Source organism: Cucumis sativus, chromosome 4, assembly GCF_000004075.3.
Source record: "Cucumis sativus cultivar 9930 chromosome 4, Cucumber_9930_V3, whole genome shotgun sequence".
NCBI lineage: Eukaryota > Viridiplantae > Streptophyta > Magnoliopsida > Cucurbitales > Cucurbitaceae > Cucumis > Cucumis sativus.
Genome location: NC_026658.2, coordinates 21,666,735 through 21,810,913, shown reverse-complemented (window position 1 = coordinate 21,810,913; position 144,179 = coordinate 21,666,735). Strand labels below are relative to the sequence as shown.

Below are 144,179 nucleotides of genomic sequence, written 5' to 3'. Positions count from 1 at the left end.
ATTTGAAATTACTATTAATTTGATGTTTTTTTTTTTAATTAATAGAATCTCATTATTCTCTCCAACCCTCTTTTCTACTCCAAGAAGGAAAGAGAATTAACTATCTAGAAGAAAACTGTTTTTATTTAATCAATTAATCAAGATAAAACAAAAAGATAGGATGCCATAATTATTAGCTCACAATCATTGAGTTAAAGTGGTTCAAGATAAAAACTAAAAATTAAACCCTTCAAAGACAAGAATAAAAATTGAGTATGGGACATAACTGGTAAGTTTTCGTGGAAAAAAACTTTAATATTACTCAAAATGCGACCACTTAGTAATTAGATGTGAATTTTTGAGACTTTTGTCAGTGCTCTAAATTGTGTCGTTTCTTTGTAGGCTATAACATGACCATTTTTTGAACGTTTTGTGTGTTATCATAGTACTAACGAGCACCAATCCCGACCCTTAGACTATTTTTCTATGTCATATAGTATGCAAAAGATAGGATGTCACAATTATGAGCCCACAATCGTTAAGCTAAAGTGGTGCAAGATCTAAAAAATTAAACCTTTCGAAGACAAGTTTTTGGACAAAAAAATGAGTATGGGACATAACTGTTCAGTTTTTGTGGAAAAAAACTTTAGTATTACTCAAAATGAGACCACCTAGTAGTTAAATATAAAATTTTGAGACTTTTTGACATGGTTCAAAATCTGGTCGTTTCTTTATAGGCTAGCATGGCCATTTTTTGAATGTTTTGGGTGCTACAATAGTACACCACTAACGAGCATCAATCCTGACCCTTATGAAGGTCTCTTATGGGTAGTGTCCCAAATTGGAGATTTACTTTGTAGGTTCAGAGACATCAAATAAGTAAGTTTTTCTTTCTCTAACCTACAATTAGAAAACATGCCTAGCTTTTAAGTTTTAATAAGAAAACTAGTTTCTTAATTATTTTTGCCAATGTACTGATATTTTGGGATTTCCAAATTAATTATTTTTGCCAATGTACATATCATCTACGATTTTCTTAAACAATTTGATTGTTATTTGACTGTTATCTAATTGTCATCTGATCACCTTCTACGTTTTTTTTTCTTCAATTTTAATTAGCCTTTGTGAGATAGTCATTTGATTACCTTCTATTATTTTTATTTTCAATTCTAGTTAGCCTTTTCAGATAGTCATTCGATTACCTTCTATTGTTTTTATTTTTAACTTTAGTTAGTCTTCTAAGATAGTCATTTGATTACTTTCTAATTGTCATCTAATTACCTTCTAGTATTTTTAATTTTAGTTAGCTTTTTGAGATAGTCCTTTGGTTACCTTATGACTGTCTTTTTGAGATAGTCTTTTGATTACTTTTTTTTTTTTTGTCATAGTAATTTTCTATATTGTGTTGATTGTCTTATGATTGTCATCTAATTAGTTTATATCTTTTAGCATGCCTAAATGTTATTTACTATTGATTGTTATCTGATTTTATTTATTGTTATGTGATTGTTATCTAATTGTTATGTGATTGATATCTATTATTGGTTAATTAATACTTTATTTTGATTGTTATTTGATTGCCAATAATAGTTGCCTAATTACTCTATAATACTATTATTCAAATTGCTATGTAAGTATGTTAGTTTACGGATACATGAAAGATAAGTATATCATACCACTGAAGTCATAACAATATCAACATAAAAACTATATAAAAAAATTAATATAACAAAACATATTTGAATTTCAATAATCTTAAAATAATAAGATGGTAATTAGATAATAATCTCGTAACAATCAAATGGTAATAGAAATAACAATCTCATAACAATCAGAAGGTAATTAGATGACACACGAGTCTCTCTAAGCTAGTAAATATTTGTTTGTTCAACCAATTTTATCCTACCATCCTAATTAATTTTCGCATGTTTTAGTAACAATTAAGCCAATGAACGAACGAACGGGAAGGAAAAAAATCAAATCTTAAAGGGCTTGTAGAAGGGTTAAATAGGAGCAATGGTATCACATAGAAGAAGTTTGACAAGTATATAATTAGTGCTTGCTTGTGATATCTCTTTGCAATGGAGGAAATTTATACATGCCTTTCAACATACATCTATTTTACTAAAAAAATATTTGATATATCATTTAATAGTCACTCAATAAATTTTACCAATATAGCAATTAGATTGCAAATCAGATAGCAATCACGTGACATTAAAAAAGAAATCAATCTTGAACGTTTTCATCGTTGATTTGAATCCACTTTTCTCTGTGAACAATTTGTGGCTTCCATTACAATCCTCACACATAATGAATCTAAATCCAGCACAGACCTCACAAACGTTGGAATCCGCGATCGACAACCTTTGATCAATATGAAACGAGGGGCGTGTGTTGAGACAGGTCTGGCCCCTCCAAGGGGGATTGAAATGGGAATTCTCCCATTCTGCTGTATGTATTGCTCGACATCTATGTTTTGAGAATTTCATCGTACTCTCCTCGCAATGGGAGTGGGAGTCGAATGAGAGGGATCTACTGAAAATGATCGTTATTAGATACAATAAGCACAACTGTATTGAAAATGTTGGTTATTACAAACCTGAAGTGTCGCCTACTAACGACAAACCGGCCGCGTTATCCAACACGTCTAGATTAAGAAAATAGTCTTCCTCTTGCATCGTGCATGGAAAGTTAGACGTCATTTCTGCAGATATAAAAATCGACAAACGTGAGTATCACAACGTAAGTAATGCATAAAAAAATGACTAAATGTGTGTATATATACGTCAAAAAATATTGTTACTCATCATCGCTCGACTAGCTTTGATGTGATAATTGTTAGTCATCTTCATCATTTATGAAGTTTTTCACGACATGACATACATTTGGTGCTCTTTCCACTATTGTAGGATCAATTTCAGCCCTACACAGAGTGTTATCATCAATGATGTGTTCGTCCACACGGTGTTTGACGATGATTTTCAGTACATTAATTTGATCATTCTCGGTATCTTTCAATTCTGGCACATCTCATACACGTTTATTTTGCATCAGAAAAGGTATAAACATGTAATATATATAAAGAATGTAGGTCTTAGACCACTGTACAATAGAAACAACATATATTACACATAAATATAAAAATGAAAAGAAAGGAGTGGATTGAAATACAAGTTAGGGTAAATGGGGGGATAGCTCTTCTCCTCTCAAAATATAAGCTTTCACGTTACATTTTGATCATAAAAGATGAAGATGTGTTGTGCATCCGATGGCTAGGCTAATCCTTGCCACTAGCTCTTCTCATTTATGTGTGGCAGTCCATTCAGACCTTTTTTGTGTGGCAGTCCGTTCACACATCGCTCTCCCTCAACTTAGTGAAGATGAAGTGCTTTTATAGGCAACTTTATAGGCGGAAAACTTCTATTCTTCAGATCTTGTCAGCATCGTCTTAGGTCCTAGGAAGTCACATCACTCCAACTACCATTCTTGTCTTGTAGTGAGCTTTCCTTGCGAGATGACATGGTTCCTTGCGTGAAGGTGTTAGTCATTAGGTGAGTTCCCATCGCGTGACCTATGCACAAGGTGTCCTTTTCGATTTGCTCCTCTCTTGTCCACTTATCTTGCATTTAAACATGATAATCGCATAAAACAGGCATGATACTTATGTAAGTTATATTTCTAAATACTTATATGTTTACAACATAAGTTACACGTTTTGATAATCTTCTTATTTGACCTCATTATTCTAATAAAAATGGCTATAATAACGCACATTTCTACGCATTATTAATAGCCTCTCCTTGCCTAGCCTTCCTCGTCTAGCTAACCTCTATGTTTACCTCGCCAAGCCTAGGCCACTTAGCTTCCCCGCGTGGAACCTTCTTCCCCTAACATGCTTTTTCGCCCAACTGACCTCTCAAGCATTCTTGCTACAAGCCTTCCTCGTGTGCCATCATCCTTCCTCGCTTAGGCTTCCTCACATGGACAACCTCTTATGGACAGCCTCCTCGCCAAGCCTAAATGCCTAGCAAATCTCTTAAGGTATCTTTCTCACTTAGCCCAAGCCTAGATAATCTCCCAACACTTGCCGCCAAGCCTTAACTCCAACGCATCAACTTGTCTTTGGAGGTTCTTCACGACCACAACCCTCTTCTCGCCTAGGTATCCAAATCGCCTAGACACATTCCTTTAAAGGTTAATTTCACTACTTTGGCCGCTTACTCTTTATCCAATGCCTAACCTTAGAGGTTCTCAAGCCTCTTCTTGCCCCCGAATGACACACTTTTGGAAGTTCTTTAGCCTTCTTTTGTCGCCCATACAAGCTCTAAACATCCAAAAACCAAAACTTTGACACTTAGTCAAATTTCTCAACTTTTCTCTTATTCTCTAACCTAAACTTAAATTCCAAATATTTTTACATTCTTTTCCCATAAATTTCATTTTCTCTTGTCTTTCACTAATCTTTGCAAATTTCAAAGGTTAAAGAAATTGGATTTCACATGCCATATTTATATAAATGCGTGTTCTACAACATCTAATCTATTCCACACAATTTTAACACCGTTAAAGTTATCATGATCATCTAATTAATCTTGTCGTTCCCTCTTCGTCTAAATAATTTGTGCCACTCCGATAAAGTTTTCAACACCATTAGAATATTTACTAGAAGTGATCCATAATAACTACAACTTAAAGTACCTAAGTTAGAAATCAATGTGTCGGAATTAAAACTTTCATATCAATCGTAAAAAACACACAAATAATGGGAAAAGAATTTCATGGGTTGAGTTTTGGATGTCTGTAACTTTCTGATAAAGAAAGTGTTTTGGTTGTGTTTTATAAGAATGAGCATAATCTAAGCTATCTTATGTCTTAAGTTTTGTTCTTGTTGTATATTAACTTGACATTTTATCCAAAATTCTCATTCACTTCTAATCCAATTACAGTCCCTAAAGTCATATAGTTCTTTACTAAATGGGAATGGATTGAACGGATTGCTAGACGGAGGTATTCCAAACGTAAATTATAATCAACATATTGCTACTAATTCCAAACCAAAATAGAAATAATCACCATGATATAAAATAGGCTTAAAGAGATTAGGTTCCCTAAAGACAAAATATTTGTTCCCATTTTAAAAATCTATCCAAATTAAATGATAATAATCAAACCATATCAAATATGACTTCAAATTTCAACCTACCACCGCTCAATATAGAATCTTAGATACACATTAAAATGGGAAAGTTGGTTCTCCACTCTAATACAAAACCAACATGACACCCCAATAACTATTGTGATACAATCATAAAAAATGCTAGATTTTCTAAGTTAAAATTTTTGAAGATTGTCATACTCATGCATCAATTCTTTTTTTTCTTTCAAGAAATATTGATCTAGAGAACCTAACGAGTCAAACAAATAAAAAATAACTCAATTCCAAGATAAAACGAGCAAAAACGGACTAAATAAAGATAAGTGACGAAATGATAATTTTGACCTCACCGACGCCTCAGACCAGAGAGCATTAACATTTGGCAGCGCCGCAGCACCAACCCAAGCGCCACAACACTAACACATAACATTGCATCTCCATGATCAACGTTGTAGTGCTGAAGACAGTTAAGCCAACGCAACAACACCTAACTGTAGTATCGTGACAATCCAAACTTTTGTAGTCTACACGCCCCTTTTGCCCCCATTTGACTATATAACTTATTTTCTCTTGCAATTTTGAGGAACAATTCAATAATTTAATTTTCATTACATTAGTTAGGGCATTTCTTAAATTTCTTTCCAAATTCATCAATAAAATTCTCACTTTCAATCCTTTGAAGATGTATGTTGTGTTCCAATTTTCCCTTAGAGCTAGTGAGGATGAAGAACTAAAATGTACCTTTTATTGGAAATGAGTTTTTAGTTAATCTTTGTTGAAAATTATCACTACAATAAAAATAGTCTATGTCGATAATTATTTTATGTCGCGAATAAAATTTGCGACAGTTATTTATAGTCATAGTATCGTCTGTTTTGGAAAGTTCTTCCATGACGGTTTTCAAAAACTGTCACAATAAGATTTTTCATGACAAAAAATAAATGTTATTAATTTCTATTTTATAACAACAAATAACTGTCATATTTTATTTTATGACAACAAATAAGTGTCATATTTTATTTTATAACAACAAATACCAGTCATTATTTGCATATTAACGACAGTTACAAAAATGTCGCGAATTCGTTTATTATGACATTTTTTATATATCAATCATGACAGTTTTTATAAAAGTAATGTCATCTTTTCGATATTGACGACAGTTAAATAAATGTCATAAATTCGTATATTATGACAATTTTTCCTTTCAAAGATATGTCAATCGTGATGGTTTTTTATAAAAGCAAATGTCATTGTTTCGTTATTGACAACAGTTACAAAATGTCACAAATTCGTATATTATGATATTTATTTTCGTCAAAGATAGGCCGATCGTGACAGTTTTTTTATAAAATTAAATTGTCATTGTTTTAATATTGACAACAATTACAAAATGTCACGAATTCGTATATTGTGACATTTTTTTTTTTTTTGTCGTATATTCCTCAATTACTATAGTTTTTTCTTGTTCTTCTTGTCACTCTACCATTACACTAACCATCTTAATGACAATAATGTTCTAAATACATCACACCCATATGAAAACAAAAGAGTCGCCACTTTGTAATATTCGTACACACATTGACTAATAACCATTTTTTGTTAAAAGGTAGTTTACATACCAAAAGAATAAACATTAAACATCTTTAGGTACCAACAAATCTAACATATATGTTTTTAATTGCATTTTAACTTCAATCTTTAATTCGATTCAATTCTTGCTTTTTTGGTCCATTATTGTTTGAATGACTTGATCAATCATGAGAGCATGAAACTTTCTTTAATTTCTAATGGGTGGTAAGCATAAATTTTGAAGCGAGATTGATACAAAATTATTAAATTGATTTTAGGCATGTCTTTCCTTTAAATATTTTCTTGAATTGTTCTATTTGAATTCAATTAATTAATCATTCTTAAAATATAGGCTTTACTTGGCTTTACATGTCACAACATTGAAACCGCGTATCTTAATGTAAACTTAAAGAATGCTTGAAAACTGCAACGAGGTGTTTGGCCCTTTGACTTGGCATCAGGTGGGTTTGGCATTTGATGTCAAGCCCTTGGTTAAACTATGTACTTAACATGTGGGGTAAATGAAATGTTTTCTTTTTTTTTAGTTCTCAAATTTAAACTATTACTTTCATTTCCATTTTAAAATTATTTGTGTAATTTTTTTTATGACAATTCAAATAAATTAAATGTTAAAATGATTTAAGTTGGTTTAACTAAAAATATTAAAATTTTGTTTTTAATTTTATGAATTAAATAAGATTTTTTTTAGTCAAAATAGTTAACGTGATTTCTTATTATTTTAAGCGAATAATTATAGAATTTCTTGTTTTATATATATCTAAATAAAAAGAATTTTTTTATTACTCAATTAAAAAATAGAAAATGGTACATTTTGATTTAAAGAATAAAAATAAATGAATACATTACAACTTTTCTTTTCATTTTTGTTTTATCAATTTTTGTATATGAAAAATATGAATTTCATTCCCGAGTAAAACTTGAAGAAAATAAAAGGTAAAAGCTTAAAATTTTGAATATATTTGACACATAATTAGATTTCAAAACAAACGATTGTACAATTGACAAAAAAAAAGATTAACTAAGCCTAGGAATTCAAAACCAGCACTCAAACACAAACATTAGAAATTATGATTATCAATTTCTGTACACAATTCCTGTAATTTTCAAGCATCAGAAACCCATCAAATAAGTCCACAGTCATTTAATTTCCAGACATTTAATTTCGAACATGCGCGTCAAACGCCCCCAAAGGTGAAAGTACATTTAATAAATTTAGTATGAATTCTTGATGCAATTCTTGTCCAATTACTAAGGTTAATTAATTTTTTTGAACTAATTAGTGGTGGATTCAACATTTTACTTCTTTTTTTTACTATCTTCTTGCTAGTATTCTTGATTAACTAAAATTGGGTTACAAATTAACTTGATTGGTGTGATTTGAGGGATGATCTTTTACCCTTTTACATTCTTTTTTAAACAACATCCCTTTGGTCTACTTAGCACATTGTCACAAAACTCCACATCTTTGACCCAAAGCAAAAGTATACATTTCGTCAAAATTTGGAAACTTATTATCAATCAACATAGACATAAAAGCAAATATAGATAGAAATATATGTAATTCTTCACACACACAATATGTTATTAATGTCCATTCAATTAAGCAAGTAAAGGTAAATACATTTTGGTTTCAAATTTTTTTTAACAGAGTACAACTATAAGCCATATTAAGATAAATAAAAATGACTATTGCGAAGTAATAATGGAAGAGTAAACATAAATAGTGAGATTAATCAGGTAAGATTCGTCTCATTAAAACTTATGAGTTAGGGCTAATGTTAAGAACAATTTACAACAAAACATACTTTTTAACGTGCTCCTATAAATATGATATTCTTACTAACAAAAATAATTTGCACCAATCAAACTTTGTTACTAGAAACTAATTGTTTTGTAACGTCACCAAAAGTTAGATAATTTTTGGAGTTAATTATTATTTTTTCTTTAATCAGATTTAATTTATAGAAATTTTTAAAAATAGAAGAATCTAAGAACTATTTACGACCATACCAAAATTTTGATCCAAACTCAAAATGAATAACTAAAATATTAACCCATGCTCAAAGTATTTATCTTTTTTGATGTAGAAAGTAAATACTTTTCAGATGTAAATTTCCCTTTAATTTATTGGACGTCATTTAATTTACAAGAAAAATTATTTGGTTACGTGAAAATTGAAATTTAATTAAATAATTAAGGTCGTTATTTAATTAAATTTAATAGTGGAGATTTTTTGTTGAAACTTTGATAATTATATGGATTATATATATATATATATATATATATATATATATATATATATATATATATATATATATATATATATAATTATTATGAAAAAGTAAATGGTATTTATATATATATATGTTAAAATATGATTTATTTATGAAAAAGATAATTGCATTTTTTTAATAAAAAAGAAACAAAGAAAGATGTGGTTTGTTGGAGAAAAGAGAAAATCTTCAAGTATTTGTTAAATAAAATTATGGAAGAAAATTATTTGGAGAAAAGATTTTATTTAAAGAGGAAGGGAAAAATGTAATTATATTGTTGGAAAATATAATTATTAGGAAAAGAATGTTTATTTTGGAAGACGATAATAAGTGATTTGATAGAGAATTAATTGAGAAGGGAGAATTGGTTTTATTTAGTTGGAAACGGAAATAGAATTGAAAATTAATATTATTATTATTATTATTATATGTAAATAAGCTCTTCGATCCTCGTGCACACTATTCATTATCTTCAACCTTCTTCTTCAAGGTTCCCTTGCTAAACCCTAGCCGCCGCCCCTCCTTCATCATACGTTCCCACACCGTCCACCGCTCGTCGCCGCTTTCTCTCAAGACAAAGTCACCGGCAGCCGAGCATCCATTCTGTTGCGTCAACCAACCTGAGCTGATGCGTTTCCATCCGACGAATCCCAGTCGAGACTAACGTCGACGTTCTCTTCGTTCCGTTGACGAAACACCGAGCCACAATAAGTCGTCTCCTCCGTACTAGCTAAGACTTTGTTCGCATTCCGACGAGACGTGTCGACGTTTCTATTCCAGCCGTTTTCTATTCTCAGCTGCATTTTATTCCATGCCGAGCTGCGTCCCTCTTTAAGCCGAGCCGCCAGTGAGCTACGGCTCTCTTTTCAACCCTTTGAGCCACTTTTCTTGAGAGTTTGATGGTGCCCATAAAATATTTGTTTTTGGTTTAAAAAAACATTGACTAAATTTTAGTAGGAGGTTTTTGAGTCCTGAAGTTTGCGAATCAAAGTTGAATTGGTTTCTCAACTTTGGATAAGTTGAATTGAGATTATTCTGGGGCCAATAATCAAATGTTGAATTTATTAATTTGGTTATTGGTTTCACTTGTTCTGTAAATTACGAGCAGTCAATGAATTATTGTTTTAGCTAATCTCGACGCATAAGAGATTCTACTAAGACCTTCAAATATAAAATTAAGAGCTTACATTCCATTATGCCATAGTGTGGCAATGTAGCTAATTAGACGCATAGTGTTCTGCGTCTATGTAGCTAAGACACATAGTGCTACACATAGCACTATGCGTCGATGTAGCTAAGACGCATAGTGTATGGCGATGTAGCTAAGACGCATCATGTGTCGATGTTGACTGATATTGATGAATTATATATTATGACTCCATGATATATTAATCACATGATAAGGATACTCAAACAATTAGGTGTTCGTACTATCGAACCTGTACCTAGAGGTGTACACATGTTTATGGAGTGTGTACCTACGATCACTCGCACAACTAAGGGTGTTCTTCGGGATCACTCATGTGATTAGGGGGTATTTGTATGATCTCACTCGCTTATGTGTGCTTCATTGGACACACAACACTATTATTATGTTTTTAAGCAGAAATAGTGTGGGTCTCGGGTCTCTTACTAGGTATATTTTATATACTCACCCTTTCCTATATTTAATATTTTAAGCAAAGGTAGAGGATTCTGAAAGCTGGCGAGTGGCCGGAAGGGTCCATGACATGCCATATGGAAACTCAGGTCCATGGCAGGAAGGGTCCATGACATGCCATATGGAAACTCAGGTCCGTGGAGGGTCCATGACATGCCATATGGAAACTCAGGTCCGTGGCAGAAAGGGTCCATGACATGCCATATGGAAACTCAGTTTTGCTTTCGCATCAATGAGTCATTTCTTTCAGTATTTTACTTTTGGACACCTTATTTAAAGTTTTGTCTCACTTGTTTATCTTTACTTATTTAAAAAAAAAATTGTTAGTATCGCGGGTCAATGTTTTCAAATTATTTTTATTGGTTTTGTCAATTATAAGACTTTCAAACATTTATTCAATATAATTTTATAAAAATTATAGCTTTTCTATTTCCAAGAAAGTGTCTTTTGATATTTATCATTTGAGTAATGACCTTAACTTAGTTTTAAAAGTTTGGGTCGTTACAGGATGTATCAATGCCTTAGATTTTAGGTTCTATAAATTGACTTACGATGTAAGTTTTTTATTTTTGTCTTTATGGCTACACGGTCCTAATCATGAATTAACAATCGTGTATCATGAACTATGCCAATTAGCTTAGATCCGTGTACGTTGCACGTGGATATCATGCTAGTTTAGAATTTGAATGTTTGTAACAAATATTCATAAGCCGTCCATAGTTGATACATAATACAGAGGTCAAACAATATTTCTAAGCTATGAATTTGAAAATGTGTAACTAAAATCATTGATTTGAATTTAATTTCAGTTTTCTAACTCTTTTGGTTTTGTGCTTATGTCTAGAGATTAATGTATAGTAATAAATCGATTAAATAATTAATAAAATTAGATGGTTTTATTAACTTATTTCTTTTTTTTTTATCACTATATTAATTTTACACCTGCAAGTTGCACATATGTAATATGACACGATATATAACATTGCAAATAACGATTGAAAGATTGATCTATACATTAATATATTCCTCGATAAATCCATAAATTTGACGATTTTATGTTAATATAAAGCATTAATCAATATCTATGATATATATTCCATAAATACACAAATACATATAAAATTATCATTTCTTAACATTCGTATATGAGTATGATAACTAATAACGTAGTTTAAAAGTTATAAACTAAATTATTAAAGTAAAATACTGTTTATAACTTTTTAAGATTAATTTTCAAAATATAAACACAAAAAATATTAACGAACCATATAACAAAATAAAAAGCCCATGAAAACGGCCATATTTGTAAATATTTTAGGTTTGCTCTTTCTGCTTTTGAATCTCAGGTGGCTTCGATTTATTCCTTCTCTTCTTCTGCAATTTTTCTTTTATATTTTTTGAAATCATGATCATTGTTTACAATTGTTATTATTCTTTTTCACTATACTTCTGCTATTATTATCTTTATTTTCAATCAATCATTAATCTTGTATTATTATTTTTTCAATGTATTGTAGGCAGAGATGAAAGTACTACATGATCATTTACCATAGAGCTTTTCAAAACCGTTGTTTATCATGAACTACACAATCGTGTATCATGAACTACATGATCGTGTATCATGAACTACATGATACACGATCATGTATCATGAACTACACAATCGTGTATCATGAACTCCATAATTGTATATCATAAATTACACGATCATGTATCATGATCTACATAATCGTTTACTAAATCTCTTTAAACTATCATTTACCATGAACTACTTGATCATGTATCATGAATTGCACGATCGTGAATCATAAACTACACACGATCCTACACGATCATTTACTAAGGCTTTTTCAAAACCATCATTTATCATGAACTAACAATTGTGTATTATGAACTACCAAATCGTGTATGATTTCCTACACAATGACATATCATGATCGCTTAGAAGAAAAATTACACACGTGCGATGTCACATCATGCCCAAAACATCCGCTTTATGCGTCTTAAGAGAAGGTGTAACCTCCTAGTCTTTTCACGTGATCCTCTATGTGAGATTTCACACAAATTGCCTAGTAAGGAAAACATAATCAGAAGAAGGGAACAAAAGGAGATGATGCAATGAGAAGACCGGTAAAATAAACGATTCATTCATTGAGAACAAAAGTGGAATACAAAACATAGATACATCTTAGTGCACAGACTTTTACTATTTTTAAGTCTTCCCCATAACCCTAAAACTCACCTAACTTCTATATGTTTTCGAGACGATAGTGACTACTACCAAAAAGTGATGATGCGAGTTGAGGATTACACATCAGCTGACGATTAAGAGATGGTAAGACAAAGACTAGATGTTCTTTGCTACCTAGTGGTCGATAAGATCAAAACAATGGAAAGATTAGACAAAAATGTTTAGTGAGTGGAATCCTTTTTGTCAAATACTTTAACTGAGTAAAACAAAGTAATTGTTCAAAATATGCAATTATGAAAATCATGCAATTCACAACCAAAATTTAACTTTTAATATTAGGCGATTAAATAATTCATTCTCTCCAATTCATACATGATAATTTTAGAGGATGCTTATTTTTTCATATTTCACTCTACAGAAATGGTATGCGCATTTAAATAATTTCTTGTACCATTTTCTCTCTAATTCAAGCGTTTACCACACTTTTTTGTTGGATTGTTCTTCCATGGAGCTATCTCAATGCGATAGTAATTTCTCATAAAGTCTATGACACCTAGTGCGTCTTCCAGTGTCAGATAACACATCAAGGGACATCACATACTAGGTCACACAACAAATATGAAGCATCCTATTCTAGATCACACAGCAAGAATAAGACATTCTATCCTAGATCACACAACAGGGATAAAATATTACTATTGTGTAAGGTACTAAGAATTATTTTAATGTATCAGAACTCATACAAATTTTACTACAAGAATGTCACATTTTTTGTTCTTCACAAAGAGATTCATTTCAAGATTAAAGAAAGATATGAATAAATTATATGTACCTCATGGCTCAAGCTTTATGATAGAAAAACTTATAGTATAATAGCTGAAGTTAAAAAGAAAAATTGAAACCTTAAAATCTTACTAGAATCCATAGTTCTTACAAACATATTTAGGATAATCCACTCACCGTCAGATCTTTTCCTTAGGCAACCCTTGACTTCGAAGTCCCTCCGTTCCTCTCCTTTATAAGCCGCACCAGATCCCTTCTCTCCAAGTCGTCCGCCCCTTTGAGCCGACACCCTTCACGAGCTGTTTTCTTACAATAAGTCAGTTTAAGCCAATCCTCCTACTATAGGTTTTTTTTTTTTTTTTTTGTAAGTTTTTGATGGGTTTGGTACTCCCATCCAATACTTATTTATCCCAAATAATTTTAAGTCAAGAAGTTGAGTTATGGATTTAAGTTAGAATGTTATTTTACTTGAAGGTTGACTATCTTGTTGAAAGATTGGAACTATGCAATTTCTCATTCAAGGTTGTGTTGGATTCAACCTTAGTCTTGGGGTAAGTTTGGATGTCTAATTAAACAGAGGAGTGATAGTTGACAAAATTATTAATTTTGTTTATGTGTTTATGTTTATGACTGTAATTGGGAATTTGACTGTCAACCAATAAATTATTATTTTAGCAAATCCTCATAAATCTCCAGGTAAGGGATTTTCCTATTGGATCCCCACATTAAAGTGACATGCATATTCTATATCATGTATTGATGTAGTTAAGAGAGACATGTATGACTGAGACGTTATGACCGTGATACATTGTAATTGAGACATGCTATGATTGAATTATGTTTGACTGAGCTACGACATTTATGTTATGATATATTTAAATTGGCTATGATGTTCTGTTAGATATACTGTTAGTGTCGTACCATATGGGTGTCCCACGAGATCACCACCTATTTATGCCTTTGTAGCCAGTTTTATGTGTGATTCGACAGGATCACTTACAACCCGACTCTCCTTTAGGGTATTTCCTTCGGGGTCACTGAGTGTCCAGATGTGTCCTTTGGGGATCACTAGATAGTGTGCCTTTAGGAGCAGAATAGTTAGACGGTACCTTCTTACAGAACTCTAACAGAAATTTAATAGACACTTAGCGAGACTCATAGTGGGTCCCTTACTGAGTATAAATTTATACTCAACATTTTCTATGTTTAATTGGACATGCTAAGGCAGAGGTAGAGGCAAGCTGGCGAATGACGAGAAGTGATTGTAGCTCGCCATAAGGAACCATTTGTCTTCTTCTGCATTCTATTTATGTTTTCAGTATGTAATTTTCAGAAAATTTATTTCAGAACTTATGTTTCATTTTAGATATTTCCTTTTATTTCAAATATGACTTGAAATAATATATTTATTTATTATTTTCTTCACACATTTTATTTATTATTGATTTTAAATGAACATTTCTTCAAATTTAGTATTTTCATTTATTTTAAATAAAAAGTATTTTTATTTATTTTAGTGGTAATTACTTCAGCTCTGTATAAAGAGTTAGGTTGTTACAATTGGTATCAGAGCCTCAATTTTAGATTTTGTAGACTGACTTATGATGTAAGTCTTTGATTTTTATCTCTATGGTTAATATGGTCATTCGTCACTTGTCAGGTACGTTTTATGATATAAGTTTTTGATTCTGTATATATGACATTGCCTGAATTAAACTAGATAAGTAAGTATGTTATGATTGAATTTGTTGTAAAGAACTTTTGGTGGTGGAATTTAGGAAACATGTCACTATGCAGAAGTGTGTTCGTAGAGGTGGTAGGAGAGGCAGAGAAGTTATACGTAACCAGCCTAAAGGACAACATGCTATACAAGTTGTCGACCCTACTGCATATGTTACGCAAGCAGACCTTGCTGCCATGGAGCAAAGGTACATAGACTTGTTGTTCGAAGCATTGGCACAACAACAGCCTGTCCAGCAGACCCAGATAGCTCTTGTTCAAACACCAGCTACAGATGTTCAGATCCCAGCTGCAAGAGTTCAGGCCCCAATTGTAGCCCAGAACCTACCTGATATGCTTTCAGCAGAAGCCAAACACCTGAAGGATTTCAGAAAGTATAACCCTCGAACTTTTGATGGATCCTTGGCAGACCCCAGCAAGGCACATATGTGGTTGAGTTCGGTGGAGACTATCTTTTGCTACATGAAGTGCTCCAACGACCAGAAAGTTCAGTGCGTCATTTGCTTACTGACAGATAGGGGCAGAGGCTGGTGGAAGTCCACAGAGAGGATGTTGGGTGGAGATATGAGTCAAATCACCTGGGAGCAATTTAAGGAGAATTTTTATGCCAAATTCTTCTCCGCCACAGTGAGAGATGCCAAGTGCCAGGAGTTTCTAAAGCTGGAGCAAGACAATATGATCGTTGAGGAGTACGATTAGGAATTCGACGCGTTATCCTGATTTGCACCTAAGCTAGTAAGAACTGAGGCTGAGAGAGTCGACAAGTTTGTCAGTTAAGTTAGAGATCCAAGATTTCGTTCGAGTCCTTAGACCAGCTACAAAGGCTGATGCACTACGCATGACAATGAATTTGAGTTTGCATGAGAGGTCGGAGTTGGCCAATGCTACAGAGAAGGGATCAACTACAGGACAAAAGAGGAAGGCTGAGCAGCATCCTGCTAACATTACCTTTAGAGATTCAAGTTCAAGTGGCACCTTCCGTCATCACCAACAGGAGGTCATTAAAACAGAAGGGTACCACGGGGGGGTTGCCTACTTGTAGTACCATTGGAAAACATCATTCAGGTCGTTGCATGTCAAATAAGAGGGTTTGTTTTAAATGCAGCCAAGAAGGGCACTTAGCAAACCATTTCCCTCAAGGTGTTGTTGCCACTAATCGGCAGGGGGGCGAGAAGCCTGCACATAAATGACATATATGCTTCCAACATTGGGCATCGTGCACTAGTTTTGCTTATTTAAATTTAGTTTGCTAAGAGTTGTTTGATTTCACATTAGGAGAATTGTTTGTTTTGTGGACAATGGAATTAATTAGATATTTGTTGGATGAATATTTTATTAATCAGAAGATTTGGATTTGTGGTGTTCGTTGGAAATTTGATCTAATTATTTGATACGAGGTTGAAGTAAAGTTATGGAACTTATTTGGTGTAGTGTGTTAGATTAATTAAATATATGTGCATGTGTATGTATGTTTTAGTAAAGATTTTGAAATTTTATGGGGAATGTTGTTATTTACGATATTAGAGCTCATTATCCTGAGTTATTCGATGATTAGAACTTTTGAGGATGAAAGTTTCTTAGACGAGGGAAGATTATAACACCTCAAAAATGAAGAATATTTTTATTTTTATTTATCTTGGATTTATTTGGGTGTTATTTTAGATAATTGAAAGTTTTGTTTGTTGTGTGGAGATCAAGATTAATTAAATATTTATGGAGAGAATATTTGATTAATTATTAAATTTTGAAATTTAATTATATTGTATGGTTTTGATAAAGGTTGAATGATGTTGATAATTAAATTTGGTGAGATTTAAGGATATTGGTTGTATATATATATATATAACTGTTCAATTTCTTTTTATAAATCTTAAATTTAGTTCAATAAGGTTAATTTATTAAATATAGTTCTATAAATGTTCTCATATTTGGGTTTATTACAATACTTTTCTAAAAGGAAAAGAAAAAGCAACTTCAATTTCTTAATCTTGACATAAATAGTTCAACTTGCATGTCATTCAAAGTATATCTATTTACTTCTTTTTTTTATACAATATTTGATTCTATATTTAAAAAATTAACTTTATTGAACTAAATTTAAGATTTATATCAAAAAAATCTTTTCTTTTTTTCTTTTAGTTAAATGTTATGTTTGTTTTTCCATGTTAAAAAAAAAAAAAAGAATAAAAGAAAAATGAAGAGAATAGAGATGGGTTGAAGGCATGGTAGGGAGAGAGTGGAGAAAAGACCCCCACATGCACAACCATACAACACACTTCCCCACACACACAACCCCACATGCAGACACACACACGCATTGAGTGAAAGAGACCCCTACACACATCTAACATAAAACTCAATATTATAATAATAATGATGATAAAAATTATAATTATAATGATATACGACGATGATATTTACCATATATAACAAAAAAAACAAAATAATCAAAATTTTAAATTTTTTTATTGATAGATCCGAAATGAATTTTGCTATATTTTGTAAATATTTCCAACAATTTTCATATTTAATACAACAAAGTTCTTCTATCGTGAAAGTATATATGAATCAAAAACATATTTTAATCTAATAATAAATATAAACCATAAAAATCATCCTTCATGTCCATTTGATTGCAGGTTGATAAAAAAAATTCGTAGCTTTCTTTTCCTTTAATTGTGTATTGCCGTGAAGTACATCTATTAAATGAGCTCTCATTGAGTATGGATTCTCACAAGAAAATGGAAAGGTGTGAGTGGAGAGAGAGAGAGGAAGGAATAACTGAAAGGACATATCAGTATATGGTAATGGTTGTTTGATAACCATTTAATGTTTTCTCAATGTTCGTGGTATCACTACAAATTTAAGTTATTAGATCTTAAATTTTCCTTTCTCATACCTCAAACAGTAGTATAGAATATTTGTTACAGCACATATTGTTTTTCAACCTCCAACAATTTCTCAAAAGGAGAGAGAATAGGCTATCTCACATGTACATTGAAAGAGACGTGAAAGGAAAAGGAATTGAAAAGACGTACGACGGGTAGAGGGGTGAATTAGTGAGAATCGATGATTATAGAGCTTAAATAAAATTCCACAACGTACTAATACTCCTAGTAACCGTTGATCATTAGTGCATATTCAAAATCTATGTATCTCTCCCTATACTCATACGACATCGTCGCCCGTCAAACATTATTTCACGCATCAAAATGCTTTCTGAGGATAAGAGATATATAGAATGATGCCATTCCAACCATCGTTTCATAAATCGAATAATTTCTGGAGATAAGAGATTGAGAGAAGGAGAGGAGAGTTAGGTAGAAAGGATGTAGAAATGTTTAGAGATGAGAGATGAGAAATGAGGAGTATATAGAGTTAATTGAAGTGCCACAATTTAAGGCAACAAAGACAAAAACAAGTTGAGAGAAGAGGGAAATTATGTGGGTGTGGGGTTCCACAAACACTAGTGTGGTTCTTTCATTACCTTTTGAATGACTGAAAACTGACATTATTAATTTTTTCCAACTTTTCCCTTTCTTTTATTTTTTTTATTTTTTGGAAAAAATTCTTTAAAGTTCCTTCATTTCACTGAAAAATCACTACTTTTTGTAGAGAAAAAAACAAAGAGTTTGATTTGAATACAAAATTGTATTTTCTTTTTATATGCATGCATTTATCATCATCTCTTCATTCTCAAAGTTTATAGGATTTTGCAGAGCTATCATTATTAAAGCACAAGTTCATCTACAGTTTCAACTCTACACAAAAGCCCTAAAATAATGACACTTCTCTCTGTTCAAAAAATTTAAAGGCCTTTTCATGCAGACTATTATTGTTCCTGTTTTCTTTCTTTATAGGGTGTGATATAGTTTTTCTATAAAATAGGATGAGTAATTCTAATGTTAAATGTTTTCTTTCATAATCCTTTCGTTTTTTTTATCAACTTTTTTTTAATTGTTTTGAGTTTCTTAAAAAATATTCTATGTTTAACGTATATGAAATGCATGCTTGAAAGTGATTTTTAAACTTGTAAATATATTTTTTCTAATATTAAAATTTATTGAGTTGAACAAAAGTAATTTGGACGGTCTTAAAAGAAATCCAAATATTCCTAAAATCTATCCTAAAAAAAAAAAGTAATTCCTAATAACTTACATAGCCTTTGCAAAATTTGACAAAAATTGAAAGCTCTTTTACAAAAGCAAAAAGTAATAATAAGAGAAAACAAAACAAATTTGTCGATGTTTTATTTAATATCTTTTAGAATTCGTTTATTAACTATTTGATTTTTTTATTTTAAATTTTTGAAAACTAAAACTAGATTTATGCATTAATTTTTATCTAACTAGGCTTTGAGAAAAGAAAAGTTTTTTTTTTTTTTTTGAAGAATATGTATAAGTTTTTCATGTTATATCATTAACTTTTTTTTCTAAAAGAAAATATTAAAATAGTTTGTTCATGTTCTTAGAATTTAACATGAGTATATAAGTGGTTTGATTTAATAAAGGTGAAGAAAAAATGGTGTGGAAACAATCATAACTTTGGAAAACAGAAAACTAAAATTGAAATTGTTATAAAATGAAATGAAACATAGGTATACTAAGTAGATAGAGGAGCACACAAAACTTTTCAGATTCAAATATTATTATATTTTAAAGTAATGTTAACTTATTGAGGCTACTTTCAATCCTCACACACACATGACACAGTGATGAAAAGTGATATATGTGTGTGTGTCTAATGGGTGTGTGTATATATATATATATATATATGTATGTAATTAAACAACCTAACAAATTAAAAGAGAGGAAAGTTTTCAAAATCACCACTTTCTGAGGTTTCTCTATTTTATCCCCTTAAGATAGAAAAGGTGTAAAGTGGTTCTTTCTTCTTTCACCATCTTCTTACTACTCTTGTGTTTTAGTTCAATAATATATGCTACAAAGTATTTTGCCTATATAATTTGCTATTCTATTTTGTTTGTATATATGTGTAGGGTAAGCATTTAGTTTTTACTTCTTCAACAATAAATTTATTGTCATTCATTCTATCTTTTTGATTCATTTCTTTTTGTCAAAGTAGATCAATCCGGGCCAAATTAATATATGTTTGAGAGTAATTTATAAATGGGTATAGCCACCTTTTCATATATAAAATTTAGGTCATTGTGATAATAGGACTCGTATCACTAAATTTTTTAAATTTCAAAAGTAACAAATTTAAAAATCAGCTCTATAATTACCGTTCGATGTCACTAATTTTGTTATATTCACAATATGCGAAAAAATATGTGTCATGTGTTGTTTTTTTCTTTTCTAAATGTTTTTTTGTCATTTGATGCAATTTTTCTTTTAAAATTAGAAACATTTTTTATAATTTTAAAAATTAATATTTGAGTATCAAACAAATTATTTTTCTTCTAATGGTTTCATAAATCATAAAATTGATTTTTGAGTATTTTCGAATAACTTCCAAGTATGCTTTTTAAAATCCAACCAAAATGATGAAGTTTTTTAAAAACTAAAAATAAAAGATTTAAAAAAATTTGAATGTCGTTTCTTAAAAAAACAACGATAACCTCGGTGTAAAAAGAGAATGGAAAAAAAAATAGCATGTTAAAAAAAATAATCAAATTGGTTGTCAATTACAAAAATCGTTGAAAATAACAAATTTGACAAAATATTTATAGCAAAATTTTCAGATATTATCAATAAACATGTATAGTTACTTATATGCTTTTACCAGTGACATGAATAGTCAGTGATAAAAGTCTATTAGTTTCTCCCATTGATATATAATTGAAAATTTAGTCTTTCCAAAGTCATCTTTTAAGTGTTTTTGTAATAGAATTTCTTGAAAAGATTTTTTTAAAAAAATAACTAAATTATTTACATGACAATTTCATGTAAAACTATTAAACTGAAAATAAAAGATGAGATAAATTATTTTATGATAAAGGATCTTTAAAAAGAAGTTTAATAAACCACTATAACAAATATTTCAAAATTAAAAAACTAAAATGAAGAAAATATGATGATACACTATGTTTAAAAGGAGTATTTTGGTTCATTTTCTTTTATGATATTATGATATTGTCCTTTGAAAAAGACATATCAATTTTTCTAAAAGCAATTGAGATTTCAAAACCTAAATTTGTAATCTTAAAAAATCTCAAAACTCATCACTATGTATCACTACCATAATAATTATGGTTATAGAATGGCTCATTTGAATCAAATATCAAAATTATTGTAACTCAAGCCAATATATAACAATTGACATGATTTATAGTTGCAATCAAAACAAAAGTTATTGGAACTTAAAAACTTCTTTGCTTAATTCTTTTATCTTAAATATCATACCAATATTGATATGTGACTACCAATCATCTCATTTCTTTTATTTTTATAAATCTTTTCTTAAAATATATATTCACAAATTTGAATATTTATTGAAAAACATATTTATGTAACTAATTTCCAATAAATTATTTTCACTTTTATTTTAAATAAAAGGTTTTAGATAATATTTATGTAAAACAATATATTTGATAAGTTTTTATTGTTTTACTCATTTAATTTAACATTTGCACATCACATCGCATATATATATATGAAAAAGGTAAAGCATAATGTACCATGTGAACTAAAATCGAATAGACAACCCACTAAATAATTACAAAATGTTAGATTTTAGCTTATCAAACTATAATCAAATCTTTAATTTATGCATACTTCTTAAATTAGTCTATTTAACACTCGTCAATTATCTTATTTTGAATCAATATAATTAAAATAGTAACGTGAAGGTTAACCTATAATAAAATTAGTTAACCACAAAACTAACAATTATTAAGAAAAAAAAAAAAAACAGAAGTGGAAAGATATTCACAGTCAACTAAAACTTTAAAGGTAAACTTATTTTTTAGGTTAATTAATTAATTGTTAAGCACATTTATTGTGTTTATAATCATTAAAACTTGGATATATATTTATGAAAGAAACAAAAATTATCATAATTAGTTGCTGTCAAGAAACACACAATTGAAAGATTTATAAACAGCAGAAGAGAGAATCAGTATATGTTTGGATATAAACAGAAATATAAAAATATTTAAATTTATACACTTAATCTTTTTTTGTTCTTTTTTTTCATTTGATTATTTTGATCCCTACATCTTGATTTGGGATCAAAACATAAACATAAGTTATAAGATTAAAACCAAAGCAAAGAAACAAAGCTTCCCTAATTAATTACACATAATAATATAACAACAGTAGTAATTTAAGTAAGTTCCATTATACAGTTTTATAACAATAATATAATTCTGTAAATCAATAATAATAATGATTATATATTCTCAAATGTTTGGTATAATAAGGCTTCCCATATATCTGTTTTATGTATCCTTTCACTCATCATTATCCTGCTCTACTTCAGAAGCAGGCTCATCTTCCTCATCTCCAAACCCATGGATCCCACCCCCACCGTACGCGGCGTGATCGTTACCGAAGGCCTTAACATGGTCCTTTAAGGAGCGCTTGTGTTTGAAATCCGAACCACAAATGCAATACCAAAGCTTGCCACAATTCTTCTCGTGCGTCCGCCAATCTCCACGCACAGCGAACGCCTTCCCGCACTTTCGACACATGAAGGGCTTCAAACCGTGCTTGCGCTTGTAATGCGTTTGCAGGGTTCTGAAGTCTTTCAATGGCTTGGCTCGTGGGTGGTCTATGTTGTTGCGGCAGCCCGGTGCACAGCAGTAGCAAGGAAGCCGTAGCATGCCTGTTGGCTGTGTGCCTCGGAGGGATTCGGGGCCTTTTCTATACTGTGACCCATGCCCCCACATGTGCATCTGCAAAACCACATAGTAAAACGATCGATTAACTTTTCAAAATCCAGACAGAATCAAGAAAGAAAAATAATTTGGTGCACCCTAAGCTCCATTCATTTTTATATATACGATTATCAGTTAATTGTCCACTCTACCACGTGGTAAACTCTTCCTGTTTCTTTTCAAGTTTCTTTTTTATTTGTCAATAATCATCTTGATATCTACCCCAACTATTAGCTCCTCAACAATATAACCACTACAACAATTTTAACTTTGCTCCATAACAAACTTGTTATTCAATAGTATCAAAAATTTTCATTGTTTTAGAGTTCAGCCTATTATCTCATGTTATATTGAGAGATGGCAGTATAAATTCGTCATTTGTTTTGATAAATCAAATCAGTACGTGCCCGAAAAAAAATTCAACAAAAACAACTAATCAAAACTAACCAACTTGAAACAACTGAATATAATATATATATATATGACATTTACCATTGACTAATTAATTAATTAATTAGTGAAAGGTAAATGGCATTTTGTAAAAACTTTCTCCCTATAACAGTACAGTTGAAATGTAGATATGCTTTATAACCAAAATGAAATTAGTATTAAACTGGAGTTAATCAAATGCATGAGAGAAGAAATCAAGAATATTTAGAGACCGATTTACCCAATCTCATTCAAAATTGCTAATATAATTTGATTGAACAGATTTGTTGATCTAATTTCATGTCATATTAATTTTGTTTTCTGCATTCTTAACCTTTTGTTTTAAGTAAAATTTGTATGTATTTTGAAAAAAATATTCTACATATATTTGGGTTTAGAAAGCTTTGCTAAAACAAAACATAAAATTTGTAAGTTAAAAAAAACCAAACAAATTTCTTATATTATCTCATTACTTAATTCTTAGAAAATTCTCCAAAATCATTATTTTTTTCCCCTCCTCCAATTAATTCCTATATGTAGTATCAAAATGCACATATTTTGAAAATTCTTGTTTTTCAAAAAGAAATTTCCAGTAAAATCTTCAATTTTGTTATAAAAAAAATAAGAAAAAAATCAGAACAGAAAGTACAGAAAAGATAATTTCATGAGATAAAAGAGAGAAGGGAAAAAAACAATTATTCGTTGGATTCAACAGAGATAGCAGTAGGAATTTTTGAAGCACATAGTCCAATGAAGTGATTAAAAAGACAGAAGGAACATCGTCTGTGATGTTCATAATTTCACATAAAGGAAAGTACAGTCTCACGCACCTCAATTTCTATATCATAAATAAAAATAAAAGACCAGAGAGAGATAGAGAGAAATTTAGAGAGAGAAACATTCAAAATTAAACATGACCATGCAAAGGAATACCAATCGAAATTTTGATTAAAAAATATAAAAGGATATCTAAAGTGAAGATTCATATCAGCCAACAAAGTGTTCACCTTGAAAGAATACACCACATTATTATTTCCTTCAAAGATATTTTTTTATATATATTTTCTGACTTTTCTTCTAATTTCATCCTTTTTTTTTTTTAATTAAAATGAAAATTAACAATATATTAATTTTAATAGTGAGATTAATTAGTTAACCTAGATTTGGAATTAGATCTAAATAAAAACACACCAACAACTCAAGAAAAATCAATGATTAGTAATTTTGAATTTTAATTAAGAAATTAATTTAATTAATTACCTGCATATTGTTGTATCTATTGAAGGTTTTGAAGCAAACAGGGCAAGAGAATTGGGTAGGACCAATAAGAATTTGAGAAGGAGTAGGGATCCAGTACTGCCCCTTTATTAGGGTTTTGGTGGACTGCCCTAAATCATGATCTTGAATACTATTGTTACTATTATTGCTATGATCTCCATCACCAACATGATTAATTTCAGTTGAAGAACCACACATCAAAGATGCTATCTCTGCTGCGCTAGGGCTTGGTAGCCCTATGTGCAAAGCCACCGTCACTGACTCCTCCTCCTCGTAGTTGCTGCCTCTCCTATCCCCGCCATCTTCATCGTCTTCTTCTTCTTGCTCCTGTCGCTGCTCGGGCGGAGACATCAGCCCGAGAAGCGGCAGAGCCTCTCGGAGAGGAGGAGATGAAGGCGGAGGAGGTGTCGGGGTTGGGTAGGGGTAAGAGAAGCAATTGTGAGACATGTTGTTGAGGTGTAGGATGGAATTTGAAGGTTGTGATGGGGAGAAGTGGGAGTTGAATTTTAGAACACTTGCTAATGAGTTGGAACATGGGTCTCCCATGGGAATTGAAGAAGAAGGAATTGTAGGAAAAGAGAGAGAGAGAGAGAAAGAGAGAACTAGAATGGTTTTGAAGTTGAGAAGAGAGAGAATGGACCATACATACATAAAAACACACACATACAAGACCAAAAGGGAGTACTAATTGGGTTAACTTTTGTTTTTGTGTTTTTTTTTCTTTCAATTTTTAAGTTAACTTATTTGCAACTCAACTTATTTTCATAGGGCAATGGTCTAATCTTAACATTTAATATTCCTTATAAATGGTCATAATAATTTCAAGAATCATCCCAAACAAGAATATAAAATAACTTAGGTCCCTTCAAAAGAAATTTGAATGAGTTGCTTTATTTTCTCACAAACAATGAAATCATATAAATTTATACTTTTTCTAATGAGTTTTCATACTATTACAAACATATTGAGTTGTTATAATCTTTAATACTCACAATTTAACCTTGATAGTGAAGCACTCTCATTTTTAATTTTTGATAACATATGAGATCAGGAATCCAACCCTCATACCTCCAAGTTATATTACCCATTCATTTCTCAAGCGATTTCTCCATATATTAATATAAGATCCTATTTAATTTGATAACTATATTTAGGTCTTGTATGGTAATTATCATTTAGATTTTATTATTATTATTTTTTTCAATGTTAAGCCTTTAAACATTGCTTCTACTTCAAAATTTCTTTAACTTTTTACCTATCCTTTTACTAATGTTTTGAAAAACCAAGTGAAATTTGAAAATTAAAAAATAAAAATGTAGTTTTTAATAAAAAATTTGTTTTTGTTTCTCTAACTTTGGCTAAGAACTCAACTTTATTATACTTGAGAAGATATAAATCCGTATAAGAAATTGAGATGAAATGTATTTAATTTTTTAATACAAAAAACAAAAAATTGAAATTAAAAGAATTTAATGGCCAAATAAGGTAGCCTAAATACTTATAGAAAACAAGGCATAAGTAACCTAAATATTAGGGGTTACATATAAGTGTTAGCAAATGACTTATATAAACAATCCATTAAGTAAGATATAGTCTTAAAATTAGACTGGAAGTTGAAGTTTGAAAGAGTATATTGTTATTATAGTAGTTCTAATAATAATAATAGTAATATTAAAAACTTTGTTATAATATATAAATACTATTTTATGTTTTAAATTTGGAGCTGTGTGCAGTTGAATCAAATATAAATATGCATGCAATTCCATTTTAGATTGCCTACAACGTGAAGTTAAGAAATTCAGTTATTGGCAGTTTTTTTATCCTAATGATGATTGTGACTGTACATCATTGACTATCTCTATTTTCTGACTAAGTAATGATGAATAACAATCATATATATATAAATATTCAAATTTTAAAACACACCCACAAAAATGGATGTATTTTAAGAAAGTTTTCTTTTTCGAAATATTGTATTTAAATTTCAAAACTACACATAATTATTAAATTACAGATTCTATTTAATTTTGTATTAAAACGGATAGAAATTAGATTTGCACGGGCGAAAAAGAATCAAAATTCTATCATAATTGTACTTAATTAACGAGTAAACCTTAAAACGAATTTTGTTTTGAAATTAGGGTGCTAAGAATACCTACATTTGAAGCTTCTTCGATTTTTTTTCGAACAACCACTAAGGTTGACCTACTATCTTTCGGACTCATAAACAGGTTTTGGGACTCGTTTGATGAAAGAACTGGGAGAGAGAAAAAAATGGATTTGTGAGATTAAAGTTTTTAGGGCTTGAGCGTTTTTTTCTATTTGTTTTTTAAAAAAGCAGTCCGAAAATAATCAAAACTCAAAATTTTCAACAAATAATGAAGACTCATATTTATAGTGAAAAATCATGGAAAAATGCATGTAACAAATTTATTATGGCCAACATCTCACAATCCACTTTCTCTAGTGGACTTTTTGTCTTCATCAAATGACAACACTTAGCTCACTAGAGTTAGTAGGATTATCCAACAAAATATTGGATTTTTCCACTAATTTTGGTCAAAGGGAAAAATAGTTATTTCGTTAAAAGTCAAAGTTTGACTTTTCTAAACCTAAAGTCAACCTTGGACTATTTTCATCATTTTTGAGCTTCCGAGTATGAATCTGTATTCATATTTTTAATATTCAAATCTTATTTAAACAAAAAAATCTATTTTTAAATTGATAACCAACGGGTATATCATATATACTTATCGGTTTCTCTCCCCACACCTAAATTGAACAATTCGACTCATTCAATCATTTTGCTCTAAGTTTATTCCATATGAGCTATTAGGGGAACCTAATCGACCTATAGATCATAGACTCCAACGACCCAAGACTAACTGGCTAAACGCTTTTAGACTAAGCTGATCAACATTCGTTAACTAACGAGTCATTCCACTAAAGTTTCGTGGTTGCACTCCCCTCACTATAGATATATTTGTGTCCATTTAATGTAACCATGATGAGTAAATTAATCCTTCACAAGTTGTTTGTAACATTGGCTGGGTTAAAATATCATTTTACCCCCAATACTACATCTTGCTCCTTAAGTCCCACCGATCCACTATTGAACAATTGGTTTAAGGTTCAACTTATAAACTGAATTTTTCTCGAGCTAATGAAAGGGTGGGGTCCCTTGTTCAAGACTTAGATTTAGTCCTTAAGAAAATAACCTATCTACTAACCCTAAAGCAGGTAAGAGTGAATTCCGTTTTGTACCAAATGTCCTCATCTATTCACCCGATCTTATCATTGAAATGGAAGGCTTATTGAGTTAACGCTGATGAGTCGCCCTCACCTATGCAGATCTAAGGATAATCTTGTGGGAACACGAGTTCATAGTTGGCTCAGAATTAAGAGTAAGTTACATAGATCATCAATAATCGAGATAGTCAGTTTTAAACAGTAAATGACATTATAATGTAAAAGTGACTATTTCATGGTTCAGTCTTATGAAAATATTTTACATAGGATGTCTCCACTTTTATGTCTCTACATGAAGGATTTAAGATTATCTCGTTTGTACTAACTATAGATTGGGTCGCATCCATAGTTTCTCTGAATAAGGCGTCCAACCTTTATTGATATACTATAGACTATTTAGGTTATAGATACTCGAACTTGATCCACGTTTATGTCTCTACATAAAGTTTAAATTTATTCAAAAACTGCATTATTGGAACTTAGATTATTGGATTTAAGATTATAGTATTCAATTTTTAACTGACAACTTTTATTAATGGAATATGACTACAAAGTACGAGTTTTAGGATATAAATTTCAACAAACTTCCACTTGGACTAAAACTCCTAATGGGAAAAAAAATGTCAGTTGAATATAACCATGAGAGAGAAAATACATATGAATATGATAAAACTAGAGCACATGCCTAATAAGTCTCTCACTTGTCCTAGTTTACAAACATCGTAGACCTAAACTCTATAGGTGATCCTCAAACACTTTAGCTGTGAGGGCTTTTGTACAAGGATAAAAAATGTTTTTCTCAAAAGATATTTGGGTCACCACAATGTATAATTTTCCTAATACGATGGTACTTGCGTTCATTATGCTTTTCTCGTTTATGACTTCTAGGTTCTCTTGAATTTTCAAATGCACAACTATTGTCACAGTATAAAGTGATTGGTAGATGCATATTTGGAACAACTTCCAGATCTCTCAAGAATTTCCTTAGTCATACTACTTCCTTTGCCGCTTCACAAGCTAGGTTCTCTTGAATTTGCAAATGCACAACTATTGTCATAGTATAAAGTGATTGGTAGATGCATATTTGGAACAACTTCTAGATCTCTCAAGAATTTCCTTAGTTATACTACTTCTTTTACCGCTTCACAAGTTGTTACGTATTCAGCTTCCATTGTGGAATTGACTATACAAGTTTTCTTTATGCTTCTCCAAACTACTACTCCTCCATTTAGAGTGAATAATGCTCCTGATGTAGATTTTCTAGCAAACTTTATCAGTTTTGGAAATTAGAATCAGTGTATCCAGTAAGGATCATATCCTCTGGATCATATCCTTTGTATCATACACGAACATGTAGTCTTTTGTTCTTGTAAGATATTTTAGAATATTCTTAACGAATATCTAGTGATCACATTTAGGATTGGACTAATACCTACTGATCATCCTTACTAAGTAGCAAATGTCAGGTCTAGTATATAACATTGCATACATCAAACTTTCAACGACAGAAGCATAGGAAATATTTCTCATATCCTCAACTTCTTGAAGTGTCTTAGGACATTGTTCCTTTGAAAAATGAATTTTATATATGTACGACAACATACCCTTTTTGGAATTCTGCATTTTATATCTAGGCAACATTTTGTCTATATATGATGCTTGAGACATGGTTAGTGTTTTGTTCTTACGATTTCGAACAATTTGGATCCCGAGAACATATTGTGTGTCTTCCAAATCCTTCATTTGAAATTGCATAGCTAGCCATTTCTTGATATTAGTAAGATAACCTACGTCATTTTCAATGAGTAGAATATAATCTACATACAAAACTAAAAATGCTACAATGGAATTGACAACCTTTTTGTAAACACAAGACTCGTCTACTTTTTGTTCAAAGCCATAAGATTTGATCGCAATATCAAATCTTATATTGCAAGATCTAGATGCTTGTTTTAATCCATAAATGGATTTTTGAAGCTTACAAACCTTTTGTTCTTGACCTTGTTCTAAATTTCTCTTGTTGAGCCATATAGATATACTCTCTTCAAGATTGTCATTCAAAAAAGTTGTCTTAACATCCATCTGCCAAATTTCATAATCACAAAAAGTGGCGATGGATAAAAGTATTCTAATTGACTTAAGCATGGTAACGGGAGAGAGAGTTTCTTCATAACCTATTTCCTCTCTCTCGGTATAACCCTTTGTTACAAGTCGAGCCTTAAAAGTTTGTACTTTATCTGCTTAGTCTCGTTTTCTCTCTTATAGATCCATTTACAACCAATAGGTTTTACGTTATTTGGTTGATCTACAAGAGTGCAGATAGAATTGAAATACATAAACTCCATTTCGAGGTCCATGGCTTTGTCCCATTGGTCACGATCTACATCATTCATTGCCTGTTTATAGGTTAATGGATCCTCTATGCCATCATCGGGTACAACGACTTGAGTTTTAGTTAAACCCAAGTAGCGATCAGGCTGATGAACAACCCTCCCACTACGTCGAGGCTCTCTCAACTCTTGAGAAGGACGTGATTGACTAGATTTTTTAGTTTTATTAACTACTTTAGTGGATGAACTATGTTTATTTGTAGCACTTTTGAAAACTTCATTTAATAATAGTTTATGCGAGGTTGATGATCCCCGATGTGGTCTTCCTCTAAGAATGTGACATTTGTTGATACAAATACTTAATTTTCTTGAGGATCGTAAAACAAACCACCTCTTGATTCTTTTAGATAACCTACCGACAAGATCAGATTCGTATGCGTAAAAGAAAGAATTATGCAATGTAGGTAAGATCGTGGTAAGTGTGTTCAGAAATTAAAGTGGTTGCAAAGGGTGCTTACCTAGACCGTGTTGACAAAAAAATATTTGTAGATTACCCTTTGCTCTTATTGTAGAATAGTGTATGCATGGGTGTCGAACCCAACAGAGTGTAGGATAGACTCTTTCTTGAATGTAAGCTTGAAATGAATGAGATTAGTAAACAAGGAAGAGAAAAGTATTGAAAATCATTTGAGGGAATTCATTCAGAATGAGAATGTAACCAAGAATGAAAAGGGGTAATTTGATTTGCAATATAATTCACAATAAGAGATGAATTCGAAGAAGAGAAGTGAGGAATAGACTTAGTATTGATCTAATCTTATCATTGAATCAAAGATAGTAAAGGAAGTTGAATCATGCTTAATTAAGAGAGATTTTTTTTATTCAAGATTTTTCACAAGATCAAATTGCTTGATCTTGGAGGAATTTTGAATCAAATTTCAAGAAAAGAGATGAATTTCATGGGAGATTGGTTTAATTCTTGCAATTCTAACTAAACATCTAATTGTTCTTTAAAGAAAATTACAAGATCATTCATAATGTTACAACCAAGGAATTAGAGAGGAATCAATTTGTGCACAAAAAAGAATGCAATTTATTTCCAAGAATTGACTAAAAACAATTGAAATTCATAAGACATCAAACAATTTCAAGAATGGATGAGATACAATCGAGAATCAAGAGATTTTTTTTGTAGATACAAGTAATTCAATTAATCTTGCACTAATTGATATACTTAGGTAAATTGCTTACAAAGATTGAATCAAAAAATCAAAAGTCAAGAATTGAAATTACACGAATAACTAATGAAATTGAATCAAATATCTAATTCTTGATACAAATGAATCATGATTCTAACAAAAATGACATCTGAATCAAGATTAAAGATGAATCAAATTCTAATAATTACAATAAAACATCGAAGAGAGGAAATTCTCAAATATTAGAATCACTGAGCTCAATTCACCTCAAGAATTTAACCTTGCATCTTGAATAATTCTCAAAAATTTGTGAAGATCCAAAAGTGGCAAAGTGAGGCTAAAGAATTTGGAATTTTAGAGAAAATGAGAGTAATTTTGAAGGGAATAGTGAATTGAATTAGTAATTAGGGGTATATATAGAAAATAATGGAAATTGTCTCAAATTGACTCAAAATTCTACTCCTAAGGCCCATTCCTACTTGAAAGTCATGGAAAATGGAGAAAACGGCGTTATAACGTAAAAATGACCAGTTCGTGTCAACAAGAGTTCATAGTTGGCTTAGAATTAAGATTAAGCTACCTAGGTCACAAATAATCGAGATAGTCTGTTTTAAACATTAAACAACGTTATAACGTAAAAGTAACTATTTTATGGTTTAGTATTATGTAACATGTAGGGTGACTAATGACCCAATGGTACATACAATATTTAGGATCATGGGGTGTTCGAGTCTGTTAAGTTTAACTCTAACATTACTTATTTGTATATGTGTCTATCTTAGACTTGTGATGTTTAGTATTATGTTATTTTTGGTTTCACTTCAATAATGTTATGTTGTTTAGTGGTTGAATGTCTTTTATGCTTTCGCTGTGTTAACTACTTTAAGTTAGAGGTAAGTTTAGGGTCGATAGGTTTCGCTGAGGTAAATTGTGATATTTGTTGACTAGTTGCATCATCTCTCATACAAAGAGTTGGTGGCTTGGCAAGGGGTGTGACAGCTTTATTGTGAGGGGTGTGTGAAAAGAAGGTGATCAGAGATGGTGGACCTTCGTGCAAACGTTGAAAAATGGAGATGACCGGCGGTTGAACAGGACAGTGATGGACGGTGGCTCTAGGGTTGTTGGGATTTATGTCCTAAAACTCGTAGATCGTAAATAAAATTCATTGACCCTTATTAATAAAGTGTTGTTATCATAATTTCAATAAATGTTATTGATTATATTATTAGTTTTGTCTTAATAACTCAAATCCAATAAACTAACATCATGAGTTATTTTATGAGTCTTTGAACAGTATGTAGAGATATACAAGGATCAATGTTTGAGATCAACTTATAGAGTCTATAGTATAGGGATAAGGTTGGGTACAACACATCTTTAGTAAAAGAAGTAGATCAAATAAAAAAAACAATAAAAATGAAGGTAAGTATATTTGTGAAATCGTATATACATTTATTATTTATGAATTAAAATATAGTGTTATAGTAATGCCTTTATGTTTAATATGTTTGAGGTAGACAAAGAAAGTGGAAAAATTACCAAATCAACAAATAGTACTTGGAAAAACTAATACAATTAATGTTTGTATAAATAAGTGGTTTATATACATGATATAATATATGATATATATCATGCTAAGATCAATATGAATAAACAAGTCGGAGAAAAAGAACTTTTTGCTTATAAGTAGGCTGTGAGGAGGAGCATGAAGAGAAGAACTCAACCTTCAAAGAGAATGAGATCTCCCTTCACAATGAAATTTGGATTCGTAGAGTCGAATAAGGAAAATATAGAGTTCAGTAGTCAATCATTCGAAGAACCAAGTTTCAAATTGCTTTCATAGGGACTTTAGTATATTGAAGTTGAATAGAATAGCATAATTGGTGAACGTTATGTGTATTTTCTGTTATGCTAAATTAATATTTTCTGTTGCTAGAATTTTGGAAACATTAAGACTTTACAGGTGTATATTTTTTATATGCTACAATATATGATATTATAGGATTCGTTGTTTTAACTGGAATATCTATAATGTGTATCATGTTTGAAAATGATGATGGTATAGGAATATTATTTATGTTAACAGGAACATGGATGAAATTTTTTTTGTTATAAAAATGTTATTTATGTTATAGGAATTCTAGAAATAAAGGTTTATGTTGAGTATATGTAATATATGATAAATTGTTCAAATTCCTTAATATATGTTTTAGAAATAAAGATTGATGATAAATTGTTTACAGAAACATGGATGACAGAAAATTATGATGAGTATATGTAATATATGCCGTTAATAAATTGATTAAATTTGATTAGTACAGTAGATGAAAATTAATGGAAAAATATGAAAATAAATTAATTAAATTTAAAACTAGAATATGAATATTTGAAATAAAAGTTTGAAACATCGTACTAAAAGTCTGTTGAACTCCATTTTAGAAGGAAATCTAATCTTCTTTGGTCAACCAACTGAACGTTTTACATTCAGTGGGAGGATGACAATGGACAAAACATCATTACGTATTTGCTATTGTCGATGATCGCCTAAATGATTTATTAATCATCTATATATATAACTCAATGTGTTCTTCAAATAAATATGTGACACATGACTTTATTAAAAAATGCTTTATGGTCAAAACAGCACATGTATGGACACAAAGTATTTGCAATATATCTCACATTCTGCATCTACAAATCTTTAAAGACAAGTACACAACATATTGAGTGCTGACATGAATGACCTGATATTGCATATTTGTTGATAGGATTGACCTACATAGGTAATTAAATAGAAAATTACATGACGTATATAAATAATATGAGTATGTATATAAAAATATATAATACAAAATAATTTAAATATACCTTCATAGATTGACTATGTTCAATTTGTTCCCTTAAAATACCTTCAATTGTTTTTGTAAAATATGTAACTTGATAGTCTACTTCATTTCTTCGTTAACTGCAATATCATTCCCAAAACCTAAGAAATGAAACATATTGGTAACTTCCTAACTTTATCATTGTAGAATTCAAACTCTCAGATGTGTTAGTAGTCATGACATTATATATACTAAGTGGTGAGTAGGCACGAGACCACCTAGAAAAACCAACTGATTGTAACTCCTCACGTATACCAGGGCACTAGATTCCAACAAACGCATTTAGTGTTCAAAGTCAATAATATTATAAGTCTTGCCACATGCATGAAATACAGTATCGACTATTCTTCTATATTTCAACTTCAAGTTCCTAAGTAAATGAACCAAGCGCATGCAATGTGGAACGTTGGGAAATACTCTTTATTGCTTTGTATATACTTTTATATATGTTAGATACTATGACAATGTCATTCCTACCATCAATTATTCTCTTCAATTGGTTGCAAAACCACGTTTAAGAGAAATCATTTTCAGAATCGACCACACAAAAAGCTAGTGGAAATGTCTGATCATTGACATCAAGACTTGAAGAAGATAAAAGAGTACCTCATACTTATTTTTCATACTTATTCCATCAATAAATATGACTGAACGACAATGCATGACAACAAAAAATAGAAGCAAATAATATCATAAAAAAGTATAGAAATCTACCTTTGCGGCATCTACTTTATATTTAATAACAAATTCTATGAACATGAAAAATATGTATATTAATAAAACAAAAAAAGTTAAGCAAAATATTATTTACATTTATAAGGATGTATATTAAATATGTATCAGGGTTGTTTAGTTCCAATATGTAAGCAAATTTTGGTAACATCTTGTAGAAGTCCTCCGAAGATTTTTTAACTTTATCCAATGCAGCCTCATGAGCATACCATGCTTTTTGGTAACTAATACTTAAACCATGCTCATAACAAATGAAGTGGACTATATCTTTAGGGGCGGACAACTCTGAACCACCTAGACTTATTTTGTCTTTTATTAAGTCCTTAATAACAGAAAAAGTAGCTTACTGTGATATATTAAAGGAACATCTACAGAACATGTATGTTCAGAATCAAACCTAGTAAGCAATGTCCTACCACCATGGAAAGAACAAGAAGCACATAATGACCATAAACAATCTTCAATTATGCATTGCAAAATTAAAACTTCCTTGTTTGATTTAATTGTAACGTATTGAAAGTTGTTTGTAATTGCAATGACTTGTATTAACTGTTTCAATAAAGCTTTCGTTGAAAACATGTATCTTAAGTTCAAAGGTGGAATCTATCTTAGACATATTAATATAACTACCTAACTTGGATCTAAGGATATTGTGCAAGCCTTTAAAAGACATAAGTTCATTGGCTAATCTTTGAGAACCACTATAACTAACGTAGTTGTTGAAATCATTAAAAAAAACATCAGAATTTTCAGCAATTTTGGTCATACTTGACAGAAAATAATAGAACTATATTTGTCCCTATGTACGTGTTATTGTATATATACAGATGTATATACTGATAACATCATTTATGTATTATTAAATATATGAAGCAGTATATATGTAACAAATCACATAAGATATATGTATTATGCAATAGCATATATGTAATAATTAATAAAAAAAATTCTCATCGATTATATAATCTGTGTATGTAGTGGTATATAAATGGAGTGAATATCAAACAAAATCTATTTATGTATTATTGAATATATGTAGTAGTATATATGTAACAAACTACAAAACATAAACGAAATATTTGGTACCATATATGTAAGAAATCAAGAAAAATATTGAACGTATATATAATCTATGGATGTAATGGTTTTGAAGTTGGAAGTGATTACAAATTTTAGTTTTAGTTAAAAAATTTATTTGCATACTAAATGATTGGATCTCATAGAATTTAAATTTAAATTACTAACTTAACCTCGTCACATCCTAATTTTCAATAAACCTATCACACGTAAAAAAGTCAAAACCAGTAAACTGTTAACTTTTGTTTTTTAATCTATCATCCAAATATATAACTTTACGGTTAATTTTCATAAATACAACAAAGTATCAAAATTTTTATAGTCATGTAATCAAATAAAAAATCCTATAAAGTCGATCATTTTTTTTAAATATTTCAGGTTTGTTTTTTCTTTCATCTTCTTTGTTCTTTTTTTTTTTTTTTACAATTTTTCTTTTTCTTTTAATAGTCTTTCTTCTATTCTTCTCCAATTTTTCTTTAATATATTTTTTAAAAATCATGATCTTTGTTTTTAATCAATCATTAATTTTGTATTGTTTTTTTCAAATTATTATTTGGTTCAAAATCGTGAACCAAATGTAAAAGATCTTGGTTCATGATCTTGAACAAAAATTGTTGGATATTGGTACACGATCTTTAGATATAGCTATAACCAAATCTAACAAATATAAATAGATTTTGGAAAAAAAATCATTGAGATATTGATACAAAATCGTTTAGATTTTGGTAGCAAAATCTAAACGATTGTATACCAAATATAAAAGGATCTACATGTATCAAATATAAATATTTTATATTGTGGTATTGGTACACGATCGTTTAGATTTGCCTAAACGACCGAAATCTAAATGATCGTGTAGCCAAATCTAAACGATCATGTACCAAAGAATCTTGAAAAAATCGTTGGGATATTGATACACGATTGTCGATTTGGGTACTCCAATCTAAACAATCATGTAGTCATATCTAAACGATTGTGTACCAAATCTAAATCATCTTGGTACAAGATCGTGTACCAAAGGTATTACGAGTGCCAGTGGCCAATTAATCGCATGTTAACTAAGATATTTTTCGTATTTTCGGTTGAGTCTGTGAGTTTTTTTCATTTTCAAAATTGTTTTATACATTGTAAATATTTTGTCAATTTGTTAGATTTTTTTAAGAAATCCCTAATTTTAATGATAATTTACATAAATGTAACAAAACCCAAAATATTTACCACCCACGTAACAAAAAACAAAAGTCGATGAAGTCGGTAAAATATTTTCATATATTTCATATTTGACCTTGAATATTACATATGATTCGTTACTTATCTTTCTTATTCTTGTGTGCGATTTATTCATCCTATTTGTTCATTTTCTCTTCTATATTTTTTTGTTTCTATTTTTAAACGATTTATTCTTTTGCTTAAATATCTTATTTCATCTTCACCATTTTCGACAAGATTCTATGAAGCTACTTCATCTTCTTCATATTTGAGAATATCAAGATTATTTAAATGATCATTTTGACATGGTCTAAACGATGGTTTACCATGGTCAACATGATCATTTAATTTTGAAGACTTTTTTTCATCGTTTAAAATGAAATACACGATTGTGTTGCCATGATCTAAACGCGATCATTTGATCATTTAAAGTTTTTAACGATAATTTACGTTGGACTGTACGATCGTTTACCATAATCAACACGATCATTTTCCATAGACAACACAATTGTTTAAATTTGAAGAATTTTTCTTCATCATTAAAAAGAACTACATTTAGATTGTAGTACATAGTCGTTTAGAAGAATATTACTAAAGCACGTGTGTGGTCGATTATTTTTTATTTCAAATAAAATAACTAACTAAAAATGCTTCTAAAATTTCTTAGTTTATTAATTGGAAAGAGAGTTCAAACAAAATTCCTTAAATAATAAGGCGAAAGTATTTTGTTTTTAATTAGAGAATAATCATGAAGAATTGGGCGTAATGTGGGCGCGAAGAGAAGTTGTAGTACACGCGCGTTCTCCTCTAATTACATTCGCCACTTCTTACACATCACTCCTCCAAGGTTCAAACCCTCTCCAAACCCTCCGTTTCTCTCGTCATGAACATCTCTTCTCTTGCTTTCGAGCCCACTCTTTTCTCCGCCGCCAATTTATCGCCCTCGTCGGCTTGCCGGAGACCCTTTTCTGGCCGTCATCCTCCACTCATCGTTTGCTCATCTGCTAAAACCGTTGCGGCTGTTAGCTCTTCTGTCAGTGTCCCGGAGTCGGGGAGGAAGGATGGTCTGAAACGAATTGGGGAACTCAGTCAAGTTTCGGGCGTGTTGGGCTGCCAGTGGGGTGATGAAGGTAAAGGTAAACTCGTTGACATCTTGGCCCAGCACTTCGAAATCGTCGCTCGCTGTCAGGTATTCTTCAAGATTTCGTTCCTTTACTTTTTCTTTCTTTGGATGATTGTTAAATGTTTAGGTTTTTGTTGTATTTTTTTTTTTTTTGCTTGCTATTGAATTTCTTTTTGTTGTTTGACTTGCTTATGTGCCTCCCTGTGTTTCTTGTTTTCTTCTGTTTTCTTTACATTCTTTTTGTCCCATTTGTTAAACGTTCGTTTTCATTTTGAGGCATATTAAAATCGGGATGTAATCTTGTGTTGTTACATTTGTAATGATGGAAGCCAAAGTCCGACTGAGATTTACCTCTGTATTTTCACATCGCCTTTTAGAAATCATTATGACCCATTTTGATCCTATATTTTGCGTTTTTATGTGATATCCTGATGTGAATGCCTTTGGTGTCTGGAACTATCTGAAAATTCAAACTGATTTGCAGGGTGGGGCTAACGCTGGGCACACGATATATAATGCAGAAGGGAAGAAGTTTGCACTTCATCTCATTCCCTCTGGAATCCTTAATGAGGATACTTTATGTGTTATTGGAAATGGAGTTGTGGTGCACGTGCCTGGTTTCTTTGAGGAAATTGACCGTCTAGAAGCAAGTGGAGTGTCGTGCAAGGGAAGGATCTTGGTGTCTGACCGAGCTCATCTGTTATTTGATTTCCATCAGGAGGTGGATGGGCTAAGAGAAGCTGAGTTAGCTAAATCTTTCATTGGAACAACCAGGAGAGGGATTGGACCTTGTTACTCCAGTAAAGTGATTAGAAATGGTATTAGAGTGGGTGATTTGAGGCACTTGGACACTCTTCCTCAGAAGCTGGACCTTTTACTCTCAGATGCTGCTGCGAGATTTAAGGATTTTAACTATACCCCAGAAGTTCTGAAGGAAGAAGTTGAAAATTACAAAAGATATGCTGAGAGATTGGAGCCATTTATCACTGACACTGTGTATTTCATTAATGAAGCCATCTCTGCAAATAAGAGGATTTTGGTTGAAGGTGGTCAAGCAACTATGCTTGACATTGACTTTGGAACATATCCTTTTGTAACTTCCTCCAGCCCTTCGGCAGGTGGAATTTGCACTGGTCTTGGAATTGCTCCGAAAGTTGTGGGTGATCTTATAGGAGTGGTGGGTTTTCTTACTTTTTATTTTTATTTCAATTTTTTATGACTTTGTTTAACTGAAGAAAGAATTCCAAGTTGCATTATCTCTTCTATCTTTGACGATTTGTTTCTTCTATTCTCTCTTTCCTTTCTCATGATTCCTTAGAAACCAAGACAGACTCAAAAACATTGATCCCTATTCATAGGCAATGTCCTTTCCTGGTTCTACTTGGCTATATGTTTTCAGAAATACTAATTCATGACCTGTACTTAGTCTCTACTTTAATGACCAGTGGCAGATCCAGAAATTTTGTTGACGGAGGGTTTTATAGTTTAGTAAAAATAAATGAAAATAGCTGGGCTTGAACCTAGTTATAAAGGGGGTTGGGAGACAGTTATACCAGTGGGCTAACTTTTGGTATTGATATTATTTTAGATATATATATATATATATATATATATATGTATGTATATATATATATATATATATACACTATTTAAAGAGCATAAAGTTGAGGGGGTTTGAACCCCCCGGGGCCTTTACTAAATCCACCGGTTAATGACACTACAAAATCATATTTTATACAAGCCCACGGTATCTAGAATAGCCATTGAAACTACCTAAGTTATTATTCAATCTTGAAAAGGTTAAGATATTATTGATTTTATTTTTTGTGCGTTAACACAAGCCATGAGTGACTGTTTCTTTATTTCTTTCTTGATGAAAAGCTGATTTATCTATCGGATATGGATGCCCGTAAGTTTTTCTGTTGATCTTTGCAGGTGAAGGCCTACACAACTAGAGTTGGTTCTGGTCCTTTTCCTACCGAGATCTTGGGAAAGGGTGGTGACCTACTCAGGTTTGCTGGTCAAGAATTTGGTACCACAACTGGTCGTCCTCGCCGTTGTGGTTGGCTTGATATAGTTGCACTAAAATATTGCTGTCAAATTAATGGGTTCTCTTCTCTGAATCTTACGAAACTTGACGTTCTCTCAGAACTTTCTGAGATACAACTGGGAGTTTCTTATTCAACACCTGATGGAACACCAGTCAGATCATTTCCTGCAGATCTTAGTCTTCTTGAACAAATAAAGGCAAGCATTATGCATCTTTTTTCTTTTTTCCTTGCACTTTGTTAACTTTATAAGAAGTCATTGGAATTTGCTTGAATGTGGTTTTTGAGTTTATCACTATATATGAATTGTTTGAGAAATCACTTTATAATTCATCCTTAAAGTAGAACTTTATTGTTTGTTTTAAAGCAAGGAAAAAGTTTGATTGTTTTTTTTTCATTTGAGATTAAAAAAAAACCCTTTTAGCCAAAGTGGATCCAAATTGAATCATAGTTTACATTTATGGAGTTTTGGTAAGGAAATTGAATCATTGTTTACATTTATGGTCTTTTGGTAAGAAACAGAAACTCTGTATATTAGATAGATCATAGATGGATTTGTGATTTTCTCAATGGAAGATCTAGATGCTTGATTTGTGCTTTAGGCAATTTGTTCATTTGTCTCCATTCTTAGTTTGTTAGATGGGGGGTCGTCAATTCCCTTAATGATAATGGTTTTTCAAATGTTTAGTTTCCGGGATTCTAAAGAAGAAATAAACAGAACCATAGGAATAAAAGAGAAATAAAAGGGTGGACTTTGGAGAAGCCCTTTGCCATGTGCTCTCATTGTTACTCCAGTTAAAAATTGGTGGAGTATTGTGTTGCAAGTTTTTTAATGCTCTTCTTGGGTAGTTGATGTCTCCATAAAAATCAAAATTACTCAATTATTTATGCTCTTGAACAGTTGAATGCTATTGGTGTTCATGGCTATTAGAAGACGAGCATTCAACTTGTGTTTGATGAATTTGTCATCAATGTTCTTTCATTGACACTTCATTACAGTGTTTGGATTGGTTGGGATTATGTGCTAATAAGATTTTGGACGTTTTGGGTATTTGATTGTCTTGATAAAGAATAATATTGAACTCATGCTTGTTTTAGAAAGTACTTTAGAAAATAGTATTTTTTGTAAAAGGAAAATGAAGGGTTTAAGTTTCAAGTCAAGAACTAGTTGAGATGTCCGGGTGTGCCTCCTGATCCCTCTAAGTCTCCTTTGTTTACTACTTTTTGGCTCTCTTTGTATAATTCTCTTGTACTTGGAGTTCTTATTAATAAAGAAGTTCTTGTCTCCGTTTCAAAAAAAACAAGTTTCAAGTCAATAATTTGTAAACCTGATTGTAGCTCTTATGGTTAAAGACATTATACCATTGTGACTGGGTTAAAAGGCTGAGAGTGCATTTAGATTCACTTTCTAACTGTTTATAAACCTTTCTTTAAACACTTAAAAATTCATTTAGATTCATTTTCTTTTCTGCATCTTACATGGCCAATCATATTTGCGTTCCTTTTTTGTTTCCAAGTCATGAACTAAGTTAATTGTTGAATTTTCTTAAATTTCAAGGTCTTCAACTTCTAAATCCAGAGTCATAACAACAGTTGTCTTTTTCCTGTTTGTAGGTGGAGTATGAAACAATGCCTGGGTGGATGTGTGATATCTCTTCAATAAGAGATTATTCTGACCTTCCTAAGGCTGCAAAAGAATATATATCAAGGATTGAAGAACTTGTGGGCTTACCTGTCCATTACATTGGCGTCGGTCCAGGCCGTGATGCGCTATTATACAAATGATGGGTGTTTTCATTTGGTTCTTTCATATGCTAGCGATTCCATGTTGGAGCTCCAGGTAAGGTGCAAGATTGCTCTGGTAGAGGAATTTCTATCATCATCATGAAGAGATATTTTTCACTTTTTGTTTTTTTTTGAAGTAGTCATCAAAATAGCATAAAAAAGCATTTGAATGTGATAATGGTTGCTGAGGCTGTTGTAACATTTCCCATATGATTAGGAGAGCTTAATGTAGGTGTCGTTTCTGAAAAGGCTCTATCATCACAGGAAATGGGATGGATTACACATAAACCAAGAATAATTAGCATTTGGAGAAAATAATGAGTTCACATGATCACATCTTGGCAATATTGTTTTCAGTCTGTTTCATCTTGGGTGGTCTGGATCGATTTTTGGCCAAATTTGTTGCCAAATTAATCCATGGATTTGACAAACGAAAGTTGAAAATTGATTTTGAAACTGTGACTATCATTTGATTACCTGACCTCGAGCTATATTTTACATTTTACGATGGTCGAATCGAAAGAAATTGATTAGGAGTTCAATTTTCTCACTTCCATCAAACTTTTCAAGAAAAATATATGATTCTTGCGGTGTAAATAATTGAAAAATGGTGAAGTTCGTATGCATTCTTTTTCAGTTGAATGTTAAGGTTAGACATGCATCTGCACTTTTGGGAAAAAACGTCAAGATTCTCATTAATTAATTAATATTGTATTTAGCTGATTAATTATAATTATGATTATTTTAGTATTTGTTTATCATAATAATTATAGTTAATTAGATATTAAAAAGTAAAATATTGAAACTTTTTAGAAAATATAGCATAATTTATCAAAATCTAGATTTAAGTTTTTTAAGGTTTTTTTTTTAAAAAATAGTTTCATTTTTTTTTTCTATTCATGACAATTACTTATTTTTCATTGACCAATGGTATTTTGTTAATTTTTAATTTCAACTTTTATAAAATTTGTGTTTATCATTCTAATTAATTTTTGGCTGTTTTCTTTCCTAATAAACTATAATAAGGTAAAATTCATCAAATTAATTTCATGAAACAAATGCTAGTATCACTAATTGTTGTAAGAACTTGTAAAATTGTCATGTGGAAGCAAAACTCATTCTTTACTTTCTGTTAATCTTTGGTTAAAAACAGTTCTGGTCTACGACCTATGGTTTGGACCGGTTAGAGCTTATGTCAAAGATATGGTTTTGACCGCATACTTTTTTTAAAAGAAAAAAGAAAAGAACTCATTTGATTCGTTTGTTCTGTTTTAGTTTTTAAATTTTGAAAAACATTTATGTTTCTTGAATTTTTGAATAAAATCTTATTTTATTCGTGTCGTTAGAATTCCATTAACCTTTAGTGGAATGATATTTTTATATAATTTCTATATTTGAACCATTAGAATTTAAATTATTATGATATTAATTAAATTTATAAATAACTAAATCCTAAATTATTAAGAGCGATTATTTTATCTGGAAGCTTACTCATCCAAATATATAAGTCATCTCATCATTCAGTTAGAGAGTTAGCGAAATCTTATAAGGATTGTCATACTCCATTCTAGTTTTTCTTATCTAACCTAGATCGTGACATGAAAACACTTTTGAAAATGATTTTTTTTCTACTAAACTTCTATAGAACACATATTAAGAAATTCTACATAAATTTCAGTAGCATCTCCTCTAAAATATGAGCTACCCAGACTTGAAAAAGGGAAGAGATTTTTACTTCTATACATATATGCAAACCTCAGACTTAAAATCACATCAAATGTGTCTCACCACACACTCATCCAAACAATTTTAGAGTCTCAATTAGAGTTTATATCCAAATTAGATATTAGTTACAAAATAATTATAATACAAAAGAGCCTCTCAAAACACGTGACCTTGGCGTGACCCTTGTTACTTCTAACCACCCAATTATACAATATAAAACTTATATAAATACATACAAAAAGGATAACAATCTAGAATCAATGACGGGGAGCTCAATGATGGCTTGATCCTTGACAGTTGGGGGAGGGGGGACAAAGAAAACGTGAGCTAAAACATTGTATTTGACAAGCATCACAAAACTTTGTCTTTTTCAAATTTAAAATTAGGAAGACCTCTAACCAAACAATTCTCGAAAATATTTGAAATTAAATTGATGCTAGCATGTCCTAGTCTTCTGTTCCATAACCAAGAATCATCATGCAAAACTAAAAGACATTTATCAATAATAGGGGCAATCATTCAAATCAAGAGTGTATACTTTTTCATCCCTATTTCCAACAAACAAAACTTTTCTATCACTAACATTTTCAATTATGCAATTCTTTTTATAAAATATTACTCTAAATCCTTTATCATACAATTGACTAATACTAAGCAAATTAGCCATCAACCAAATAAACATTTTCAATCAAAGTAGATGAATTATTTCCTATATTTCTCTTACCAATTATTTTACCTTTCTTGTTGTCGCCGAAGGTTACCATGCCTCCATCCTTTTTGGAGAAAGAGATAAGCTTGGATTGGTCTCCCGTCATGTGTCTTGAGCAACCACTATCCAAATACCATTTGTTTTTCTTGGAGACTTTCAAACAAATCTAAAAACAACTAAGTTCAAGTTTGATCATTTGATACCCATACTTGTTTGGGTCCTAGAAAGTTAGCATTTACATATTTAGGAATCCATTTGATTTTTTCATAGACATTACAAGTATTCGATCTAGATAGGTAACAAGAATAAGCTTTATGTTCATACTTGCCATAAGAAAAACAAACAACCCCACAATTATGACATATGGGTACAAAACTAGATTTAACATGATTAGACACATCGTTTGACATATTAAGCTTAGGCACAATAGGAGATTCTTTAACAAATGTAGGTTTAGAACTTGAAGGAGTAGATGATTCATCAATATAGCCTTACCTCTCTTATCACGATAAGATTTTCCTACTTCAATAATTTTGTCCAATCTTTGAGCACCTATTCTTTAAGCACTTTGATCAAGTTATTTTTTTTTTTCACAACTGTCATTCTCAAGAAATCTAACTTTATCAAGCAAAACATCTTTTCATTGCAATCACAAACATGTTTATCATTAGAAACATTCAATTCTTCAATTTGCACAACATTTTCATTCTCTTTAAAGCAAGCAATTTTATATAGTAAAGACTTATTTTCACCAGTTAAAACATTGTGTTTCTTCTTAAGCAAAACATACTTAGAACTAAGTTTTGTTAAGTTATTTTGCATGATTTCAAAATTTTCAAGTAATTCATCAATAGAAGGAGGTTTTAGAGTTACCTCATCATCATGTTCATCTTCTTTGTCACTATGAGCCATGAGACCAAGGTTTGCCATTTCTTCAACTTCACTTTCACTTTCACTGTTATCATCCTAAGTAGCCTTCATTACCTTTTTCTTGGATTTTTTAGATGATTTGAGGAGAGGGCAATCCGTTCTATGTGACCCAATTTTTTGCACTCATAACAAATAACCTCATCCTTTTTTCTTTTCTCACATTTTGACTCTTTTTGGGTTGATAAATGTTTCTTGAAATACTTCTTCCTTTTTATGAAATTTTTATACTTACGTGAGAAATAAGCAATGTCATCTTCATCAAGGTCATCCTCATCTTTGGGATCAACTTCCAAGGAGATGGTCTTTAATGCAATGCTCTTCTTCGTTTTAGACTCATCATCAAAGTGCTCCTTCATAATGCTCATGAGTCATGAGTGAGCCAATGGGCTCATGTTGTGGAAGTTTAGTGAGATCCTTTGCTTCTTGTATTGTCGTTACCTTAGCTTTCCAAGTCTTAGGTAGAGAACTTAAAAATTTTCTAACATATACTTTCAGAAGTTGTATATACTTTACGAAAACCCTTAAAAGCATTTATTCTAATAATGTTGGTGAGGAAAGTAGTTTTTTTTTTGTTTTTTTGTTTCATATATAAAATGTATTGTTGTTGGATAAAAAAATTGAAGGTGACTTTAAACTTGTGACTACATATGTGCCTTTAATTTTGTATAGTGTTGTGTTGCTATACAAGATTTGATTTTCAATATTCTAATGTGAAAATATTTTTTTTATTGATGTAACAGAAGAATATAGCAGTAGTAATAGTTCGTTGATGCAGCCAGCGACATTTCTGATCCTAAGTTGGGACTTCCAAATCTATCTTATCAGTGAACCACATGTGGTGCTAGCTCTCTAAAGTTTTGTGGAGGTAATTAACTAGTCATGTTATAAAGAGGTCTTACATTGAATCTTTGCCTGGTGCTGTTAGGTCATCATCATCTAAATTTTGTGTGTTTGTTTTCCCTTGCTGATTGAGAGGCCTATGTAGTATTGTTATGGATTTTTTTTGTAAAGTTTTATTTAGAGCTTAGTTGTATTAATGCAAGTGACATTTGTTTGATTGTGTGTTTTCTTTTTGTTTTTTTATTAGGGCTTGAAAAACCTCGAGGTATGTTCTCTTATATCATTTTTTGGTGTTTTTGAGTTCTATCTTATTTCTTCATGTGATAAATGTTTTTTGTTGTATAATGCAAGTGACATTTCAAACTTCAATTACAGTTCAATCTTGTATTTTTACCTTGGTTTCTTTTAAAAATTTCATTTGTATGCTTATTAAGAGGGTGAAACCTGTTTGACATGGACTTAATGAATGTTAATTAAAGTTGAAGAATCCATTGACTATGAGATCGATCAAGTTCATTTATAGTTAGTTTGATTAGATTAGGTCACACATACATGTATTACAATTAATTTATCTTTTGGATTATTGTAAAACCTTTATCGATAATGTAAGTTACACTTTTTGTTATCAATAAAAAAATCTTTCTAAACATGTATGTGGGTAAGTTGAATCATGTATTTAATTTATTTTTACAGGAGAAATATATGACAAAAAAATGTGTTGGGAATTGAAAAATAACAATGCCAAACAAGTGTCGATATATGAGTTTTTATTAAACAGGAGCAGTGTTGTAAATTCACATTTCTTGACAAGAATTATGTGCAACGAAACATTTAAACATGACAATATATTATAGATAAATGTGACACATTTAAAGAATAATATAAGGGTATTAATGACAACATATTCGTGTCGAGTGATAGATAACAGTAACACATTTCAAGTGTAAATGTAATGGTATTAATGACAATATATTGGTATCAAGATATAGACAATGATGACACATTTAAAGCGTCAATATAAATGTATTAATGACAATCTATTTGTGTCGAGTGATAGATAATAGTGACACATTTAAAACATCAATGTAAGGGTATTAATGACAATATATTAGTGTCAAGGTATATATAACGGTGACATATGTAAAGCGTCAATGTAAGGATATTGATGACAATATATTGATGTCGAGTTATAGATAACTGTGTCATATTTTTTTCGTCAAGGTAAAGGTATTAATGACACAATTTTTACATCATCTAAACCTATTTAATGACACATTTTTCAAAGTGTCGTTAAATGACCTTTCTTGACAGGAGCTTCAATGACGAAAAAACTACGTCGTTGAAACTCTTTACGATGTAAAATTTACGTCGTTAAAATCCAAATTTCTACTGAGAAAATGGCTTCAAATCTAAATGATCGTGTTGACCATGCTAAACATTGTGTTGACTAGATAAGTGATCGCTTAGATATCAAAGTGATATTTAAACGATCTTGAAATTCTGGAAGAAAAGTTGAAAGAAAGAAAAAAAAATGGAAGTGGAGCTAAATAAATTTGAAAGAGAAGATGAATAAATTGCAAAAAAGAAAAAGAAAGAGAAGCGACAAATTGTCCACAATATCAAGAAAAAAGTATGAAATTTATGAAAATATTTTACCGACTTCATGGACTTTTTGTTTTTGTTACATGCACCGTAAATATTTTGGTGTGTTATGTTACATTTATGAAAATTAACCTGAAATTTTTTCATAAATATAACAAAACATCAAATATTTATTGCATGTAATTAGGTGTTGAGATTTGATGAACTAATTACATACAATTTTGCATGTAATTAGGTTATTTAAAGGCTATTTTTCAATAGTTTGAAAACTTTAGCGAAATTTTATATTTTTGAATTAAAAAATTATACCAACCTAATTTTCTTTTTTAAATCTCAAACAACCAAAGTTCCACCTCCAATTTTCATCTCTCTCAATTTCTTTCACTTATCTCTTACAGTCTGGTTATTTGTCCAAAGAATAATAGGTCAACTCTAGTGGTGGTTCTAGGTTCATGTTCATGAGAAGATTACAAGGAATGAGAAAACTTTGAAGGTACGTTTTCTATTAACTCTAATTTCTTTTAATTACATATTCATTGCATGTTAATTTCTAAATAGTTTAGATGCAATTACGGTAAAATTGATCCGAAATTTCGTTATGCAAGTCTACTGTTTTCCATCAGAATTAAATAATACTGAAGTATTATTAGTTTTGTTATTATACTGTTACAAATTAGGGTTTGTGCATTGATTTCCAAAAATTTGGTTGATTTGGTTTAGACTTAGGGTATGTGTACAACTAATTCTACGTGGTGAGTCATTGATCATGATCATTGCATACTATATATGTTGGCTATGTATCTCTCCATCATGTAATTACTAAGTCCTCGTTGAGTAGAAGTTTTCTTATTGCTTGTCCAGGTATAAGCGAAATATTAGGTTTTCTTGGTAATCCAAGGTCGAACACAGGAAATTGATATCAAAGCTTAGTTCTAGAGTTTACTCAGCATTTAGGCTTTTTATCAAGAACTTATCACAGACCTAAACTACAAATAACACATTAACAGGTGAATAGTAAATATGTGATGGATTGACAAAGTATAAACATGCAATATATTAAAGAATGTAGGCCTTAGGCCACTGTCCAATATGAATAAATACATTGCAAAGAAATAAAAAAATAGAATGTACAAAAATGAATATTACATGTTAGGGGAAGTGGGAAATGGACCTTTCTCTACTCAGACCTTAAGCTTTCACGTACAAACTGACTGGAGAAGAGGAAGAAAGACTCTTACAGACGGTAGAGAGGCTAAATTTTTCCACCACACTCCAAGGTTTTGCCCATTCAACCATACGACCGGTCCATTCAGACATGAAACTTCTCTCAAAGTTGGTCTTCTTGACTTGGTAGAGATGAAGTTCTTTTATAAGCAAATTTCGGCAGAAAACTTCTATCCTTCTGAACATGTTAGCGCTGAAAGCTGTCTTTGTCAAGTTACATGAATTCCATCTACCCTTTTTGTCTTCTAATAAACCTTTCTCGTATGCTGATGTGGTTCTCGTCTAGAAATTCTACCTAGTGGGCAAGATCTTCTCATGAATTCCTCTGCGATTCAATAGCCTCTTCTTTTGTTCATATCCTGGGTTAAGACACTAAAAACAAGGTGAAACAGGCATAAATACTTATGTATAGTGTATTTCAAAATGTTTATGAATTTACAACATAAGCTACATGTTTTAATACACTTACTACACGTTTTGGTCTCATTATTCTATCTAAAAGGCTATATTAACTTACATTTCTACAAGTTATTATGCATTAGTTGTGAAAGGACAAAACATATTCATCTTCTTTCCTACCCCAGCCGCCGACTCTTTCTCGCTCGCTTTTTCTTTGTTGTTCTCTAAAGCCGCTTTATTCTTTGTCCAGCCTCATCCAGGCTGGTTGTGTGTTGTCTGCCGCTGCTACCCTCTACCTTCGCTGCTCATCGATTTTGGTTCAGATTGGTGAGTTAGGCGATTGTTTTGGATCTTTATTGCAAGATTTTAACAATCATTCAAGGTAATTGAGACTCTAAATTAAGTTTATTATTGGAATTAATTTTGGTTGCATGTATTTGGAAGTTCTCTTTGGTAAAGCTCAAGGATTTAAGTGGTGAGCTTTTCCATCAAGGTTGAGAGGATTTTTCAACCTCCATTTAGATAAGTTTGGTAAGCTAAGGTAATTAAATGAGTATCTAATATGGATCAAGAAATCATAATTAAATCAAATGAAGAAGTTAAAAGAGATGCAATGTTTGGAAGTTGAAGAGTTATTTTAGCAACTCAAAAGTCATAATATTAAATGTTTAAGGAATTATGTATTTATGTGCTTTCGTTTATTATGGTAGTTGAAAGGGCATAAAATTAAATGTTGTGACCTTTCATTCCACATTTTAATTAGTATATATAGGATTGTAATTTTCACATTTCAAGAAGAAGATTTTGGTATGAATGAAATCTGAAAATTCTAGAATTTAGATTTTTTTTTTCTTGTGCAAAATGCACGAATATTTGGAGCATTCAAGTAAGGATTGATCTATCATGGTCTTGGAGTGCTTCAAAGATCGATGGTTGATGGGAGTTTCAAAACTTTGTCCGATCGTTGGTTTCTTAGATCATCTAAGTAACTTGAATCTAGCCTTTCTTAGGGGTTGAAATTAAATTGGTTTTGGGGCTGTTGGGGTTGTGTTCTTTGAGTCTTGTTGTTTAACATGGTTCTTAGATCCAATACCCGAGGATTTATTATCATTTGGTATCAGATCTTTGACTCTAGATCATGTATATCTTTTCATTATTGCATTGTGTTCTTAATTTCTTGATTTTCATTTTTCTTAGCTATGTCGTTTACATTATGTCCAGTTTACAAAATCTCAAAACAAGTGTCACTTCCGGTCCTAATTTTACAATTTTTCCTCTTCTTCAAGAAGATTTGTCCTCAAATCTGAAGGGTGTCTTTCAAGTGTAGGTTCTGGTAGTCATCTTCTTTGCACATGAATCCATGAAGAACAAAGTTCAACGTGATATCTCTCAAATCGCACCATTTTATTTCTTACAGATTTCCAAGATGACGACATTTAACATTTGGTATTAGATCGAGTATATCTTTTCGTTATTGCATTGTGTTCTTAATTTCTTGATTTCCATTTTTTTAGCTATTTTGTTCGCATTCAATTTACAAAATCTAAAAACAACAGTCACTTCCAGTCCTAATTTTACAATTTCATCTTCTTCAATGTTTTAGATCTAGGCATGAGCTACATAATTGTCTTCTTCAAGGTCTTTAATTCAATTTCCTTCAATGTTAAATGTCGTCATCTTTAAAGTTTGTAAGAAAAAAAGAATGTTGTGATTTGAGAGATTTCATGTTGAACTTTTTTGTTCATAGATTCAAGTGCAAAGAAGATAACTACCAGAACCTACACTCGAAAGAGACCCTTCATATTTGAGGATAAATCTTCTTGAAGAAGAGGAGAAATTGTAAAATTAGGATCGGAAGTGACACAAGAACATGCAACCACTACAACAAAAGCAAAAATTAAGTAAAATGAAGCTAAATTTAATATAATATTGTAATCTAACACTTCAAAATTAATATTAAAATACAAAATCTGATAATGTACGTGAGGACATGTGCCCCATGGCCCCTTAATGGACCCGCCTTGTACATTAGAAAGCATTTTCTTTTATAAACAGTAAAAATTAAAAATTAAAGTATTATAAAATAAATTGTAAATTATAAGTAATAAATTGTTACATGCTATTCAGAACGAATAAATAGTTACAAAATTAGGAATGTAATGTAAGGTTTCATTTGAATTGATTAGAAAAAAAAAAAAAAGAATTTTAAAACTGTTTAAAATAATTTTAAAATTGTCTCAAAACTATGTTTAAATGGAAAAATGACTTATTTTTCTAAATTAAAGACATACCATAAACAGTTTAAAATAAAAATAGAATTGTCAAATCCCAAATTCAGATTACAAATTGTTATTTGCCAAACGAAAAAATAACAATGGATTGTCACTCTCACCAAAGTTTAGGGGCACCAAATTGTTTCTCATCCTACAATTTATATCTTTGTTTTATTCCCATTTCATAGAGAAAAAAGTGGAGCAAAATGTGTGGACACAAAAATTTTTGTAGTCAGTTCATAGTGTAGAGGAAACTTTGTGTGGACACAAATTTTGCTGTCAAATCATGAGTTATAATTAAAGAAATTAGAAAACTTAGTCAACTTTTAAGATCAATTTTGCATCTTAAAATTTGTAATTTTATAGGATTCAACCTTAGAGTGAGTTAAATTACACAATTTTTAGTTGATCATATAAATTTTTTAAAGTTCAGATATGTATATTGAAAATAAAATTAAAAGCTCAAAGGACAGAGTAGAGAAATTAATTCAAAAACTAGTAGGTATGCAATTACAAGTGAAGAACTTACTGACATTTGTTATTTATTTTTCGAACTAGTGGAAGTTGATCAATACTGACCCTTCTTGGAGTTTTGATCGTCCTTTTGATGGCCTTGGTTGAGTTCTATTAAATTTATGTCCTAAATCACGTTTATTTCATAGTCGTTTCTACGTATGTTAATTAACACAAATTATTTATTGAAGTATTTTATTTCACGTTTAGACAACTTTCATTCAATTGAATAAACTAAGATCCATGGTTATACGATGTTGGATACTATGAGGTTGACATACAAGTGGTACATGTTCAAGTTATAACTTAAGATGTTCGATACATTTTGGGTGTCTTATCTTGGTACTTTGTAATTGTTACATGAGATGCAAGTGACAAATAATATAAACCATATTGTTCATGTGAAGATATGTGAGTAGAGGTATCATATATAGAGGAGTTTATACGTAGACTGAACCACAAAATAATCGGTTTCTTTTTGTAACAATAGTGATTGCTTGAAAGAACAAATATTTCACTAGGATGATCTTAGAGACTTGACCTCAATCCTGAGTGAGTTGTGAAGTAACACCCAAAAATTGAAGGTAATCTTTTTATTTAATTATTTTGAATAATTTGTGATTAGATTATTACGAGTGTTAGATTAATTGGAATTGTAAATTAATGAATTTAGGTTGGATTAACTAAATATCTATATCTATCTATATATATATTTAATTAAAGGTTTTAGAATTCGGGAGAGAATGTTGTTAATTATATAGTTTTGATCGTATAATTAATTAGTGAAACATTTATGATTATATATTGAAATATAATTAATAAAAAAATGTAGCATTCCAAATTTTTAGAAAGTTTTTATTAATTGTCTTAAATTATTTGAGTATTATATACGTTGAAGATTGGAGTTACACTTGAATTATTGGGTTAAGATAATTTAGGTTGAAATTTATGAAATTTTAAAATAACTCATTTATTGGAGTATATGGTTAATTATAAAAAGTTAAGGATTTGAATTGGTTGGGATCTTGAAAGGAAAAGTTGGTTTTGGGAGAATTGAAATTAATTAAGTGTATATATGGGTATGCATATTTAATTAAGAATTTGATTTTTTTTAGAGTATGATATTAATTATTTGGTTTTGTATAAATAATTAATAAAGAAAAGTAAAGTTAATTATATAATGAAATATGTGTATAATTATTGGAAAATAAGATAATTAACGAGGAGAAAGATAGTTGATTTGATTGAATGAAAAAATATGATGAATTTAAGTAGAGAGAAACTAAAGGTTTAAGTGACAATATATGTCTATTATTATTATTATCGATAGTTATGAAAGCCTAAGGTTTCGTGCATTCAAGAAAAGAAAAAGGTTTATTCATCTTCTTTCTAAGAAACCCTAGTTGCCACCCTTTACTGTGCACCCCATTTGACTACGGTCGTCTGCACTGCCAGTTCACCATTGCACTTCGTCGACGTTGCTCACTAGTTTTTGTTAAAATCGATAAGTTAGGTTAGTGTTTTCTATCTTTACTGTGGGATTTGAATATCCTTAAAGGTTAATTGAGACTTTAAATTAAGTTTTTTTTATTGGAATTCATTTTGGTTGTATGCCTTTGGATGATACTTTTTGAAGGAATAAGAGTCCTATGCAACGAAAGATTGAACAGAACCATTATTCAATTTAATAAGATTTTAAAATATCATTACATTGCCAACAAAAACAAAAACTAAATTATATGGCTAAGCATGCTTTCAAATTAAATATATAGAAGATCAGGAAAGAATACTTACATTCGTTGACCACTCTGTATCTGAATTGCTAAATTGTAGCAGCACTAGATGAAAATCTCTCAATTGCTAAATTGTATCAGCACTACATGAAAATCTCCTTTTCTCATGGTTGAGATTTTGGTTAGTGGGAACCAAAATTGGAGGAAATTTTTTTAGAGAAAAATTTTCTTCCTAAGATAATTGCTGAGTATGCATAATTTTTTCCAAAACGCTTCCTCTACACAACTATGATATGATATCTCCCTCTTTTTCAAGGTAAGAAGAGGGAAGTTTGAGAGAAAATTGGAATGTGGAAAACCCACCCATTTCCTATTAATTTAATAACATAATATTAAAATAATTAATTAAATAATATTTAAATTAATATCTCTCGTATGACCAATAGTTTTAATTCAATTAAATGAAATTAAACTAAAGGGTCTTTTAAAAAATATAACAAAACATTATAATATTTACATGGTATAAAACAATTTCGAAAACGAAAAAAGCCTATAGACCCATAATGGAAAATACAAAAAATGTCCCTTGATTAATTGACATTCAAGTAAGTTCTTTGTATCTTTTAAGTAAAAGCATGCTTAGTTTTTATTTAGAAATTTGATTCTAAGTTTTGCCAAAGTACTTGTATTTTAAGATTTCCAAATTAATTTGAGAAATGGTTATGTAAAACCTTCCGCTGTCATAGGATTTCCAAATTCAATTAGATGACCATGTTTGAACTACGAGAATCGTTTACTTAAGGATTTTTCCATAGTTTGATATCATTTGTATGACAATGAAATTGATAAAGTTACAAGGTAGGGTTCTAACGTCATGAAGATTTAAAATCAGAGAATGTTACCAGTATAATGGAAAAAACAGTGGATGAAAACTATGTAAAGGGATAAAAGCCTTTGGTAGCGAAAGATTTTACAGAACAATTTCTCAATTTAATTTGGAAATCCTAAAATACTAGTACATTGAAAATATTTAGAATCAAAATTCTAAATGAAAAACTAAACATGTTTTTAAATTAAAAGATACAGAGAACTTACTATTATAGACGTCTCTAAATCTACAATCCACCGAATTGGAGACACCACTCGTCGAAGACCTTCTTGTTCTCTGAGATCAAATTGGTTTATGGGAACCAATTGGGATGGAAAAAGTTTTTTAGAGAACAACTATTTTTAGAAAAGAAAAACTATCTTCATCTCCGTATTTATAACACTATTTCAGGGGTAGGGGAGAATCATGAAATTCTATTAATTAAAAAAAATATTAATTTAGTAGAAATTTAAAATCAACTAATTAATTAACCATTAATCAATTAGTTAATAATTAATTAAATCATATTTAATTAATATTTCATCTAAAATCTTATTTAATGAACATCTCTAAAATATCTTATAGTTTTATATTAGTTTAATTAAATTGAATTAAATAATATTAAATTAATTCTTATATTAATTAATAACGAAATTAAATATTTCACGAGAACATTTTAAAAAATAACAAAATAAACTAAAATATTTACAAGTTATAGCAAAATTTTGATTATATCACTGATAATCTTCTATCACTATAGCCTATCAATGACGAATAGTGTTAGAATTTGCTATAGGTTGTAAATATTTTATAAAATTTGCTATTTTTGAAAATTCCCTTATTTTTTTATATTAACTTAAGTTAAATTTGAATCGTATTCAAATATAAATTTCTCTCATCACCTATAATTTTATTATGAATCAAATTCACATTAAATTGAATACAAATTTCTCTCATCACCTATAATTTTATTATGAATCAAATTCACATTAAATTAATATTTAAACTCATACAAATATTTTATCTTTCATAAATTAGTTTTGAAGCATATCCAAAATTAAATTTATATAATAAAGTTTGATTAAAATATAAACTTTACATTATAATGTATCACAATACATTATACTAATTCCCAAAGTAAATTTGAACATTTCGAATTACAACCAATATAAATAAATTATTACCCTTTACGAGCTAGGAAGGGAACCTAATGGGCATACAGATCACCCCGTCAATTGAACATATGGGGTCACCAATTCAAATCACCCTACCAGTTGAGGTCTTTGGTGTGAGAAGAAAATGTTGAGTAATGATTGAGTCGTTGAGAGATTCTTTTCTATTCATCCAACATGTATTGCATGTCTCAATGCGTATATGATGTAAGATATGTTATTACTACATTTATTGTTCAGTAAAAGTTAATTGAAATTTCTTCCATTTCATTTTCTTGTAATTCCATTTTCTTGCATTTCATTTTCTTGTCATTTCACTTGTAGGTATCTATACATAATTATGGATGAAGGCAAAATTTTGAGTCTATACAAGTTTTTAGATGTTGGATCCTTCAATTTTTCAGATTATAAAGACTCGCACGCACAATTGTCGAATGCTCGATTGCTTGGAGCAGAGTATGATCAACTCGTACTGTTGCCTTACAACTCCGAATATGTGGATGATCTAAAATAAATGATTCAAATTTTGATTGCACTAATCTAATATGCAGTCCTACTGTTTCACACGTATATTTAGCAATCACTGGAGTTTGGTCGCTATAAATTATACAAAAGGGTGTTGCCTTCTGGACTAACCCTTTGTAAAATTGTATTGATAAAGATATGTCTGAAGTACTTGAAATGTATGTGATACTTTTTGAAGTACATGAAATGTATGTGATACTTACTTTTATCGTTAATTTCTTTTTTCTGTATGCAACTACTTTAAGTACGTAACAATTTGATATTATTTTGTAGGTCGTTCAACATATCGAATAAAACAAAACCAATCTGGAAGGTCGTGAAGGTATATGAATATCTCCGTTAGGATAAATGTACATTTTTAACATACATATGCTTTTTGTATGTGTATCCACAGTGTCCCAAGCAATCAGGAGTAGTCAAATGTGACTATTATGTCATGTGGTTCATGTGCAACATAATTTTGTCAAAGAGTACTTCTATTATAGACGTAATAAGCACAACAATTTTAAAACTATCATCGTGTCTACAGATGAAAGGGTTACCTCGTACATACACACAAAGTGACATTAACTCTATTAGGTCTGAATGGGCGGAGTTCGTACCAAAACATGCATATCATGCTTAGCGTCAAATACTTGATTAACTTTTTAAAAGTATTTTGTTAGGATGACCTAGGTAACTTACTTGAGTTTTTCTATTTCATTAGGATGACCTAGGTAACTTACTCTTAATCTTGAGTCTATTATGAACTTTTGTTCTGAGGGATTGTCCTTTGATTTGTACGGATGAGAGTGACCAAATCTCCGACTCAATAAGCTTATCATTTTGGAAACAAAACCAAGTGGGAAACTGGGAACATAATTACACAAGATGGAATTCACTCATTCCCTACTTTAGGGTAAGTAGATGAATATTCCCTTAAATGGTGTCTACAAGTCTTGAACAAAGGGTCCTACCCTCTCTATGACATGAGAGGAGTTTCTATTTATTGGTAGGACCATAAACATGTTGTTCATTAGATGATCACTGGTATTTAAGGATCAAAGATAACCCATGAGTAAAATGGTAAATTGATCCAGTTGGTGTTGTGAACAGTCATGAATGACTAACTTACTACTATTAGTCTATACTGTGGATGCAAAAATATATCTACAGTGAGAATAGTTCAGTTGTGAGTGTTTAATGGAGTGTACGCACAATCAACAAATATTGATTAATGTGGTTGTAATTTGAAATGTTCAAAATTACTTTGGGAATTAGTTTAATGTATAGTAATATATTAATTATAATATAAAATTTAGCAAACTTTATTATATAAATTTAATTTCGAATATGATTCAAAATTAATTTACGAGAGATAAAATATTTGAATGAGTTCAAATATTGATTTAATGTGAATTAGATTCATATTAAAATTATTGGTGATGAGAACTTATATTTGAATATGATTCATATTTAATTGAAGTTAAATATAAAATATTTAATTTAGCTATTAATTAATTGGAGAGTTAATTAATATCTAATTAATTAATAATTTAGTTTTATTTTATTTAATTAAATTAATATAAAACGGTAAGATATTGAAGAGATATTTATTAAATAAGATTGAAAATGAAATATGATTTAATTGATTATTAACTAATTGATTAATGGTTAATTAATTAGTAGATCTGAAATATCTATTAATTTAATATTTTTTAAATTAATAAAATCTCATGATTCTCTCTTTCTCTCTTTTCTACTCCAAGAAAGAAATAGAGTTATAAATATTTAGAAGAAAACATTTTTTTTAATCAATTGATCAAGAAAAAAATGTTAATACTTTTGCTCTTTGCAAAAAGAAAATAGTTTATGTGAAACCCAAGTGGATAAGGAAATAAAATTTGGCTAAGTATGAAGAAGTTAGCGTTTGAATAAATCCACAGACATGATTAAGCGATAAAATCGTTTGTGGTTAAGTATACATTTTTGTGATTAAGTGGGTAGTTCGCGAAAGAAGTTGTGCGGTAAGAAGTGAAAAAGTCTTCGTGTAAGTTAATTGAAAGTTTTGAGTGTTAGAATAGGAGTTTTGGGTGGTCTTCGCGAGAATAACTAAGTGTTTCACAGAGAAGAAATCTGCTAGGAAGCCTTGGAGTTTAGATTCCCGATAAGAGTTCTATGTAACTAAAAGTTGCTTAGTTTACGTGGAAGATTTCTTATAGTAAAAATATAACCGTACGATAAGGTTATTCACGAGAAATGCTAAGTGATTGAAGTTATTCGCGGTTTGGATTAGGCAGGAAGCAAGGTCTGCCGATGAAAATGTCAAATCTGATTTGACAAGGGTTAATGTGTAAGATTAATGATTTAAGCATGACTAGGTTGAACATTAAATTTACCTGTATGAAGTTTTAAGTAGGAGCTGACAAACTGAAAAGAGTTTATGCATGACTAAGTTAGTTTAAGAACTCTATAATTAAGAGGATTTGAGTAACTAAGGAGGGGATGATGAGAGTTTTGTTGAAATGTTGAACTGCTACTGGTTTAACCACGCGAGAAGATGCTTGCTAGAAGAAGAAGAAGGACTTCTTTAGTAAAGTTTGGTGAGTATTTTTCTCTCAAATGAATTTATGTTAAAAAAAAACTTTATTATGATTTCTCTTTACTGATTTGAAAGAAGAATTCAACTGAGAATGTTTCGAAGAGATTTCTATGAAAAGTTATGCTTTCAAGCATGATTTATAATGTTAAAGCTTGATTTGATGACTACGATTTGAATATTGTGTTACTTTGAGATGATGCTAACTTTTATGTGCACACTACATGGTGATAAAAAGTTGACTTATGAGTTGAAATGAGCGTATAAAGCTTAATGGTCTCAGCAACAAGAATGAATATGTATGTTCTCGAATGTTGTTGATACAATAGTTTAAACGCAATGTAATGAGACCAAGCATAGAAAACGATTGAGGATCCTTGGCAAAATAAAATGATTTGTTAAGTACAAAGAAAGGTTTATGTGAAATGAAATGATTTTTCGGTATGTTTAAATAATTTGATATTATTTTTGCAAAATGATTATGAAAAAGTATTGTGAAAGGTTTTCATAAAAACCTCAATAAGTCTTTTAGACTTAAGTTTTAAAAATCCATCTTCCAAGATCGGACGTTTAGGCCAAGTAGAGAAGAAGGTTGAAGGATTTGCGGCAAGGTGATTCAAGGCATCTTGGAAATGGTTAAGCCTTGATTATTTGGTCAAAGTATTGCAATAATGTATGAAACGTCTGTTATTAATAAAGTTTACATTTTCGTTTGTATTTACTTTGCTTGACGTTTCTTTGTCCTCAATTGCGTTTTGAGTGTTATAGTTTAAAAGGAGTTGAAAATAAGAAAACATGCTTAGCTTTTAAGTCTTAATAAAAGAACTAGTTTCTTAATTATTTTTGTCAATGTACTGGTATTTTGGAATTTTCAAATTAAATTGTAGAATGGTTCTGTAAAATCTTTCACTGTCATAGGGCTTTTATCCCTTCACAACAATATTCATTCTTCCATATAAATATATTTTTTGGTTTGTATAGGTAAACTATGCGTTTTCTATTATGATCTCTGAATTATTAGGAAGTAAAGGTAGTTTTATGCTCTTATACTATGATAATAGCTTGCTCTAGTCTGTTCATGTGATCATGTATTTGTCTGTTTTTGGCTTAGTTACATCTTGTTGGAAATTGCACTTATACAACTCAACTTGCTAAAAAACAATGTTGTTTAGTTTTGTAAATATTACCACCATCTTGTTGATGCACAAATTTGACACTCATGTGACTTGACTGCTTTATGAGAGTTTTATGTGTACAAACTTTCTGTTCTCAGTCATACTCTGAAATGAAGTTTTGTTTTCTTACTAGGTTTGCAAGAATTCATTAGACCAATGAAGCAATATTGGAGCAACTGATTGATATAAGTCTTTTTGTATGGTTGGTAGCAAAAATTTGGTTCCATTGTACTTATTTTAGGCTTGTTGGTAGCAAAAGATGTCATTGTTTATTCTTTTTGTATGTAAACTACCCTTTACCAAAAAGGGTTATTAGTCAATCCTATTATACGAATATTACAAAGTGTATGATAACGTATATATATTAAAGTGTTGACTTTTTGTTTTTCATATGAGTGTGATGCATTCAAAGTACTTTGTGATTGAACTTGTTAGTGTAATGACAATGTGCAAGAAGAACAGTCATTAATGTATTTTATTATAAAAGAGAAATGTAGTAATAGAGGAATATATGACATTTGATATTTTATAAAACTGTCAAGGTAAAATTATTCTTGACAAAAAAATGTCAAATTATCTAAATTCATGACATTTTGTAATTGTCATTAATATTGAAACAATCACATTTGATTTTTTAAAATACGTGTCATGATTGACATATTCTTGACAAAAAAAATGTTATATTATACAAATTCATGACATTTTATAACTATAATCAATATACAAAAGATGACAGATAATTACTCTATTATGTATGGATTAGTGACAATTTTTTTTATCATAAAATATAAAATAATGACAATTATTGTTTGTGAATAATACTACATATGTAACATTTATTTTCTATCATGAAAACACTTATTGTGACAGTTTTTTAAAACTGTCATAGATAGTCTTTCCTTTCCAGATGATACAATGTAGGGGTGAAATCGGGTTGGGTTGGGAGACATTCTCAATCCAACCCATATTTTCGAGTTATTTGGGTTAGCAACCCGAATAACCCGAATTTAGTTTCTAACCCAACCCAACCCAATCCGTAAAATATGGGTTGGGTTGGGTTGTCGGGTTGTATATATAATTTTTTTTCCCGTTTTCTAATTTCTAATTTCTAATTTCTAATGATTATAAAAGTTTAAAATTATTACATTTAAATTTTAAACATACATAATTCAAACTTTCATACAATAAATTCAAGATTTATATACCTTTAATTTGTTTTTTTTATTAAAATAATATATATATATATATATATATATATATATATATATATATATATATATATATATATATATATTTATTTATTTATTTATTTATATATTACATTAATTCGGGTTGGGTTGGGTTGAACCGAATTTTTCAACCCTCCAACTCGAGACCCAACCCAACTCGAAAAAATTAATTTTTTTTAACCCAACCCAATCCTTAATAAGGGTTAGGGTAGTTTGGGTTCAACCCATATTTGTACACCCCTAATACAATGACTACCACAAATTTTATGTATGACAAAAAATAATTGTTATTGCGGACCATTTTTCTTGTAGTGACATTATTTCTTACAATAATATTCGACCCGTTGTTGTGAAATGTTATATTATCCTCTTGTCCCATTGTCCTAAAGAATCTAAATTCCTTTTTCATCAAAAGGTTTAGTTATATGCACAAAAGGTGAGTGGAGTTTTCTTCACCAATATACGTCATTATGTCATTGGAATAATGTTTTGGAATGCATTTGAAGAACATATTTCCTCGTTTCTTCTTTGGACCTCTTTTTTCTCTTGATCTAATTTTGTAGTTGCTTAACCGTTTATTTTATTTTTAAAAACTAAAAACAATCATTTATGTTAACACCAACGTTAAGGACCCTCATTTTCTTTTTGGATAATAATTTAGATTTGAAGCTTCAAGATAAGCTTTTCCCTTTGGAAGAATAATATATTGATTTCACTATTAAAGACATGACCATTAATGGCCTGTGGCCACCCATAATTTATTATTCCTATCAACTTCTTAACTACAATGTCTCGTGTTAGGCTTTGAGTTGGCATTTGGTCTCAATCTTTTCATAAATGAGATGGTGAGAGTTAGAAAGAGATATAAAAACCTACAACTTCTTTTCATAGAGCACTTTTTGGAAAAGCGTTTTTGAATTAAAAAGAAAAATAAAATAAAATAAAACAATAAATGCTCTTCCTTATAAGTACATTAGAGGAAACAAATGTTCTACCATAAATTCATTTTAATATTTCATCTTTATAGCCATTTTAAACATTTTTCAGTCCTAAAGGTTTTTATATACCATTCCCAATGTTTTCTTCTCTCTCTTCTTTAAAAAAATAAACAATTTGTAGATAAAATGAATTCATAGGACTTGTTTTGTTTCATTTAAAAATTAAAACTAATAATTTTGTTGATTTAATATACCTAAATTGTCTTAAAATAGTGAAATAAAAAACTCTATCTCAACCCTAAGAAAAGAGAAAACTATATGTAATAACAATATATTAATGTAGCCACTTTAATTATGTTATTGCAAGGACGTGAACAGCCTTTATTATAATTGTTTCATTATCTTTTATAATTGACATATACTATTTGTTTTTGTGAGGTTAAGATTTAATTGCTTTGTATTTTTCTTATGAAATATAGTAGCCATGTAATGAGTTTAATTCATTAACATTTTCATTAATTATCCTTGTAATAAACTACATTTCTTTAAATTTTCAAGATAGAATAATAGCGACACCCAAATTTAAAATATAATATAAATATACTAATTCAAAACGAATGATTGTTGTTTTCAAAATTTATAACTTAAGTATAGTTTTTATTTGAATCCTTATCTTCAAACTAGCATATAACCCAATTCATATAAGATTAAATTGATAAAGATATTTTTGTAAGAAGATATTTTGATTCATTATAGTGGTACTTGTCATTTTTCAAATATCAATATATATATATAGATCATCATCTACGATGAGATAACGATATATAATTGTTATCTTCTACCACATTGAATGCTTTTGTTTTAATATATTATTTTTTTAGATATGAAATTAAAAAATACCACAAACTTGTCATAAAATATATTGGTATAATTGTATTTAAAAATATATTACATAGTTTGATAAAACATATAATACAAAACTCAATTGGTTAAACACATGGTTAGAGGTTTTATTAAATGAGAATAAACACTTTTTTGTTTAGGGTTAAGGGCCATCTCATGGTTTAAGCACTTTCTTATTTCAGAAAATGTTAAAAATAATAACTTTTCTTAATTATACCGCATTAAAATTGATTTTATTAGTTACAACTACATATTAATTAAAATTGTATATTATCTCATTAATTACTTTTTAAAATCACTTTTAGTATATCTACACCTTCCAACAGTTTTCTTAAAAGTAAAACCAAAATTTCAAGTTCTTATATTTGTTAAGTTTCTATTTAAAAAAAAAATATACTCTAAAATTGACTCCAAAAATTATACTTTGGACAATTTAGATTGATAATTTTTTAAACTTTATTATCTGAAAACATGTCTTTCAATTAAGAAAAAAAAAAAAACTTTTCAGAATGTTCTGTACGATTCAAATCTCTATAAATTCATTGTATATACATGTATACATTTATATATCTAAAAACTACTCCAAGTTACGTAAGTCCTAAAAACCAGTATTTGAAGGGAGAGAATTTAAACCTCTAACTTTTTAAAATGAGACGTAAGAAAGGTAAGAATTTGTAGGAGATGGATGATGTTGAGTTGAAATGGAGTTGTGAGATTAGATTTAATTGCACTTTTGGTATATCTACTGCGCTAGCTTGAAATTGGGAATTACTCATTTTAAAAAGCTACATTAATGCCCTTTACATCCTTGTATGTTTTGTTCATTTATTAAGATTTGTTATATTTATGTTTGAGAATCTGAAATGAATGAGTTGCTCGTCCTTGTATTTGAAAAGATGAATTATCATAAATAAATAAAAATTTGAAACTATTTGTACAAAAATTCAAATGGGCTAAACAGAATTCAATAATTTTGTTTAAATAGTTTCAATTTTTTTTTGTCATAGTTAATAACAAAACTATAATAATAATGGTAGTCCTGAATTATTCAAACTCATTCAAACTCAAATGAGATTCGACCTTGTTATTATCTTAAATCAACAAAAATAAATAAATAGTCTTAAAGAAAATATGCATTAGAATTATATAATGAAATCAATATTTCAAAACAATTATGAAGAAAAATGATTTGACCATTTTTTGTGTGTTTTTCAAAGAAGAAGAAAAGTAAGTTGAAAGGAAGAGAGCGACAGAGCGTAGAGGGTATTATGTTCTTGCCTCTTCCGCGTTTGGTAAAAGCTGAAAATCCAGAGTTAAGGAAATGGATTTGAACAGAATTGAATCGGTTTCATAAATCTGCATAAGAAATTGCATCTAGATGTTCTAATTACAAGAAAAATGAAGAACAAAAACAGAGAATCTAAACAATCCAAAGCTTTGAGGAGATCGGAAACAGAATCAAAGAAGAAGGAAACGAAACGAAACGAAAACCCATCGTCAGAAATGATTCCAAATAAAAATATCACTTCCATATACAACAACGAAGAGAGAATATCCAAGATCCAAGATCCAAGATTCCTAAACACAAAATCAAGACAAAGATCGAATCTCCAAAATCAAACAACAGCACCAGCAGTAGAAGCAAAACAAAAATCTCAAGTGCTTGTTACAAATCGAATCGAAACTACCTGGAGTAAGAAACACGGAAAACGGAGGCGAAGAGGCGAGAGAAGGCAAGGCGAAAGCGAGGATAAGCTCTGATGGTATGAATGGCGGTGTGATGGAGAAGATCTTCTAGCGTTTCAACGAACAAACTAAGGCTACGAATCGGCGGCACATAGAGCGTTAAAGGCACGGCCGAGAAAGCGACGGCGAAGAACAGCTGAAGCATTGGAGCTTTGGAAGGATCAGAGATGAAGAATTTGATGGAAATGAAGAAGGAAGATGTGGGAATTGGATTAATACAAATAAAGAAGTGAGGGGAGAAGATAAGGGATGGAGAGAAATTGAAATCAGTGGGAAAATTGAAGAGGAGAATCAAAAGGATTACTATGAGAGCCCATTGGAAAATGGAAATGATTATGGGTTTTCTTCCCTAGTTTTGTTTTACATATAAAATGAAGGTCAATGCCAATGGAGTTTTTGTAATTTCAAGTGGTGTATAATTAGTGGAGTCATGCTAATTTTAGCACACCCAATTATCACACCTTTTCTCCCATAATACTTTTTTCTTTTCCTTTCAATAATACTCCTATCTCTTAAAGAATGTATATACACACACATACATGTATGCCATCTCTCAATATGGAGATTCAAGGAATGAAATGTCAAAATTAGAAATTTCAACCATAAATCTCTTTTATTGCTTCAATCTTTGCATATACCAACTTAAGTGATTTTTGTTTTTAAAAAAATATTTATCAAGTATAACTTAGAGTTGAAGAATTTGAATTCAGACCTCTTCCCATGCATATGCTGACTCACGTTGTTAGGCATATGAACTGGATTTTTTCATTTTTTAAAATAGGTTTAAATACAATTTATTCTTAGGGTTAATTTACTTGTTAACAATTTAGATAGAGTATAAATAATAAATTATCATATAATAAAGTGATAGTTGCAAATTTAGTTATTAGATTCAAAATAATTAAGTATATAACAATGTTTTAAAAAATTACAAATATAGTAAAATTTGTCAAATTCTATCAATGATATAAGTCTATCAACAATAGACCATGTTGCAAATATTGGTCTATCACTAATAGATCAGATCATACGAGTCTATCAGCAATACAAGTCTATCAAACGATAGTTTTGCTATATTTGCAATTTTTTAAAAATGTTGCTATATTCTTAATTATTATTCCTAAAATGGTCATCAATTACAATTTCTTTCATTGGGATGAAATTTATATCAAATAATAGAAAATTAAAATGGTTAGAAATGTAAAATATATAACAGTAATAAACTTGAATAATAAAAATAAAATGATTATCAATTATATGGTTTATAGACTAAATTGTTACTAAAAAGTGTTTGCACGAGCAGAGGAGAGAGAGATCGGTATCCAACTATTTATATATTATTTTATGTTGGGTTGGTGAGGTACGTAGGTATTCTTAAAGTTTGAATTAGTTAAAAGAAGGAGATGAGGTATGTCTTACTTTGTATCATGTTCTTTGTGTAATCAAATTATGGGAGATGTTTAAATAATCTCAAACGATCATGAAATGAGATGAAGACCTCAAATAAAATAATGTAAATTAAATTATTATAATAAAGTTAATTAGTTCGTTGTTGCTTTCGATCACAATTATGCATGATATATTAAGATTTATGTAGCTCATATTCTTCAATTCTCTACGTGAAGGAGCATGTGAATAAAATATTTAGGCCATCCATCATTTTTATCTAATAATAAAAAATTCTATTTTTTTATGAAGAAAATAGCTAGTTCAAGGTTGAAAAGGATATTATTAAATTGAAATCTATATGGATTAATTTGCTAAAAAAAACGAGCAAAGAATAGTCAATGTCTAATGTTGTAGCGTGTAAATGTCGTATGTGTTGGGTTACAATAATTATGCAGTGGATGTATGCGTTGATATGAGATATATATGTGTGATACAACATTTTCTAATCTAATCCAAATGTAAATAATTAGACTACGGCATGGGGAGTCCAGGGTTGAACACAGAGAAAGCTTTGTTATTGATCTTGAACTTAATTGACACTTTCTCGTCAAGAAAATAATGCTTAAAGATGTGAGGTTGGCAATGAATTAATTGTGCTAACCATACTGCTCGAGTGAAAATCGATGGATGAGTTGAAAGTGACCTAGATCTTTATCTAACTGATTGCAAGTATGTGGTAGAGCAGGGTCAAGAAGTTTCTCCAATCTATTAATGAAGTTAGACTTTACTTATTAGTTCACATACAAGACACCCTTTTGGCATCAACATGCCATAAATACTCTATTTCTAGATCCAAATAATGTTCACAATGCGATAAGCTTGTTCTTATTTCCACACTTAATTTCTAAATCTATTTGATTGGGTCTTCGTCACTTACTCTTTCGAGCAATTAACTGACTTTACCTAACTTAATCTTTCGATGCATTAAGCGTGGCGTCACAACACAAATCAAACAAACTAAATCTACGTCTTTATTCATTCTTATGGATTGAATCTGCCCCTTAACCCCTTAGAAATTTAGCTACTCGTGTAACGAATAAAGACAAACCACTTATTGTCACGTCCCGCCCCCAAATGTCACTTCATGCAACCAGATAGAGGCGTGTCACGAGAAGACACGTTGAATGCCTTGTAAGTGGAACAACTTCTTCAACTTGCCTTATCGCAAAGCTTAAGCTTTGGACTTCAAGGACTTTCACCATTCATCGCAGCAGAGAGACTTAACTTTCACACTTAGCTCCATCACCTAAATTTCAACACTTAGCTTAAATTGACTCTTTAGTGACTAAGCGATACACACAAATTATAAAACAACGGAATAAACATAACTTATTCTCTTTATTACGTTAACATTTTACACCAAGTACAAATAGAATTCAACTTTATTACAATTACAACAAGACTTAAAATGATGACTTTACGCTCTTCATGCCTGGCTTAGTTCTTCCACTCATCGCCTAGCTTGGGCTTCATAAAACCGGGATGCTACCTTTGACATCTCTTCAAAATTGAGTCACAGCCTCCGGCGTTTGGGAGTATAAGAATTTCCTACAAACTCGCCTTAAACACACAATAGAAGAACAAAACTTGCTCGCCGCACAAGTTTACATTAACAACCCATCTTACCCTCCTTTACTTAGCTTCCACGCCTGAAAACCTTCTTTTACTTGACTTCAATGCTGACATCTTGGGGAGGAGGAAACTTAAAGCATAAGTCAAAGACTTAGAGAGTGATGGGTGTAGGAAATATCTTTTGGGGAATACAACATTTTCAATGTTATCGATCTTAATTTCATAAACAAAATTTCTCATCACATCAATTTATAACCACATAAATCACAATAAATTCAACTCATTTCATTAATCAAGACGTTCATCATTCATTGTCGAGACCTAGGATTCTCCCATACACATCTAATCGCTTAGACCTGAGATTCAATTCACCAGAGTCTTGCGTTAAACTTGGAATTTCCACCAACGTCTTGTAGTAAATCATACAACCCCCTACATCATACAATCATCACAGTTAATAAATAAGAAGTGTTAGCTCAAAAGCTTCACTTTTAATACACAACACCACATTAGTATCAATTCCATGAGATAAACATCAAACATAAAGTTACAAAGAAATGTTTTCAATGCAATTCTTTCTTTTATATAAAAGCATTCACATAATACTTCTTTCATCAATAAGGATCATAAACACTTTTTTTATTTGTTTATAAAAAATCACTCAAAAAAAATCTTAGCCTTAACTCATTCTCTTTTTGCTTTCGGCCTCCTCTTCTCGCTTAGTAATTCCCTCAATTGGCCTTTCAACACTCAACTCTCTCTTTTAATAACTCATCGGAATGTTTACATCCTCTCTCCTTTCTTCCAGCCTTTTTATCCTATTTACAGTGACCTTTCAAACCAATGAGTCATCTCCATGCTTTGCACATGTCAAGCTACAACTCATCAGGTCATTCAACCAATATAATTTCAACATGTTGCCAACTATCACTCATGGCTTGAAATTTCCCTTGGAATACTAACCTTATCTTCTTGGAATGCTCAACTATTTATTGGCCCACTTTCTTCTTGGAAAACAAAAAAACATTTACTTTCTTCTTGAAATTTCACACGATCTTCTACCCCTTCAGTAAAACACCTACTTTATCGCAACAATACTTAGGTATAAGTACTTCACCCTACGTTACTACATAGAGCCCTTAGCTCTTAGCATAAAACACATGCTTCTTCCTTGCCTATTAGTCCTACCGCATCGCCTTGCTTTATCGCAATAGTACTTAAACGCAAGCATTCTTCTTCAACGTCATGATTCTCCAACCACCTACAAGCTTTTCTTTCAAAGTCATGTTATGTACAATAAAGTGTGTGTGATCATTTTGATTATGATTTATAAGAAAAGCATGCCCGTTTAGCAGTTTGTTTCTAAGTTAAAGTACTTATTTTATGTTCTTGAATGAAATGCTTGTATGCAAGTAAACCATTAGATTTTTTTCTATCATGAGCTAGTTGTTATGTGTAATTATAAGTCAAGATAACCATGCGTTGAGTGGTCTGCATGGTGAGAATGTGGCTTGATGCATTGAGAGGTCCACATTCTAGCTAACTGCCTAAACAACTAGAATTGAATACAAATTCTCCAGTAATACTGGTGGTTAAATTAGAATATCACAATAGTATATGTGTGGAGAAGGCTCAATGCTCAATCAGAAGGGATAAGTAGAGGCTAATGAGGTGTTTATGGTTTATTATTCCTAGCGCGTGTTAAGGCATCGTGAAATTGATCTTGTAAAATGGTTTTATGCATGTACTTAAATTCCACAAAGATTTTTATAAAATGTCACTCACTAAACGCTAGGCTTACATTTTAAGTTTTCCTTTTCCAAGTAAGAAAAACGAGAAGGCCATGTAAAGAAAGCGAGCCATTACGTTGTGACATACATAAGAGTTGTGCTAGGTGTTGGAGTTTAAATCTAAAGTTTTGAGTTCTTAAAGCATTACCTTGTAGTTGTACAAAGTTTGTTATTGAAGGAATAAAGTTATTAAGTTCTCCCAAGCTAATTAGTGTTGTGTTTTCAAAATGCAAAGCAAGTACTTACTATATAGAAGCTTAAGTTTTAAGGGATGAGCGTTCTGACAGTCTCTTTAAATAAAGTTCAAGTTTAAGCTTGAGAAAAGTCTAAGTTTAAGTTCGAGCATTCTGGCACTTTGCTTAGGAGCGTTGGAGCTACCCAAGACCCATTCGTGCACACTGAAACGTGAAGAAGGGACCTATTTCAGGTGGGGGCATGACATCTCACCTTTCAGACAAGCTTTTTAGGTTGGTAATAAATATGAGCTAAGTAAGAAGGGTAGACTTGTTTACTCCAACTTGAGCAAAGGGATTTTGACTAAGGATGAGAGCCAACCCCATCGAATGCCACGATACTTTTTATCAGAACGTTTGAGGCCGATTGGGGAACCCTCGAACGCTTCGTGCCCTTAGATGTGTTGTCAAAAGGGATAATCTTCAAATTGTGTTCCTTTTCAAAATCATGTTTATGGTTGTGGTTGAAGAGAAAGTTAAATGTATAATGAGTTTTGATTACTTCTTCACCTTGCCTAGTGGTAGGAATAGTGGCACTTTATTGCTGTTGTGGTGTTAAAACCTCTTGTTCTTGATATCTTCTCTTTTCTTAGGTCATATCAACAATATAATTAGCAATGAGCATGGTAGGTGGAGATTTTCTAGGTTGTATGGTAATCCTATTTCGAAAAAAAGGCAAGATTCATCAATTTTGATGAAGAGATTATGTGGGTACTCCAATCTCCCTTGGATTCTCAAGGTAATTTCAATGAAATTATTGAAGTTAATGAGAAGAAAGGTGAAGTAGGGCGTACCCAAGTGAGATGAGTCTTTTTCGTGAAGATATCGATGAGTTTCACCTTAGTGATCTAGGATGGAGTGACATGAGGCTCTTTAACTAGAGACTGAGACCTCAGTCTTTCTAACGCTAAAAAGAACCTCAAAATTTTGTTGGATGAAGAAGAATAATATTGGAAAAGTAGGCCTTGCGAGGATTGGCTAAAATGGAAAGATAGAAAAAAAAATGGTTCCATGTAAAGGCCTTTTCTAGGAAAAGAAAAAATGTGATTGATGGGATTATAGACGACCATGAAACTTAGGTGTGTAATGAAGATAAGGTTAAGGGTGGTGGCTATCAACTTCTTTAAGGAATTGTTCCAATCATGTCTAAAAGGTGATTCTGACTCCATTAACATCATTGATTGCTTGCTTGGGTGTCTATCTAAGTTAGATAATAGGGAGCTAGATAGGTCATTCTCTAAAAGATAAGATATTTTAGGCCATCTAAATTTTTGGGCTTGAGAATGGACTGACTCTGATGGTATTCATGCTAATTTCTATCAAAAGTTTAGGATATCGTAGGTGTGTTGATACTAGCAACATATAGCCGAAGGTTTGGAACCGTGGAAAGGGTGTGAGCCCCATAAATAAAACCTACATCACTCTTATCCCCACAGTTCCAAAACCTAAGCACATGGACGAGTTCCATCCTATCAACCTTTGCGACGTCAATTATAAAATCATTGTGAGGTCTTTGGGTTATTTTTCATGTTCAATTAAATTTTATTTTAGATATACTTATTACTTATAATGCCATTTTGGGTTTTGAATGTACTCATGTTATCATCAATACACCAAAAGGTAAGAAGGGATGGGTGGCTCGCAAGTAGGATATGAGTAAGGATTACGATAGAGTTGAATGACCCTTTATTTAAGCTATGCTCACCTTTCCTGGTTTAGCCATTATTTGATCCAATTAATCATGAGTTATGTGACCTCTATCGGCTTTTTGGTGTTTATTAATGTATCATCCAACAGGAGAACTTCAGGCAGAGTGTCGTTAGATTCGCTCTATTTTTAAAGGTTATCAGACAACCTCGGCAAAAAAATTAAAGTCGATCTAAACAAATTGGAATTTATTACAAGTAAGAATGTTGGGAACCCATTGGCTGGTGACATTAGCAAAATCATTGGTGTTAAAAAGGTAAAACTCTTTTGGTATATATCTGAGATATTGGCTCATGATGAGAGAAACAAATCTCGATATTTTAACAAATTGAGGGATAGGGTTTCAAAAGTACATCAGGGGTGGTAAGAGAGTCTCTTCTAAAAAACTAGGAAGAAGATCCTCATTAAATTTGATGCTAAAGTTATCCCAATTTATACTATGAGCTACTTTAAATTGTCCAAAGGACTTTGTGCAATATCAACAAAGTTTGAGCATGGTTTTGGTGGATCTCATTTAAGGAAAAAAGAAAAGCCCATTGCACTAGCTGGAGTAAACTTTGTTTGAAAAAAAAATTGGTAGTTCAAGTTTTAGAGATCTCCACATCCTTAATCAGACCATGTTGGCTAAGAAAAGTTGAAAGGTTTTAAGAGACCTGAATTACAATCTCGTCAAAATCCTTAATAGTTGCTACTTCTAATTGTGATTTTTTATTGGCTCTTGCTTGACGTTTTTGAAACTCTCACTCTAAATATGTTGCTTGTTGAACATGATTGTATTGAAATTGGGATTGAGTTTAATGGGACTTAAAATAGAATAATTTGTGTCGTCTTGAGAACAATATTCTAAAAAACTTGCCTTGAATTAATTCAGTCAGACCAAAATTGTACGACCTTGCTACAATTTGTATGTTAAGTTTGTGGTGTGTAACCTTGATGTGGGGTTATTATTTAAATTCTCATTACGTGTCATTGAATACGGATCATTGCATGCAAAATGCTCTCTATTATTCTCTTCATCATGCGAGTGGACATGATCATTGCATGCAAAATGCTTTCAATATCCTCACTACCTATTTCGAAGTCCTCATTGTACAGAGGATGAACAGTGAGAACTGATATCAAAGCTTAGTTATAGGGTCTACCTCTCACTTAGGTGTTATGACAAATAAAGTAAAAGAATGTAAAAGAATTATAACTACTTGAGTTTACTAGAGATACGACAAAGGTGACTTGATGAGGGTGGTTGATAGAAAGAAGGAGATGAAAATGGGGCGTGAACTAACTTGTATTGAGGAAAGGGTGGAGGAAGGTTTGATACTATTAGGCAAATAAGCTATATGACCACCTCAATGCGATATAACTCATTAAAGTAGCTTTTGACTAAGGAGTTCTCTTCTCAGAGTAATTGAACGTCACACTTTGTCTCTTTCCGGGATCCAAATGATTAGGCCTAGTTAAACAAGATACATCTAGAAGTATTTACTTATATTACTTATAGAGCTTCGAGTTTAAGGATAGCAAACTCTCAGCGCTTGTTGTTCACACTTGTTCATCTTTCAGGATACAAATGATGAAAATCATCTTGTTAAGGCGAGAAAACTCTTCTTTGTGCATGATAGCCACATCCTTGCTACTTACCCTCTTAGGTAGTTGGCGACATACACTGGTCAAATGATGAAAATATCTCAGCTAACACGATAGGAATTATAAGTAAAGCTTCTTATCAAGCATGCATCATAAACCTAAACTAAGACTAAAACAAAGATAAACGAACAATATATAGATGGATGGATTGAAAAAGGCATAAGTATACATTGTATTAAAGACTGTAGACCTTTGACCACTTTACAATGACCAATATACAGTGTAAAGAAATACAAAAATGGAAAGAAGAAAAGGCATTACAAGTTAAGGGGAGACGAAAATGGGATCTTATCCACTCAGCTACAGGCGTTCACTCCACAAGCTGACTGAAGAAGATGAAGATGTACTTTACAGGTGGCGGTAAGGATAACCTTGCCACCAACTCTCTAGTTTTCTACGCACCTCTTCAAACAAGGGGGTAGTTGCCCGTTCAAGCGTTTGACCGGTCCATTCAGATGTCTGATTGTTCCGTTCTTGATGGTGATGGAGTTCTTTATATAAGCATATTTCGACGGAAAATCTATCTTCCTGACCATGTTAGCATCGAAAGGTGTCCTTGTCGTCAAGTCACATCACTCCATCTGTCACTTTTGTCTTCTAGCAAACCTCTTCTCATATGGTAATTTGGTCTTCTCACTTTGTATTTGCGCGAGTTTCTCTGTAATTTGTTAACTTAATCTTTTGTTAATAATATTGCGTTTGAACACTAAAAATGGAGTAAAGTAGGCATGAAGCTTATGTATAGTGTATTTCTAAATAACTTATTCTTTTGTTAATAACTTGCTTTTTGGTGCATTTACCACACATTTTGGTCCATTATTCTACCTAAAAGACCATAATAACTTGTATTTCTACAAGTTATCACACCCCTAAATTTAAAATAATGCTTGTCCTCAAGCATCTCTCCAAATCATGCTTGTCCTTAAGCACCATCCTCTTCAAAGTCTTACTTTCCCCTTAGTGTTTCTAAACTTCTCAAAACACGATCAAGTTTCATTCGCTATTCGGAGTTTATTCTCATCGCATACTTCTCTCTATGAAAATATTTTTAAGTTTAAAATACGGGAAGCTTAATATTCAAAATACTCTTGCTCATTTTCCACAGGAAATCTTTTTTTCAAAATCAGAAATGGCTAAAATTTACAAAGAGTTTTGAGTCCTTTTATTCGACAAAAGAATGCTTTCAATTTATTTTGGGTTTAAGGTTTAGGGTTTATACACTTGCAGTTTGGCATTGAGTGAAAAATCACAAGTACTCTATCAATCTGTTTCTCTCCTCAACCATAACGCTTATCGCCTCTTATTACTCAACTCTCTAACTTTTACTTTGAAGTTAATCTTCTTATTTTTGTGAGAGAAGGCAACATAGGAGTTTTTATTTTGATTCAATAAATGAATACAAGAATTTTCAAATTTTGTACAAATTTTGGCTTTATTTTTAACTTTTGTTAAAACACCTTATTTTTAAAACGCCATACATGATTTTTAAAAAAATTCAAAAGCTCTAGCATGGACCTCACACACCCCTAAATTTAGAAATTAGTGATGTCCTCATTGCAAAAATTTGAATGCTAAGATTAGTCTAGAAACTATTACAAAAGAGGTTTGAGGTAAAGCTTGATTGCCTAATAAACTATAGAAATGTTTCCAAGTAAGTTTCCTTAACAAGTTAAATGTCCAAATAACAAAAGGAACTTTATTTCACATTAAAGTGCTAATATGCGAGGACTTACTTGCAATAAGGAAAACTCAACGTGCAATACTTGTGCCAAAATATGTACTTGTATTTTAAAGGATATAATTACAAATAAATATAATTTACAAAGGCAAATAATAAAAATATACAAAAGGCTTAAGGAATAGAAAAGTTTAACATGGACCTTTAAGATTGAGGCAGTGGAAGAGGAGGTTGTAGTGGACGTGGTTCTGTTGGCGGTTATGGTGGATTCATCTTTGCTTGTACCATCGAATCAAAACACGTTAAGGGACTTGTTAAGCTAAGTGGAACCTGAGGCGTTGGGATTGTAACACACACTAACATACTTTGATATCTCAATAATGCGATAAACTGTGTGTCTCGTCTTTCTGCCAAAACTTCGACCAAGCCAGTCAATCTTTCTATTCTTTCGCTTAGAGCCTCGTTCTGTTCAAGACTCCAAGAAGTTTAACCTGGAGCTCTCCATTTTGCATTATGAGCTCCGTTATTTTCTCATCTTGTTGACTTAGGTGTGCCTCAGTAGATGCATTTGCATTATCCATTCTTAATTCCTAATCGCTCACTTGCTTCTAACTTCACAATTGCGTTTCTTGAAGGATATTCTGGCACTGGATCATATCTTCAAATCCTCACATCATTGGCTTACAAATGACTTCATTCATGAACTTGAAGATATAATCCTCGTCAACGTCTTCTACATTCATTTCCTTCTCTTTAAATGTAATGCGGCGTTCCGCGAAGAAGTCTCTACGATAGGCTTTTGCAGTGAGGAAAGATTCATCTCGCCATCTATCTCACGATTTACATGCTCCCTTTGGAGTGGGTCATTAATAATCTTCTCAACAAATTTCTCTCTTTTTGGAAACAACTTAGGGCTGTCCTTCACTTCTTCTTGGTTCTTGAACACGTCGTTAATTAATGCGAAGGGGTCACAGATGGAGTACTCTTGGAAAATCTTCTTATTGGATCCCTCATGGCTCAATGGTTTGGTTTGGTTGGTTGATTTGGAGACAAGAGTTAGAGGATTTTCCTATTGTCGCTGGATTATTGGAGTTCCATCATTATTTTGCATAATGAAGGCAAGGGTATTATTTACATTTTGCCCTTGTAAAGCAAGAATGTTTTGGATTTGGTAGGAGGAAGCAGGCAATTTAGACTTTGTGGTTTGGTCTTTTTGGATTTTTGGGGAGGAGCTTGCCGTCGTGGACTTTTCGAGAGTTTAAGTGGTGGTAACCTTGGAGGATTTGGATGTGGGGTAGAGGTCAGGTCAGCGGGCTTTCTCTTCTTCTTTTTGGGACTTTGCTAGATGTCCTTAGAGTCCTTTCTTCGATATTAAAGCTTCCTCCTTGTCTTGATTTTGCGTTTCAGTGGGGTATTTCTTTCTCATCTTATTCTTCAACGTCATCATGCCATCCAATACTTCTTCAACTTCTTTACAACGTTCCTTGATTTTGAGGCGTTTTGACTTTACATTCTTGGTGTGAATGGCTATGATGCAGTGAAGGATTGATAGTGACCAAATTCCATCTTTCACCTCCACCTGAGGAAGTTTCTCTCGTCGGCATGCCCTTTAGCACAATTATTCAATTAAGTGCGAGAAAGGTCTTGCTCTACGATAATGCTTGACCCATGCAATGATGTGCTCGCTTATTATTTGCCAATGTTCACCAGGATCTCCTTCATTATGCAGTATACCAACATTACCCTTTCCATGGAGATGTTGTTGTCATGGCGAGTAGGCATGATCTTTTTCTTCACAAACACTAGCCAGATTATAGCCTCTGTGTTCAAATTGTGTGGGAGGAGCTGATACTTTCCTGTTGGCGTGATATCTAACATTGTCTCGGGCCAAACCACTTTCTTCAACGCACTCTCTAAGTCTTGAGCTCTTGGGTTCTTTAAGATGTCATGTCCAATCTCATTTTCCATTAATCAAAGAACTCATGGATGACGTTTGTCCCAAAGTCAACTTTTTTCCCTTTGACCATGGTGTAGTGTTCGTTTTCGCTAATGAAGCCTTTGTAGAACAAGTTCACTACATAGGGTCCTATCGCAGTCACCCCTTGAAAAAATTATCTATTTAAACTCTTTGATCGATGATTCGAGAAAATCTGTAACGATTCCGGGGTAAGCAATCTATTTGTCCTCCTTTTGAGACGCTTTCTTTGTTTTTTTCTTTACGTCTCATCTCTATTTACGCGTGCAAGTGAAGGGATAAAAGCCTTACAATAGCCGAAGAATTTATCGAACCATTCCTCAATTTTATTTTGAAATCTCAAAATACCAGTACATTGGCAAAAATAATTAAGAAACTAGTTTTCTTAATAAGACTTAAAGGCTAAGCATACTTTTAATTTAAAAATATAGAGAAGTTACTTTTGTTGACGTCCCTGAATCTACTAATTAATTCTCCAAATTGGGACACCACTCGTCGGAGACCTCCCTATCTTCTAGGATGAGATTGGTTTTGAGGAATCAATTGGAATGGGAAAAGGTTTAGAGATATTTGAGAGAAACTATTTTCTCTTGGAAAGGGCAAAATTATTGGCTTTTTTTCTGTTGATAAATTTGTTCAAGAAAATTGTTTTCTTCTATATATTTAATATTTTCTTTCCTTCTTGGAATATGAAAATAAGTATGAGAGAATCATGAGATTCTATTATAAAATCAACTAATTAATTAATAGTTAATTAATTAGTTAATAATTAATTAAATCATATTTAATTAGTATTTCATTCAAATAATATTTGTTTGAATGTATAGATTTGTATTCATATAATTAATTAAATCATATTTAATTAATATTTCATTCAAATCTTAGTTGAATGAATATGTTTCTAATACCTTATAGATTTAATAAAATAAAATAAAACAAAACTATTAATTATTTGTTCAATTAATTAATAGCTGAATTAAATATCTTATATTTAACTTAAATTAAATTTGAATCATATTCAAATATAAGTTTCTCTCATGGCCAATATTTTTAATGTGAATCTAATTCACATTAAATTAATATTTGAATTCATTCAAATATTTTATCTCTCATAAATTAATTTTGAATCATATCTAAAATTAAATTTATATAATAAAATTTGATAAACTTTATATTATAATGTATCACTATACATTATACTAATTTTCAAAGGGAATTTGAACATTTCAAATTATAACCAATATAAATAAATTTTATTACCCTTTGTGAGCTAGGTAGGAGACCTAATGGACCTACAGATAAGAAGTTATAAAGATTTGAGATTAATTGACTAAACTAATTAACCACATTAATCAATATTCGTTAATTGTGTGTACACTCCATTAAAGACTTACAGTTGAAGTCTTCTCACTGTAGATATATTTTTGTGTCCACAGATATAGACCAATAACAATCAGTTAGTCCATCATGAATGTTCGTAACACCAGCTGGGTCAATTTACTATTTTACCCATAAGTTACCTTTAATCTTTAAATACTGTACTTCTCTAATGAACAACTTGTTTATGGTCCTACCATTAAACACAAACCCCTCTTGTGTCATAGAGAAGGTAGAAACCTTTGTTCAAGTCTTGGAGACATCATTTAAGGGAACACTTATCTACTTACCTTAAAATATGAAAGAAATTAATTCAATCTTGTGTAATTATGTTCCCAGCTCCCCACTCAGTCTTCTCCCCAAAATGATAAGCTTATTGAGTGGGTGATTTGGTCACTCTCACTCATACAAATTAAAGGGCAATCCCTCGCGAAAATGAGTTCATAATACACTCAGGATTAAGACTAAGTTACCTAGGTCATCCTAGTGAAATAGAAACCTAACTAGTTAATGGAGTTACATCTAGTAGTTATTATTTCGATGTTCGATCTGATGCAATCTCATTGCATAGGATACCCCCACTTGCATGTTAACTACATGAACACATTGGATCATTGTGTTTGTTTCAAATACAAAGTGAGCCGTATCCTGGTAACATCCATAGTGTTACCAGGATAAGATACCAAACCATATTCCTATACTATAGACCTTTTAAGCTGATCTCGAACTTTGATTTATGTATGTCTCTACATACTGTTCAAGACTCGTTAAACAACTTAAAATGTTAGTTTATTGAATTTTGGTTATTAAAACAAAACTAATAATATAATCAATAATAATTATTACAATAATAACATTTTATTAATAACAACCAATGAATTATATTTACAATCTACGAGTTTTAGAACATAAATTCCAACAGACCCCTTATTGAGTATATGTTTATTAGTCACTCATATGTTTAATTTTTTAAGCAGAGGTAGAGATAAAGAAAATTTGGCAAATGATGAGAGTGACGGTGACTTGACATAGGAAAAATTATATGTTGCTTTCGCCATCCATGTTTTCAGTATTTTATTCAAATTTATCGAACTTATGAATTACTTTTTTGTTATTTTTCTTTAAAAGTTAAATAGGGCTTGAACTAGAATTTTACCTTCTACTTTTATTTCTACCTATTTTATTTTTCATTTATATATGAGTATTTGAAATTTTAATTAAAAAATTAGTGTCTTCTATTAAATTTTAATTAAAAAATTAGTGTCTTATATTATTTATTTTTATAAATAAATCTTTATTTGTTTTAGTAGTAATGACCTCAAATTAGTATGAAGAGTTGTGTCGTTACATAATAAACCCAGAAGGTTAATACAATTGACCAAGCAGATGTTTTGGGTGCTACCTAAATAGGTTAGGCTAGGTCGGCTTAATCCAATATTATAATCTATCTAAGAGTTGAATAGGATTAAATATGTAGATGTTTTGGGTGACACCTATTTAGTTAATTTAGGAATTGACATCCAAGTTGGTTCTCTATCAAAGAAGTATGTCCAACACTATCAGACAGTCGATTAGGCTTGTTCTATTCATAAGATAAATGGAAGAATTAATCCATGATTAGTCCGCAAATGTAATCTCTATTCTCTTTGGGTTTGATTCTATCATGTCATCAACCTCTCTAACTCTCAATTTATGTTTTGATTTCACCTACCTCTCATCTCAAACTTTCCCTCTTTTGATGTAGTCCTTCATCGACTCCAACCCCTTTCAATTTAGGTCAATGCACAGTCCATTCAACTTTGCCTTAGTGTACTTTAGTTCGATCGTTCTGTCAATCTGCTCAAACCTCACTGCTCAATACCTCAATCTCTATGGTTTTTTTGTTTTTTCTTTCATCTTAGTGTTTTTCAAGTGTACTTAAAACATTTAAAAAATAGAAGGAAAAAAACAAATAACCGACCACTCAATCCAACCTCAAATTGAACGATAGGATTGGGTAGGGAAGACCCTATTTAGATAGTCATGGCCAACCCAAAATTTTTAGTTGGTCCAAAAAATCCTCTCAATCCCACCCAACCCAACACCCCTAAGAAGGATTGAGCCCTCATACTCAAGCATACAATATGGACATCAAATAGCATTCAAGGCACCAATTTTTACATTTCTATACTACATTCATTCACCAATTGGGTTATACTAAGCCACCGAGAGGTTGGAACTTTGGCTTATAGAAAGCAAGTGAACATCAATTGTGTATTGGAAGAAGCATACCTCTTCATTTATACAAGAAATAACTCCGAACAGTTTTTTTTTTTAACCACGTTTTAAACTAAGTAAACAGTCCATATCTAATGGGGATATAATTGAACAGCAATATACTAAGAGACTAAGAGTTTCGTCAATGAGATAAGTTTTGAAGTGTGTTCAATTTGAGCACTCAACTAATTAAGACATGTCAACGGCCAAGAGCTGTTAAAATCACATCTTCCTTATTTGAACTCATTTCTTTCATTTAGGACAAATAAAAAATAAAAAACAATAATTCTTTTTTTAAAAAAAAATTAACTGATAGGTGAGGCCCATGCTAAAAGAGTCCTTCAACTGATGTACCATGTATTTAAAATCACTACTATTACTACTATTTACAAATATACCATAGTAGACAAAAATAATCCTCCAAATATACCATAGGTTTTACCAATTGCTATCATTTACAATGACTTTTATGATTAAAAATTCAAGACAGGAACATCATTATCCAATTATGATGATGAAATCAAACAGTGGAGCATCTTTTGGCAAATTTGTTGGACTTCAATTGAAGGATCCGAAGAAGATACACTTGAGAGCACATCTCTCGCTTCTAGTAATCCTCCAGAAATACATTCCAAAATTGGATCTTCACTTGACATGAGGCATACCATCAGCTTAGCACCAGCTATCCTTTCCTGATCAACAGGGCAACAAAGCAACCACAACTGAAAAATACATTCTTTATCCTTGATACAACAAACAGTAAACATCCAAATATCTTATGTAACTATAGTCAAACTCTGCTTTTGTAGTATTCCTTTAGCCATTGCTTTGAAAGGGGATTATCTCTACCTCAAGCCAGGTTGTTCATTCACCTTCTATTAAGCATTAAACACCAAGGGTAGTGAATGAGAAAGTCAAACATCTTTTCAATTAGTTTAGGGCTTAAGAAATGTAATTTCAAGAAAAGGATGTGCTTAAGAATTTTTCTTTTATGAAGTTTTTTCCCCTTTCATTTCTTTAAGTTTATATTATGGATGACCTATTTCTGAAACAATTCATTATTTCTTAGATAATTTGCCGCTGTAATCATGGCCTCGAGCAAACAACCTTCATATTATGAACACCAATCACAATTTTTAAACAGTATTGAAAACAGACGTCAAGTATATTGTTGCTAAAAAAAAATTGTGTATACATATGTTGATTATTTCATTTTTTTTTTGTATTGGTTGCCCTTGTATTATATTTGCCAAAATTATTTATTCCTTATTTGTAATGGATTGTTCTTCCATAAAAGAAAAGGTTTTTGAAACCTTAAAAAATACCCTAATTTCTTTAAAACCTAAAATACCAAAAAACTCTTACAGTCCGTCGCCTCGAGGGTTATCACCAACTGTTGTTCTACTACAACCTATTGCTACTGCTGACCTCAAATTGCTAGATGCCGTCAGCAACCGCGTGTTCTTGGGTCTTTTGACTGTAAGTTGGTGTTCTTTTTTTGTCTTCGCTGTTGTTCATCCTAATCCTTGCTGATCATCCCTTTACAAGTCGTCCCTCACCGATGATGGATTTGGTTGGTATTTTGAGATCAATTCTCTTCGGTTTTTTATCTTTGTTGTTTTTGCCACGTCGTATACTAAGATATCTATGGCTAAAGTCGACAATCCTATCCATTCCAATAATCCCGCTATCCAAATCACCATGATTCGATTTAATGGTGTTAAAATCCTTTCCTTATTTTCTAAATATTTTCCTTGTTAGAATCCTAGAATATTAGAATATTTTTCTTAGATTATGTTGTATACTCTATTTATTCTCCCTTGTACCTATTGTATTATTCATTAGAAAAGAATAAAGGACAAACAATCATGGTTTTTCTCCCCGTACTCAGGTTTCCACGTAAATTGATGTGTGCTCTTTGTCTCTCCTTTCAATATGGTATCAGAGCGAAACAATGAACACCCTAGAAATCCTGGAAAATGAAACCACTGATGAAAATCAAACAAAAGAGATAGCCACCAGTTTTAGTGTTGTCGTCGATGCTCGGATGAGTGCAGCCATGGACGAATGGTTCAGCCGCCTACAGAAAACGTTAGAAAATAAATTTTTGTTACTTCTACAGTCGTCTGCACCGTCAAACAAGCCTCACATGCTCCCACGTGCCATCGCCGGAGTTGCATGCGTGGGTTTTTCCTCCTCAGACAGCACCAGTCATCCCATCTGTCCAATCATTTTCTTCATTTGTGGCCTATATTGCTCCCCACGCCCCGATTCCCTAAGTTTGATGTAGTTTGAGGGCGTATACTAGACCAAAGACCGATTCCCTCCCTGATGGAAGTTTGTTCTGAAATCCACCTCGAGGAAGATCGCACAAGTGCTATGAATATTTACACAACTCCTACTATTGACTTCGCTGCTTTTAGTGCGAGGTCTTCTAACAGTGGAAGTGACAAGCATAATGGAAAACCAATTCCTGTCTATGAGCATTGCAAAAAACAATGGCATACCGAAGAACAATGTTGGAAGTTACATGGTTGTCCTCCAGGAGGTCAGAAACGCCTTCCCAACGACAAACAGAACACAGGGCGGGCGTATGTGAGTGAGTCTGCTGAACCTCCTCAACAATCTTATCCACACAGGAACCAAACCAATCTCAGTTGCTACCTTAGGTGTCATTGTCCAATCAGGTATACCTCACTCCTTCGGTCTTATTAGTGTTGATGGGACGAACCCCTTGATTCTGGATTCTAGTGCCACAGTTTGACAGGGTCCTATGAACATTTTGTGTCTTACATTCCTTGTGCTGGCAATGAGACAATTAGAATTGCAGATGGTTCCTTGGCCCCCATTACTAGAAAGGGGAAGACTTCTCTCTGTGCAGGGCTCTCCTTACATAATGTTTTGCATGTGCCCAAACTTTCTTATAATTTGCTTTCGATAATCAAGATTACTCATGAATTAAACTGCAAAGCAATATTCTTACCTGATTTTGTTTCTTTTCAAGACTTGTGCTCGAGGAATATGATTGATACTACCCGACATAGTAGGGGACTCTACTTCCTTGATGACAATACCTCTTCTAGTAGCATTTATAGAACTAGTCTCTTATCTTCCTATTTCACCACTTCTGAACAAGACTGTATGTTGTGGTATTTTCGTTTAGGCCACCCTAAGTTCCAATATATGAAATATTTATTTTCACATCTTTTCTCTAAAATTGATGTGTCTACCTTATCTTGTGATGTATGTATTCAGGCCAAACAACATCGAGTTTCTTTTCCTTGACAACCATACAAATCAACCCAACCCTTCACTCTTGTTCATAGTGATGTCTGGGGACCATCCAAGATAACAACCTCATCTGAAAAACGGTGGTTCGTAACCTTCATTGATGATCATACCTGTCTTACCTGGGTTTACCTTATCACTGATAAAGCTGAGGTTTTCTCTATTTTCCAAAATTTCTATTAAAGTCGATAAACATATTAAAGTCGATAAACACTTTGTAAAGGAAAAGATCGATGAGGGAGTAATATGCATATTCTACCTTCCGACAACAGAACAAATTGCAGATGCGTTAACTAAAGGCTTTCTAAAGTGGAAATTCAACAAATCAGACAAGCTAGCAATGATTGATACCTACAAACAAGTTTGAGGGAAAATGTTGATGTCCTTTTGTACTATATTTTATTGTATTGGTTGTATTATATTTTTTTCCTTATTTGTAATGGGTTGTTCTTTTATTTGTGAAAACCCTTCTCTCTTTGTTAAATACACAGAAAATTACACTCTTTGGCAAAATATTTATATAGAACTACGTTGAAAATGTCTGCTAAATTCCCCATTGCAGAGAATTGATTGAGAGAAAAAAATCAGCATATGCCGTCTAGAATATCATATTTATAAGGAAACTTAAGTTTAATTGTGCAATGGTGACGAGGATTATGGAGTTAGGAGTGAGATCAGTTCTATTCATTATTAGGCTCAGTTCTATTCGTTAGTGGGCACAGTTCTATTCATTCGCTGATTAAAATGAAGCAGAAATAACTATGCATCATATCTCACATAAGTATAATTTTATACCTGTTCTTGACCGTTTTTTAGGGCGTTTAAGGAGACTCTGAAAATATCATTGGAATAAGGTAGAACAGCCGACTTCAGATGATATACGGCTGAAAAGATGATTCCAATACATGGAGCTCTAATATCTACCCATGTACTTGTTACCTACAACATTTGACACTATCAAGAGAATCGCAAAAAATAAACCCGGAAAGATAAAAGATCAATCAAAATCTTACAAATGGTATCTGGATGATGAAGTTACCTCAACAAAACTAATGAGACGTGGAAGAACTTTCCAAGCAAATTGTTTCTTTCCTGAATCAGAAAGCTTTTGGCAGGCACTGGTGAGCACATTTGCCATGCAAAGGCGAAGAGATAAAGGAGTTGAATTATTGGATGGGTTGTCATTATTGTCCAAGTCATAGGCTGCACCTTGTTCTTTTGTACCATTTATTAATCGACCGATCACATAATCCAGGATAGAACCTTTTAAGGAGGCATGCCCTGTACATTCAGCTCATAAAATCAGAAGTCGGTAAGAACTAATATACCTTATATTGAAAGATCAGTCACCTTTTTCATCAATGTCAATTTTCTCAAATTTGGAGGCACTCCATGAGTTTGGAGCTTGTAGCTCAGTGCATATCATCAACGCAATGCAATCAATGCATCCATGTTTTGATTTGGAAACTGATAAAATATAAACAAATCAGAGACCAGGATTACTCTAGAGTAACAAAGAAGCAAAATCAAGATAATATTGCATACCTTCATCTCCACTCTGTGACGGCCACAATAGAATTACTTCCAAGGTTTTTACAATTTCAAACATGTCAAAATGTGAGAAGTTCTGCTCACCTCTTACCTACAAACAAAAGTAAATTCTATTCATTGGTTGTCCAAATAGATAAGATTATGGGACGTCATGAAAAATAAAGTGTAACAGTTTTCAAACCATGATGCCATGGACATGATAAATATTGACAGAAGGTTGATTACCACGAGGGATGTGCACGTCGAGAAAAGGCAGGCTTTTATTCTTGGTATATTATGAGAAATGGCAGAATCTTCTAGTACGGAGTTAACAATAGGATAAAGCACCTACGGAAAAAAAAAGGAATCAGAAAATTAGAACAAAAGTGACGATAATTAGATACCAAGAACATCATGTTAAGCATTACATCAAATATAGTCAATGCGATTTTAAGTAGAATACTTTCTTATTTACTGTGGCCTTCCACAGATACAACTTAGGTTAATCTAGATTAGCTAAAACCTAGGAAAAAATCTAAATAATAATAATTTACGGCAAAATCACCTGAACAGATAATCAACCAGTAACACAAGAAAAGGGGAATAGGAAACTAGATTCACAACACAATATCACTAGTCACAAATAACACCCAGCCAAATACGAGGGTTGTTCTCTAGACAGTGAACTGTTGTCCAACACAAAAACACATAAACCAAGGTAACTAACCCAACACAAAACAAGAATACATTCCCTTGCCAGATCATTCGTCAGGACCGCAGCCATGATGACGAGTCATGTTGTCCTCAAGGTGAAAATCCAAAAATTGGGTTGTAAAGAAGACACAAGATTCCCATGTGGCTTCATATTTTGGCTGATTCTTCGAAGTAACCAGATATTCCCAATCCCTCTCAAATTCATTCCAACGCACCTGATCAGCCTTGCTTGACTCCAATACCCACTCCATCTAATTGTTCATCATTGATATGTCTGCTTGGACCGTAGGCTTCTCTCCCACGACTTTGTTCAACTGGGACACATGAAACATGGAATGAATCTTCACTGTTGCAGTTAAGTCCAGCAAATAAGCTACCCCTCAAAATTCTTTGAACCTCATACAGTTCGGTTCAAAGAATTTTAAGGACAATTTCTCACAACGGTTCTTAGCCAAAGATTGTTGGCAGTATGGCTTGATCTTCCAGTAAACCCATTCTCCAATGTCAAAGGCCATGTCCTGATGATGCACATAGACGAACTTTTTTATTTGTTCTTGCGTGTCTCAAATACTCCTTCAGATTGGTAAGTATCTCAACCCAATCTCCAATGTCAAAGGCCATGTCCCGATGTGTCGACGAACTTTTTCATTTGTTCTTGCGAGTCTCAAATGCTCCTTCAGATTAATAAGTATCTCATCCCTGGTCTGCAACTGTTGTTCCACTGAATTATTGGTTGTAGTATGGAGCCGTCCATACTAAACAATGGAAGGAGGCGGCTGTCCATACACAACGGCCTAAGGAGTGCTGTTGATCAGCATGATAAGTCATATTATACCAGTATGTTGCACATGTTTCTGGTTTCTCACTACAGAAATAACGTAGATAAAGCTTCAAACACTTGTTGCCAATGCACTCCGAAGATGATGGAAGGCCGCTTTTTGGGATGGGGCAGGTGAACAAGCAACCGTTGCTTGTGAAGGTGAGGTGCTTTTTGTAAGAAAGAGATTCATATTAAATATTGAATTTTTTGATAAAAGTACTTTGCAGGGGAAGCTTTCGGTATGCCAATGCTGCCAATAATTGGTACAATCAAAACCGAAGATGATATCTTCAAAGATCGCATTATGTTGATAACGAAAGAAATCAAAGATTGTGAAGATCTGTTATGATATATATATATATATTTATAACATGTCCTTTATTGTAATTGTACGTAGTCTAGGGTTAATTTTATTTTCTATATAAATATGTAACTTTCCTTTGATTCGATACGAATAAGAAATATACTTCTCTGAATTCTGGATTACATGGTATCAGAGTCATTAGGGTTTCAAATGGTCATTAGCTTCCTTCTCCATTGGGCTTAAGTTTAGGTTACCTTCCACTGACCGTTTGTCGACACCACCCATACCATAAGAAGCGCTACCTATGTCTGCCTCAATGATCGTCAAAATACACCGCGCATGATCTTCACGCGTCACCGGAATCTCCATGTACTTCATCCGCGAGCCGACGCGTGAGAGCGCGTCAGGATTCCGATTTGATCTCCGTCTTCTGGCCTTGTCTCGAACCACTGTTTCCAGTCAGTCTATACCGTTGGGTCTATCAAATAGTATTCGGGTTTGACGAAAACTGAACGTTACGCCATTGTTTTTGGGTCTTCTTCCAATTTTGCAGCTGTTTGGATTGATTTTTTCTTTGTTTGTCTAGACTATGGCCGACATAAAAAATTTGGTAGTCTCCAACGTTATTTCCTTAGCCTCTAAGATCACAGAACATAAGTTAAATGTATCTAATTATTACGATTGGCATCAGATAATTTTGTTTTATTTGAGAAGTACTAATATGGATGATCATATGACCGAAGATCCCCCAAAAGATCCAAAGCAGAAAAAGGATTGGCTTCGTAATGATGCTCGTTTATATTTGAAGTTTGTATGCAATTTTTTCGTGTAGAACAAAAAGCTGAGTCTGTCACCAGCTACTTTATGTGGCTTAAGAAGATAACTGCCGGGCCGACTTGTTGTTACCTTTTAGTCCTGATGTTAAAGCTCAACGAGAGAAGATAGTTGTTGTCATCTTTTTGAATGGACTCTTGCCTGAATTTGGAATGGAAAAGACACAGATTCTCTCTGACTCTAAGATTCCATCATTAGATGATGTTTTCACTCGTGTCCTTTGCATGAAAGCTCTCCAACTGGTGTGTCTATTCCTCAACCCAGTAGTGCTCTCTTTAGCCAGAACAATAACGCTCGGGCACCTAGAGTGATGGATAGCAATGTTTAGAGGAATAATAATGATCATCAAAAACCAGATTCTACAGAGATTGTTTGTAACTACTGTCATAAGTCATGCCATATGAAACGTGTTGTCGGAAATTGTTATATAAGAATAGTCAACGATCTCAACATGCTCAGATAGCCTTCACATGTGATATACCAGAGGCGTCAGTTACTATTTCTGCAGATGAGTTTGCTAAGTTTCAGAATTACCAAGATTCATTACTCATCATCTTCCTCTACTTCGGTTGGATCCACCGTTGCCCCAGGTAATACAAAGTGTCTTATTACATCATCTACCAAATGGATCATAGACTCTGGTCACAGCTCATATGACAAGTAATTCTCACATATGTTCTAGACCGTTGTCCCCTGCCCTTTTTCCATCTGTTACATTGGTAGATGGCTCCACATCTTCTGTTCTTGGCTCTGGCACTATTCACCTTACCCCATCCTTTCCACTCTCTTCTGTGTTACATTTGTCTAACTTATACTTTAATTAAATTTTTATTAGTCAACTTACTCATAACCTAAATTGTGTTGTCTTCTTCTTTTTTTATTATTGCTTGTTTCAGGATCATGAGTCGGGAGGCCTTTCTCTCTTTGAACATCAAGTACCGCAAGCTGTGGCGTGTCCTATCGTTTCCTCTCCCTTTGAAGTCCATTGTCGTTTAGGTCATCCATCTTTGTTCGTGTTGAAGAAACTTTATCCAAAATTTAGGTCTTCATCCTCTTTAAATTGTGATTCGTGTCAACTTTCTAAATTTCATCATCTTAGTTCGAGTCCTCGAGTCAAACGAGCAATTGCTTCATTTAAGGTAGTTCATTATGATATTTGGGGTGCGTGTCCAATTATATCTCAAACAGGCTTTCGTTATTTTGTTACTTTTGTTAATCATTCTCGTCTAACTTGGTTATATTTAATGAAAAATTGTTTTGAGTCAGATAAAGATTGTGAATCTATTAGGGTGCAATTTTTGGTAGTCAGGTAGCATGGTTGGTAGTTTTGGGCTTCCAAGGGATTTTTTACATTTTCCACACACTGAAAGAGGATTTTGTCATATTTGTAATTGGGCTTTGCTATTTTTGTAAAAAATTTAGCCCATAGATACATGTATACCGACAGATATAACAAGAGCAACATGCAATAAAAGATATTAAAGAAAACATCAACATGTTTTGGCAACTTCACATCGTGGTAGCAAACTATATTAGGAAAAATTGTGGCGGCATACCTGGGGATGAATGCGCCCACACAACTCAGCAGCAAGCTTCCGTACATCATCAAATTCGTGCTTCGAAAATGCCCTGTAAAATCAGAAAAAAAAAAAACATGAGGCACAAACCTACCCCCCCACCCACTTGAAATAAAGTAGAGAAAGAAAAAAAAATAAAAGAACAAGAGATTTATCTTCTCCGAATTAACCTGTTTAATAAGAGAGCTGCAACACACTTATGATCAACCATGTCCATATCTGCAGACCATCAAACTTTCTAAGTAATTCAATTTTTAAGATTATGATTTGCATGTTTGGGGAGCTCTTAAAATAGGAAATGTGATAGAAGTACTAAATTTTGTCTTATTTTCTTTAGGAAGGAAAGAGTTTGTTAAATAAAATTGACATCCATAACAAATAAGGAAATATAAAATCATCAAATATAATCTTAGTAACTCATAAATCGGTAAGAGTGTCAAAACTAAAAGCTAGTGTATCGCGAACACGGCCAAGTTTGATACCGTCAACTAATTCAGCAGTGAACCCTAACTGTTGCCTCGGGATTAGGAATCCTCAAGCCCACTCGACTTTTGATGTGTGTGTGTTGTCAGTGCTGTCACGACCTCATGTGTAGGGTTTGCCTCCCAATGTCACTTAATAGTAGATGAATGTACTTTAACAGCAGATCACAGCGATTGAGGCGACACTAGGGTCCTCCAACCCTGGTCATGGCCTTCTTACAACCCCATTGATGTATCCTGAGAATCCTCTAACCTTGTTCCCGAGTTTGTCCCCTTCCCATGTGCCTAATATTGTGGTAGAATCTACAGGATATTTTTCAGGGGAGAAACTAAACGACCAAAACTATTTTTCGTGGTCCTAATCTATCAAAATGATTCTTGAAGGGCGCCACAAGTTTGGCATTCTGACAGACGAAATACCTTATCCTCCACCGGGAGACCTACAGAAACGCTACTGGAAAGAGGAGAATTCTCTTTTCGGTCCACATTGACCAACCGTATGGAACCACAAATCGGCAAGCCCTTTCTATATGCTGCAACTGCTAAGGATATTTAGGACAACTCATAAATTATATTCCAAGTGTCAGAATGGCTCTCGTTTATACACTGCAAAAACAAGTTCACGAATTCAAATAGAGGACAATGGATGTGACATCTTTTCTTCACAAACTCTCCTTTATTCAACAGAAAATAGACCTGTGCAAAGAAATAAACCAAGTAAACCTGTTTCTTTCAATAGTCAAGAATATACTTCCTTTGGTTGACAAGAATTTCACTTATGGAACTAGCAAACTCCATTCCTAGAAGATATTTTGTATATCTAGTCAATGAGTGTATTTCATTGGTTGACAAGAATGCCAATTTTAGGTTCTGCTCAATGAATGTATTTCATTTCCAGAGGACTTCGCTTTATCTGCATAGCTTGAACCTGATTTTGGGAGGTGGGATGTCTGCATCTCTAACTGATCAGGGTCTAAGTGTAGTGTGGATTGCAATAAGTAGACGAAATTCTTCAAAAAAATCTTTATCATATTCAAGAAGCAAAACCATCCTTGCTTTGAGTCTCCCAAGAAAATGTGAATAAATGGTTGGCTTTTGGGGGCACTTCGAGCAACACACCTCGTAAACCATCCTGATGGGGTGCGGAATTTGGTCAGCCTTGTTACTTCATTCCCATCATTTCCGTTTTTATTGAAGAACTTCCAATTTGCATCTTCGACTAGACCCAAAATTGAATCAACAAACCTTTCTAGTTGGTGCTAGATAAATGGAGGATGTTTTCAAAATTCTACATCTTTGATGTGGAACAGCCCCTTTTCGAACCAAATGCAGTAGTAGGAATCTGCAATTTTGGAACTCTTCACTTCCATTTCTGAGTCTGTTGAAGGCACCTAAAGTTTGCCAAGGAAATCTGTGGCTGGAACAAAGGGGGAGGGAGAGGAGAGAAAGGAGAGAGAACTTACCTTAATCTTAGGGATATCTCTTTCTCCTTGTTTCAATACATTTTTACAATATGATTGAAACCCAATTTCAAATCAAAATTTGTGTTTTACACTCGAAGGATGGATTTGAGTGCTTCAATGAATTTTTTAGTAAATGTTCGAAAGATAAAGAAATATTTCATCAATCTACATGTCGGGATACTCCTCAACAAAATGAGATTGCTGAAAGAAAAATAAGCATTTATTGAAGTGACACGTGCTCTTATGTTTTCCATACATGTTCTACAATATTTACGGAGAGAAGCAATTCTTACAACTACCTACCTAATAAATAGAATGCCTAGTAAGATCTTGAATTTTAAAACTCTTATCGACTGCCTTAAAACTATGTTTCCCACATCCAAAATGTATTCTGAATTACCTCTTGAAGTTTTTGGGTGTACTGCATATGTTCACATCCCTAGTCATTTTCAATCAAAACTCCATTTTCCTGGGTTACTCTTATGTTCTAGCATGTTATCTCCTTTTTAATAACATTGTCGTTTAGGTCATCCATCGATCTCCGTGTTAAAGTCTTCATCCCCAGTTTCAGCATTTGTCATCTTTAGATTGAGTCATATCGTTAGCTAAATTTCATTGTTTGAGTTTGTGTTCTCCAATCAATAAACGAGCAAGTGCACCATTTGAATAAGTCCATTATGATGTTTAGGGTTTGTGTCTAATTGAGTCAAAAATGTGGTTTCAGTATTTTGTTACCGTTGTCAGTGACTATTCTCGTGTAACTCAGTTATATTAAATGAAAAATCGTTGTCTTATTTTCTCATTTTTGTAACTTTCAACAGTAGACTAAAGAAGTGAAATATGAATTTTAAATAGCCAACATCAGACTAAGAATCATCTTGATAATTATTTGGCATTTTAGGAAACAGAAGGAAAAAATAATGAATGGGCAATAAAGCCAACTAGTGCACAAGGGAATAGAAAAAAGAACCAATATAAATAGAAAAATATACCATGCATAATTGCTCGGTTAGGAAGCTGACCATACATGACCGACATACTCAAGTCATTAAAAACTTCAAAGGGAAGCATCCTAATAACAAGTAGTGGACAAAGACGCTCAAATAGAGATTGTGGCACACTCAGGGAGATATCTTCGTCTTGGTTATCCTGTTTAGTGTAGAAGCACTCATCTATCCTGCCAGAAAAAAATATAGTAAATTTACTCAATATTTCATGGCTGTACTCCATTGGGTGATTTTATTTAATGTTATGTATTGGTGTAAGAATACATATTCGAGTTTTTTCTAACTCAAAAATCAATTTCCAATCTCTGTAAAGGAATTGATTGTTCTCATTTTAATTGGGAAGATTGCATATTTAAAAAAATCACCACTCCTCTTTTCCACGAAAACCATTTTACTTGGTTCAAACAATATTTGACTTTGTACTGGCTCCTCATGGATGTAGGAACCTCCGGGAAATACTTTATCATTATGGATGTTACTTTCTGTGAGGACCGACCCTACTTTTCCATTAGCCATCTAGGGGGAGAGTGAGTCAAGAGTCTAACTATAACTTAGAGTTTATTGAAGCTACTCCTAGTACCGTATGTAACTTCGATCCTACCCACAAACTAAGTTTTCTAGTAAACGTATTACCGAAGGAATCTCATAAACGAAGTTGAGACCCCTACAAGTCAGCCGGCTCCAGTCCAAGACTCTGAACCTTCTCAAGATCAATGTACGGAAAATCATACTGAACCTTGTGTTGAAACCAAGATGAGTGAGAATAACAGGTATAATGTTGTTGTTCCTAAAAATGTGGAAAAAAATGACAGTGAGGATAAGACTAAGGTTATAACAGAAACCATAACTAATGAAGTTGAACAGGGTTAGTTAGAGAAACTTAATGAATATGATCCCTCTCTGGACATTCCCATTGCACTGAAAAAGGTACCAAGTCTTATACAAAATATCACATTTGTAACTGTCTTCTATGATAATCTTTCTTCACAGTTCAGAGCTTTTACAACAAGTCTTGATTCTACCATAATACCGAAAAATATCCACTGCCTTAGAGTGTCCTGAATGGGAGAATGTTATCGTTCAAAAGATAAAAGCTCTTGAATAGAATAAAACTTGGAAGATTTACACTCTTTCCAATGGACATAAAACTGTGGGATGCAAATAGGTGCACTCTAAAATACAAAGCAAATGGAACACTTGACAAACACAAAGCAAGGTTAGTTGCAAAGAGGTTTACTCAAACCTATGGTGTTGATTGTTTAAAACTTTTTCTCCAGTTGCTAAGTTGAATATTGTTAGAGTCCTGCTATTTGTTGTTGTTGCCTGGGTTTGAAGCCCAGTTTGGTCAACAAATATGTGAACTTCAGAAATCCAAATATGGTCTGAAACAATCATCCCAAAGCATGGTTTGACAGATTCATTACCTTTGTCAAGTCCCAGGGGTACAGTCAGGGGCATTTTGATCATATTTATTTACAAAGGTTTCCAAGATGGAAAGATTGCAGTTCTGATAGTGTATGTTGGTGACATTGTTTTATCTGGAGATGATCAGGCAAAAATTAATCAACTAAAGCAGAGAATGGGTGATGAATTTGAAATCAAGGATGAAGAAAATCTGAATATTTCCTTGGCATGGTGGTGGCCAAATCTAAAGAAGGCATCTCTATATCTCAGAGAAAATACACCATTGATTTGTTGACCGAGACAGGTATATTGGGATGTGGTCTTGCTGACACTCCTATTGAAATCAACTGTAAACTAGGAAACTCAAGTGATCAAGTTGCAGTTGATAAAAAACAATATCAGCGCCTTGTGGGTAAATTAATTTACTTAACTCATACTTGTTCTGATATTTCCTTTGTTGTGAGTGCTATCTAACCAGTTTATGCAGGCTCCCTATGAGGAACACATGGAAGCTGTCAACAGAATCCTGAGATACTTGGAAACGACACCTCGTAAAGGGTTGATGCTCAAAAAGAAAAAGAGAAAGACCATTAAGGCCTATACGACTCAGACTGGACAGCATCTATTGTTGATAGGAAATCTACGTCCGGTTACTGTACATTTGTATGGGACAATCTTGTGACTTGGAGAAGTAAGAGGTAAAGTGTCATGGCCAGAGCAGTGTTGAGGCCGAATGTAGTGCTATGAGTTTGGGGATATGTAAGAAAATTTGGCTCTAGAAAATCCTGTCTGATCTTCATCAAAAGTGTGAGAAACCAATGAAGCAATTTTGTGATAACAAAGCTACCATTAGCATCGGTAACAATCTAGTTCAACATGATAGAACCAAACACGTTGAGATTGACCGGCATTTCATCGAAGAAAAACTTAACAGTGGGAGCATATGCATTCTGTGAATTCCTTGGAGCCAATAGGTTGTTGATGATTTCACCAAGGGGCTTCTCAGACCAAACTTTGACTTTTGTGTTAGCAAGTTGGGCCTCATTGATACTTACGTCCCAACTTGAGGGGAAGTCTTAGAGTTAGTGAACTTGGCTCATATGGAGATATGGGAGATTTGCCCTAAATATCTTTCGCTTTTGATCTCATTCTATTATTCTATTTATTCCCCCTCTCTTGTACCTATTGTAATTATTAGAAAATAATAAGAACAAAAATATCATGGCTTTTCTTTCGGTACTCGGGTTTCCACGTAATTCAGTGTGTTTCGTTGGTTTATCGCTTTCAATATATGTGTGTGTGTGTATTTGTGAGTGTGTATTTGTGTGTGTGTATATATTTGTGTGTGTGTATTTGTGGTCCTTTTAAAGTCTGTTCGCTCTTATTTCACTTGTTATCTCCCCAAGCATTGAAAATGCCTTCTGTTACCTCTAATCTTGTTGGTATCCCTATTGTTTTGAGAAAATGCAATAAAACTAGCACTACATCTATCATGGCAAATTTCGTAGCAATATTTGTTGTCTCTGGGCAGTCTCTCTTTTCATCTTTGCAATGAAGGTTGTTACTTGTTAAAAAGAAGATACAAATGTTCTATTTTCATTAGTGGAAGACTAAAAGGGTATGAATGAAGGCTTGTAAGGGTTACGTACTCTTTCTGTCCTTTCACATATGACAAAATACGCTTTAGGACCACATCAGTGGCTTTCACCAAGTGCTCGTTTATCATACTCAGGAATCTTACGAGAATTGCATTAGATGGTTCTGCAAACATCTTATCAATCAACGGGCCTATCAAGAACTTCCAATTTTGAACCTGAGCAATTACAAAACAATGGAGCAACCCATTATTTCTTTTCGGACAGTTGATGCAGACATACTAACAACAAATAATAAAAACCAATTTGAACATTAATTTTCATACAAACAAAAAAGAAATTGCAAAACAAGAACTGAGAAAAGAGCACTGTTGTCTCCACATTACAATACATCACAAAAACTTCAGGGGAGTAAGAACAGAGGGTTTCTTTTTGGACTTTGTCATTTCTAATTTCGTATTGATGTTGTCAATGACTCGTTTTCTAAAAGAAAATGTCTATCAGATTCTTTCCTCACAAAAATAGTTTACAAACGTCATAATCAAGAGAGCTATTTCTGAGCGTCAGTAACTATAGTGGTTGGTTAACTATCTACTCCATCGTTTTGTCCATTTTCCACTTGAAACATCACAGAAACTATTCAGTCTCATTGCATCTAAGAGCTTGAAAAAATTGTCATTTGGTCCAGAATAACTCCCAATCAAACTAATCTATTAAAAAAACCATGAATTTCATTTTCACCTTCCAATTTCAATCCTCCGAAATGTAGCTCCTAAATTTATTCTTGTACATGATACGAGAGAATGAATTAGTACATCTTTTCAAGAATGAATTATCCTTTAGCGAAGACAGCATTAGAAGCTATAACAGAATTCTTGTCGCCTACAATTCCTAGAAACAACTTCGAGAAAGAGGTTCTTTGGAGAAAGGTAAGTCCTCTCTCCTCTCCACTCTCTTCCTTTCTCCCCCAGCCTTCTTTCTTCCTCCGTCCAGTTGGATGCAAGTGGGTGTTTGCTGTAAAATGTAATGTTGAGGGTAGTATTGAAAGGTAAAAGGCCAAACTGGTTGCTAAGGGATTTACTCAGACATGTGGAGTTGATTATCAAGAAACATTTTGATGCAATTACACAGTCATGATAAACAGCACAATTAGATATTAGCTGTTTTTCTGTTATTAGCTGTTTTTCTGTTTTCTTCAAACTAATCAGTTACAATAACTGATTAGTTACACTCAAACAACTAGCTGTAACTATCATTCACATCTATAAATAACCATTCTCCTATTGAGAATGGCAGATAAAATTCTGGAATAAAAAAAAGGATCCAAATCCAACTTTGAATTACATCAAAGTGGTATCAGAGCAGCCCCGATTCTTGGACGGATGGCTGGCCGGAGAGGAAACAACCCAGCCACGGGGGACGACCGTGCGCAAGAAGAGACGGAGGACACCGCCGCCCTTTCACCAAGGACATCAACGGTTCGCTTGCTGGCCGTCGAAGACTCCTTGGGAGATTTACACCGGAAGATAGACAAGTCATGGACAACTTTGACCTACTAGCAAGAAGGATGGACGAATTACCGGCACCGCCCCGGCTCGAAACAGAAAAAACAGCTAATAACAGAAAAAACAGCTAATAACAGAAAAACAGCTAATATCTAATTGTGGTGTTTATCATGACTGTGTAATTGCATCATTGAAGCAGAAATAGCAGACGAAGGCGAAATCAATGACACACGAAGACGGCGTGGACGGGGAAACTTCAGAAATCTCCACAACCCGCGATACGCTAACCGAGGAAGGGCTGATTTCAACCCACCACCACAATTCTACGCCGACGACAATGATGAACAAGAAGACGAATCTTCGAGCAGCGACGAACAGAACAACCCCTGGAACGTCTTAGACGAAACACAGAGAGGGCAGAACGGTAGGAGGTTCGGCACGCGGGGAGAGACTCATCATGACTTCAAGATGAAGGTTGACTTACCTTCATACAGTGGCAAAAGAGATATCGAATCTTTTTTGGATTGGCTAAAAAGTACTGAGGATTTTTTCAGTTACATGGACACCCCTGAACAGAAAAAGGTACGCCTCGTGGCCTTAAAACTCAAAGGGGGCGCATCAGCATGGTGGGAGCAGCTGGAAGTCAACAGACAGATGCAACAAACGATCCGTACGCTCATGGGAAAAGATGAAGAAACTATTAAAAGGACGATTCCTGCCTCCGAATTATGAGCAGACCTTATACAACCAGTATCAGAATTGTCGTCAAGGCACCAGAACAGTCACCGAATACATAGAAGAGTTCCACCGATTAAGTGCCAGAACGAACCTAAGTGAGAATGAGCAGCACCAAATAGCCAGATTTGTGGGGGGTCTACGCTTTGATATTAAAGAGAAAGTAAAGTTACAGCCTCTCCGTTTCTTATCTGAAGCAATTTCATTAGCGGAAACAGTAGAAGAAATGATAGCCCTCAAGGCCAAAACCATGAATCGAAGAACAACATGGGAGCCAACACCATCAAAGAAGACAAGCTATACGAGCAAAACAAGTGACCAGCCAACGGCATCAAGTCCTGGAAAAGGAAAAGAGGCAGACTCCCAGACTGCAACAAACGAAAGGAAGACAGAGATAGTCAATAAAAGCAAGAACCAAAATAATTACACTCGCCCATCATTGGGTAAGTGCTTCCGATGCGGACAACCAGGCCACCTATCTAATTCTTGCCCTCAAAGAAAGACAATTGCCTTAGCTGAGGAAGAAGGCAACTTTCCTGGCGAAGGTGAGTCAAAACCAGGAGAGGAAACGGAAGAAATTGAGGCAGATGAGGGAGACAGAATCTCCTGTGTTATCCGTAAAGTACTCATTGCTCCCAAGGAAGAGAAGAATCCACAACGCCACAGCCTTTTCAAAACAAGGTGCACTATTAATGGGAAGGTATGCGATGTCATTATTGATGGAGGTAGCAGTAAGAACTTTATAGCAAAGAAGATAGTTTCCAACCTGAACTTAAAGGCTGAGCCACACCCAAACCCCTACAAGATAGGGTGGGTAAAGAAAGGGAATGAGTCCACAGTCAATGAGATATGTACGATTCCCCTTTCTATTGGAAGTAGCTACAAGGACCAGATCATATGCGATGTAATCGACATGGACGTATGCCATGTCCTCCTAGGTAGACCTTGGCAGCACGACACTCAAACCTTGCATAAGGGGAGAGAAAACACATACGAATTTCACTGGATGGGTAAAAAGGTAGCCCTGCTACCTTTGACCAAAAAAAATGAGGAGAACAGTAAGACAAGGGGCCAACTATTCACAACAGTCAGTGGCAAAACCCTACTGAAAGAAAGAGAGCAGGATATTCTAGCCCTTGTGGTGACAGGCATCTCTAATAGAGAACAGACTGGGGAGTTGGAACCACAATTACAACAACTTTTTGAGGAATTCCCACACCTCAAGAAGGAACCTGACGGACTGCAACCGCTTCGTGACATCCAGCATCACATAGATCTAATTCCCGAGGCATCATTGCCAAACCTAGCCCATTACAGGATGACCCCTCAAGAGTATGCAGTACTCCATGAACACATTGAAGATCTACTTAAGAAAGGGCATATTAAGCCAAGCCTCAGCCCTTGTGCCGTTCCAGCTCTCCTCACCCCAAAAAAGGATGGAAGTTGGAGGATGTGTGTGGATAGCAGAGCCATTAACCGCATCACAGTAAAATACAGGTTCCCTATTCCAAGAGTTGGAGACCTCTTGGATCAACTTGGCAAGGCCACCATCTTTTCGAAGATTGACCTAAGAAGCGGACATCATCAAATACGTACCCGACCAGGTGATGAATGGAAGACTGCCTTCAAGACAAATGAAGGACTGTTCGAATGGATGGTCATGCCCTTCGGGCTATCCAATGCTCCCAGTACCTTCATGAGATTAATGAATCAGGTACTGCACCCTTTCCTCAACAAGTTCACTGTGGTTTATTTTGATGATATATTGATGTACAGTAGTGGGAACGATGAACACTTGCTCCACCTTAAAAAGTTGTTTCAAGTATTGACAGAAAAGGAGCTTTACATCAATCAAAAGAAGTGTGAATTTTTTAAGGCTGAAATTACATTTCTTGGTTTTATAATCAAGAAAGGAAAGATAAGACATTTGAAACAGTCTCTATACGGTACTACTGGCCACAATTAAGGAAAGACTCCAATAACTTTGTGAAGAGGTGTTCCATTTGCCAACGGGCCAAGGGCTCTCGAACTAATGCAGGGTTATATACCCCACTACCGATTCCACAGTCAATCTGGGAAGATCTCTCAATTGACTTTGTACTCGGGCTTCCTAAGACTCAAAGAAACCATGATTCAGTCATGGTGGTTGCTGACCAATTTAGCAAGATGGCTCACTTCATCGCTTGCAAGAAAACGAATGATGCTATATATATAGCTAACCTGTTTTTCAAGGAAGTCATCCGATTACATGGAATACCTAAAACAATAGTCTCTGATAGGGATGTCAAATTCCTAAGTCATTTTTGGAAGACCCTGTGGAAAAAGTTTGATACAACACTGAAATATAGCACCACAGCTCACCCCCAGACCGACGGGCAGACTGAAGTAACCAACAGGACCCTAGGCAATTTGATACGCTGTCTTAGTGGCTCTAAACCTAAACAATGGGATTTATCCCTCGCACAAGCAGAATTTGCCTTCAATAACATGAAGAACCGGTCGACTGACAAATGTCCCTTTGAGGTCGTATACACTAAACGACCTAGATTAACATTTGACCTCGCATCACTCCCTGTTACTGTAGAAAGTCATAAAGAAGCAGAAACCATGGCAGAGAATATTGAAAAACTACATAAAGAAGTTCATGACCACCTCATCCAATCCACTGATTCCTATAAGAAAGCAGCTGACAAGAAGAGGAGACAGGCTGTTTTCTCCAAAGGGGATTTAGTAATGGTACACCTAAGGAAGAACAGATTCCCCGCTGGAACGTATAACAAGTTGAAGGATAAACAAATCGGCCCATTTCGCATTATAGAAAAATATGGAGATAACGCTTTTAAGGTCGAACTTCCCCCGGATATGCATATCCATTAAGTATTCAACATCGCAGACTTGAAGCCCTGTTATGCGCTAGACGACTTCCAGCTTGCCGACTAGTGTACTCGTGGTCGAGTACAATCTCAGGGAGGATGGAATGATGCAATTACACAGTCATGATAAACAGCACAATTAGATATTAGCTGTTTTTCTGTTATTAGCTGTTTTTTCTGTTATTAGCTGTTTTTTCTGTTTTCTTCACACTAATCAGTTACAATAACTGATTAGTTACACTCAAACAACTAGCTGTAACTATCATTCACATCTATAAATAACCATTCTCCTATTGAGAATGGCAGATAAAATTCTGGAATAAAAAAAAGGATCCAAATCCAACTTTGAATTACATCACATTTGCTCACTTTCACCAGAATTTTGCTACCTGTTATAGTTAATTTTGATTGGCCACTTTATCAACGGGATGTTAAGAATGCCTTTCTCATTGGAGATGTCAAAGAAGAGGTATTTATGGACTTGCCACCTGGATCTGAGGTAGATCTTGGGATTAACAAAGGGTGCAAGTTAAAGAAATCATTATACAGTCTAAAACAGTCTCCAAAAGCTTGTAATCCATCCTCCATAGCCTTTCGAATATATTGGTCTTCCATGGATGAGATTGTTCCACTTTTCAAACTTTAAATGAAAGGCACCAAAATATTGCCATTTGCCTGGATTTTCAATGAACTCCTTCAAAGGATCACGGTCCAACTCAATCAGAGTATTGTCAGAAAAAAAAAAGGTTGATGATAACTTTTGAATCGAAAAAGAGTTCTAATGCTTCGTTAATTTTTACCCAACTATCGAATTCAAAAAGTTTTGAAACAACCCAAAGATTATCAAAATCTGCTTTGAAGACTACCGAATTCTTAATCACCCAATATTTGCTTGAACTCTGTGATGCAGTATCGGAGAAAGAGATCTTGGATGTCTCTTTTGATTCAGCTATCTCCGCATAGCTTCCTTTCATACTTTTAATTGGCTGCTTCATAATGGTGTTGAACTTGGTTTGGGAGGAGAACCAGATTTTGTATTCATGGATGTCCTTGAAGTCTCCCAACATTTTTCCAAAGCTTTTCCACCCCTGTTTTTATCTTCACCAATGGGGATATGAATAAAAGATCTCCCTCCTATACTAGGCCATGCAATGCATCTCAGAATCCACCCACTTTTGGTTCTGAATTTGGAAGTTTCAACCCTTCCACACTCAACTTGTTCATTCTTATAGAAATACTCTTCATTAGATTTCTTATTCAAATCTTTCACCATTTCAATGAACCATCTAAGTTGAAAGATTGATAAAGTCAGTAATTGATGTAATTCAAAGTTGGGATTAATTTCTCAAATGAATTCTCTGCCAATAATGGCTAAGAGAAGGGGTATTTATTGAGAATTTGTAAGTAGTTACAAGTAGTTGAAATAACTGTTTATGAAACAGTCGTAACTGTTTAAACTGTTTTAATAACTAACTACAGCTGTTTAACCATAGCTTTATTCTATATTACATCAGTAATTTTAGCTTCAACATCTTCGATGTGAAAAGCTTCATTTTCATGCCAGATGCAGGAAAAAATGGTCGATTTGGCAGGTTTTAACTTCGATCTTTGTGAGTTAAGAATGGTTGCTAGGGAAATGCCAAAGTACTCGGCGACATCTAGCAGTGTCTATCGAAGAGGGTAATCGGCAATGAAGTTGAAGGGGAAGGAGGAGGAGGAGCTTCATTTGTTTAGTGTAGAAAAAGGAGAATGCGACTTTAGTCAAGGATTTCCACCCAATCAGCCTAACTACGTTAACATACAAGGTAGTTGCAAAGGTCCTCCCAAAACGTTTGAAACAAGTTATGGATGCAATTACAAGTCCTTCTCAAAGTGCTTTTATTAAAGGTATGCAGATTCTTGACCCAATATTAATTGCTAATGAGGAACTGGATGACTATTGGGCAAAACGGAAAAAGGCTTGATTTACAACTTGATGTTAAGAAATCCTTTGATAAAGTGGATTGGATCCTTTTAGAAATGATATCATCTCTTAAAAAATTCAGCTCCACGTGGATTTCATGGATAATGGGCTGCATAAGAAGTCCAATATTTATATTATTGATTAATGGTAAGCCAAGAGGCCGAATTACAGCATCTCGAGGTATCCGACAAGAGGACCCCCTCTCCCCCTTCTTATTTCTTTTAGTGAGTGAGCTTCTAGGTGAAACCATAAGCAAGCTTCATAGCAGCGGCCAGTTTGAAGGTTTCCTTGTTGACAAAGACATGATCCACCTTCCTTTGCTTCAATTTGCTGATGACACTCTTCTATTTTGTAAGTACGATGTGAAGATGCTCTTTAAGCTTAAGGAAGCCATCAGGTTATTCGAATGGTGTTCGGGGCATAAAGTAAACTAGGAGAAATCTGCCCTTAGTGGTGTTAATGTGAGAGAGGATAACTTGATTCAAACAGCAAATCTGCTAGGGTGTAAGGCAGAAAAGTTACCAATCTTATATTTAAGTCTCCCTTTGGAAGACTACCCTCGACAAAAGGTGTTTTGGCCAAGAAACTAAATAGGTGGAAAAGATATAACATCTCTAGAGGTGGAAGACATACCTTGTGCAACTCAATTCTGGTTAGTCTTCCCACATATTACCTATCTTTATTTTCAATACCTGAAAGGGCGGCTGCCTCTTTAGAGAGAATCATGCGAAACTTCTTCGGGGAAGGTCACGCAAGTAGCAAAATCAACCACCTTGTCAATTGGAACAAGGTTTCAGCTCCTCTAAAGGATGGGGTCTCGGCCTAGGTGGAATTAAAATTCACAACACTGCTTTGCTTGCTAAATCGGCTTGGAGATACTCAAAAGAAGAGTCAGCTCTTTGGAGGCAAATAATAAGAAGCATCCACGGTAAGGAGTCTTTTGATTGGTTCACTAAAGTGAAGTCCCGTAACAGCCTATGAAGCCCTTGGGTCATCATTGCTAATGTTTGGAGGACGGTTGACTCTTTAGCCTCCTTTCATCTTGGTAACGGTCTTAGAATCGGTTTTTGGACAGATCCTTGGGTTCGTAACACCCACATCAAGGAGCAGTTTTCTAGGCTCTTTAGAATTGCCCTTTTGCCCACCAGTTTAGTAGCAGCACATTGGGACCATGATACTTCATCTTGGTCATTGGCGTTTAGAAGAAGTTTGAAAGAAGAAGAAATTGCAAAATTTCAATCACTTCTTTCCCTCATCTTAACGGAGAAAGTGGTTAATTCCAACGACTTTATATCATGGTCCATTGATCATCATGGACGGTTTTCCGTTAAGTTTCTTTCGGCTAATCTAGAAACTGCCTCCCCGATAGATAAACGCCTTTTTTCAGCAATTTGGAAATCAGGCAGCCCTTGGAGAATTAACATTTTGATTTGGATTATGGTCTTTGGGTCCCTCAATAGTACAAAAATTTTGCCAAAGAAATCCCCCAATAAATGTGTCGCTCCTTCGATTTGTCCTCTTTGCTTGAAGGCTAGTAAGAACCTTTGTCACATTTTCTTGGACTGTCCCATCTCTTCCTTCGGCTGGAAAAGGATTTTCTCCTTGTTCAATTTAGTTTGGACCTTTTATCGTTCACTGAGCGCCAGTGTGGTTAAGCTGCTGTCGGGTCTGAACTTACCCAAAAAATCTCACATCATATGGATAAATTTGTCTAAAGCTTTACTCACAGAATAATGGTTCAAGCGAAATCAATGTATCTTCCATGATAAAGTAAGACGAAGGGCAGAAATTATGTGTGCAGTAGATCTTAATGTTGCAGCTTGGTGTTCCTTAAAAAAGTTCTTTAATTATTCCATTCAAGATATTTACCCCAACTGGAATGCCTTCATTAATCACGCCTAACTGTTGCTGCATCAGTTCCAAAGCATTGCAGATTTCACAGCTTTGAAGCCTTGATGTTTTAAAGGATCGGTCTTGTTTAAATTTTTTACTTGAGATTGTATTATTGAGCCCTTTTCTGTTTTCTGGTACTGTTTTCCTGTTTTTCTGGACCCTTGTAATAGGCTGGACGTTATTATTGTTTCACTGGTGGTTTTTTTGCATTTATGTTTTTTTGGGATATGATGCTAGGCGCTAAGGGGGTGTCAACCTAGTTGAGATATCCGGGTGCGCCTCCCGATCCCCTAGGACTCCCTCGATTACTTCTTCTTATTGCTCTCTTTGTATAACTCTATTGTACTTTGAGTTCTTATTAATAAAGAAATTGTCTCCATTAAAAAAAATGTGATGAAAACTTATTTGAGGCAAATGAAAAGAGAACTCCAAGCTTAAAGTAATTACCACTACATGATCAACACATGAACGATACACAACAAGATTCAACTACTGTTAAAAGACTAAAAGAAATCTTTTTCTACTTTTAGAGATGCTGCAAAAGAGCAATTTGTTTTAAATAACGCCCATATATGTAATTAAGCCTCTCCAAAATAATACTGATGATACTAGTGTCCAAGAATTTTTTGATAACAATTTAGTGCCATTATTTCTTAAAAGTGACCATTTATCCCTCATTCTCGTTCTCCAAATTTGCTTCTCGTATTGAAGTCTGTGGTCTTGAGATGAGTAAATATTCCCAAGAATTTGCAAAGAACTCAGTTTTTTTATTTGTTTGTTCATTTGAGGTTTGGGTTCAGTTGTACTCCATTCATGAATTGGGGGTTCAGTTTTGCTTTTTCCTTTTTGTCGTTTTTCTATTTGGCTGGAGCATCTTGATGTAAGAAGACTAAGGGTTAATTGGGTAATTAGGTAATATTCTAAGTTAATTCCCTTTTTACCCCACTTGTAATAAAACTCTATAAATATGAGTCTTCTTCTCTTGTATGAAGCATATTACTCATTCTAATAAAAGATCCACAATCTTGGTTCCGAGAGGATTTCTCCTTGAGGTTACTTAGGCTACATCAATTTGGTATTAGAGCAACCGTCTAGGCTAAAATTGACTGCCCCCGATGGAAGACCAGGAAACTCTAGTTGACCTCATCACAAAAGGGAGCTTTGAGTGTTGTGCTTGTTCCGAAACAACACATCTAATTAGGGGGAACCCTTGAAGTTCCAAGAAAGAAAGAAGATACCAGAGATTTATTAAGATTTATTAAGATTTTTCAAGAATAGACTTCCATTGATCAAAGAAAATGTCCAAGAAAAAAACCAGCAGTGTTGGATTCTGATTCAAGTGATTCAAAAGAACAATTTCAACATTCCAATTTTGGCCATTCTGGATTTTTTCAAAGAACCTATCATTATCCAAATTGGAAAACTGATTTTAGTGATTATAATTGTTATGATAGATATATATATACATATGTCCTTTATTGTAATTTTACATAGTCTCTAGGGTTTAGTTTATTCTCTATATAAATATGTAACATTGCTTTGACTCAAATATATTAAGACAGACACTTCTCTGAATTCTAGATTACATGGTATCAGAGACATTAGGGTTTCGAATGGCCATTAGCTTCCTCCTCCATTAGGTTTGAGTTTAGGTTACCTTCCGCTGACCATTTGTCGACACCGCCCATACCATAAGAAGCATCACCTCCGTCCGCCCAAGTCTGTCTTCGCCGATCGCCGGAAAACACCGCGTGTGACCGTCACGCGCCGCCGGAATCATTGTCGCCTTCAAAAATCTCTGTATGGTTTGAAACAGAGTCCTCGTGCGTGGTTTGGTAAGTTTAGTCAAGCCCTTGTATGCTTTGGTATGAAGAAGAGTACATCTGATCATTCAGTTTTCTATCGCCGATCTGATAAGGGTATAGTTTTACTAGTTGTATATGTTGATGATATTGTTATTACTGGAAATGATGCATTGGGTATTTCATCTCTCAAAACTTTCCTTCAGGGTCAGTTTTATACAAAAGATTTGGGCCAATTGAAATATTTTTTGGGCATTGAAGTGATGAGAAGCAAGAAAGGTATTCATTTGTCTCAACGAAAATATGTACTTGATTTGTTGTCTGAAACAGGAAAATTAGGCGCCAAACCAAGTGGCACTCCAATGATGCCAAATCAGCAACTTGTTAAAGAACGAGAATTATGTAAAGATTCTGAGAGATATAGGAGATTAGTTGGGAAGTTGAACTACTTAACAGTGACTCGACCAGACATTGCATATTCTGTAAGTGTTGTAAGTCAATTCATGTCTTCCCCTACAGTGGATCATTGGGCTGCAGTAGAGCAGATTTTGTGTTATCTAAAAGCTGCTCCTGAAAGTGGAATCCTATACAGAGATCATGGACATACGAGAGTTGAATGTTTTTCTTATGCTGATTGGGCGGGGTCTCGTGAGGATAGGAGATCAACTTCTGGATATTGTGTTTTTGTAGGTGGAAACTTAGTTTCATGGAAGAGTACGAAACAAAATGTTGTTTCTCGTTCGAGTGTTGAGTCATAATATAGAGCTATGGCACAATCTGTGTGTGAAATAGTATGAATTCACCAACTATTATCTGAGATAGGCTTCAGTATTACCGTGCCAGCTAAATTATGGTGTGATAATCAAGTTGCACTTTATATTGCATCTAATCCAGTATTTCATGAACGAACTAAACATATTGAGGTGGATTGTCACTTCATTCGTGAGAAAATCCAGGATGCGTTGGTGTCCACAGGATATGTGAAGACCGGAGAACAATTGGGAGATATTCTAATTAAAGCTTTAAATGGAACAAGGATAAGTTATCTGTGCAACAAGCTGGGCATGATTGACATATTTGCTCCAGCTTGAGGGGGAGTGTTATGATATATATATATACATATGTCCTTTATTGTAATTTTACATAGTCTCTAGGGTTTAGTTTATTCTCTATATAAATATGTAACATTGTTTTGACTCAAATATAATAAGACAGACACTTCTCTGAATTCTAGAGTACAATAATCACTCTGATGATGCTTCTAAGGTACTTTGGAACTGAATAAGGCGACAATATCAAAAAATGGGCCAATCAAACCCATTTTTTAAGAAATCAACGTAAAAGTTGAAAGTTGGATGAATTAAAGAATAGTTCAGAATCATCAAGAATGGATTTTAACCATCCAAGAAGAATGTTTAAGACTCAAAATAACTCTTTTGGTTATGAAACACGAAGATTGGTTAATTCAATAAAATCAATGGATGAGTCTTACAGATGCTATGAGATTGCAACATATTCAAGAATCCAACAAAATGTCTACTTCGATCCCGCAACATTGAAGAAATAAAGAAAACAACAAACAAAACTCAATGTTCATTGGGGGAAATGACTAAACATATAGATCGACTATCAATTCATTTGCAAGAGTTCAAGAATGAATTGGTTTCATATACGGAAGAAAAAGCAAAGAAATCACAGTTGGAAAATTTTCAATTAGAAAATCTTGTAGATAAAATTGAAGAACGAGAATTTGAAAATGTTGATTTGGAAATGGTCACAAGTAAAGAAAATTCCAATGAAGAAGATGAAAAAGAAGTATCAAACACCGAGCAAAAATCGAACAAGAACAACGACACATTGATTTCGGTGGGATGGAATCTTCAAACTGTCGAAGAACTTGAAGCAAATGATAAAGAAAATATGATTCTTGAATTATTTTCTTCGAAAGCTAATTCTTTTGAAATTGATTCTTTGAATACAGTTTTGAGTGAGATTGAAGGAAACATCTTTTTGGGTTTATGGCTGATGGAGAGGTTCATCTTTTAGTGCCCATATTTGATTTTTTGTCTCAATTTTATCCCTTCGATCATAATATTTTTGTTCAAAATGTACGAGGTTGGTTTGGTCATACTCCGTTGAACAAGTTTATTTCGTTCTTTTTTCTTTTTTTACTCCATAAATTTCTTCTTTTTAACACTCAGGATGAGTTTTCTTTTTGGAGAGGTAGAATGATGTAAGAAGACTAAGGGTTAATTGGGTAATTAGGTAATATTCTAGGTTAAATAGGAGTCTCTCCTCTTGGATGAAGCATATTATTCATTCTAATAAAAGATGCACAATCTTGGTTCTTGGAGGATTTCTATACCCTATTGTTTATGTTCAGCTTTATTTTCGAGCTTTCTCTTTTGGAGTGTTTTTTATATTGAATAGTTGTTCTTGGCTCGGTTTTCTAAGGGCAACCTTTAGTGTTGTGTTTGGTTTTCCATGATAACTTTTCACAAGCTTCTCTTTGTATTGTTTGGTGATTTTCCGTTATTGGAGTTTCTGTTCTATTTGCTGTTCTTTGTAGGTTTTTAGTCATAGATCTTATTGTTTTTTGTTATGTTCTCTCCCTTGCAAAGTTTGTAACTTTGAGCTTTAGTCACTGTTCATTTGAATAAAGAAAAGATTCATTTCTGGCCAAAAAAATAATAATAACACCCATATCAACATGCACTGCCTTCCAAGCAAATTTAGAAGGTACTTATCCAAAAAAATTGAAAAAGAAAAAAAGTAATAATAATAAAAGCTTCTTGACAGCAAACGAAGCGTTTCATTGGAAAAATAAAAAGAGACTAACACTCCAAAAATTCATGCAGCAGGAGACATAAGAAAGTAATAAAATTAGCACTTGCTGTTCTGTTTTCCATTAAACAAGGGTTTAGCAGACAATACACACACGCTGAGTTTCTTTCGATAAAACTTACACTTTGTGACCATTGAGGAATTAGGCTGAGCACTCGGTCACTTTGCAACCTTGTTCCTGGCAAAAGCTCTACGTAAGGTTAATTATGATATGAAGGGAAAAGTTTCACGCCAAAAAGCATCATATGAAAGGAAAAGTTTCAGGTGAAATAGCATCAATCAAATATCCGTAGGAAAGTATGCACGTGAAAACTTAAACTGAACATTGTTGGTTCATCCTGCGGGATAGGAGAAGAAATATGCATTTGTTAATGACTCAATTCATATAATCTGAACCTAAATTTGTTAATGACTCAATTCAGATAATCTCAACCTAAACTTATTACACGTCTAACCTTTTTAATGCCGGAACAAGTGATTTCAAAGTTGGGAGGAATTTTAAAGATTTACCTTTTTCATTAAAGCCAGATTTAAATTCTCTCACCTGATTAATACAATCTGACAATACAAAACAACCTGGAGAATCTGAATCGGATAACCTTTGCACTTTTTTTTAATTTAATTCATAGCTGCAATTTAAAAACAGAAAAGCAGGGAATCCAACCAGCTCTTGGATGGCTGAACAGAAAATGAACGGTCAAGGACTTCTGGCTTTTTTTAACAAAACAACCTGGAGAATCTAGTATTTTCCATATATCCTTGACATGAGGAAAATTTAACGTCACATTTCAAGCTATCAGAAACAAATGAAATCTTACAGTTTTTGAAGCTTACTTAGTGATACATATAATTAATGAGACCTGATAATTTTATATGAAAAGATACATAAATTATATAAATCAAAACCTTCCATTAAAGTCATGTACGTATATAGAGAACATAACACAAAACCAAGAAAAGTTGAAATGTCTTGCATCTGCTGCAAACTTAAAAATATACCTTGACCATTACCCCCGGTGCTTGGAAGAGCTGCATTTAGAGAAAAATCACTGCACAGGTAAACAAGAGAATCGTTATCACGTTTTTTCAGATGAAGAAACCAAACTTTCATGGGAATAGAAGAATAAAAAATGAGAGAGTAATAGCCCATTAAAAAAAAAAAGGAGTCAGGTGGATACTTTTCCAAACGTAAGAAATAACCAAAAGGTAAGTTCTCTACCCTCTCTCCTCTCTCCCCTCCCCTTACTCTTCCCCCCTTTCCGACACCCACTCATCTATCAGTTTTTCAGCAAGAAGATCTTCTCTCCGGCAAGCGTATTTTCGGACTCTTTCCTTATTGGACGCTGCTTCAATCATAGTCAAAGATGAAAGTGGAAAGTTGTGGTATTGATAACTTTTTTTCTGCATTTGGTAAGAGGATGGATCATTTCAAGTGGAAGATGTAGAAGCCAACTTAATACTGTCATTATCATACCTCCAGCTTATATGGCTTCACAAAGCCATTTCAGTTTTGAGCCAAAAACTGATGATAGATTCTTTTTCAAAAATGAAAAAGTTGAAAATGGAATGGTTGAAGTTTCTGAATTCAGAGCTATGTTCGGTTGGGCAATGAGTTGCGTTGTTTGGCCCATAAAGGTGGTAGATCCTTCATTCATACTCCCTCAGATCAAGATAAACAGGAATGGGTTTCGGTCAGTAAAATGTTAGGAGGCTTCAAGTCAAAAGATGAATTCATAACTCGGTCACATCCCATTTAAGGTCATCAATAAGCAGTAAGAAGATTGAGGAGCAAACTTTTAAGGTGTTGAAAGATAGTTATGCAGAGAAGGTGAAGCCAATGAGTTACATTCATTCCTCTGTTCTAGCACCAAAAAAACAGAGCATGAACCATTATTGGATTATCAAGAATCTAGAAGTTTGCAAAATTGATTTCAACAATCTTTGGATTGTTACAAGACTGTTTGAGTTTCATGAATGGACAGATATAGCTAGCACTCTAAAATTATTCTTTGATTAGGATGCCATTATCAATCCATTTGGATCAAGGTGAGGTGGAAGACTTTGTTGAATATCCGGGGAAATGGCAAGTTTGTCGCCATTTTCATTTAAAATTTGAAGGGTGGAACAAACAGTTACATGGTCCTTCGAAAGCGGTGAAGGGCTTTGGCGGGTGGATCTATATTAAACTCTTACCCTTAAACTACAGGAGCAGACAAACCTTCGAAGCTATTGCATCTAATTTTGGCGGATTAGTATCTCTTAAAAATGAAACATTGAACATTGTTAATGTTGGAAAAAATTCAAGTTCAGAAAATTTTATGTGGTTTTATGCCATCTAAGATAGAAATTAGAAATCTCACAAGAAAAAAATATAGGTAACATTTTTCTCAATTTTGGAGATATTGAATGTTTGGAACTCCCGATCAAAGTTCAAGATGCTTTATTTATAAAAATTTCTCCAACCTAATTGACTAGGCTAGTCTAAAGCACGTTTTGGTTGATGAAGAGTTAGATTCTTCCGGTTCCATTTTAGAAGGGACTCGTAAAGCTACCCCTTGTAACCCAGGAAATTTTTCAAGAAATCCATTCATGTCTTGTTTGTGTTAGGCCTCCTATACTTATCACGTATAGTGAAAAATAAAACAAAATTACACATGGAACATTGGAAGAAGAAAAAGGGCAGGACCATCCTTCTGTGGAGTCCACTAGTTAGTTAGAATAAATAAAAGAAGAAGTAGAGAGATTATCTGGAGGTTGTTCTTCCTTCAGAGGGAAGAAAGAAAGAAGTTCCAGGTTTCATTGTTCGTTTGTTGATTGTTGCTTTAGTAGTATTTTAATTCACTGTTCTTAGGCTTCTTTTGCGTAAGTTGATAAACAGTTGAGTTCTGGAATTTTATCTGTATTTTGAGCTTTATATCGTGACTGTTGAAAGTTATTTTGTATCATGTGGAAGAAAGTTCAATATATATAAAGATACATCATTTTGTATCATGTGGAAGAAAGTTCAATATATATAAAGATACATCATTTTGTATCATGTGGAAGAAAGTTCAATATATATAAAGATACATCTATAGTATCTTTACAAATTGGTATCAGAGATATTACCTGGGCAACCTTGAAATCGAACTATCATGGCCAGGAAAGTGGAGGAAAAAATCGTAGCAGTGGAACAAGAACTTCAACGACTGCCGATCATGGAAGAAAACTTCAACGACTGAATGAAAAGTATGAATGGCTGACTCAACCAAAAGAAGTATTTGGTAACCAAAAGAATCTTACTTCAAAAAAGTGGGAAGTGTTGATTAGTTGGAAGGGATTGCCACCTCATGAAGCAACTTGGGAGGACTGTAAAGACTTCAAGCAGTGATTCCGTAATTTCCACCTTGAGGACAAGGTGGCTTTAGAAGAGGAGAGTAATGTTAGGCCTCCTATACTCTTCACGTATAGTAGGAAAATAAAGGGAAAAACAGAATTACACGTGGAACATTGGGAGAGGAAAAAGGGCAGGACCATCCTTCTGTGGGGTCCACTTGTTAGTTAGAAGAAGTAAAGAGAAAGATTATCGAAGATCAATTGTGAGAAGGTGAAGGTTGTTCTTCCTTGGGAGGGAAGAAAGCAAGAAGTTCCAGGTTTCATTGTTCTTGGTTTCATTGTTCTTGGTTTCATTGTTCGTTGGATGATTGTTGCTTTAGTAGTATTTTAATTCTCTGTTCTTAGGCTTCTTTTGCGCAAGTTGATAAACCGTTGAGTTATGGATTTTATCTGTATTTTGAGCTTTATATCGTGACTGTTGAAAGTTATTTTGTATCTTGTTGAAGAAGGTGAATACATATAAAGATAGATACGTAGTATCTTTACAGTTTGTTGATGATTCAAAAAGAAAACCAAATTAAGATCCCACTGGATTCTAAAAACAGGGACTCTCCAACCGCTTTCTTCCCGCTGACGATGAAAGATTCAAGGGGAATTGATCAAACTCATGTTTCTCGAAAGAGAAAAGCTAGGACGGCGCATGGAGTTCTTGAAAGTAGTCCAAGGGTCGCAAATCCTCTTGGCACAAAAAACCTCTCAGAATTTGCCAGTAGTAAGCGCTAGAAGGAAGTCCAAAAGTCACGAGCCAATAAAAAGCCACTTTTAAAGAGGAGAGAAATATAAAAGGTATCCAAGAGTGAGGAAAAATGCAGGAGAAGTCGAAGAGCAGCCTTTAGAGAGGAAAGAGAATTTTTCGGCTGAGCATATTTTATTGCGAATTGGAATTTCAAGAATCAGTAATGATGTAAAAGCAGGTCTTTTGCTTTCATCCCCACAGCAGATTTTGTGCCCACTGAAATCCCCTCTGAAAATGCTCCATCTTCAAATTCTTCCTCTGTTGCTCTTTCTTTTCCTTCCCTCTCTTCCTCGGCCAAATCTTGGTCAAAGGCTAAGTCTAAAAAACATCCAAAATTAAGGGTTCTCCCACATTCCTTCAAGACTTTCCCAAAGCATTTTGTGAGAAGGAAAAGTTTTAAAAAAAAGTTAAAAAAAGAAAAAATGATTTTGGATCAAAACCCTGATTTTTTGGAGGCAAATTGTGCCCTTTTGCAAGCCCCTTCACAAGCAAATAAGTCGGTTCCTCATAGATCGGTTCATCCACATTTTAAATACTCAGTAAAATCTTTTAGAGGTTCTCGTACCCAAACTCCATTCGCTTCATCAAAAAAGAAGAATCAGATTCGACTCTCCTTTTAGTGTGAGCAGCGAGGAAGCAAAAATATGCCAAAGACAGCAGTGAAGGTTGACCAGTCGATGAAGGATCCTTTAGAATCTGATCTCAATACCTTGTTTCAGTCAGAGGAGGATCTAATTACTAAGAAGCGAGCCTATTTATATCCTTCAAGAGCTCAACACTGTGAAATTCCAGATCACTTGAAGTCCCTTGTTGACAAATGTGGAATTGTTTTGGTTTGAGTTGTGTTAGCGGATCACAAGAGGTTTGACGGATGCTGCTATTATTTTGGCCCTTTAAAGTTCTCAAATATTCTGGTTCTAGTCACTCACTGAAAAATTTAAGGAGTACCTAACAGGCATATTACATGAACAAGCTGCTTGGCTAGTTGCTCTCACTTGATGTTCTACTCCCATCCATTTTGAAGCTTTTGGTCTGCAATCTTCAGCTGTTTTTGGGGATCTTGTGGACAATTTTAAGTTTGCTTTGTTCTTATTTTTCTTCATTTCTGCTCTAGGTTTCACTTGTGTTGTTTTTGTTTGCGATCACTTTTTTCGCTCTTAGTATAATTCTCTAGCATTAGTCTCTTTTGTTTTTTTTTTTTTTTGATAAGAGACAAGTATATTCATATAACAAAACAGAACATCCTAAGGGCGAGGGACAAGAGGGCCTCCCCGGAAGAAGCTAGGGAACTAAGACATAATGGCCTTCCAATTGTTGAAAATCATAGAAAGGCTATAATTACAAAAGTGTTTGGTGTAATTCGTACTCCACCAAGAGGCTGTGTGTTGAACCACAGTCCAAAAAGAATCAAAAGAATTAAATCTATCTTCAAAAATTCTGCTATTCCTTTCTTTCCAAATGCTCCACAAAAGGGAACGCGTCGCACATTTCCATAAGATGTTTCCTTTAGGGCTGTAACCTCTAATGTTGAGACCTTCAATCATCCAGCTATCAATCTTGCTAGGAAGGCAAAGCTCCAAGTCAAAAATACCAAACAGAGTGTTCCAAGCTTTTTTGTGAAGGGACAATGTAGAAATAAATGATCCAAGGTTTCCTCATCTTTAGCGCATAGGCAACACATCGAGGGGCTAAGCAATGTGTTCTGAATTTTTTTTGTACTTTCTCATGGGTGTTGAGGCTTCTGTAAGCAAGCGACCATAAGAAAAACTTCACCTTCTTCGGAATTTTATTCTTCCAGATATGACGAATCAAGGGAACAGCAATGTTGGGGGATCTCTTAGTTAAGTTAAGAAAAGTAGATTTTGTAGTGAAGTTGGGGGATCTCTTTTGTTAATACATTTAATAAAAAGGCTCGCATCTGTTTAAAAGAAACATAAGAAATAACCTGCATCGGTTGTATTTTTAAATAAAGGAAAAAAACATCTCATTGATATAACGGAAAGAAACTGACTATCAAAATTACAAGGAAACAAAAATAAAAGAAAAAGAACAACAAAAGCACTATAAAGAAAATGATTCTCCCATTTTTTTCCAGTTTGATCTTAACGATAAGATGATAAAAAACAAAATACCTAACACAGTCAAGTAGCATCAAAATTGCTCCAATGTTCTGATTATGATATTTGAGCACCCCAATGAGAGCCTCCCTGGCTGAAGCTAGAACTTTATCATTTGACGAGTAGACAAGACGTACTAAGGAAGGTAAAAACAAAGCCGGCTCTGCAACATAAAATTAATGAAAAAGAGCAGAAAACAAAAATCAATGATAAAAAGAACGATAGAAAATGTTGATCCTCATTGAACCAGACAAGATTAACATTTAGCAACAACCTAACTACAAACACTATTTTGTATGGAATGTGTTGGAAATTAGAAGCCAGTGGAGTGTTTATAGCCCCAAGGATATTTGTGTAATTCATTGTACTCTAGTTTTATTTACTTTTTTGTTCAGGCTTATTATAGTCTATATATATGCTTCCCTCTTGTACTCTTTTGATTTTTAGAAAATAATAAGAGCCACTTCTATCATGCTTTTTTCTCCCTGTACTAAGATTTTCCACATATACCTTGTCTTTTTCTTTTCAATATGGTATCAGACCAGGGTGACGAAACCCTAGCCGCCATTAGCGAAAACCAAACAGTGCAAAATATTGAGACTTAAATGTCCAGTAATAAAATCGTTCACTTCACAGAGCACAAAGCCATAAGGGTAAAGAGAAGATTAATACGAACAGTTAGTGGTATCAAAACTAACCAACAAAAGGAAGCAAATCAGCAGCCTGTTTACGAATCAGAATTTCTTCATCTTCCAGGCACTTGATTAACTGGTTAGCTGTATCTTGCCTGCAGTAACAATTCAAGTCAGAAAAAGCTATTACTGTGCTAAAAATATTTAATCAAGAAAAATGAAAAAAATGAAAAGACAAGGTGCATATGTACCATGCTGACTGAGTAAGTAAATTTCTTGTATTTGATGACATCTGAACAATTTCAGATATCACATCAATAGCATTCCTCCTCTGCATGATACTATCAGAATCAAATCGCTTAAAGACTTCCAAAAGGAACTGATTATCTCTGCTCCTGATAAACCCCAGCAGGTTAAAGTAAAACCAAAAAAACCATGAATTCCTTAACTTTAGGGACAGAGACAGAAAGAGATAGAGACAGGGGCATTTGCATAGATTACATCAAACAAGATTCTGCAATGAGAATGATGACAGCTCTAGCGATGACATCCCGCTCATCTAGAAGGTTAAGCAACAATGGCATCACAGAATCCAGTTGCCTGTTGTCAGTGATGCTGCCTCCAGAAGATAATTTTGAATTAAGAAAAAACGCCTTAAATATGCTAACAACCTCGTCAACGACATCTTCATCTGTACTATGAAACTTAAAACAGAAAAAAAAAAAAAAAAAAAAGATAAACGTAAGCAAGCAAGCATAAACACATACTTAAAGTATTGGTTTTTTAACAAGAAACAATTCTCTACATTAAGAAAATGAGATGAGACTTCGTGTTGGACCATTTTGTTTTGGCTTCTTTAAGCTCAAGCCACTTCATATTGCTCTTTTATTCAAATTGTTTACACTAACAGTCCCTTCATCCTCATCCTCATTCTCGACCCCGTTATCTTCTGCACCAATGTCCACAATCAAATTTCTTGGTGCTTTAATGTCCTTTATCTTGAACATGTACTCTTTAATTTCTTCCTTCACGTGATCAGGCTATTTTCTACAAGCAATGGCATTTCCACAACCACCAACAAGGTGTTGTTTCATTCTATAAACTCTTCCTTTAGTTGTTTTTTAACAAAATCCACACACTAAGGTATTGACATCTTGCTCATTTTGCAATAGAGCATATTTTCATGCTAGATCTTTTCTTAAACTGTCCTCAGCCATCTACTTATTTAAAAAATTAAACTAATTAGAAAATACCTTAACAAAATTTTCTTTTTTTTGAAACGATGACAGGTCTCTTTATTAAAAATTAATGAGACTAATGCTCGAAGTACAAGAGTAATATACTAAGAGCAAAATAAGAAAAAGACAAATCAACCAAACAAACTAAACAAAAATGAACCTAGACAAAACATATGGGAAAACAACGAACAAACGATCACAAAGTAGAAACAACGAAAGAACCAAAGCAACAACGAGTTGAGACATTAGTAAGGATCTTAATACACAAAAATAAACACTTTGATGAAAAGCACCCATTTCAATTTGAAAGGAGAAGGGAGAACCAAGAAGAGGCAATCGGTTGCTTCAAAACCATCCAACCCAAATAAATTTTTCTAGAGATCTTTGCCCTCCACTGAAAATCATGATGACGAAGACAAAACATCCAAAAGCTAAAAAATTTAAGCTAACTGCATCAATTAGAAATTTTTGTTCTTTCTTGAATATGAGAGAACTAGTTCTGAATAAGTGTTCAAGGACTTGAGTCCCAACACTTTATCTGCAGCCTTCAAACCCTACAAAGTACCCAATTATTGGACCAAAAGGTGGCTGAAACCAGATCTCAAAAGAAAACTAATTTGCATTTTTCTACTATCGAGAACTTATCTTCATTAGCCTGGATGAGGAGGAAGGTTATCAAATTTTCCACCAAAATGATGCCACAATCATTAACTAAGGGCAGTAGATCCTCAGGTAATTCCAAGGGAACTTTGATGGGAACAACACTGGCTTCATCAAATAGAGAAGAGAGATCAGCCCCTTCAACTTCTTCATTATTCTTGAAATCAAAACCATTTGGAAACCCAAGGGACCCCTCACTACTGACACAAAACTCAAAAGTTGGGAGTTAACTTGAGAGTTGGGACATACCAAAAATTTGATGAAGACTGAACTTTGAACACTACTGTTTTGGAGAATTTTCAGCAAGAAAAGATGAAGTTGAAGCCTTAAATGGTTGCTGTTTTTTACCTGTCTTCTTCGTTTTTTTTAAGAAACCCAAAGAATAGAGACTTCAAAAAATTGAGCCAAGGTGTTTTTTTTGTTGAAGAAAAAGAAGAAGGAGAAGGAGAAGTAGAATCGAAGAATGTTCTGTTTTTTTTTTTTACCCAGAGACTTCAAAAAAGTCTTCTCAAGAGGTGTTTGTTGGAGGAGAAGAAGAAGAAGAAAGATAAGCCGAGAAGGAGAAAGAGAAGAAGAAGAGTAGGGAGAAACCAGAAGAAAAAGGGACGTACGCTTACCTTTTTCCCCTTGTAGATGAAGGCATGAAGCTATTGCTTTATTTTAAATTAGGTTAAAAAGTATAAATATGTTATATTATATCTTAAACTACACTGTTTTAATGGATTTATAAAAAAAAAGGTGAATACCCTAATAGGCGTTTTGTGCAAGGCGTTCAAAGGCACACACCTTCTTCAATATGCCTCACCTCCAAGGTGAGGCGGCCATGTCGCGCTTTGCCTGCGAGCATGCGCCTGAGCGTGCCTTTTACGACACTGTCAGTTCCAAATCCACATCTTTCACTCTGATAACAGTACTAAATATGTCAACGAACAATTAACCAATTTCTTACACGAAAAGGGTATTGTTCATCAAGCCACATGTCATGATAGTCCTCAGCAGAATGAAATTGCTTAGAGAAAGAATAGACATTTTTGGGGTGATGCAGTCCCTACTGCTATATTCCTAATCAGTCGATTGCCAACTAAGGTTTTGAATTTTGAACTCCTCTGAATCACTTAAAAATTATTTTCCTACTGTTCAGTTGTTATTTGACTTACCAATATGACGAGGCAATGATGGAAGATCTTCGAAAGACTTTGGCTTTATTCGAATGGTGCTCAGGCCAAAAAGTTAACTAGGAAAAGTCTTCTGTTTGTGGAATCAATATTGAGGAAAGAAAGATTGCTGAAATGGCCACAAGGCAAGTTGCAAGATAGAGAAACTCCCCATTGTTAAATTTGATAGTATGGGGTTCCATCACAAAACCAATTGACAATTAGAGGAGTAGCTCACCTATCTTATATGGAGTATAAGTCCCTTTGGTTTTTCAGTGGGACTCTCAACTTCTCCAATATGCCCCCTCAAGATGGTGCCTCTTTTGGGTTCACCTATCTTAGACCGAATACCCGTTTGGGTTTAGTGGGCTCTGATACCATGTTAAATCACCAATTCACCCAAAAGCTTAAGCATTTGGATGAATTGGTGGTTTAATACTCATACTCCATATAAGATAGGTGGGTTCCTCCTCTAATTGCCAATTGGTTTTGTGATGGAACCCCATACTATCAAATTTAACATGGTATCAGAGCAGGTGGTCCAGGGAGGTCCTGTGTTCAAGCCCCTACATTGTAGTTTCCTCCCCAATTAAAAATCAATTTCCACTTGTTGGGCCTTTCAAATATTTCAAACCCAAAAGTGAGGTAAAATTGATTCCACTTGTTGGGCCTTTCAAATATTTCAAGCCCACAAGTGAGGGGGAGTGTTGGCGATATATAATTAAATTTGCCTTCAACCACAAGCTTAAGCTTTTGGATGAATTTGTGGTTTAATATGGTATAAGAGCAGGTGGTCCAGGAAGGTCCTATGTTCAAGCCCCTGCATTGTCGTTTCCTCCCCAATTAAAATCAATTTCCACTTGTTGAGCCTTTCAAATATTTCAAACCCAAAAGTGAGGAGGAGTGTTGGTGATGTATAATTAAATTTGTCTTCAACCACTAGCTTAAGCTTTTGGGTGAATTGGTGATTTAATACCCATCATGTACCTCAATCTAGCACTTGGAGGTTACCCAAAAAGTTCCTCATTCTGGCAGCCCATCATAGACAAAAGCCAAGGAAAACTAAGCAAGTGGAGGAGGTATAATCTCTCCCAAGGAGGAAGAATGGTATGCAAATCAGTCCTTTCTAACCTTCCCACATATTACATGTCCACTTTCCTCATGCCAGCTTTCTATATCCAATACCTTGGAAAAAATTATGAGAAAGTTCTTCAGGGAAGGTAACAGCGGGGGGAAGCTGAATCACTCGATTAAATGGAACAAACTCACCAAAGCACAAACAGATGGTGGTCTCGGTTTAAGCAACATGAAAATAAGGAAATTGGCTCTCTTATCAAAATGGGCCTGGAGGTTTATGTCAGAGCAGAATGCCCAGTGGCGTAAAGTGGCAAAAAGCATACATGGGAGCCATCCCTTCCATTGGTACAAAAGTGGAAAGGAGTACTTGAGCCTAAGAAGTTTGTGGATCAGTATATATAGACAATGGCGCAAAGTAGAAGCATTGGCTGCCTTTAGAGTGGGCTATGGCAGCAGAGTTTTCTTTTGGACAGATCCATGGCTGGATGTTATTCCACTAAGTAGTAAGTTCCCAAGATTATTCCATATTGCCCTTGTGCCAAAAGGGTCAGTCGCCGAGCATTGGGATAGTCAAACCAGCTCTTGGTCGGTTTACTTCAAAAGACTACTGAAAGAAGAGGAAGTCCCCAAATTCCAAGCATTGTTGATCACATTGAATGGAAAAGTGGTAAACTTCTCCACAAATAAGAGAGTTTGGTCCCTAGAACCAGAAGGTTCCTTCACTGTTAAATCTTTGGTTAATCATCTCACAACTGCCTCTCCCATTGATGCTACTTTGCACAGAAGTCAATTTAGTCAGTCCTCTATTCTGCAAAAAAAGGTGCCTTCCCACTGTCTCTCACCCCATATGTGCCATCTATGCTGTAACAATCAGGAAGACCTTCAGCACATCTTTTTCAATTTCCCTCATGCAGTAAACTGTTGGTACCGGCTGCTGCAAATCTTTAACTTCAGTAGGGCTTTTGATGGCAACTTAAGAGACAACATGCTGCAAACTCTGTCTGGCCCAGTCTTGAAGAAAACTTCTTTACTATTATGGTGCAAAGCAGTCAAGGCACTACTTGTAGAATTATGGTTTAAAAGAAATCAGCGAGTTTTCCACAACAAGGCCTCAAGAAGATCGACGGCTTTGTGTTTGCTCGGCTAAACGCTTAGTCACGGTGCTCCACGACCAAGGGTTGATTTCAGGAAGAAAAAAAATACTGTATCTCCAAAATTAACAAATATTATAGAACTCTTTATAAAATAGTTCCCAATTCAACATGCATTTAACTAAAAGATGAAAGTCTCCATGACTATCTTCTTCAGACATTATAATTAGCAGCTTAAATGTTTGCATTAAAAACTACCTGCAATAGCAGAACCTGAGAAATCTGAGTTCCATATTCTGAAATTGTGCTTTCAAATTTTTTTCTGTCAAGCCGTCCCAATAGAAGGCATAAACAATTCAGGAAAAAAATCATGGTCTCTCTAGCATTCTTATTTCCAATAGTCTCCTCAGTGTGATGGCCTGAATAATACTGAGAAAGAAAATAACATATAAAATTCAGAGGGCCATAATAATACGAAATTCAATAAATACTACGATCTTTTATTCTCTTAGAATAGATAACCTCAAGCCACAAGCAAGCAGCGACAGTCAAATTAACATCTCAAGAACGTAGGACAGATGCATCACTACCCAATTGTTTTTTTTCCTTTTTCACTACCCAATTGTTTGTTTTTCTTTTTCTGTGTAAGACGCCACACCTCTATCCCATTGTTTAGTATGTTGTAATGTCTAATGGCATGCCTACTATGGCTCATAGTCTCATAGAACAACAAATCAGACACTTCAGCAAAAAGTGGTGAGGGATTGAATTCTTAACAAAGGTACAATCCCTAAACCAAGCTTTAGTTGGATCATAACCGTAAGTCAACTTTATTTGGGTAATTGAATGCCTGGTTTCGTGCTTTTGATTACAAATTTCTCCAAGAAATTGGAGTTGATAGGCTCAATTGTAATAGGAATCTCCTGTTCTATCTAACATAGTGAGGAGAATTACAGAAAGGGATGTTCACCATAATGTCAGCTAATTCTAGTAACACTGGTAGGAACTATAAAGGACCAACCAGACAACCGCCTGGGTAAGATTAGAAAATAACAGATGAGTTCTGATCCATGAAGAAAAAAACATTTACGTTTCTTCCCTAACTAAAAGAGCAACTTCATAGACTTGCATGATGTTTACATACAAATCCAATTATACAAGGAAAAAAAATACTTGAGGCAAACAAACAAAATAATTGGAGAGCAAAAAGAGCATATTTGATAAGACCAAAACAAATAAATAAATAAAAGGACAAATTTGAGGATCCCATCAGTTACTCTAAAATAGGAAACTCAATTGTTGAAAAACTAACAAACTGAACCACCTAAAATTAAAATCTTAAATGAACCATGATGTAAATCATCAAAACTAGATTTAGAATACTTAACCTGAATGCCCGACAAGTACTGGTTCAACCATTCTTTGTAATGCTGAGAAAATAGGCGATCTTCCAAAAATAATAAGGTGCTGTAGTGCCTCCAACAAGAAGAAAGTAGCAGGGATCCAGTTCGAGGAATCTTAGATTTCACCTTCCCTATGGCAAACTAAACAAATAATTTAACATACAACATTAACTGATCAAAAAAGATATGATTTGAATAATTTATTGGGTGTAGGACCTGCCTCATCTTGGAAGTTACCATAATGCAAATTTATCTCATCCAACCACTTAAGCACTTGCTCTAGACCTTTTGCATGCAAAGGCTGACTTTTCCTGCTCCACTGAAGTGCCAGGGGGAAGAATATCAGTACAATTAAATCAACTTGCCTCTTGAATCGAAATACAGTTTTAGGCCTTTTTAAGGAAGACACAAAAGAAAAAGAAGCTGGATTAATTGAGATGCTACAATCTCCCATTAAGAAATTCTCCCAAAGGAAAGAGAAAAATGACAGTAGGGTGATTCAGCCAGCAAAGTTCTGAAGTCAGTCTGGTTGGTTTTTCGAGGGTGCAATTTGGCCAGCCACTGGACAGGAAAAAATCTTCATGAACCTGATGGATTTGACTAAAAAAAATGGTGTCATTTTTCTAGGAAACGACCAGAGATTTCCTTGTGGCATTTGAAAATTTTCAACCTCAGATTCATCCCAAGGCTTCACAGACTGGTCAGTTTTATTTAGAAAAAGGCTATCAAAGAGAATAAGAGAAGTTTTGCAGATGTGGTTTTGCATAACACTCTTATTCCTCCAAATTGGCTTTAGTTAATTAAGAAAGAAGCGCTGGCTCGAGGGTTAATAATTCATGCATGTGGGCTTGAAAGGAGAAGGAGGTAGTGGATCTTTTTAAAAAATGAAATAATACTATGAAATAAAGAGTCTAATGCTCAAAGTACATGAATCCCAAAGAAATGAAAAAAAAAAAAGAACACCAAGAGAACATTTATAAAGGAAATTAAGCATCCAAAAAATATAAAGAAGTGAACAAAGTAGCCAGCAAAAAGATGAAAAAAGGTGCAACACGAAGAGGCTTTAAGGCAAGTCAAACTAGACAAGAAAAACACGTAAAACTGTGAGAAGACTTCCAGAGTAACAAGACCAACGAGTCAATCACAGAAGTAGTGCTTGTTAATACTACAGCTCTGGACTTCCATTAAATCAATGATAAACAAAATTTGAAATGAACAATACTATTTAGAATTTTCTTGTAAACGAGGGCTCAAGAGATGATTACTTGCTGGCTGGAAAAGGTGGAAATATTGATCAACGAAAGGTAAAAAATCGACCAAAGCTACTGATGAAGGGGAGAGAGGAAAGAGGAGAGAGCACATTTACCTTATCTTCCAGTAATGCTTGCTAATTAGTTTATGCTAATTCAGTTCTTGATTCAATATTTGATCATTGGGATTCAAATGTTTTTCCAAGTTCTTAAGTGGTTTCATTTGGATGCAATGGTTGTATTTTTTTCTTTTTCTTTTTTTTTTGGATAATTGGATAGAGTGGTTGTTATACCTTGAGTATTAGTCTCTTCTCATTTTATCACCTTGAGTATCAGTCTCTTCTCAATTTATCAGTGAAATTTCATGTTTCCTTTTCAAAAGAAAACCCCAAAAATAATCTGGAAAGAGAGCGCCAAGTAGATACAATCAAACGAGCTAATTGAAAACACTCTATAACTGGAAGGTATTGGTCATAAAAGATATGTTAATTTCTTTCCAAGCATAGGTCACAAAGAATGGTTTTAATTGCATTAATCCAAAGCAATCAAGCTTTAGAATGTAGTAAGGATTCATTGAGTACAACTACAATGTGGCTTAGTGGATTCATGAGAGGAGTCCAATCAAGCGTGTTACTAGTGGAATGCAATAATTTATTCCGATTATTGTTAAGGTAATCACTGAAAAATTACTTGGTCAAAATCAGGTGATGACTCTTGCCAATCATTATTTGACGGATTCCTTTTTTCAAAAGAATCCAATGAGATGTTTGCCAATCATTATCTAGCAGATTTATGATTTATTGAACGTACAGGGACAAAATTTGGACCTTTAAAAGTACATGAACTAAAATAGAATAAAGTCTCAAAGTACAAGGACCAAAATGGCATTTTAACCACACTTTAATATCAATTTTTAAACTGCAACATATATATTTACATAAAGATGCATGTGATCAACTTACAGCAACTAACGTGGCTTTATAAATAGGAATTCAACTCAGTAATTGTGATCTACAATTAGAAAATTATACATCATTTCCCATATGTTTTGGTTTTTTACTGCATAAGTGCTAACAGTAACCATGATAAAGCATCATGCTAGCCTAGGTTCCAAGTAACATGTAACAAATTAAAACTGTACCATGCAAAACAGAACAAGAGAATAACATGTAAATAGAAACATACTGCAAGAAGCCTCTGCACTAATTTCGTGAGGTCCTTCAATTGATGCCAGAGTAAATACTCCATGTCCAAGTATGAATCTTTTGAAGCATTACTAATTGGTTTCTCTTGCTGATCATCAACAGCATTTGGAAAGAAAGTAACTTGCTGATACGATGAATTTGCATTTAATCTTTTTTGCCTCATTTGAACCTCTGCCTTTCTGGTCAGTGCATTAGTAAGAGACGTGATGCAATCAGCAGCGCAAACTGCAAGGCGAGAAGGTAACTCAAACCCTTCCTGTAGCATACTGCAAAATCAAGTCATTTGTGAGATGTAAATGACATACTTGCACAAAAGATGAAACTCGTTGTAGCATTAGTCAGTTTTTACAACATTCGAAAATGTAAAAGCAAAATAGACCAATAAACATGAAAATCAGGGCAAGACTATGAGAAGGAATTTACCTTCCTTTACTTAAAATACATGTCAGACGTGGAATGCACGAACAGAGTACCTTCAACATATCATTGAATCTCTCTCTTAACCCTATCCATAAAGCAAAATAAATAACAAAAAGAAATAAAACAACACCAGAAACAGAGGGACGTTATTGTCAGCATTTTACTGAATGAATAAAAATAGAAATTTTAGCATAGAATGATACTACTACCGTTCAATGGAAGTTCACAAGGGACAGACTCGAACTCCACAAGACTACGGACAAGGATACACCAGCCAAGAGCGACATAGCGATCATCCTTTCTCACAATAATATCCGCAATATTTTTTATCAGCGTTAGGAAAATAAGTTCGTCAAGGAACAGCCAGTTAAGAAGCACCACAACTTGGCCCCCTCGCTTCCAGTTCTTATCCTTGAGTCTCAGCGTCTGCAAGATTACACTTGAAATTTCTAAAGACAGACTCGCATGTCTTATGTGCAAACGTAGAAAAGAAGATAAAAGAGATTACGTGTTCAATCATGGGGATGAGGATTTCATCTAAAGAGACATGGTTTTGAACAGCGTCCTTGACATATTGGTGCAGAAACCAGAGAGATTGGTGAATAGAATCTGTGAAAACAATGCAATTAATTGGTATATACTGAAAGGGAAACGAACAAAGAGGAATGCAGTGGGCGAATGAAATGAGAGCCGGACCTAGTGAAGAAGCTCCTTGGCGGTGGTCGGTTGAGAGACCGGAAACGGCGTTGTGTAGCTTCTTTGGGCGAGCAACGAGTAAGGTGGTCATAACTCGGCCAACTGTGACTGAAACCATAGATTGAGGTGCTGAGTCTGACTTCCATACGAGAAGTTCTCCTTCGTCTTCGTCCATTGGAGTGCAGCAGAACAGAACCGCTTGCGAAAATGGAAATGGAGGGGAAATTTGGCACGAATGGCCATGTATTTTAAAGGGAATTTTTTAGTTACATTTTAAATGTAGGACATTTCCAAAAAAAAAATCAAAAACCAGTAAAATTGTTTTTCCTGTGAATTTCGGCCATCCTCCACAACGAGATTCTTCCCAAATTTTTAAAAACTATTTCAACCCAATTTCTTGATCCATCTCGGCGTAGATTGTGAGTTTTGTTTTTAGATTTCAGTATAAAGGATATTCTCAAATGACAATGACAATAATGGTGTGTGAATGCCCTTATATATTCTCACAAATCCTAAAGCCTAAATCTTGTGCTCATTTCGACCGAGACTAAACAAGAATCGAAAAACATTTCTCTAATTTTTATTCTCCAAAATTTCAAACTTAAATCTGTGAGGGTGAATTACTTTGAACGATTTCATAATTTAGAGTTAGATTTTAGGTTATGTTACAATGTTTTATGTGAAATCTGAGGTGGGTGAAAAAATGTTTAGTTGGTTTTATGTTGTAGTTGGATGTAGAACTAGATTTTAAGTTAATGCATCTGGTTTTTCTTCCATGAATCTCGACAATTTCATCAATTTGGGCGGGTGCAAATGAAGAATCTCATTTGAGATTGATGAAATTGCCTCGAGATTCGTTGAAGGAGTTTCAAGATTTGTCGTGATTCACATCACTCCTAGAAAAATAGGTGTTCACACGAGATTTTCAGATAAAATATATTTTCGTGTAATTGAACTTTATATATTGATTTATATAATTGATACATTCTCTAATATATATATATATATATATTTTTGTATGCTTTCTCTTTAATGCAAATTAAAACTTAGAACTTCTCGTTTTTCTTTGACATTCAAAAAGTTATAGTTACAAGTCAATTTGAGCTTCAATCTTCTGGAATTCAAGTAAAGTTTAATCTTCTAAGTCAGTTATTTAGAGCTTCAATTATTTCTTCAATCTTATTTAGAGCTTCAATTATTTCTTCAATCAAAGATTATCAAATGAATGACAAGTGTCTCTATTTATAGAAAATTTCAAGTGTTGTCAATAAGAATAATCAATTATGAGTTTTACTTTAAAAAAATAGCAAAAATAATTTTAAATTGTTAGAATAACAAAACATAAAAATTAGAAAAATAAATAAATAAAACAATTCCTCAAATGCCGCGATCCAATATGAAAAATACAATTGTTCACCTAAACCTAAAATACACACTAATTGAAATAACATATGTTGCATAAAAACTCCCCAAAAATATAAAGATTAGAAAATTTGTCATTAATGGGAAGCTTCACATGTTCATCTTCCTCTTCCTCTTCTCTTTATTGGCAATTTCGCAGGATTTTGATTCAATTTTTAAAAAAGAGTCATGGTTCACTCAGCTCCGACAAAAATCATGAAACACGACGAAATTTCTTTAAGTAAAAACCTCTCAAACTTTCTCATATTGAACAAAGAACCACACACTTCTTCAATACATCAAAGAATTCGCCATAATATTTAACGGAAACAAATGGGACACAATGGACTTCTTCTTTAATTCTTCTCTCATTGTGTTTATCTCTTGTCGGTTGCCCCCTCTCTCAATCTTCTTCTTTACTTCTATCTAATAAAATCTAAAAGAAGAAGATTCAAATAATTGTAAAAATGTCATTGAGGCATAATTAAACTCTAAAAATTAAATTCAAACTGTTATTAAAAATATATATTAAAATTTAAATTCAAAATGTTATTAAAAATATATATTAAAATTTAAGTTCAAAATGTTATTAAAAATATATATTCAAATTGTTAATAAAAATATATGTCATGTATTATTTAATAAATTGTTTAAAATATAACAAATTTGAAAATCTTATATATATATTTGTCATTATTATAGGAGAGGTTGTTGCAATTTTGTCTAGCAACAAAATAGCAAATTTAGTTCAGAGTTACCAAATTTAGATGTTGTTTGCAAAATACATATTTTCGTGCTATTTCCAATATTATGTATCGTTTTTTTCTTTTGAATTATTCAAATACACTATATTTTGAATATATATATTATTTTATACTCAGACGAATGATAGTGTATCTTGATTACCAATTTTTTTACCTTTTATGTGTCTCAAATCTGTTGTTTATAACATCATTCATACTTAACAGGTACTATGTTTGAAAAATCGTTTTCATTGGTTATTATAAAGTTTGATTAGTTAAACGACTGTGATTATGATTCAATGATACTATTTAGAAAATCGTTATTTCCTTTTATGGAAGGAAAACTTTTCTTATCAAATGCATCATAATTATAAGGGACAATATCAAATAAAATCATTTTATGGAAGGTTTCTTAGTATTAAACAATATAAATATTATGATTTATCACATAGATCGAAAATTTAAAACTAAAAATATTAAGAAGAATTTGAGCTTACTAGTGAATTGATACGATGAACGGAAAAAAATTATCTTGTATCGTTTAATTCTAAAATAAAATAAAATAAATATATCATAAGTAAATAAAAAATAATACCTTCTTCAATATTCCAAGTGGCTGCTCGAAAATAAGATAGGGTTTTATTAATATAGGTTTTTTTTCCACTTTTACAAAATTATTTTCCTTATAGATAGAATTCGAACACGAGACATGAGAGTTACAAAGGGGACACAATCACGGAACTAGAAACTAATTTTACATTTAAAAGAACATTATTTAATATATATATATATATTATACTTTTAAACTTCAAAATTAATATTAAAATACAAAAACCGAGAATGTGAGGGGGCACGTATCCCCGACCCCTTCTTAAATCCGCCCTCGACTATAGACACTAAGCACATTAATCAAATCTATATATTAATAATAATGATTATAAAGTTAAATTAAAACTGTAATTTTGTTCGTGTGTGATTTTCACATGCATCGTTAGTAGTAATAATAAAATAAGTTTGAAAATGTAAAAGCCAAATTTCCGTTTAAATAAGGTTAGTATAAATGTTGTTATGTTAATAAGGAATTTTCCGTACTACAATAATTAAGGTAGATAGGATCCAAAAGCGAATGGGAAGGTTTGTCTTTTTCACTAAAAAAATCTAGGGAAGGTAGCCATGCTTTTTAGCAATTGACAGCCAACAATTTGGTAGCTGCCTTGGAAAAATCAAATAATAACAACAATAAATCCTACTTTTCTTTACTTGAAGCTTTGCTTTTCTTTTTTCATTTTTTTAAAACAACTAAATGAGAAGCTACCAACAAGTTGCACATTATCAATTCTAATCCTAAGTTTTTTATTTCTTTATATTATACCTCAGATATTCCAGATTCAACTCTCTTCTATGTTCTTACTCATAATATTATTACAAAAACAAAAACAAATTTCTCTTATACAATGAATGAATCATACAATTTTTTGTTAGGATTTTAAATTCACTCTTATAGACTAGTGGAATGAATTAGAATTAGAAACCCCAAATAAGAAAAGTAGAGAATTGTTACTAAGATAATTGTTAAAAGAATATGAGATGGTTTGGGAGATTGAGAGAAGACGGAAACCAAAAGTATGCTTTTTGAATATTCTACCGTGTTAGTGAATTTTTCATACCTCTATGTGGTTCTTCTTTTTATGCACTTAACAAATGTTAAAAGTTATATTAATTTACTGCTATTTAATAATTAATAATCAAATTAACCTTTCACTATGTTATTGTTTATTATGAAATTGACAAAAGTTTTTAAATAGTATTAGAACTAAAACAATTCATTCATTTTCTTTTATGAATTTTGGTAAAGACAACACATGTAAACAACCGTGTCATCATTTGGTCTGTTGAAATTCCTAAAGTATGAAGCTATTTACCAATATAAGAGAGAGAAAAACGAAAAGAAATTAAAAGAAAACTTCCAATTCATAGTAAAATACCCATCAAGAAGTTAGTTTTGAAAACCTACAAATTACCCTTTTATACACCCGCAGTCCAAACAATTGGAACCAACATCAGGGGGTGTTTGGTCCATGGCATAAAACTATGGGCTGAACATATAGGGTAAATGAAAAGGTTTTTTAAAAAAGAAAATTAGTTCTCAAATTTAAATTCATATTTTCACTTCCATTTTTCAAATAAATTAAATATTGAAATAATTTGAGTTAGGTTTAACAAAAATAAAGATTAAAAATTTATTTATAATTTTAGGTATTAAATAAGATATTTTTAGTTGAAATAGTTAGCGTAATTTTTTATTGGTTTGAGAGAATAAATATAGAATTTCTTTAATTTTTATATATGTTAAATAAAAAGATTTTTTTTATTACTCAAACAAAAAATAGAAAACGGTACATTTTGATTCAAAAAATAAAAATAAACCAACACATTAACTTTCCTTTCCATCTTTGTTTTATCATAAAAATACCAATCCCCTTCTCCATTAAAACTGGAAGAAAATAAATGGCAAGAGTTTAAAATTTTGAATATATTTGACACATAATTAAATTTTAAAACACACGATTTTACATAATTTTAAATTTTAAGAGTGTTATACCAGTGTACAAGATTTAGGATTTAAATATACAGTTTTCATTTTTTTCCTCTTTGGTCATTTTGACTAGAAAACTTAAGACTTATTTGGAATGAATTAGGAAGAAAGTGTTCTTCAAACAAAAAAAAAAAACCTCATTTTTATTTAAACTCTTTTGATAAAAAAAAAAAAAAAACAGTTTAAATATTACATTGCGCGCTAAAGGCCCCTAGGGCTCCATCAAATAAGCTCACAGTTATTTAATTTTCAGACATTTGATTCTAAACCTGCGCGTCAAACGCCATAAGACTTTGAGCACGGTATTTAACAAATATCAATATGACTGATAGAAGCATATCTATATCTATCATTGATAGAATCTGAAATTTTCTATGTTAATAACTATATCGAAAAAGAGAAATATTGACCTTTTTTCTATATCAATAAGGAAAAAATTGATTTGTGTTAAAATGCACTTTTTAGAAATACGTATTTATAAAATGGTTATCATCTATTATTTACAAGTGGTACGTAAACAACCTCAATTATAACAAATTACATCAGTAGAATGTCCAAGTAAACTTTTAGGACCGAGATTAGAGGTGTACATAAGCCGGGTTGGAGAAAAATTATGGATCAATACAAAGTATCTAGGTTGGCAAAAAAAATGAACCGGTTTAATATGCAATGGTCAATCCAACCCAAAAAATTGGATTGGTACAAGTTGGTTTATTTATTGAGGAAACCATGAGAGTGGCAAAATAATGGATAAAAAACTGAAAAATAGCAAATTCCAAAAATATTTTGATTTATAGCAAAACCGCCTAATGTAGACCTTTTTTTACTTTCTTTCCGTCGATTTTACGCATTTATAGAGATAATTTCTTGTCCAGCAGATACCATGTATTTGTGTAGGTTAAAGTGGTGGATTATAACTCAAAATCACGAATACAGTGTATTTGCAAATCATTCAATTTTGTAAAAATATTAAATAAATATTTATTTTCGGGATGAATATGATTAAATCAACATCCCTAGATTTATGTATGCAATTTATACCAGATTTTTGAATTTGTAGATTTCAAATGGAGTAATCAATAATTTATTTACATACATATATATATAGTAATAGCTATTTAATTCATGATGAATAATATAATTTCATCGTTGTCTGGAAGGTTTGCATAGTATTTATTAACATTTTTCATAGGTTTTAATTGTATGTAGCATATGTTATTTAATTACAAGGTATTTGGGTTTTAAGTGAACAATTGTCTTTTTCAAATTGGGTAGGGGCATTTAAGAGATTGTTTCATTTATTTATTTTCCAAATTTTTTGTTTTGCTATTCAAATATTTTTGCTATTTTTTCATAGTAAACCTCCTAATTTGTCATTCTTCTTGTCGGTCCTAATTTATTTATTTATTTAATATCCATAATTTAGATAAAAGTTCATATTGTTTTTCAATATGGAAGATGAACAAATTGTCATCCACGTTGCAAGATGACATATATGTGTTGTACAAAAGGAGGTTTACTTCTAGGTTTTAGGTTTATATATATACACATATATACATAATCGGGTTGGGCCGTGTCAACCCAATACCTTGCTTGCGCGACCTGACTACCCGACTCAACTCTTATTTTCTCCAATTTTTTAAACCGGCCCAACCCAACACAAAATTTAACCCAATCCAACCCAACACTTACAGTTTTGGTTGAATAATTCGTTGATCAGGTTATCGGTTTTCTTAACCCTCCTAATTGTTTAGGAAGGGATGAAAAAAGATTAAAAGTCTAATATTTAGGTTGATTCTAATTGGATGATCAATGGAAATGGGTCTCAATTGTTAAGTGTTATATTTGTTATTACTGTGATTGTGTGATTGTTGGTGTGTCCCAATCTTAAATTTTAAGCAATTTGATTGTGATTGAGCATGTTTATTTCAAATCACTAATTCAAAGATGAACCTAAAAAACAATAAATACTCTCATCACCCCATTCAACATGGAATTGACTACTCTCTCATTTATTCAAACTAATAGAATATCTATGAGTAATAAAACGTGAAAGTTTGTTATATTTTATAAATATTTTTATTCATTACACTATATTTAAAGATGTTCATTTTCAAAACATGATGTTACTTAATAAAAAGAAGATAATCAAATATAAAATAGAGAGGTGAAGCGATTGTTTAGACTTAATTTTTAAAAAACTAAAAAATTGATCAAGAAGCATGATCTAAAGAGTTTTTAAATTTTGTTTTTATGAATGGACTAATAACTCAATTATTTATGAAAATGTAGTAAAGAAAAAAAGAAATAGTGAGAAAACAAACAAAATTAACCCAAAAAAAAAAAAGAACTGAATAACTATTAAGTTACCTTGGTTGTTCAATTTTGATGGAACTCTCTTAAGTTTAGAGTGTAATCATTTCTTGTATATCTCTGAATTATTGAATGTTGTTCTAACTACCAACTATTAATTTCATTATGAAAAATGAAAATTAAATGCCAAACAACTATATGACCGAAGTGAAATATCTAAATATCTCTTGTCATTTCAAATTGAAGTTTAAAGATTAAAATAAAATAAATCTAAAATTCAAACCTAAAATGGGTTCCAAAATGAGAGGTGTATGGAGATAAGATAATGTGCTGTGGAACTAAGCTGATTGGTTGTACCCTTGAACTTATTTAGTTTTTAATTGACTGATACAAGAATATGCATATGCCAAATCAGCTGATTGGTTGTACCCTTGAACTTATTTAGTTTTTAACTGACTGATACAAGAATATGCATATGCCAAATCATAATTCTTCAAGGCAGTGTGGTTGCCTGAACTTTTTATAAATGTCCAAACAATAATAGAATGTAGATCCCACAAAATGGCCAATCTTAATGAAATTGTAATCACAATCTAAACTAAAGAAGAGAAGTTCAGTAACTCTTAATGCCAAGAAATTCTATTCAAAAGATAATTAACATAACACAAATCCACAAATAAAAACTGCCTTCACCTTTCTGGGGAAGGCCACCCATACATTTTAACTCTTGAATGCCCAAAAAAATGCCCCTAAACAAAGATATCATAAACTGCATACAAAAGCTTCATGTTTGCTTTCCCCATCATCATTTTACCAATAGATCAAAACAAATAAATCCATCATAGCATACAGTCTGTTCTGGCCGGCAGCCTTCGGAAGAAGTTGAGAGGCACAGACGGGAGCTTGTACCGAAACCTCGGATGTCTAAGCACATAAATCCCAGAAAGAAGTGCCACAACTTGGAATGGTGTAACGTACAGAACTATGGCAGAGACCAAGCAGAAGATCACAAACAATGCCGACGCTCTCGGGTCGCGCCAACTGAGTAGAGATTGCAGCCTTTCTCCTTGTGTTGCTAGGTCCCCAACAACAGTTTGGATTCTCCCCGCAATGCTCCTCAACCGATCGTACCTCATCCTCACAATGTCAGCAGGGCGAGAAGTTGGAAAAGTGTCAAACTCCTCATCGAGTTCATCGGGGTGAGAGGAATCGGCATGAGAGAGACGGGTGTCCATGTGAGGAGGGTGCCTTGGCCTCCATCTATAATGCCAAACTCCAATTAGGAAGAGATAGAGGAAAATTGTGGGAAGAATGAGCTCAGGGTACATGACAAGGATTATGAACAAGATATGTATAAGAACAGTTGTAATGGGGTTTCTCCAATTGCAAATCTGATCAAACCATTTTCCAACTGCAATCAGGCCACTAAAAACTCCCATGATTCTGAAGAAATTAGCCTTGCTTCTTCTCATGCTCCACATGTGGGAGCCTACATCAAGCATATACTCGACAACCTCTTTTCGCAGTGGTGGCTCAGCACGGCTCAGCCTCATTGAGACAATTTGTGTTGCCTGATGGCGAAGGCTATCGAGCTGGCTCACCGTTAACGGATGAATATAGTGCATTTTGGGAAGGAGTGGATGTGAGTACATATGCAGCATGTTTAACAAAGAAGAGCATGTAAACCTCACAGCCAAATGAATCTCACCCATTTTCTTCACCCCATTTGGGTGAAGAACCAGCAGAGGATATGAATGAGTATACACTCGATCTGTCTCGAGCGTGGAAAGACGAATTCTTACCTTCCCTATCCGAGCATCTTTTGATACTCCTGCCTTCTCTCCACCATGCAAATGGCAGTTGTCGAAAACTCCAATTGTAATGACAGTACAGGGATCAAAAACCTCCCAAGTGTACTGCTCGTTCCACTTGGGTATGAAGCTGTCGATGATTGTCCTCGTTCTAATCCACTTCTGCCCATACTTAGCCACACAGTATGCATCTGTCGTTCCACGACCGTCTTTTGTCTTCATTGGCATTAACCCCTGAGCATTCAGAATCCCCAATTCTAAAACTCCAATGCTGTTCTTCCAGAGTTGTTTTGCAGTCGGTCGAAGATCACTACTATAATGTGTTGATTCATCCAGGACATGGTAGCCACCTTCCAAACATATCCTCATATGAATCCTACTAGAAAACTTGATCTCCTTCTTCTTCTCCCCTTCAACAACAACAACATGTTTCTCAAGATTGAACCATCTTGTGTTCACAGCTCTATGGTCCAATCTCCTATCTATATATTGCAGCTGAATTGCACACCGTCCCAAGACCTCATCCTTGTTCGGCGCAACTCGGTCTTCCACACTTAAAATCAAAGGCTCTTCAAATGGTTCAGCTGCTACAAACATCAAATCCTCATTCCACATTGGGTTGATAGTTCTAGACTGAGATATTCTAGTCCTCAACGCCTGATTTCCAAGTATAGCCTTGACAAAAACCTCTGGATACCGACCTTTATCGGTTGGCTGCAGATCTTGAGCTTCAATGATATTCACCCTCAAATACCAAAGCTTGGGAGAAAGATACACTTTAGACCGAATATTCGCAAGCCCATCGGCTCCACTTACAGTTGCAGCATCCGAATTCCAAGCCTCAGGAAATGCTTCATCTGCTTGTGTTCCCATCCAAACAGCCAACATCAGCTCTCCTTTCACCTTGTCCCCTTTCCGATCATCCAACCGATACCATTGTGGGGCCAAAGGACTGTCCGGTGGTACCCTTCTTGGAACCTCATTCAAGTCAAAAAGAACTCTCCCCATGAAATCATCCTTCACAAAATCCTTATCCTTCACACTCACCTCAAGCACCGAAGCCTGAATCCGATCCTTCGAAAAGGCAAACACCTGATTCCATTCAGGATTCGACTTCTTTTCAAAATGCCGAGTCGTACCTTTGTAGTTTCCAAGCTTGACCTCCACATACGGATCGCAGCTACCAGTGACATCTTTCCCTGGCAAATCCTTCGCTTTGACGACCCGAACGTAGAGGTAATACATTTGCTCCACAAGGTCATAGGTGCTTGCTAGTTTGTCACCAGCGACCTTCCCCCCACCAAGGTGGGGATTGGTCTCTTTCAGTAAGAAATCCTCTGGTGGAGGCTTTTGCATCATCTTCACAGTTCAGTTGATTTTTCAAACGCAAACCTAAAAAAATAAAAACCAAAAACAAACTCCATCTTAATAGAAATATAACGTTATACATTACAAAAAACAAAATTTCAAAATTTTCCCACTTAACAAAAAAAAAAAAAACCTGAAACATCGGAAAACATAGTTAAAGACTAAAGGCGTAGCCACAAAAATCGGAAACTATAAATAAAAAAAAAAATCTTTGAATGTTACCGTTTACAGAACTCAGAACCGACTTCGGACTTTTAAAAAATACAACATAAACATTAAACAGAACAGTTCTTGATCTCAAGATGAGTAAAAACTATTTTGGAAAAAAAAATCCCAAAATTCTAAGAAAAAGCTTTAAGGGGTGTGAAAGTTCACCTGAGAAAGCAAAACCCTTGAAGAAAAAGAGAAGATTTTAGTGAAGTCTTCAAAAGCTTCAGATCTGAAAAGTCTTCAACCCCTGAAGAGAGAATGAAAATGCAAAGGAAGTGAGTTCATCAACAATCATAGATCCAAAGAAAACAGAACAAAAAAACCAAGAAACAAAAAAAGAGAGAGATTGTCATCCACTTCATTGTTGTTTGGCTAAAGAGAAAAATGGCAGAACAAGAACAACAAATCCATTTTCTCTCATTTTCTAAAGAACCAAACAGAGGAAAGAACTAAGAAAAACAGAGACCAGTATCACCAAGTGATGAATCTCAAAAAAAAAAAAAAAAAAAAAACCTTCAATTTCAATGGCATTCTTCAAAAGAGGACTAAAAAAGAAACCCCATTAGAGAAGGAAGGGAAATGCAGGTGGGCTTGAGAAGTGAGAAAGAGAGAGAAGAAAAAAGGCGGTTTTTAGGGAGTGAGTTTTTTTCTTTTCTTTTCTTTTTTTCACTCTGGGGGTGTGAGATAGGATCTGAAAGAGTGAAGCGGAGTATATACAAAGCGAAGAGAAGTGTACTTTTCTTTTTTCTTTTTTCTTTTTTCTTTTTTTAAGATATTCCTACCCCTATGTGTCTTCATTTATAATTTCCACAATATCAATTTAAGATCACAGGTTATTTTAATTTTAATTATATTAACTCACTTTTTAAAAAAATATATATTTCAATATCAACATACTAGAGCAAGAAAATAGTATTCAAGAAAATATATAGTATTTTTTTTCCCTCCTTTTTTCTATGAAGGCATAGAGAACAATGTTGTGATTATTGTTTGCTTTGTACATTTAACTTTTAAGAAGTATAATTAAACTATATTTAATTTAATATTCTCATGCTCAATACTCCTCTTTTAACTTACTTTGTTTGAAATCATGCTTAATATAATATCGGTTATTCTTAAGAAAAGATTTATTTAAAGTTCATAACTCGTTTTATTTAAAATTTATAAATTAAATAAACGTTGTACTAAATAAATTAAATTTAAGAGATTGATATCTAGATTAGCTACATTAGAAAGCTTACCTATAGAGTTTTGGATGCCTTTCTCAAACATAAAATTTTTAGATTGTGAATTGAAATATCCCACTTTACTCTTTTATTCTCCCTTCCATCTATATATATACACACATATATCACTCTTCATTTGCATTATTTAATTTTTTTTATAAAAAAAAACTATCAATCATACATATGGTTTTTTTATTATGTCATAGTTCTTATTATTTTTAATCAAAATAAAATTAGTCATATTGATAAAAATAAGTTTAAAATATACCAAACTAATTATAAATGAATAAATGAAGCCAAGGAGATTTGTTAAACATTAGGATTACACTGAAGATTTAAAGAAACAAACAGGGTGTAAAGTAAATGGACCTAAAATTTAGAGATGAAAGTAAGTATTAAAAGAAAAGAAAAAAGAGGAGGGGTGGTAAAAAACTGAGAAACAAAAGTATATTAAATCTTTAAATACTTTTACCTTTTCTTCAATTGTTTGGCTTCACATGGTGAAGTGAAGGGAATGGCATGTGGAGGGAGCGTTGGAAGTGGTTTTTTGAGGTGGGAATTGGTTTCGTTGGCACGTGTGGATTATGATCTTGGGGTTTGAGCGGACGTAAACACTTCACTACTTCTCTTTTTATTTCCCTTCACATTTAACTTAAATTACTAAATTTGAATTTGAATTTTTTTTGTTTTTTATTTTAGAAGAATTTTTAAAAACGGTAAATTTTACACAATATTCACAACATATAGTAATTTTTATCGAGAATAGTCACTTATATATAATAATGATAAAAGATTATGAGTAATAAAATCTAAAATTTTGCTATAGTTTGTAAATATTTTAATTTATTTTGCTATTTTTAAAAATACTAATTTATTTTAGTGCAATGTATCTAAGTTTTTGTTTACATATTTGATATTCTAACCTTTTTTTCATCAGGTTTGCTATCTGTATATATATATATGAGAAAAATGGATTTTCCTATTGTATTCAAGAAGAGTTCAAGAAACATAACTTACTTAAAATAATAAATAAAGGTTTTTATTATGAAAAACTAAGCGACATTTTTAAAAATAGCAAAATAAAATAAAGTATTTACAAGCTATACTAAAATTTTGGATTCTATCAATATAGCATATCAATGACTATTCGTAGTAGAATTTGCTATAGATTTATAAATATTTTGTAAAATCTACTATTTTTAAAAATTTCTCTAAAATTAATTGTATTATATTTATAAATATTTCAGGATTTTTTTTAAAAATAATGTCTTTTGGAAAAGTATTTTCAAAAATAGGGTAGTTGGGAAAGAAATTATAAGAATAAGGTTGTTTCCCAAACTATTTTCAAAAATAGGTGTTTTTTTGAAATTGAAGGAAGTCGTGTACGGGGTACACGACTTCAAAATGAAATTGAACGAAGTCGTGTACCCCGTACACGACTTCCTAAATGCACATGTCAGCACATTTGACCACTTTTGACCACTTCGCTCCACGTATGCACGAGTTTGACCCACGTGGACGGAAGTCGTGTACGGGGTACACGACTTCCTAAATATATGTTTGTAAAATTATTATATTTTAAAAGATTAAAAAAATTAGTTTTTGTTTAAATGGCCAAATTTTTGAAAGGAAAAATGGATGAGAGGAAAAGAGAAGAGGGGAAGAGAAAATTTGAAGTTGGAAGGGAGAATGAAATAAGAAGAGAAAAGATGAAGAGGGGGAAAGGAAAGATGAAGTTGGGATGAAGAATGGGTTAGAAAGAGGAAAGATGAAAGATGAATGAGAAAAGATGAAGAGGGGGAAAGGAAAGATGAAGTTGGGATGAAGAATGGGTTAGAAAGAGGAAAGATGAAAGATGAATGAGAGAAAAAACTAGATGAAGGAAGATGAAATATGAAGGAAGAGGAGAGTAAAGATGAAATATGAAGGAAGAGGAGAGGAAAGATGAAGGAAGAGGAAAGGAAAGAGGAAGGAAGAACGAAAAAGACGAAGAGGAAAAGTTTAGAGAGGAAGGAAAAATTATTTGGGATGAAGGCAGAATGAGAGAAATTTAGGGTTTTTAAAATAGGTGAAGTCGTGTACCCCGTACACGACTTCCTGCATGCGCGACACGTGTCCGCTCCCTCTGCACCCTACGTCCACCCGTGAACCCTACAGTTGACTGGACTGTTGACCGTTGACTCATTGTACGGAAGTCGTGTACCCCGTACACGACTTCCACCATACGCGGCAAAATGTGCCAGCTGTACGGGAGTCGTGTACCGGGTACACGACTCCAGTCAGAAATCGTGGGCCGGGTCCACGACTCCACTCGGATATCGTAAGCCCGGTCCACGACACCAAATCGATTTGTGGAAGTCGTGTACCCCGTACACGACTTCAGTCACCTATTTTTTAAAATACTTTCCCAACTACCCTATTTTTGAAAATACTTTCCCAAAAGACATTATTTTTAAAAAAAAATCCAATATTTCATTAAAACAACACTCTTTTGTTCATTTAAATTTATTTTTTAAATTTTTGTTTCTTTAAATTTTTAAAAAAATTTACTCAAAATCAATATTATCAATAAGTTTCTTTTGTAAAATTATTTATTGTCTAACATTAAATTTTAAACGTGAGTTATAATTTGGATGGGTCTTTTAAAAGATATAACAAAAATTAAATATTTACACCTCATAAAATAATTTAAAAAATGATAAAAGAAATCTACTGGTTCACCATAGAAAATACCAAAAATGGCTCGTAATTAATTGACATCACCTAATATATTTGAAAAACAATGGTTAGATTTGGTGTACATTTAAATTTAATCGTTTTAATTTGGATAGTCAAATCTAAACGATATTTTTTCAGTATTTTTTTGGTACATGGTCGTTTTATATTTGGGCAAATCTCAACATTTTTTTTTCAATATTTTTTGATAGATGATCGTTTAGATTTGATGATTTAAATTTGGCTATCCAAATTTAAACAATGTTTTTAAGATTATTTAGTACATGATCTTTGAATACGACCTTTAATCAATGTTTTTTTTTCAAGATCCTTTATACTTGTTAGATGATCTTGAACCACCCACCGTTTGAAAAAAAATATAGATATTTTACATTTGGTACACGATCTTGAACCAAATAACAATTTGGAGAAAAAAATGGCAGAAGAAAGACGATGGAGAGAGAAAAAATCGCAAAAGATGAAAGGAAGGGAAAATCTCGAATATTTTTAAAAAAATGGCTAGCTTAATGAGTTTTTTCATTTTGTTACCCAGACAAATATTTGGACTATTTATTATATTTGAGAAAATTAACCTAAAATTAATAACTATAAATTGATTTAATAGAATGATATTTTTTAATATAGCATGGTGAGAGATTTGAATCAAAGACTTCTTTGTTGTTAAGTGGTGGTTGTTTTTTTTTTTAAAAAAAACTTGAATAGGTGTTTAGAACATCTAACTTATTCTACAATGAAAAGGAATCAATTATAAGGAATAACTATGGTTGAATAAAAATTTTTGAGACCAATCTCAAATTGTCACATCATCTATTAAATTAATGATGAAAAGTGCAAATAATTGAATTTGAGACTAATTAAAATTGACATGTGTCCCAAATTAAAAATTGAAAACATAAGTTGGTCAATTCTAATAATTTCACGTGTTTTCATCTTAACCGTTGGACCAAGTTAATTATTTTGGTTCAATTAAATATTATTTACTTGTATTTAATTCAATTAAGCCAAAAAAAATAAGCTTAATTGAACCCAAATACTAAATATAACCCAAATCTATGAGGTTGAGTCCATATGTCTGATCATGGAACAAGCAGACTCAAGTCCATAAAGTCCACGAGAGAACTCAGTTTTCCTCATTTGTAAGGGGTTGAAAATTTTTGATTTCAGAAGGTCTAGAGAGAATTATCCTAAAAGTTAGAAAACTCTCTAACTTCTGAAGTCGACCATCCTCGAAGATTGAAACTCTTTTGAAAATACAAACTTTCTTCTAAGACTCCAACTTTTCTAGAAGATTGAAGCTCCTTTGAACATACAAACTTTCTTCTAAGACTCAAACTTCAAGAACATCACGTGCTCCGCTTTCTCAAATCAAGCGTAGACATTCAACCAACTTGAAGAACATCACGTGCTCTGTTTATCCAAATCAAGCATAGACATTCAACAAACTTCAAGAACATCATGTGCTCTGCTTCCTCCAAATCAAGCATAAGCATCTAATCTAGAGAGAATCAGAGGATCAAATTCTAGAGATCGCACCACATCACATCAAATCACAAAAAAATACAACACCAACTCAAAGTTCAACTCCACGAATCAAATTTCTCCGAAAATGAGAGAGAATTATCCGAAGAGCTAGAAGACTCTCTAACTCCTAAAGTCGATCATTCTCGAAGATTGAAGCTCTTTTGAAGATACAAGCTTTCTTCCAAGACTCCAACTTCAAGAACATCACATGCTCCACTTTCTTAAATCAAACGTATGCATCCAATCAAGAGAGAATCAGATGATCAAATTCTAGAGGTTGAACCACATCGTATCAAATCAACAAAAATATAACATCAACTCAAGTTCAACTCCACGAACCAAATTTCTCCAAAAATCTCTTGCGAACAGTTACAAACTGAAAATTATTATTTTTTTCTTCTTTTAAAACCAAAGATATGCTATCTGCTCCTTGCACTACCATGATTTTAAGAGAAGATCAAAGTAAAGAGTTTTTCTTCTCATTTATTACCCCCATAATTCTCTGATTTTATAATAAATCAACCCAAACAAAATCTAATTTATTATTTATAAAAGATGAACATATATATTTTTATTATAAATATTATTAAATTGATGTCGTTTGTTTTAAAATGTCATGTATCACTTCTTCTACATCTCATTTACATTGTCATCTATCTTCGAGTTACAAATTTTTAGGGTCTATTTGGGGCAAAGGTTGAGTTATGGAAGCGTTAGTGTTATGATAAAATTAGTATTATGATAGTATGTGTTTGGGGAAGGACTATGGTAGGTAATGTAATGATAATATGTGTTTGGAGGAGAGTTATGTATGACAGATTATGGAGTGATTATGATAAGATGTATTTGGGCAAAAGTTATGTAGGTACGGTTATGATTTTTTTTTTATACATTTATTTTTTAAAATTTGTATTCTAAATCTAATACACAAATTTGTATATTTAATTTTTCAATTTGTTCTATTTTCATAAAACAATTTTTAGAAATTTCTTTAAATGTCACGTTCATTTTCAATCATTTTTACGTAATTGTTACGTGTAAATAAATTATTAAATTTTCTTTTAAATTCATATTCTAACTCTAATACATAAATTTTGTATATTTAATTTACCAAATCATTATACTTTTCGTAAAACAATTTCCATAAGACTGCCCATCCAAATCGAAGTAAATCTTCCAATTACCTTTCCAAACGATAAAAAAAACCAAAAATTAACCGTCGCTTCAATGCTTTCAAAAACAC

At 32.9% G+C, this 144,179-nt stretch overlaps 4 protein-coding genes and 1 long non-coding RNA gene across 10 annotated transcripts; 2 read left to right on the top strand and 3 right to left on the bottom strand.

Annotated features, from left to right (window-relative positions):
* Window positions 1-22,482: 22,482 nt before the first annotated feature.
* Window positions 22,483-25,565, bottom strand: LOC101209947 (zinc finger protein WIP2). Its single transcript, XM_011655634.2, has 2 exons — window positions 24,907-25,565; window positions 22,483-23,235 (listed from the first exon to the last, which is right to left on the bottom strand). Exons 1-2 carry the CDS (start codon window positions 25,468-25,470, stop codon window positions 22,792-22,794), a joined length of 1,008 nt encoding a protein of 335 aa, XP_011653936.1. The 5' UTR covers window positions 25,471-25,565; the 3' UTR covers window positions 22,483-22,791.
* A 12,857-nt stretch (window positions 25,566-38,422) lies between these two features.
* LOC101202854 (adenylosuccinate synthetase, chloroplastic) lies at window positions 38,423-43,031 on the top strand. The gene is made up of 4 exons (XM_004144616.3): window positions 38,423-38,794; window positions 39,213-39,905; window positions 40,664-40,975; window positions 42,391-43,031. Exons 1-4 carry the CDS (start codon window positions 38,489-38,491, stop codon window positions 42,559-42,561), a joined length of 1,482 nt encoding a protein of 493 aa, XP_004144664.1. The 5' UTR covers window positions 38,423-38,488; the 3' UTR covers window positions 42,562-43,031.
* A 3,452-nt stretch (window positions 43,032-46,483) lies between these two features.
* LOC116403527 lies at window positions 46,484-47,252 on the top strand. Its single transcript, XR_004216307.1, has 2 exons — window positions 46,484-46,790; window positions 47,013-47,252. It is a non-coding gene; the product is annotated as an uncharacterized LOC116403527 (long non-coding RNA).
* Window positions 47,253-81,613: 34,361 nt separating this feature from the next.
* LOC101210197 lies at window positions 81,614-127,428 on the bottom strand. Of its 6 annotated transcripts, none has more exons than XM_031883994.1 (24): window positions 127,012-127,424; window positions 126,824-126,924; window positions 126,525-126,741; window positions 126,319-126,400; window positions 125,876-126,161; window positions 123,661-123,759; window positions 123,426-123,581; window positions 122,296-122,466; window positions 117,319-117,521; window positions 117,069-117,206; window positions 116,884-116,972; window positions 116,201-116,348; window positions 110,957-111,006; window positions 110,080-110,147; window positions 96,397-96,560; window positions 93,329-93,513; window positions 90,562-90,610; window positions 90,371-90,443; window positions 86,389-86,490; window positions 86,158-86,254; window positions 85,963-86,079; window positions 85,652-85,893; window positions 85,408-85,551; window positions 81,614-82,016 (listed from the first exon to the last, which is right to left on the bottom strand). In XM_031883994.1, exons 1-24 carry the CDS (start codon window positions 127,184-127,186, stop codon window positions 81,831-81,833), a joined length of 3,342 nt encoding a protein of 1,113 aa, XP_031739854.1. In that variant the 5' UTR covers window positions 127,187-127,424; the 3' UTR covers window positions 81,614-81,830. The 6 variants fall into 6 exon arrangements, with proteins under 6 accessions (XP_031739854.1, XP_011653934.1, XP_011653933.1 ...); XM_011655632.2 differs by having other exon boundaries at window positions 117,069-117,212; window positions 123,426-123,571; window positions 123,657-123,759; window positions 127,012-127,422; XM_011655631.2 differs by having other exon boundaries at window positions 117,069-117,212; window positions 127,012-127,421.
* Window positions 127,429-134,658: 7,230 nt separating this feature from the next.
* On the bottom strand, window positions 134,659-138,184 carry LOC101203090 (FT-interacting protein 3). The gene is made up of 3 exons (XM_004144617.3): window positions 137,967-138,184; window positions 137,619-137,700; window positions 134,659-137,267 (listed from the first exon to the last, which is right to left on the bottom strand). The coding sequence occupies exon 3, from the start codon at window positions 137,232-137,234 to the stop codon at window positions 134,904-134,906; it is 2,331 nt and encodes a 776-aa protein (XP_004144665.1). The 5' UTR covers window positions 137,235-137,267; window positions 137,619-137,700; window positions 137,967-138,184; the 3' UTR covers window positions 134,659-134,903.
* Between the last annotated feature and the right edge of the window lie 5,995 nt (window positions 138,185-144,179).

Bases quoted from the DNA above. Each gene is read 5' to 3' on its own strand.
- LOC101209947 (XM_011655634.2), bottom strand. From the start codon at position 25,470: ATGGGAGACCCATGTTCCAACTCATTAGCAAGTGTTCTAAAATTCAAC. The intron at 23,236-24,906 runs GTAATTAATTAA...GTGGTTTTGCAG, and splicing joins ATAGATACAACAATATGCAG to ATGCACATGTGGGGGCATGG.
- LOC101202854 (XM_004144616.3), top strand. From the start codon at position 38,489: ATGAACATCTCTTCTCTTGCTTTCGAGCCCACTCTTTTCTCCGCCGCC. The intron at 39,906-40,663 runs GTGGGTTTTCTT...TGATCTTTGCAG, and splicing joins TGGGTGATCTTATAGGAGTG to GTGAAGGCCTACACAACTAG. The intron at 40,976-42,390 runs GCAAGCATTATG...TCCTGTTTGTAG, and splicing joins GTCTTCTTGAACAAATAAAG to GTGGAGTATGAAACAATGCC.
- LOC101210197 (XM_011655631.2), bottom strand. From the start codon at position 127,186: ATGGACGAAGACGAAGGAGAACTTCTCGTATGGAAGTCAGACTCAGCA. The intron at 122,467-123,425 runs GTTAAGTATTCT...TTTCTTTCTCAG, and splicing joins AGTACTTGTCGGGCATTCAG to TATTATTCAGGCCATCACAC. The intron at 116,973-117,068 runs GTACATATGCAC...TTGTTACTGCAG, and splicing joins TTACTTACTCAGTCAGCATG to GCAAGATACAGCTAACCAGT.
- LOC101203090 (XM_004144617.3), bottom strand. From the start codon at position 137,234: ATGATGCAAAAGCCTCCACCAGAGGATTTCTTACTGAAAGAGACCAAT.